The 144,179-nt window shown below is 40.0% G+C and overlaps 4 protein-coding genes across 5 annotated transcripts; 2 read left to right on the top strand and 2 right to left on the bottom strand.

Moving 5' to 3' along the window:
- Window positions 1-32,643: 32,643 nt before the first annotated feature.
- Window positions 32,644-86,336, bottom strand: SH3BGR (SH3 domain binding glutamate rich protein). 2 transcript variants are annotated; one of them, XM_060770315.2, is made up of 8 exons: window positions 86,147-86,334; window positions 61,277-61,462; window positions 52,282-52,362; window positions 48,185-48,259; window positions 45,305-45,397; window positions 42,876-42,905; window positions 38,901-39,062; window positions 32,644-33,110 (listed from the first exon to the last, which is right to left on the bottom strand). In XM_060770315.2, exons 1-7 carry the CDS (start codon window positions 86,189-86,191, stop codon window positions 38,940-38,942), a joined length of 633 nt encoding a protein of 210 aa, XP_060626298.2. In that variant the 5' UTR covers window positions 86,192-86,334; the 3' UTR covers window positions 32,644-33,110; window positions 38,901-38,939. The 2 variants fall into 2 exon arrangements, with proteins under 2 accessions (XP_060626298.2, XP_060626299.2); XM_060770316.2 differs by lacking the exon at window positions 52,282-52,362 and having other exon boundaries at window positions 86,147-86,336.
- Window positions 86,337-91,096: 4,760 nt separating this feature from the next.
- LCA5L (lebercilin LCA5 like) lies at window positions 91,097-116,970 on the top strand. Its single transcript, XM_067466718.1, is given in 9 exon segments — window positions 91,097-91,443; window positions 91,445-91,477; window positions 95,948-96,384; window positions 100,204-100,706; window positions 103,119-103,256; window positions 106,379-106,472; window positions 111,675-111,772; window positions 113,093-113,222; window positions 115,558-116,970. Coding segments are annotated over 9 exon segments (2,514 nt in total). The 3' UTR covers window positions 116,292-116,970.
- A 2,924-nt stretch (window positions 116,971-119,894) lies between these two features.
- GET1 (guided entry of tail-anchored proteins factor 1) lies at window positions 119,895-126,477 on the bottom strand. The gene is made up of 5 exons (XM_060770318.2): window positions 125,984-126,477; window positions 124,222-124,387; window positions 122,959-123,026; window positions 122,189-122,303; window positions 119,895-120,132 (listed from the first exon to the last, which is right to left on the bottom strand). The coding sequence occupies exons 1-5, from the start codon at window positions 126,101-126,103 to the stop codon at window positions 120,059-120,061; spliced, it is 543 nt and encodes a 180-aa protein (XP_060626301.2). The 5' UTR covers window positions 126,104-126,477; the 3' UTR covers window positions 119,895-120,058.
- A 181-nt stretch (window positions 126,478-126,658) lies between these two features.
- On the top strand, window positions 126,659-140,392 carry HMGN1 (high mobility group nucleosome binding domain 1). The gene is made up of 6 exons (XM_060770317.2): window positions 126,659-126,866; window positions 127,365-127,385; window positions 129,057-129,086; window positions 129,414-129,464; window positions 137,771-137,902; window positions 139,129-140,392. Exons 1-6 carry the CDS (start codon window positions 126,852-126,854, stop codon window positions 139,174-139,176), a joined length of 297 nt encoding a protein of 98 aa, XP_060626300.1. The 5' UTR covers window positions 126,659-126,851; the 3' UTR covers window positions 139,177-140,392.
- The last annotated feature ends 3,787 nt before the right edge of the window (window positions 140,393-144,179 follow it).

The following is a 144,179-nucleotide window of genomic DNA, read 5'->3' as shown; positions in this document are numbered from 1 at the left end:
TCTGGGAATTGTAGTACAAAGCTTATTTTCCCTGAGCTATAATGATGTCTGCTTGCTTTCTTCACATGGAGAGATAATACTGACTTCTTTCAGTCTGTTTTATGTTACAATGGATGCCAAAGATTTGTTTGTGGTTATAATAATAATAATAATGATGATGATGATGATGATGATGATGATGATGATAATACTTTATTTATACCCTGCTACCATCTCCCCAAGGGACTCGGTGCGGCTTACATGAGGCCGAGCCCCAAGTACATCAACAGGTAAAAGCAATAAGAAAACAATCAATAAACAGTTAAAATAAATCTCATAAACAAAATTAAACAATGGACAGTAACAATAACAACAAGCATTTAAAACCTATGGCTGGGCCAAATGTAATAATTTAAAATTAAACAATAATGCTGGACATGGGCAAGGTAGGATAAAACTGGGATATAGTTTTCAGGTAGAGATGGGGGGTGCAGACAATCCTAAATCAGTGATAAAGTGCATTTAGGGACATATTGCTGAGGGTATTTCCTTATTCTGGGAAGGCACACTGGAACAACCATGTTTTCAGGCTCCTCCTAAAGACTGCCAGAGTTGGGGCATGTCTGATGTCCATGGGGAGCGAGTTCCAGAGTCGAGGGGCCACCACCGAGAAGGCCCTCTCCCTCATCCCCACCAATCGTGCCTGCGATACAGGTGGGAGCACGAGCAGGACCTTTCTAGATGATCGAAGAGATCGTGTGGGTTCGTACACAGAAATGCAGTCACGCAGGTAGGCGGGTCCCAAACCATTCAGGTAAGAACCTGCACCTTGAATTGGGATCAGAAAATGAATGGCAGCCAGTGGAGCTCCTTAAACCTTGACTGCTCCCTGTAAGAAGCACCGGTTGGTAACCTGGCTGCCCCCCATTGTACTATTGAAATTTCTGTGCCGTTTTCAAGGGCAGCCCCGGGTAGAGTGCATTACAGTAATCCAATCTGGATGTGAATAAGGCATGGACCTTAGGTTAGGGCTGTTTGTTTTGGGGATGTTTTATATAATGTTTTGATTTATTTTAGAATGTAACTTCTTAAGGTGGTTTACCAACTTGAATATGTTGCATACAGAAGAAACATATACATATAAAATAATAAACAAATGACTAACAGGTTGTTGTAGGTTTTTCAAGCTGTGTGTCCATGTTCTAGAAGCATTCTCTCCTGACGTTTCAGCTGCATCTATGGCAGGCATCCTCAGAGGTTGTGAGGTCTGTTGGAAACTAGGAAAGTTGGGTTTATATATCTGTGGAAAGTCCAGGGTGGGAGAAAGAACTCCTATCTGTTGGAGCTAGGTGGCCAATTGAAACATTCACACCACCAGACAAGGGTTCTTTCTCCCACCCTGGACTTTCCACAGATATATAAACCCAATTTTCCTAGTTTCCAACAGACTTCACAACCTCTGAGGATGCCTGCCATAGATGCAGGCGAAACATCAGGAGAGAATGCTTCTAGAACATGGCCATATAGCCCGAAAAAACCTACAACAACTCAGTGATTCTGGCCATGAAAGCCTTCAATAATACATCAAATGACTAACCTTCATATAGATAGATACTTACGTTCAGGGAAGAAGAGCTATTATATTTAGCACATTTTCCCCACTGTAACAACCCACAAACAACAATGTGGTTTGTCTGTTTGCAGAAGAAAAAGTGAAATGACACATAGTTTTTGTTCCATTTTGCATATTAAAAACTGAAGTTCAGAAATAACAACTTACCATAACAGACATGTGTTGTGTCAAGTATATAATTTGATTCCTGTATGTATCCGAATGTGTTGGCAATTTGAAGCTCCATACCTGTCTGCTAAAAATTATATTTCTCTCCCACTTGAAGGAAGGAAGGAAGCTTGTCGCAAACAGATGCTACCAATACATATCTAGAAAGTGATACTGTCTAAATCCTGGAGCGAACAGATGGGAGACCTACAAGGATGTGTGGGAAAAATAAACAGTCAAAAGCTCGTTAAAACTGGTTTGCTGGCAATCCTTCTAGCTATTAAAAGTCCAAGAATAATTCAGTACTCTTTGCAAATCAAACACTAAGATTTCACTAAAATGACAATGGAGGCTAGAACAAAGAACTTTCTGGTGTTTTTTCCCAGGGATTTTGCAGGCATTAAAGAAATATAACGGTAGAGCCTTTTATGACAAGGCTGACATGGAATTTTTGGAGGGTTGACATCAAGAGAGAGATACAATTCAGCAGTAAAAAGGGAAGGGTCAAAGCTCAGTGGAACTATATAAGTTTGGCATGCCAAAACAATCCTAGTTTTTGTAGACAATACTGAGGTAGACTGAGCAATGTTCAGAATTCAGTAGAAGACAGTTTGTAATGCTCCTTTACTCCAACTTTTGAAGCTGTTTTGAGATGTAGCAGTCATCATTTCAGGTGAATTTGCAGGGTCATTTCTGCTGTGGCATAACTATCTACAGAGAGGTGAGGGAAACCCTTATGGTTGGGAATTTCCATCAACAATTAAAGACTTATTTAGGAATTATTCAGGGTAGTCATGTTGATTATGCACGGGTAAGATCCAGAAACATGTGGGTGCATCTACACCAGGGATCCTCAAACTAAGACCCATGAGCCAGATGTGGCCTTCCAAAGTCATTTATCCAGCCCCAGCCTTAAACTTTAGACTTAAGATTATCCTAAGTCTGAAACAACTTGAAGGTACACAACAATGACAGTGTTCATTAACTTGACTATTTCATCTGTCAAAAGCAGGCCCACGCATCCCACTGAAATTCAGGCAGTCTCTGAGTTACAAACATCTGACTTACAGTGACTCATAGTTAAGAACAGGGGCAAGACAACAGGATGTGAGAGAAATCTACCCCTAGGAAAGGAAATTCACACCTGGAAGAATTATCATGGGCAAAGGAGTTCTCCACTGAAGCTTTCTCACGAATCTTTGATTCCACAACAATTCATTTTTTTCAAAATGTAGTTATCACTGGGACAGAAAGTGAGGAGAAATCTTCTGAACAGAGACACAGACAGCAAAACAAAGAAACACCACAGCAGTGTAAACCCTTCACTCTGCTATCCAATGCTTCAGTATAAATATAGATATATAGATATATAGAGAGAGAGTTACGCTTTAACAATGTGCCTATTCTGACTTACATACAAATTCAACTTAAGAACAAACCTACAAAATCTATCTTGTTCGTAAGATGGAGACTGCTTGTACTGGTAAGTTTATGTTGGTTTAAATTGTTCTTAGTTTTAAATATTGTATTTTTGTTACAATTTTTTTTGCACTACAAATAAAGATATGCATAGTGTGCATAGAATTCTTTTTTTTTTCAAACCATAGTCCATCCTCCCCCCAACAGTCTGGAGGACTGTGAACCTGCCCTCTGCTTAAAAAGTTTGAGGATCCCTGACCTACACTGTAGAATGAACGCAGTTTGATAGCACTTGAACTGTCATGGCTCAATGCTATAGAATCCTGAGAGCCCTTCCATGCAGCCATATAACCCAGAATATCAAGGCAGAAAATCCCACAATATCTGCTTTGAACTGGGGGCCCTTTCACACAACAAACCTTCTGAATGCAACGCAATACCAAGATTGGTTGTGTGTGGGAGGGGGGGTGGATCTCGTATGTAACAGTTTTTAAATTACGAGATCCATACACACACACACACCCCCACACACACACAACAAATCTTCGTATTGTGTTGCATTCAGAAAGTTTGTTAAATGAATGTTTATTATAAATATGTGTGTGTGTGTGTTCTTGTCTGTTTTCTTGTTTTACTTATGAATATTTATAATCTACTTACCTCTGAATATTTCTCTCACATTTAGCAGCAACTTCCCGTCACACATCCGGGGGGGGGGGGGGATGCCCACTAGCTTGTAGAGTTTTTCAAAAGGTGTAGGTTTAAGACCTCTTGTAATTATTCTGCATGTTTCATTCAATGCTTGTTCACCTGATTAACGTGGGCAGACATATGTCAAACAGGGCAGGCATACTCAGCAGTTGAGTAAGACAAGGCCAGGGCTGATGTTCTTATTAATTTTGGGTCTGCACCCCATGTGCTGCCAGCAAGTTTTCGCAGGAATTTATTGCATGCAGCTACTTTGTGCTTGGTGTTCAAGCAGTGTTTCCTATATGCTAGTGTTCGATCTAAGGTGACACCGAGATATTTAGGATGGAAACAATGTTCAAGCTCTTGACCTTCCCAGGTGACTTTCAGTTTCCTGTTGGCTTCACGGTTGCGTAGGTGGAAAGCACACACTTGTGTCTTGGCAGAGTTGGGCTTCAGGTGGTTATATTTGTAATAACTGGAGAGATCTTTCAAGGCATTAGTAAGTTGGATTTCAACTGTTACAAAGTCTTTTGCTTGTGTTGTTAGGCCAAGGGATTGTGGCGCGGCTGGCTGAGTGTCAGCTGCATTAAGATCACTCTGACCAAAAGGTCATGAGTTCGAAGCCAGCCCGGGCTGGAGTGGGTGTCCAGCCATTGTGTAGCCCGTTGTCGACCTTTGCAACCCGAAAGACAGTTGCATCTGTCAAGTAAGAAAATAAGGTGCCACCTTGTGTGGGAGGCTAAATTTAACTAATTTATGAGGCCATAAAGAAAAAAGACTCCGGGGAATGTGGAATGCGGAAGAACTTCATCGGTGTCATTGATGGATGATGAAAAGCAGTAGCTCCCCTGGCGGCCAGAAAAGAAAAAAAAAGTTAAATAGCCTCAGTGTATTTGTGTGTTAAATGTTGTTTGTCAAACTGGCATTGAATGTTTGCCATATATGTGTTTACTGTAATCCACCCTGAGTCCCCTGCGGGGTGAGAAGGGCGGAATATAAGAACTGTAAATAAATAAATAAATAAATAAGGTCATTAGAGCATATATAAAGCTCTTTGTGAGTAGTCATTGTGGCTGATCGTTAGTAAAGATATTAAACAAGGTTGGTACAAGAACGCTGCCTTGGGGTAAGCCATTCTTTTGCTTCCTCCACCTACTATAAGGTTGAACACTGTGAAAGCCATCCACTACATGGCTACAAAGTGGAAGGCAAAAGGAAGAGGGGCCGACCAAGGGCAAGATGGATGGATGGCATCCTTGAAGTGACTGGACTGACCTTGAAGGAGCTGGGGGTGGTGACGGCCAACAGGGAGCTCTGGCGTGGGCTGGTCCATGAGGTCACGAAGAGTCGGAGACAACTGAACGAATGAACAACAACATGGCTACCAGCCTCCTCCCAGTAGACTCAAATCAAGGAAAAGCTTTATGACAACTACCACTCTTCTTGGCATCCCCTCAGCAACAGCAAGGGTATTCCGCTGGGCAGCTAAACCAGGAAATCCCACATGGATGGCCCACCACGAGGGTCTTCCTCCAGGGGCAAACCAAGAATGGGCAACTTGGAAGTCCCTGAACAGACTCAGAAGTGGAGTGAGCAGTTCAAAAGACAACTTGGCAAAATGGCACTAACTAAAAAGATTCCACACCTTGTGTGACTGTGGAGCAGAACAGACAACTTTGCATCTGTCTGCTTGTCCACTACGCCCTGCCCCATGTACAGAGGAAGAATTGTTGGAGGCTAAAGACAACGCCATTGCTGTTGCCCGTTTTTGGTCAAAAGATATTTAGCCACCTGTGCTCCCATTTTTTTAGCGGTTTTATACTAATTTATGCAATGCTTTTGATATAAAATAAATAACCTTTGAAGATTTCAAGGTAGTATATGTAGAATATAAAATTTGTATAGAAACAATGCATAAAATGAAAATTCAGTATTTCATTCTCCATAAATTACATGGTAGTTTGGATTATACTGTGAAGTCTTGCAAAAATAACAGAAAGAAGGATATTCTACATCAAGGATACCACTACTTTGCCCTCTTCCAAATGTTTGAAGAAACACATCAGCTATTGAGAGTAATAACACATATTCCTCTGACGTTGATCATCCTTTTATTTATAACTCATGCACTTCATATTCATATTCATTTGACTTATTTAAATAAATGTTAATCCAGTTCTGCTTTATCTCCTTTTTAAATGCATGCAAGTATGGTGTAGTGGTTTGAATGTTAGAATGCAACTGCGGAGACCAGAGTTTGAATTTCCACTCTGCCTTGGAAACCTTGGGTAAGTCCCACTTTCTCAGACTCAGAAACAACCCCCTTCTGAACAATCCTGCCAAGAAAATCACATGATAGGTTTGCCTTACATAAGTCAGACATGATTTGAAGGTAAACAGCAACTAACAACAAACCTTTCTGATCTGCTGTCATACTCAGGTCTTGAGCTGGACTCCATCTTAAACGCAGTGCCAGATGAGGTAACCGAGGCACCTGTCTGTTCGATCTTATGGGATTCTTTCCATCTTGTTCAACCTGATGACATGAAGGGGATCCTTAGGACTGTGAGAGCGACCACTTGCGCTCTGGATCCTTGCCCTTCCTGGCTAGTTAAACTGGCCAGAGAAAGGTTGTTGGAATGGTTTTTGCAATAATAAATGCTTCATTGGGCCAGGGGAAATTCCCGTCCTGCCTTAAGCAGGCGGTGGTAAAACCTCTACTAAAGAAAAACTCTCTTGACCCAACAGTATGTAACAACTACAGACCAGTTTCCAAGCTCCCTTTTTTGGGCAAGGTTCTGGAGTGGGTGGTTGCCTCACAGCTTCAGGGATTCCTCGATGACACCGATTTTCTGGATTGCGCACAGTCTGGCTTTAGGCCTGGGCACAGTACTGAGATGGCTTTGGTCGCCTTGGTGGATGACCTCTGCAAGGAACTGGACAGGGAGAGTGTGACCCTGCTGGTTCTTTTTGACATCTTAGTGGCTTCCAATACCATCGACCATGGTATCCTGCTGGGGAGATTCGCTGGGATGGGACTTGGGGGCACTGTTTTACTGTGGCTCTGGTCCTTCCTGGAGGGTCGTTCCCAGTTGGTAAAGCTGGGGGACTCCTGCTCGGACCCCTGGCTGTTGACCTGTGGGGTCCCACAAGGCTCTATTCTGTCTCCCATGCTATTTAACATGAAACTGTTGGGAGAAGTAATCCAGAGTTTTGGAATACGGTGCCATCTCTACGCAGATGACACCCAACTGCACTACTCTTTTCCACCTGACTCCAAGGAAGCCCCGAGGATACTGGACCAGTGCCTGGCTGCTGTAACGACCTGGATGAGGAAGAACAAGCTGAGGATCAATCCTGAGAAGACAGAGGTCCTTCAGGTCAGTCACTCGGCTGACTGGGGTATTGGGTGGTAACCTGTGCTGGATGGGGTTGCACTCCCCCTGAAATCACAGGTCCACAGTTTGGGGGTCCTCCTGGACTCAGTGCTGATGCTTGATGCGCAGGTGTCAACAGTGGCAGGGAGGGCATTCGCACAATTAAAACTTGTGCGCCAACCCTTACTTTGTGAAGTCTGACTTGACCATAGTGGTCCATGCCTTAGTTACCTCTAGACTAGACTACTGTAATGCACTCTATGTGAGGCTATCCCTGAAGACGGCATGGAAACTACAACTTGTCCAACATTCGGCAGCCAGTTTAATAACTGGGGTGACTTACAGGGAGCGGTCAACCCCTCTGTTTAAGAAGCTCCACTGGTTGCCGTTTATTTTCCAGTCCCAATTCAAGGTGCAGGTTATCACCTATAAAGCCTTAAACGGTTTGGGACCTGCCTACCTTTGTGACCGTATCTCCCTCCATGAACCATCTCGGGCCCTCTGATCTTCTGGGGAGACCCTTCTCTCGCCCCTGCCAATTTCACAAGCTTGCCTGGTAAGTACAAGGGAGAGAGCTTTTTACTCTGTGGCTCCCCGACTCTGGAACTCATTGCCTGGAGAAATTAGGAAAGCCCCTATCCTAGAAACCTTTAAAAAGAACCTTAAAACCTGGCTCTTCCGCTGCACCTTTGATGAATAGGTATATAATCCCACATGATTGCTCTGACTCAAATCTCACATTATTGCTTAGCCTCAATGCTCTGTCATTGGAGTATATGTCCCCCACCCCTTCGTGGAAAAGCTTGATTCCACAATCCCCCGCTATAATGAGCCCTCCTCCGCAAATAACCTGTTTCTCTTTTATCTCGCCCGAGTTTTAATTAGTTTTTAATTAGTTTTTCTTTTAATCATTACATGTAGCCTGCCCATTGTCATTGTGTTTGTGCTTATTGTAATTTTATATTGTTATGTATTCACATGTTTTATGTAATTATGATATTGTTGTTTATTGTTTGCATTTTCAGTTTGTGTTTTTGTTTCTATTCTGTTGTAATTTGTTGTTTGGGCTTGGCCTCATGTAAGCCGCTCCGGGTCCCCATCGGGGAGATGGTGGCGGGGTATAAATAAAGATGATGATGATGATGATGATGATGATGATTCTATCCAATATTATAGACAATGAAATATTTGGTGCACTGTTAATCTCAAAATATTTTTTCAGTTTCTTTTTCAAGTTGGTCTCATTATTTGTAACAAATTGGGATGTAATTTTCATATCACAGAGTATTGCAGTGAATTTTTGAATTAAGAAAACCCTCCAAATATAGAAAATCAATCAGTCTTTAATTCTGACAGTCTGCAGAATTGAGGGGGGGGGGACCATAAAAAATACCATATTTCACCACAGAATGGAAACATCTTTTCCCCTTTTGGGGAGGGGCAAGGGGGTGCACCTACCATACACTGATTTTTTTCAACAGTGAGCCAAGGGAAATCCTGTAGCTGCAGAGCCACCCAGGCAACTGGCAGCGAGAGCTGTGAGGCCTCCTTCAGTTAGCGGCAGCTGATGGAATCCTATAGCTCTTGTGCCTTCACGTGTCCCCATGCCTGTCCCTAGAAGCTATGGGGGCTTTCTTGGTTCAAATAGGGCAGGCACACAGATGGAGGATAATAATAATAAACTTTATTTGTTACCCCACCACCAACTCTCCAATGGGGACTCGGAGAGGCTTATATGAGGCCAAGCCCAAATGACAATTACAATAAAGAAAACCAAAAACACAAACCGAAAACGGGAACAATAAACAATAACATCATAACTAAATAAAACACATGAATACATAATAATATGAAAAATGAAAAATAAGCACAGGCAGTATAATGGGCAGGCAACATGTAATAATCAAGAAGACAAACTGATTAAAATTAATTAAAAAGTCAGCAAGATAAAAGAGGGAAGCAGGTAATTTACGGAGGAGGGCTCATTCCAGCGGGAGTTGTGGAAGCAAGCTTTCCCATGAGGGGGGGCGTATACTCGAATGACAGAATTTTGAGTCAGAGCAATCATGTGGGATTATATACCTACTCATCAAAGGCGCAGCGGAAGAGCCAGGTTTTAAGGTTCTTTTTGAAGACCTCAGGGGAAGGGGCTTTCCTAATTTCTCCAGGAAGTGAGTTCCAGAGTCAGGGAGCCACAGTGGAAAAGGTTTTCTCCCTTGTACTCACTAGATGAGCTTGGGAGACTGGCAGGGGCAAAAGAAGGGTGTGACTATTATGTGAGGAATCATAAAATACCAAGCCTGGGACCCAAAAAGGGGATGACTATTATGTGATGGTCACTATTATTGATGAAATACAGTAGTTTTCTTCAGTTCAGTTTTTTATAAAGCATAAATTCCTTGAATAGGAATTTATAATTTTGTGTATTACATAAAATCTCTGTTGATTGGCAATCAAAAACAGCATCACATCATTTTAGAATACCACTATGCATGTCTATCCAAAAAATGCCCAGATAACAAGAAATTAACATAAAATTAGGTAGGATTATTTGTATGTAATGAAGACCTTTTACCTGTTTTTTTCTCATTGGTTTATGTCAGAGAGCACAAGGAATATAAATCTTATCGGAAGTGCTTTGTTCTTAGAGCTAGTGACCTTGACAGTCTGAAAAACAGCTTTCCTCTCTCTGCTTTATCCAAAGCACCTTTTTCTCTAGTCTAAACCTTTTCTAAGAGGGATCCAAAAGATAATCTATTCTAGCCCTCTTTTTACTAAGCAGAAATGGAAAATCACGATCAGATGGTTTGTTCCCTCAGAAACACATACGTTTACATAGACATTTTAATTATAATTATTATAGAAGCATAGTTAGAAAGGGGGAAAGGCATTTCAATTCCTTACTAGCAAATGGACAAATAGATTTATTTACACATATCCCAGAAAACATACTATTCTGTGCAGAAATATATAGTTTTTCTGTGCAGAAATTGAAATTTTACACAGTAAAAATCTTGTGCAGTTCAAATCCTGTTCCGCAAGCAGTCATCTTGCAAAATAAAGCCACTGGGGATTTTTGTTTTGTTTGTTTCTTGCAGGATTGCTCATTTTATGCAAGTTGTTTTGTTATGCTGCTTTTTACATGGAAAACACCAAGCATGCAAGAAAAAGACACATAGATGTTTGGAAACAGTATGGGAGTGTGTGTATATAAAGTCCCACATTTATCACACAAAAGAACAAATTATTTTTTCATAGATTAATACCCCAAATCACTGCCAGCATGCAAGAATGCTGGATGAAAACTATGCAAAATCTGTGCCACTGTATTTCCTAATTTCCCCCTTTTCCCCCCAGGAAGTGAATAATAGTAAATATTCTTTCCATTCTTAACAAAACCTATTTTTGTTGTTTTAATTGTCTGTTCCCTATTAGGAGAAATTAAAATGTATCATTACATAACTGTAAATGATCTTTCTTCAGTTAACTAATTTCTATGTGTCTGATAATCTTTTTCATTATAAACTGTGCTTTCCTTTCGTAGATTTGGTTTTATTTAATTTGTAATTTCTAATCAAATATAGATCACCTCCTGTAACCAAAATGATTGCTATTACCATCCATTTGGAGTTCCTTGGAGCCAAATAAAGTACAATTAGTAGTAAATTAACTTACTGCCATCTCTCATTGCCCTGCTAGATGATGAGTTTCTAGTAATAAAATAATTTCTGGATTTTCCTATTTCAATGTGCAGTTCCAGAAGCATTCTTTCCTGACGTTTCACCCACATCAATGGCAAGCATCCTCAGAGGTTGTGAGGTTTATGTAATGTCCAGGGAGGGAGAAAGAACTTTTGTCTGCTTGTGGCAAGTGTGAATGTTGCAATTGACCACATTGATTAGCATTGAATAGTCCTGCAGCTTCAAAGGCTGGGGAATTCCTGACATGAAACAATCAGGGCCAGGTAACACCTCCCAACAAAGGATTCCCCCAGGCAGGGGAACATGGCCATATAGCCCGGAAAATTCACAAATATTTAGATACTCATGATTAATTCCTTTTTCCACTAATGAAGGTGTAAGAATTATAGAGTATGATTTTAACTCAAGAAGAGAGTACATTACTTGTTTTCTGTGTTTATCTCTTTTTGTATGTAAAGTTAATGATGATGTGTTAAGGTGCCTTCTAGATGCTGAGCAATGATGAGATGGAGGGGAGAATATTATTTTGGACTACAGCTCAGCAATTGTAACATTCAGGTTCTTTTTTAAAAGAATGAACTTGTATTGCATAGAATGAAATCAGAGTTCATTCTTTAGTTCATTCTGTAAACTTAAACTCTATTCATAGTTTTACTAGATCTGTAGCCTTCTCTGCCAAAGGGTGCTAGTGTCTCACCAAACTACAAATCCTAGGATTCCATTGCGTTAAGCCATGGCAGTTAAAGTGGTTCCAAGCTGCATTGATTGTATAGTGCAGCTGCACCTCTAGTCTCCAGAGCAACAGAAAACAATCTTGCCCCTTTCTCAACATGACATCCTTTCAAATATTTAAACATGGCTTCCATGTCGCTTCTTAACTTTCCCATCTCGCAGCTAAACACATTCCGCTCCTCATAGAGCTTGGTTTCATGGCTATTAGATAATTAATTCCTTTTTCCACTAATGAAGTGGAATTAATATAGATCAGAGGTCCTCTGAACAGAAGGCTAGTACAAGTCCCTATAACTGTTGTGGGCCAGAATATAGTTTGGGGGGAAAAAACACAAGTGAATTCCTATGCACACTGCACATATCTTATTTGTAGTGCAAATATATATATATATGAAAGAATACGATATTTAAAATGGAGAGCAATTTTAACTTACATACACTTGCCAGTATTTCAATGGGAAATGTGGGCCTGCTTTTGGCAGACGAGATAGTCAAGTTAATGAGGATTAACAGCTCTGGCATAGCCTACATTTTTCAAATGTATCTCCCTCCATGAGCCAGTCCAAGTGTTAAAATCTGCAGGGAAGGCCCTGCTCTCGGTCCCACCCCTTTCGCAGCCAAAATTGTTGGAGATGAGAAGCAGGGCCTTCTCTCTGGTGGACTTTGGCTGTGGAACTCCCTCCCCAGTGACATCAGATTGTTGACAATGACCCACCTTTTCTCCTTTCTTGAATTCACAGTCTCTTCTTAATGCTTGGAAGGAATAAGTGATCCTTGCTCATACTGAAGATAAAAAAGAGCAATAAAATATTAAGAGACATTTCTTTAAAATGAAAATGAATTAAAATGTTCCAATCTTGAAAAGTGGCAACAAGTTATTTTTCAAGGCACACTGAAATCATGCATAGTGTTGAGCAGAGAGGATAACACATCTTAGGTTTCCTGGGGACAGAATGATGTGCAAATTTAATACCCAGACATATATATATGTACAATTTTAAAGACATTTCAGTTTGTTTAACAAATTCTTGGATGGGTTTTCTCGCCAGTGCTCTAAGAGAATAATTAAGCATGCAGAGGCTCACAGTTTCCTTAGTCCTCAGGCTCAGGATGTACCAGTGCTAATATTATAATCAACCTCCTTTCGGTGCCTGCTTTAGTACAGAAAAGCCTTTGTTGGAAAGATTAAAACTCCCAGGACTGAAACCTCCTGGATTGTGAAAACTACTTCACTTGTGACAAAGTAGTAGCCATGGTAACTAAGCTAATCACACATGCTTGGCTCCTAAAAAGGCATAACTGAGAATGGTGGGAAACCAGGAGGAATTGCACAAACCAAAACTACATTCCTCTGTCATGTCCCATTAAAATTTGACTAGTGAAGGAAGCAGTCCAAAATCGGCTTGATTAGAATGTGTTTGTTCTCAAAGGTTGACAAGCTATACATCTACTTATTACACTGAATATGGTCACAAAGACAAGGAGGAAGCTTTGTGCCAGAGTTGGGTTTGTTTGGTTGGACCTTTGGGCATAATTCATCAAAATGTAAACATCAGGAGCAGTTGTTTCTCTGTTGCTATTAGGAGCTGGGATAGGAAATCTACCATTTAGTTTTGCATTCGTTATTTTAAAAGTTCTTTCCATTGCAAACATGAAAGAAATGTGCAAATTTTGTTAAATTCTATGAGATGGGTCTAAAGTTTTCCCTTTCTGCACATTAAATTGGTATGCATTGCTAACACAGGAAAAGCCATGTGGTACCAAGGAGCTTCTCAGAAAGAAGTGGTGCAAAATTGTTAACTACTTAGAGCAACTTTGGGAGCCAAGGAGGCCACATAAGCCCCCAGGAGACTTTGGAGAGTGGCCACCCCACTCCCGCGCAACATACATACATACATACATAGTAAACCCTTCACCAAAAGAAATCCCCCAAAAATATGCCCAAAAACAATCTAGAACAGGGCATCATAACTATTATTTTTTACTCGCAACCTCTTTTTGCCAATACATGTTTACATTACCCCAAGTATATAGAGATATAAAATAACTAGCTGTGCCCTGCTGTGGCCTATAGTAAAACTTATCAAAGTTGAGGTAGATATCTGGACTATTATGAAAGAGAGGTACCTACCTATTTCTTCCCCCTTTTCCTCCCCCTTTCTCTCCTTTCTTCCTTCTCTACCTCTTTCTTTCTTTCCTTCTTTCACTACTTGGTTTCATCCTTCTCTCTTTCCTTCATTCCCTCTCCCTTTCTTCCTTTGCCTTTCTTCCCTCCCTGTTTGCTTCCTTCTTTCTCTTTTTATTTCCTTTTATTTCACCACCATCATAACAATAACAATAATGCAATGCATTGCCTCTGGGACCTGACACCTCTCCCATTCCCCCAGGGTCTCATAGGAATAATAGCATAATAATAATAGAAATAACAACCTTTACCCGCCACGTGTTGCTGTGGCCAACCTTCCCTCTTTCTCTCCTTCTTTCCCTCCTTCCTTCCTTCCTTCCCTCCCATCTTTCCTTCTCCTCTTCCTTCTCTATCTCTTTCCTTCCTTCCCCCTTTTTCTTTCCCTTCTGGTCTCTTTTCTTCCTTCTCTCTTTCCTTCTTTCCTTCCCTCCCTCTTTCTCTACATCTTCCCCCTTCCTTCACCCCCTCTTTCCTTCCTTCATTCCCTTTTTTCTTTCCTTCTCTCCTTCCTTCCCCCTTTTTCTTTCCCTCCCTCTGTCTCTCATTTCTTCCTTCTCTACCACTTTCCTTCCTTCCCCCTTTTTCTTTCTCTTCTGCTGTCTCTCTTTTCTTTCCTTCCATCTTTCCTTTTCTTTCCTTTCCTTTTTCCTTCTTTCTCTAACTTTCCTTCCTTCCCCCTTTTTCTTTACCTCCCTTTCTCTTTCTTCTTTCCTTCCTTCCTGTCTTTCCTGGATTTTGACAGGGAGGGAAGGGGCAGGGTGGGGTTTGGAGGTGGCGTGAAGTAAAAGGAGGTAAGATTGCAGCGGGGGAGTGATGGAGCGTGGGGTTGTGTGTGTGTGCGGCGGTGGGGGGAGTGATGGAGCGTGGGGTTGCGTGTGTGTGCGTGGCGGCGGAGTGAGTGGGGTTGCATGTGTGTGTGCGGCGGCGGTGGGAGTGATGGAGCGTGGGGTTGCGTGTGTGTGCGTGGCGGCGGAGGGAGTGGGGTTGCATGTGTGTGTGTGGCGGCAGGGGGAGTGATGGAGCGTGGGGTTGCGTGTGTGTGTGCGGTGATGGGGGAGTGGGGTTGTATTTGTGTGTGTGGCGGCGGGGGGAGTGATGGAGCGTGGGGTTGCGTGTGCGGCGGCGGGGGAGTGATGGAGCGTGGGGTTGCGTGTGTGTGTGTGGTGGCGGGGAGAGTGATGGAGCATGGGGTTGCGTGTGTGTGTGCGGCGGCGGGGGGAGTGGGGTTGCGTGAGTGTGTGCGTGGCGGCGGAGGGAGTGGGGTTGCATGTGTGTGTGTGGCGGCAGGGGGAGTGATGGAGCGTGGGGTTGCGTGTGTGTATGCGGCGATGGGGGAGTGGGGTTGTATTTGTGTGTGTGGCGGCGGGGGGAGTGATGGAGCGTGGGGTTGCGTGTGCGGCGGCGGGGGAGTGATGGAGCGTGGGGTTGCGTGTGTGTGTGTGCGGTGGCGGGGAGAGTGATGGAGCATAGGGTTGCGTGTGTGTGTGCGGCGGCGGGGGGAGTGGGGTTGCGTGAGTGTGCGGCAGTGGAGGGAGTGATGGAGCATGGGGTTGCGTGTGTGTGTGCGGCGGCAGGGAGAGTGATGGAGTGTGGGGTTGCGTGTATGTTTGCAGCGGTGGGGGAGTGTGGTTGTGTGTGTGTGTGCGGCGGCGGGGGGAGTGATGGAGCGTGGGGTTGCGTGTGTGTGTGCGGCGGTGGGGGGAGTGATGGAGCGTGGGGTTGCGTGTGTGTGTGCAGCGGCAGGGGGAGTGATGGAGCGTGGGGTTGCGTGTGTGTGTGCGGCAGCGGGGGGAGTGATGGCATGTGGGTTGTGTGTGTGTGTGCGGCGGGGGGTGTGCGGGAAGCAGCGCAGCGGGGCTTGGAGTGGGCATGGCTTCCGCAGAGGGAACGTTGGACGGAAGGCCGTGTGCGCGCGCCAGGGAACTTGCGGCTGGGCGCCAATGCGCATGCTCAGTTGTTTTGCCGTTTTGTGAGTGTGTTGTTGTGTTGTTTTTCATTTTGAGTAGATATGTTTGTACCTTGTGGGTTGTGTTATGGGCATGGGAATTTCGGTTAAGTTTCGTTGGGGTTTATTTGAGTTTTGTTGTTTTGCCGTTTTGTGAGTGTGTTGTTGTGTTGTTTTTCATTTTGAGTAGATATGTTTGTACCTTGTGGGTTGTGTTATGGGCATGGGAATTTCGGTTAAGTTTCGTTGGGGGTTTTTTGAGTTTTGTGGCTCCGTTGGATGCCCCTAACAAATTTATATATATAGACTATACAAATCAACTTTTACTGATAATAAGTCAGAAAGGAGTTTATTTTAAAACAATTCTTTGTTACACACACATTTTTATTTATTAACGAGAAAGCAAATTTGCATACTAATAAGATAGATACTGCAGGACATAGAATATATTCAACATTTTTATGCCATGTTGTCATGCTTGCTTTGCAGCCTCAAATGGAAGCTCAAGCATTTGTTCCATGTAGTTACTAACAAATCCATGTACATGTCTAAAACAGCCATGAAGTAGCAAAGAATGCACATTTTTCATGATCTCCATTTTTCATGATCTCCATAGTTTAAGAAGCCATTCTCTAGGGCATGCCTGCATGACATGTTGTCCTCCAAGTGTTTGGACCTCCAACTCCCAGAAGCCCTAATTGGCTTGTCCAATGGTAAGGAATACTGGGAGCTGAAGGCCAAAATGCCTGGAGGGCCACGAGTTGTGCAAGCCTGCTCTATTTATTTATTTATTTACAGTTCTTATATTCCGCCCTTCTCACCCCGCAGGGGACTCAGGGCGGATTACAGTAAACACATATATGGCAAACATTCAATGCCAGTTTGACAAACAACATTTAACACACAAATACACTGAGACTATTTAACTTTTTTCTGGCCGCCAGGGGAGCTGCTGCTTTTCATCATCCATCAACGACACCGATGAAGTTCTTCCACATTCCACATTCCCCGGAGTCTTTTTTCTTTATGGCCTCATAAATTAGTTAAATTTAGCCTCCCACACAAGGTGGTACCTTATTTTCCTACTTGACAGATGCAACTGTCTTTCGGGTTGCAAAGGTCGACAACGGGCTACACAATGGCTGGACACCCACTCCAGCCCGGGCTGGCTTCGAACTCATGACCTTTTGGTCAGAGTGATCTTAATGCAGCTGACACTCAGCCAGCTGCGCCACAATCCCGGTGCATGCTCTAGGGCATGTGTGGGCACTGCCATGGATTTGGCTTCCCCAGATCCTTCCAGACCTTTTAGCAAACTTTTTTTTCTGTAAGGGTCTCCTGGGCCTAAAGTTGTCAACCTCCATTGCCCCCACCCCACCCCCAAACATGGTAATGATGCCCCCCACCTGCAATATTGTATGTGGGTGTGTGGGTGTGTGCAAAAACATTATACTCCTGAAGAAGCACATGCAGGTTGTAGTCCACACTGCCCCATCCTAGAGATTCAAACCCAAATTTTATGAGTTATGCTGTCAAAGCCCTGCCTGAAATAACAGATCTTATCATTATACTTTCTCCTTCATTTATTCCTCACATTCCTTCTTTTTTCTTCCAATACTGTTCTTATATATCTTTTCCCAAAAACCAGGCTGTGGTGCAGCTAGTTAGTAGCTGGCTGCATAAAATCACTATGGACTGAGAGGTCATGAGTTCAAAGCCAGCCCGGGTCGGAGTATGCAGCCCGAAAGACAGTTGCATCTGCCAAGTAGGAAATGTAGGTACTGCTTTATGTGGGAAGGCTAATTTAATTCATTTATGATGCCATAAAACCTTCCAGCAGCATGCAGAAGAATGAGGAAGTACTCAATCAAAGGACTCTCTGTCCCAAGTGGATGGTGAAGCGGCAGCTCCCCCTGTGGCCGGAATCGAGCATACCCTCATGAAAGCTGGAATATTAAATTGCCTCTATGTCTCTCTATATATGTTGTATGTCTAAATGGCATTGGATGTTTGCCATGTATATATGCATTGTAATCCACCCTGAGTCATCTGTGGGGTGAGAAGAATGAAATATAAATACTATAAATAAATAAATAAATAAATAAATTTTGCTCATTATGTATATTCTGCAGAAATGACTATCCCAGGACAGCCTCTAGCTCAGTTTGTGATATCCATTCATTTTCCCCAGCCTTTATTCTCTTTCCCCCTAACCGAGTACTAAGGGCCCTTCCACACAGCCCTGTATTCCAGAATATCAAGGCAGAAAATCCCACATTATCTGAGTGTGGACTCAGATAACCAAATTCAAAGCAGATATTGTGGGATTTTCTTCCTTGATATTCTGGGATATAGGTCTGTGTGGAAGTGCCCTCAGATCTCTGTCTAAGAATGTGGGGGTCCTGCATAAGTAAGAATCAATAGAGGTCCATAGAGGCCCTGTAGCGAAATCAATAGCCGGTACCTGATCCATGAGGTCACGAAGAGTTGGAAGTAACTGAACAAATAAACAACATACCTGAACTTTCTAAGAAAGTTTAAAGATATCTAGTCACTCTCTAGTTACTAACAGAGATATGGCAGGCTACAGATTTTAATTAATTATAATTAATCCATTTTCAAAACAAAATGAAACCAGTGTCCGTTAGTCTACATGGTAAGTTTCATATTCCTAGGCTTCAGGGTTTTGGAGCTTTGGGAAAGAAAAACATATGTCTCCCTTCCTCCCATTTTTGGTACAAACACCAAGCAAAATTATCTACAATTTTGAAAATTGTCCTGCTTTATCATTTTAAAATCCATATCAATAAAATTACTGAGGCCAGCTAATAGCATTTGAGTGCAGTAACACTGGAAAACACTGGAACTTTGGAAACAATGTTTTGTGAAATGTTAAGACAAGAACATAGAATCCAAATTAGAAATCTGTGAATCAACACAGTCTCGCTGGAATGAACTGTTCTTGAAACAGGAACCCGTTCTCACCAGTAGCTGAAAAAGTCTGAATGGAATATGAAGGACATTCTTTGGCTTAAACGAGGGTTGGCACTGCTGCCAATAATTGCCTTTCTAGCTTCCTTGATAATCTAGAGAAAAAACAATTCCTTACATAACTTCTCTTTTACATCTAAATTCTACTTCAGTAACATGAAAGGGAGCTATTATGAAAGTCTGGAAGTCTTAGACTTCTGGTCAAGTGCTGGATATGACTGATGCCTTGATATCAAAGCTAATAGACCCTTCTTCTCTTTTTCCTCTTTCGGGGAAAGTTAGGAATCAATGGGAAAGGCTTCGAAGAGAAAGACACATTCTGGGACAAGATTCTGAATACAGAAACAAAGCTAATCAGAAAGCTTTATAGCCAACTATTAAAATGGAACACAGAGACCGACCTAATAAAGGACAATATGATCAACTGGTCAAGAGATGTCGGACGCTCCATCCCATTAGAGAAATGGGAAGAAATCTGGCAAACAAAAATCAACTATACATACGCGACCGACATCAAGGAAAGTTGGTACAAAATCTTTTTTAGATGGTACCTAACACCTGAAATATTGAAAAAAATTAGCAAAGGAAAAACTAAGGACCTCTGCTGGAAATGTGAAAAAGAAAAAGGCAGCCTCATACACATGTGGTGGGGCTGCAGAAAGATTAAAAGGTACTGGCTGCAAATCCACGAGAGTATAGAAGATATATTAGACATAAAACTTAGCCCTACCCCAGAGACTCTACTTCTAGGAATACACGACATAAAAATGGAAAAAAACAAAGATAAAATCTTTTTCTATTTAATTACTGCCGCAAGGATGACATTAGCCAAACTATGGAAAGCGAAAGATATTCCAACAATAGATCAGTGGATAACAAAGACAATGGATATAATTAATATGGATATCCTGACCCAAAAAATCTCCATTAGTTACAAAAAACCCAAAAAGACGGATTGGAAAGCCGTCCTAGACTTTATAAGAAAACTTAATGACGGATTACATATTATAGACATGTAAACCCAAGGGAACCACCAACAAAAAAATAGGTCTTGATGTATCTATTTGCTTATCACAAAAACAGTAAAGCTAGCAGCCTAACAATCTTGCGATTATACAAGGGGTTAACAACAATAATAATTGAATGAAATATTAGTTAATCACCACTTAGTAAACAAAAAAAAAGAGGATGAATTGTATAACTGCAGATATAGGAAAAGTGCCAACCTGGTCTTACCTGGAAGTAACCCCCCCCCACCCCCACCTTCCCCAGATTTCGGTCCTCCCTCGATTCAACCCACAAAACCCCTCCCCTCCCTACCTCTCCCCCCCAACCTTATTGTCTATGTACCTTCCCCTATACCCTTCTGTTGTTTTTTTTTATTGTAAATCTGAAAACGAAATAAACATAATTTAAAAAAAAGGAATCAATGGGAAAGTGAGTACAAAGCTAGTTATTGCCCAAATAATTCATGTGCAATGAAATAAGAAAAGCTCACCATCTCCGGCCTGTTGGAAAATCACAAGAAGCATGCCAAGAAGTGACATAACAAAACATTAGTCGATGTGTTATTCTTCCCTTAGAATGAGTGCTCGAACTAACCAAGCATGCCTTTCTTGAGATGTGTAAGCTGCAGAGAGTAGAAACAATTTATTGTCAAAAGCTTTCATGGCTGGAATCACTGGAATGTTGTGTGGTTTCTGAGCTGTATGGCCATGTTCTAGCAGCATTTTCTCCTTGCATTTCACCTGCATCTTTGGCTGGCAGCTTTAGATCCTCTGAAGTTGCTAGCCAAAGCTGTAGGCAAAACATCAGGAGAAAATGCTGCTAGAACACAGCCACATAGTCCGAAAACCACACAATACTCCAATGGAAAAGATTCATTCAACCAGTGCATTTTTACTTTCCCTGTTGAAAGTCAATATTCCAGAATAAAACATAAAAATCCCTTCTATCAAATGCTGGTGAACATGCTATCACTTAAGTTGTGTGAGACAGGGTGCCATCTACTCTAGGCTATGTTTTAATTTTCAGTTGCCAATTAATAATATGGTTTCCACACAGTTGGTGCATTTTAGAGAATGACAGCAGATGCGTATGTGTATCCATCCTGTCCTGATGCTTGAAAGAACATAGTTTCCATTGCTATAATTATAGACTTCCTGTTTTTCCAAGTCTCTCCGCACTAACATTCATCTACTCTGAGTAGCTGCAGTAAAATTATCTGATCAGACATTACATGTTTTATGGAGAAGAAGATATTGGATCATATAGTTTATCATTTGAGAATTTAAGGATGGAGGGTGGCCTGCTGCAAGTATATATTAATGTCCAAAGTCACAATCTTGCCAAACTCAAAATGTAATATTTATTTATTTATTTCCCGCATTTCTATCCCATCCTTCTCAACCCCCAAAGGGGGACTCAAGATGGCTTACAAAAGGCATGAATACAAGCAATTACAATAATGTATTGTCAAAGGCTTTCATGGCCGGAATCACTGGGTTGCTGTAGGTTTTTTCGGGCTATATGGCCATGGTCTAGAGGCATTCTCTCCTGACGTTTCGCCTGCATCTATAGCAAACATCCTCAGAGGTAGTGAGGATGCTTGCCATAGATGCAGGTGAAACGTCAGGAGAGAATGCCTCTAGACCATGGACATATAGCCTGAAAAAACCTACAACAACCCAATTACAATAATTAAAACCACAGTTCAGCATAAAACATAATTAAACAGTACATAAGTAATCATTAAAAGAATAAAAAATAATAACACATCTAATCTCAATAGTTGAATTCAAGATCTAATAGTACTGTTTACTCATGAAAAAATACTTCATATTACAAAAAACGAGTCAATTTTGAACAATTTGGTACACTCTCTTGTTTCTGTATGTAACCTGTGCTTAATCTAAAATTAACTGCTTTGTTTGAGAGGCGGGGCTTCCTGAGTTTAAAAATTAACTGCTTTGTTTGAGAGGCGGGGCTTCCTGGTTATCCTATATAAACCAGAACTCGTACACTCAGTAACCTATACTTTCACCCCTGCATACAGACAACATCAAACACACACCAAGAGGAGGTCATTAGCAACCTCCAGATGGAACAAACACGAAAACTTCCCGTCTCATGCACAAGCTGTGGCATGTTCAGCTTTTTCACACTACAATTACTCAATTACATCTGCCCCAAGTGTAAACAGATCACTCGCATGGAACACAGGATCTGACAACTCGAGGACCGTATTACAACCCTTAAGGACATTCAGGAACTTGAGCTGTTCTTAGACACCACACACCACACTGTCCTAGACACGCAGCCCATATCACACCAACATTACGGGGAGGCTCAACAGAACAGCACCTCAGATGTGGACAACCCTCAGGCTTGGAGAAATGTCACCCTTAGAAGGACACATAGGACCCGGAAGCCTCCTCAGAATACTTCCGCTCAGCTGCAGTTACACAATACATTCCAAATTCTCACACAACTATCACCTGACCAAGAAACACAACATATTGGGGAAGACCAGAATGGCTTAGATACTGATCAGTGGCTCATCCTTGATCAGTGTGCAGGGGATAGCCCTGACTGGGACAACACTTCACAACATTCACACTTGCACAATCGTGCAGGTGTACCATCCCCAACCATAGACCAGGAGCAACAGGAACACATACAGGAGAACCATAGGCTCTTGGACGAATCTCAATGGATTGTCCTTGACGAATGCACCGGGGATGTCGAGGAGGAGGACAACACTTTTCACCTACACAATTCACACCAACAGGATCACTTTTCTGGAGACCTACACACTACATTGCACAAAAGGGGCCCTGTCATTCCCGAAAGTAAACAGGTCTTGGTAGTAGGCGACTCCCTCCTTAGAGGAACGGAAGCTGTCATTTCCAGACCAGATGGGATGGCTCGAGAAATATGCTGCCTACCGGGGGCAAAAATACACCATATCACTCAGAGGCTCACCAGGCTCCTCAAGCCCTATCACCGTCCTCCCCTCATGTTGATTCATGTAGGAACCAATGATACTGCAAGGCATACGTTTCAAAAGATCACAAATGATATTCGAGCTCTAGGAGCAAAGCTAAAAGAATGTAATGTACAGGTGGTCTTTTCATCCCTCCTCCCTGTTGTAAGACACGGACCCACAAGAGCCAGAAAAATAGTACAGGTCAATAACTGACTTAGAAAATGGTGTCAGGAGGAACGCTTTGGCTTCCTCGACCATGGCCTGCTTTTCCAGGAGGATGGCCTACTGGCAAGGGATGGGGTGCATCTCACACAAGTAGGAAAACACCTTTTTGCTCACAGACTCGCAAACCTCATTAGACGCACTTTAAACTAGGTCCACCGGGGGAGGGGGACAACAGCCTTGCAAACACTACTTTACCCATAATGTCTGGGAATCGCCAGAAGGCTAAACGGAGGGCTGCACAAACACAACAAGGAACAAGTACCAAAAGCACAATAATCCCAATTAAACAGCTCAAGGGAAGATCTCAGGGGCTCACATGTCTTTACACTAATACACAGAGCATGGGAAATAAACAAGACAAACTCCAACTTTTAGCACAACACCACAAATATGATATCATAGCCATCACTGAAACCTGGTGGGATGACTCCTATCACTGGAATGTAGATATCGAGGGGTATAACCTCTTTCACAGAAACCGAACAAAGGGGAGAGGAGGTGGAGTAGCCTTATATGTCAAAAGCTCTTATGCTGCAGAAGAGATTCAAGACAGCAATCTGGGAAATCAGCTTGAAATCATCTGGATAAGAATCAAGGGAACTGGGACTCAAAAAGATGTCGTTGTAGGTGTCTACTACAGACCTCCAAGCCAGGAGGAAGAACTTGATGAAGTCTTCTGCCAACAGTTGACCAAACAGGCACAGAGAAGAGATGTAGTAGTCATGGGCGATTTCAACTATCCCGATATTTGCTGGAAAACAAACTCGGCCAAGAGTACAAGGTCCAACAAATTCCTCGCTTGCCTTGCAGACAATTTCATGGTCCAGAAGGTAGAAGAGGCAACAAGGGGATTGGCTACTCTTGATCTCATCCTAACAAATGCGGAGGACCTGATCAATGCGGTCGAAGTGGTAGGATCCTTAGGGGCAAGTGACCATGTGCTCCTGCAATTTGAGGTACAAAGGAAGGCTGAAACTAAGACAAGTCAAACCCGCATTTTGGACTTTAGGAGAGCTGATTTCCAAAAAATGAAGGAAACGCTGAGCAGCATTCCGTGGACACAGATACTAAAAGACAAGGGAGTTACGGATGGATGGGAATTTCTCAAGAGTGAAATACTCAAGGCGCAATTGCAAACCGTGCCAACAAAGAGAAAAAATAGGACAAGTGCAAAGAAGCCAGAATGGATGTCCAAAGAACTTTTAACTGTGCTAAGACACAAAAAAGACATGCACAAGAACTGGAAAAAGGGAGAAATCACCAAAGAAGAATTCAAACAAATAGCCAACACCTGTAGGGAAAAGGTCTGCAAGGCTAAAGCAAAAAACAAGCTCAGACTTGCCAGGGACATTAAAAACAATAAAAAGGCTTCTATTCTTATGTCAGTAGAAAAAGGAAAAACAAGGAGGCGATAGGACCTCTTCGAGGAGAAGATGGGGCAATGCTGACAGGGGATAGGGAAAAGGCAGAACTACTTAATGCCTTCTTTGCCTCGGTCTTCTCACAAAAAGAGAGTCTTCAACCTCAGCAAGATGGAGTGGATGAGGGATTGGAGGACATCCAACCCCAAATTGGGAAAGAAGTCGTCCAGGAATACCTGGCCGCTCTTAATGAGTTCAAGTCCCCAGGGCCAGATCAACTACACCCCAGAGTATTGAAGGAACTAGCGGAAGTCATTTCGGAACCATTGGCAACCATCTTTGAGAGTTCTTGGAGAACGGGAGAAGTTCCAGCAGATTGGAGGAGGGCCAATGTGGTCCCAATCTTCAAGAAGGGAAAAAAGGATGACCCAAACAACTACCGTCCAGTCAGCCTCACGTCGATACCGGGCAAGATTCTGGAAAAGATTGTTAAGGAAGCGGTCTGCAAACACTTAGAAACAAATGCAGTCATCGCTAATAGTCAACATGGATTTATCAAAAACAAGTCATGCCAGACTAATCTGATCTCTTTGTTCGATCGAGCTACAAGCTGGGTAGATGCGGGGAATGCCGTGGATGTAGCGTACCTGGATTTCAGTAAGACCTTCGACAAGGTGCCCCATGACCTTCTGGCAAGGAAACTAGTCCAACGTGGGCTAGGCAAAACTACGGTGAGGTGGATCAGGAATTGGTTAAATGGACGAACCCAGAGGGTGATTCTCCCCAATGCTTCCTCTTCATCCTGGAAAGAAGTGACAAGTGGAGTGCCGCAGGGTTCCGTCCTGGGCCCGGTCCTGTTCAACATCTTTATTAATGACTTAGATGAAGGGCTAGAAGGCATGATCATCAAGTTTGCAGACGACACCAAATTGGGAGGGATAGCCAATAGTCCAGAGGACAGGAGCAGAATTCAAAACGATCTTGACAGATTAGAGAGATGGGCCAAAACTAACAAAATGAAGTTCAACAGTGACAAATGTAAGATACTCCACTTTGGCAGAAAAAATGAAATGCAAAGATACAGAATGGGTGACGCCTGGCTCGAGAGCAGTACGTGTGCAAAAGATCTTGGAGTCCTCGTGGACAACAAGTTAAACATGAGCCAACAATGTGATGTGGCGGCAAAAAAAGCCAATGGGATTTTGGCCTGCATCAATAGGAGCATAGTGTCTAGATCTAAGGAAGTAATGCTACCCCTCTATTCTGCTTTGGTTAGACCACATCTGGAATATTGTGTCCAATTCTGGGCACCACAATTCAAGAGAGATACTGACAAGCTGGAATGTGTCCAGAGGAGGGCGACTAAAATGATCAAGGGTCTGGAGAACAAGCTCTATGAGGAGCGGCTTAGGGAACTGGGCATGTTTAGCCTGAAGAAGAGAAGGCTGAGAGGAGATATGATAGCCATGTATAAATATGTGAGAGGAAGCCACAGGGAGGAGGGAGCAAGCTTGTTTTCTGCTTCCTTGGAGACTAGGACGCGGAACAATGGCTTCAAACTACAAGAGAGGAGATTCCATCTGAACATTAGGAAGAACTTCCTGACTGTGAGAGCTGTTCAGCAGTGGAACTCTCTGCCCCGGAGTGTGGTGGAGGCTCCTTCTTTGGAAGCTTTTAAGCAGAGGCTGGATGGCCATTTGTCAGGGGTGATTTGAATGCAATATTCCTGCTTCTTGGCAGGGGGTTGGACTGGATGGCCCATGAGGTCTCTTCCAACTCTTTGATTCTATGATTCTATGATTCTATGATTCAATGAATCGCAGGTGGAACAAATGGTTTCATATTTATTTATTTATTTATTTCAATTACTTATACCCCGCCCTTCTCACCCCCGAGGGGGGACTCAGGGCGGCTTACATACAAAGGCACAATTCGATGCCTGAATCAATAAACAAACAATACCTAAAAACGATTTAAACAGTTAACAAGATAAAAACATTAATACATAATATAATAGCAAACAATCTCATGCTCAGAGTTCAGAGTTCCATATGTTCATTCCATTCCACTCGCCCATGTTTATCGTCAGATCTTCCCTTAGCTGCCAGAATGTCCAAAAGCTTGGTCCCACATCCAGGTCTTCAGTTTTTTCCTGAACGCCAAAAGGGAGGTCGCTGATCTAATCTCCCCGGGGAGTGAGTTCCACAGGTGAGGGGCCACCACTGATAAGGCCCTGCTCCTCATCCCCGCCAGCCTCACTTGTGATAGTGGCGGGGTCGAGAGCAGGGCCTCCCCAGACGATCTTAAATTTCGAGATGGGATGTAGAGGGAGATCCGTTCGGACAAGTACACTGGGCCGGAACCGTATAGGGTTTTGTAGGTTAAAACCAGCACTTTGAATTGTGCTCGGAATTGGATCGGCAGCCAGTGGAGCTGATGTAACAGGGGGGTGGTATGCTCCCTGTACGTCGTTCCGGTGAGCAATCTGGCTGCTTCTCGCTGGACTAGTTGGAGTTTCTGAGCAGTCTTCAAAGGCAACCCCACGTAGAGTGCGTTGCAGTAATCCAACCGGGATGTAACAAGAGCGTGGACCACCGTGGCCAGATCTGACTTCCCAAGGTACGGGCGCAGCTGGCGCACAAGTTTTAATTGTGCAAAAGCTCTCCCGGCCACCGCTGAGACCTGGGGTTCCAGGATCACTCCCAAGCTGCGAACCTGCGTCTTCAGGGCGAGTGTAACCCCGTCTAACACAGGCTGTAACCCTATGCCCTGTTCGGCCTTACGACTGACCAGTAGGACCTCTGTCTTGTCTGGATTCAATTTCAATTTGCTAGCTCTCATCCAGTCCGACACAGCAGCCAAGCACCGGTTCAAGGTCTGGACAGCCTCCTTGGTGACAGGTGGGAAGGAGTGACAGATTTGGACATCATCTGCGTAGAGATAACATCTCATTCCGAAACTCTGGATGATCTCTCCCAGCGGCTTCATGTAGATGTTAAATAACATCGGGGACAGAATTGAACCCTGTGGGACTCCACACAACAACGGCTGTGGAGCCGAACAGGTGTCACCCAGTAACACCTTCTGGGTCCGTCCCTCAAGGAAGGATCGGAGCCACTGCAAGGCAGTGCCTCCGAGCCCCATGTCCCCGAAGCGCCCCAGAAGGATACCGTGGTCAACGGTATCGAAGGCCACTGAGAGGTCCAGCAGAACTAACAGGGACACACTCCCCCTGTCCAGTTCCCTGCGAAGATCATCTACCAAGGCGACCAAGGCTGTCTCAGTTCCATGTCCCGGCCTAAAGCCAGACTGTGCTGGATCTAGATAATCAGTGTCTACCAGAAACCCCTGGAGTTGTGTTGCCACCACACGTTCCATGACTTTGCCCAAGTAGGGAAGATTGGAAACTGGCCGATAGTTGTCGAATTGAGTGGGATCCAGTGATGGTTTCTTCAACAGCGGTTTTATAATATAACTCAAGGAATTGCTTTTTTGTATTTTGTTCTTAGTTTTTCTTCTTTTTTCTTTCTTATTTGCCTTACCCCCCCCCCCTTCAATTGAATTGTAATAGGTTATCTGCATTAAGTAAAAGATGCAATAAAACTAAATGGAAAGAGTGGGGAAAAATAAATCTTGCATGAGTTGAGAACATTTTCATTTATACCAGGTTGTAAATTGAAAATCCCAGCAGAGACAGAAGACTTCTCTTCATCCAGGGATAAAAGAAGCATGGGTGAAGGCCTCTGTCTTGTGAACAATAAATGAATATAGTCTGTGCCTTGTCTCATAGGTATAAAACTTGTTTGAAACAGCAGTTGAAAGGCACTTATGGAGTCAGTCAGCATGAGTACCTTCTGTCATTTTCAGACCAACTTTTATAAGACGAGTGGGCCTACAGCTTGAAGACTGTGCTGCATACCAAAATCTGGCTTGAGAATGAGAGTTAAAACTATTATTATTAAACATAGGCAAGTATGGGATTATATATTAGAAAGAGAATCCACAGGGAAATAGTATCCTACATGTCCATGACTGGGGGAGGAGAGTATAGGGAAAAGCTTTGAAGACCATTGTATATTGAGAAGATAGGTATAGTGTGCCACAATTGTCCTGACCATTCTCATAAAAGATCTTGAGATCAGTTCTCCTTCAAGGGTTGTTTTGATTATTTTTCAAGGTCAGTACTGATCCAGATGGTACAGTCTTTCAATGTGAGAGAATATTCTAATCAATGAAGTTGGCTGTTGTCTACTCGCTTTGGATGGTGCAAGAACATCATAGTGTAATTACATCTTATGCCTGCCCTGTTTGGCATAAGTCTGTTCACGTGAAGCAGGTAAAGATAGCACTGAATGAAACATGCAGAATAATCATGTGATAGATTCTACAAGCTAGCTGGCATTGCCCTCCCTGATCTGTGATGGGAAGTTGCTGCCAACTGTGAGAGAAATAAGGTTGAACACTGTGAAAGCCATGTACTGCATGGCTATCAGCCTCCTCCCAGTAGACTCAAATCAAGGAAAGGCTTGATAAGAACCACTCCTCTTAACATTCCCCCATCAACAGAAAGAGCACCCCTCTGAGCAGCTAACCCAGGAAATATCAATTAGATGCCCCCTCCCCCCCCCCACACACACACACACACACACACAAGAGTCTGCCTCCAGGGGCAAATCAAGAATGGGCGACTTGGAAGTCCCTGAACAGACTCAGAATTGGAGTGGGCAGATCAAAAGACAACCTGGCAAAATGGAACTACCTAAAAGAATCCTTCACCTTGTGTGACTGTGGAGCAGAACAAACAACTTTGCACATGTTTGCTTGCCCACAATGCCCTCCCTCATGTACAAAGGAAGAATTGTTTAAAGCTACAGACAATGTGTTGCTCAATTTTGGTCCAAAATTATTAAGCCGCTTGTGCTCATTCTATTTTTTATCAGTTTTATACTTACTTATGTATGCAATGCTTTTGACATGAAATAATAAATAATTTGAGAAAAGTAGATGTGATTGATGATGGTGTTGTCTTCTTGTTAGGGCATAGACGACCTCATGGTTCTACTAAAAATGAACCTGGATGCAAACTAAAACTTGGAAGGTGCTGGATACTTGCCAAGACAGGGGTATTCCTCATTTTTCCTGGGGTTTCCAAAAAATAAATCAGGGAAGAAAGCTTGCCAGGTTTGTATTTCTCTTTTATAATACTTTGTTTGCTTTTTCAAGCACATCTTTTTGAACTTCAAATCACTTGTATGCTTATTGCCTCGGAATCCAAAAGAACCCTTGCCTTTGGCAAAATAGGGAGGGAGCATAGGTAAAATAAAAGTAAGATCTTAAATTATGATTTACTGCTATATCCTTCTATTGTTTATATTGTAAAAATTAAATAAAGAAAAAATGTATATATGATGGAAACAATTAAAAAGAAAAGATGGGGGGGGGGAGAGAGAGAGAAAATGGGAGTTAATGGCTTCATACAAACTGCTTAGCCAGGCTTACTTTCTGTAATTTCTTTCATCACCTCTATAAATACTGGTGTTATTTAGAACTTTGAACCATTTAGCAACACAGTCTACTGTCTTACGTGATTCATCTGCTTTATTGTTTCCTCTATTTCTGAAAACTCAAAAATCTCTTTGTGTACCCTTTATGAACTTCTTAAGTTCTGACATTTTACTGACTGTAGTCTCTTTGATGAAAACACAATTTCCACAAAGTTCTGGATAAAATGGTTTTCAAGTGTATTTATTTATATCCTACCTTCTTGTCACAACTTGTGCTCACTGTAAAGTTTAAGATTTTTTAACTAACTTATATCCCATTATTTAAATTATTTCCTTATTGTCTTATGGGGAAGGGGAGGAAACACAGACAGATGGATAGAAAAGTTCTTTTTAAGTACACTGAAGTTGCTAGCAACTCTTATACCATACAAAGCAATGGGAGGAATGAACAAAGAACATGGTGCCAGCATCACATCTGATTTACTGTTCAATGTCACTTGTAATTCATTTCAAATGTAGGCTAATGTATATAACAACAATAAAGAGAAAAGGCTAGAAAATTGTCTCACTTGGGCTCCAGGTTAAACAGGTAAAGTCTTGCCTTTAAAATACGTGGCAAAAACATGTTCATCATTTTCTATATAGCATTACATTCTGGGCCTTATCTGCAATTCAAGTCTTCACTGAAATAGTTATAAGCAGTATATAATCAGTAGTAGCTGTGCCAATCCAACACCTATTATAGGCAGTTACAGTCACTGCTGTGTTTAACAAAATCAGATTTTCTTTGAGAGTGACAGTGAACCCCAAAGATTCGATCACAGTTGAAAATGTTTGACTATGGCTTGGAAGTGGATTTTGATAAGTTAAGCAGAGTAATCAATAGTACATGGCTGAATAGCCACCAGACTGGCAATAGCTAAATGGATTGTAAGTATACTGTTTTAATCTTTATTTATTAATGTTCATGTTTTTAATTGCTATATTTGCTATTTTGTATTTTATGATGCGGCATTCAATTATTGCCAATTGAAGCCACCCTGAGTCCCCCTAGGGGTTGAGAAGGGTGGGGTAAAAATGTTTTAAATAAACTGTTGACATGAACCTGGAGTCTCATTCAGCAAGCATAACAAGAATAAGTCATCTAATTGAAGGAAAACCACTTGGTAAATCTGTGGGATCCGACTAAGCACATCTAATGGTTTCAGATAATGTTATAATCCTATTTGTACACTGTTCAGTGAAAGTGCATAAGTACTTTACACAAACTGGTGAAGTTGAAGCTTTCCTTTGGACAGGATCCTGTTATTCTTGAGATACCTCATTAACTGCAATAAGACAATTTGGGAATTAATAAGCAGTGGATATATTCGTCAGATTAACTTTGGGTTTATAAGGCATATTAATTTATTAATCAAGGGTCAAAACCTTTATATGTTATTTTCACTATGCTATTGTAATTTGATAGGAAAGCTATTGATTCTGATCCTGATTCTGAAATCTAAGCTTTTCATCCAACCATCATAATCATCTTCTGAAACCTGACACATTTCAGATGTCTTGGCTTTAGCTCATATCTTCCCAGAGGAATTTAGGATGAAGGGAGTAGTAGCCAACAGATTTATATGGCACAAATCCAAGAGCTGGAGACAGCTCACGGTGCTGGGTTCTTGTGGTACCACACAGTGAGGTTGCCAAGTTAGGAGTAAAGTAAATGTTATGCAAAAGATCTATTATTTTAAACATGTCTTTTCAAATACTAATAACACACTGCATGGGGCAAATTTAGATTGGGAGCACTCCACGGGGAAAATGTTATTTATAATTCTTCTCTACACACATTTCTCCAAAGTCTGAGAATAATTAACTTTATTTATATCCTACCTTTCTCAAAATATGTCTATGTCTGTATGTATGTGTGTGTATATATGTGTGTGAGTTTGCATATTTTATCCAGAAGTAGATGTATTTGCATATTATTCCCAAAGTAACAGCTTTGGGGAAGGATTCACTCACCCAACAACTGTGGTTCCAATTTGTCCCGCCTCTGCACAGATATTGATGTGAAGATATTTTAAAGTGAGAGATGCTATTTATGTATCTCCAGCACAAGTCCTACTTTGGCCCTCAGTTTTCCCATATCTGCTGTTATCAACATATTCAAATTGCGAAATACACCCTAGAATCAGAGCTCAGAAGATTTCTTCTGAGGGACCATGCTTGTTGTAGGCAAGGCGAGGACAAACTCTAAGGCCTCCAATATTACCAGCTACTGCCCTAAGCTTTTGAACATTTGACCTATATATACAGCCATGGTAATAAAGATGTGCTTTTTTAACAGCTCATAAGGGTTCACACAGGTGAGATTCCTGGATTGCAATTTCCCTACAATCTACTGAATTCCTCCACATTCAGTGACACAACAAGGATTAGAAGAAAATTGGAGAACACGTGTTTCCCTCCAGCCATATTTGACATATAATAGTGGAGGAACAGGATATAATGTTTTATTGGCAGCAGAAGGAAAGTGGTAACTTGACTTGCAGGCTAATATCTCAGAGTCCGTAATACTGTTTAAAAACCTCTGCCTTTATGAACAATGGAAATTGTGATTAATGTTGCATAAAGCTAGCAAAAATATAGGAGAAAGGCAGATGGAGAGGGAGGAATCTTCCTCAAATAACCTTTCCTAGGGAACTGGATCACACGTAATTTCTTTTTTGATCACTCAGTATAGTAAATTAATGCCTGTAGGAAACAAGCAGATACTTGGCATGAAATGTGTTTATTTCAGTTACGCTGTACATTAAAAATAACACCCACTTCAAAGGCTAGTTTACAGATAAAAAGGCATAGGTATACAGAGCTTTTTGGGAGTTTCCAGTTCTGAACACCATCTCTTCCACGGGTTGCCATTGCATGCCTGGATAAGGCAGAAACATGGAAACTGAAACAACCCCTATCCATGGGAATCTGCATCCTAAAATCAGATTCACAGCGTTGGTTGGTCATCAGGTTCTGAAGCTCTGAAGATCCATATGATACAAAGCCAGAGTATCATACACACAAACATACACATATATATAAAGACTGCATGTGGGGCTGCTTGTTGTCTGAATTAACATCTGTGCCAATATCTGGAGCTGGAGAGAGGACAGGCAATGATGTTTTAACAGACAGAAAGTGGTTGTTTTTATCTTCACACTGTGGTGACTGCCATGGGCTTCAGGTTCCTGTCAAGGAAATATTTAAAATATGATGCAAGTATCAGCCTTGTGCACAAGATAGAAAACTCAGTCTCAGGTAACGCATAATACAAAGGCTACAAAAAAAAAAGAAAAAAGAAGGAAGGACAAAGGCATATCATTGAGTTTCTTCACAAACCAGTGAAACACAGGAAGTGTTTGTGCCATGATGCAAGATTGTGTCTGATTATTGGAATGCAGACTGTGAACAAAGACCCTTTGTTTGCCTTGGCTTCAATCTGAGACAGGCCCAGGATGATAGGCACTGCAGTCCAGTGGTGGACAAGATCATACATCACTTTTACTCATTTGTATAGTCTACCACCAATCGTACAAACATCTCTCTTCAATTTAAATTCCAGTTCAATATTCTGGCTGGAAAGCAGAGCCCAGTTCGTCCAGAATTCAAATCTATGGTTGTAAATAGCCATTTATTATCAAATACAGTTCAAAACTTTAATTGTATTCATTTCTACTTGGGAACATGCCCCAGCACACCATCTTCCCAGACTGCAAATCAGAATTCAATTTATGCATGTTTTCTCACAAGTAAATCCCAGTTCAATGCCCCCCTGGGCTACAAAGCAGACTTCAGCTTCCCAAGAGTGAAATCTCCAGGCTAGAGATAGGCCTTTATTACCAATTACAGATCAGCAGAAGAAGTAAAAACAGTTTCAAGCCTTGTCGAAGGCTTTCATGGCTGGAATCACTGGGTTGTTGTAGGTTTTCCGGGCTATATGGCCATGTTCTAGAGGCATTTTCTCCTGACGTTTCACCTGCATCTATGGCAAGCATCCTCAGAGGTAGTGAGGTCTGTTTGGAAGTAGGAAAATGGGTTTATATATCTGTGGAATGACCAGGGTGGGACAAAGGACTTTTGTCTGGTTGGTGGGTCTGTAGGTGGTTTGTACATTGTGTTTCCTCATCAGTTTCCCTTTACACACCATTTACAGAAAACCCACACACACAGATAGATATCTACATCAAAACTCCAACCATCACCCAAGTCAAAAAAGAAGCACCATTAAAGCCTTGGCAGACCGTGCAAAAAGAATCTGCGAACCCCACCTCCTCCAAGATGAACTGAACCACCTCAACTGGGCTCTCCAGGCCAATGGATACTCCACCTCAGACATCAGAAGAGCTGCAAGACCAAGAACAAGCCACGAGAGTAAAGATGAAGATCCACCCAGAGGAAAAGTGTTCTTGCCATACATCAAGGGAACCACTGACTGCATAGGGAAGCTGATGAGGAAACACAACATACAAACCACCTACAGACCCACCAAGAAAATCCAACAAATGCTACGTTCAGCAAAGGACAAGAGGGATCCTTTCACCTCTGCAGGAGTCCACCATATTCCATGCAGCTGTGGACAAGTCTACATAGGGACCACCAAACGCAGCGCCCAAACATGAATCAAGGAACATGAAAAGGCACTGCAGACTACTTCAACCAGAGAAGTCAGTCATAGCAGAGCACCTGATGAACCAACCTGGACACAGCATATTATTTGAGAACACAGAAATGCTGGACCACTCTCACAACTACCATGTCAGACTACACAGAGAAGCCATTGAAATCCACAAGCATGTGGACAATTTCAACAGAAAGGAAGAAACCATGAACATGAACAAAATCTGGCTACCAGTATTAAAAAACTCAAAAATTACAACAGCACAACAACAGAGAGTAAACAATCAGGCACATCAAATCACTCTCAACAAAAAAAAATTCCCCCAGGCACTTCCAAGCCATTAAATGCTAATCAAGGTGGTCAGGTGAAACATTCACACCTAGCTCAACCAGACAAAAGTCCTTTGTCCCACCCTGGTCATTCCACAGATATATAAACCCATTTTCCTACTTCCAAACAGACCTCACTACCTCTGAGGATGCTTGCCATAGATGCAGGCAAAACGTCAGGAGAAAATGCCTCTAGAACATGGCCATATAGCCCGGAAAACCTACAACAACCCAGTTTCAAGCCTGATGGAAAGCCCCAGGGCAGAGTTTTCTTGTCCCTGCTTTAGAAACAATCAGAAATCAGCAACTGGGGTGAGTAATAGATAAGGGATACATACTGTGATGGACATCCTTGATATTTCACCTCTCTTTATTAGTGCAGTTGTACTGATTTGCAAATCCATGATTCTACGATCATACTTCTGCACACCCTACTAACACTGTCTTCCTATACTACTGCTATTCCTTATTTTTATATATTTTCTTTTTTATACAAACATGAAATTCCAGCAGGGAGGGAGAGAAGAGGAGAATCTCATCCCCTGACATCACTTTACTGTCAGCATACTGGCACAGAATCAGAAATACCTGTCATACTAAAACAGGTGATGGGAACATTGTGGGACTGAAAGCTATTGACAGGTTTTTCCCATTAAGAATCATTGGAGTAGGAGAAAATCGACAGCAGGATGCTGTTATGTGAGAGGGACTGCAATGCTGGTTTGGCTGCCTCCTGCAGTAAAGTCCTGAATTTGCTTCCTCTTTGAGCATGAAGGACGTGAATTCTCCCTTATAAAGCTGCACAAGGAGACACCTACCTTGTACCTGGACTATCTTTCTCTTCATTTAAAAGATACAATGAGCCTCAGAGATGAATGGGAGAGGCATGAGCAAATACTTTGCAACTTCCCTTCCTAAGACACATCCTCCTGTCCCTTCGTCATCTTAAATTTACCCACCATCAGTAAGGAGACAGCACTGAGGTTTTATCCTGTGTCTTCTCACGCTATGGCATTAAGGTGCTATGATTCCATTTTAACTGCCATGAGACTATCCCATGAAATACTAGGATTTGCAGTTTACTTTTCAGCAGGAGTGATGTAGTGCCTCCGATGAAATTACAAGTCGTAGAATTTTATAAGATTCATCCATTTATTTATTTACCCTATTTATAGCCTGCCTTTCTCTACCCCTGGGGGAACTCAAGGCGGCTTACATATGGCAATTATTAAATGCCTTAAATGCATATAAACATTAAGCATAGATCAATTGGATTAAAATTAATACATATTAAACATTTCAAATTACATTCGCTATTAAAATCACACCATCCAAAAATTGTAGTCAAAGGCCATTCCACAGTCATTACACGTGCTCCAATTATATTATTGCACTGCGCTATTTTCCAAAGGCCTGATCCCAGAGCCAAGTTTTTACTCTCCTTATGAGAGGGAGGGGATTCCACAGCCAAGGGGCCACTACTGAGAAGGCCCTGTCTCTCATCCTCACCAGTCATACTTGCAAAGAAGGTGGGACCGAAAACAGGGCCTCCCCAGATGATCTTACTCTCTGAGGTGGTTCATAGAGGGAGACAGGTAAATTGGGCCAGAACTGTTTAGGGCTTTATAGGCTAAAGCCAGCACTTTGAATTGTAGCAGAGGGGCAGCCAGTGGGGCTGATGTAACAGAGGAGTGGTATGCTCCCTGTATGCCGCTCCAGTGAGCAACCTGGCTGCCACCCGTTGGACCATTTGAAGCTTCCCAACAGTCTTCAAAGGCAACCCCACATAGAGCGCATTGCAGTAATCTGTATGGGATGTAACCAGAGAGTGGACCACCATAGCCATAACTGTTCCAGTGGTAATAAGGTGTTGCTGGTAGAGCAAAAGAGACCCCATATCAGCCAGACATTTCATAGGCAGAAGTACAAGAATCAGGGATTCTCCAACTCCTTCCCTAGATTGAAAAATGTTCCACGTGGACCAAAAGAGAGAAAGTAGTCAAGTAATGAATCCTCCTCCACACTTGTAAGCAAATCTTTTCACTCCTATTTAAACAAGAGATATGTTCGATACAGAGCTTGAAAAGGTTACTGCTGAACTATAACACCCAGAATGTCCCAGCTTCTATCAAGCCAGTGATGGTTGATCGGTAACCATGCTTTTCAAGAAAGTAGCTCCTCTGAGCTCTGGTTCAATATATGCTTACTTCCTGAATGCAACCAGTTGGGCATGTGGGCATAATATTTAGAATTTCCATTATTGCTGTGTTCTGCAGCTAGAGGCATCAAGCCAAAGGCTATTATTCCCCCAGCAGGAGTTTTCTTACTTGAGAAATAGCCTACCTTCATTTAATTAGATTTTCCCTCATTTAAAAACCAATAAAAGAAAAGGGCAGAGAAATAATCTAGAATATAAACTATTTAGGAATATTACAATTGTAAATTATTCTTTATAAATAATAAGAAGAATCACCTCCTTGCACTAATTCAGAAGTCAAATGCCAGGGTTGGCACAGCTACAACCTTTACGGCAAGCCTTTCCTTTCAAATGGCTTCTTTATGTCCAGGAGAAGAAAAGTAAGGTAAAAAAAAAAGCAGTAGGATGCATGGCATCAAAGTGCTATAAGATCGTGCAAATTTACCAGGAGTCTAACATTGCTGCTTGAAATGTGTAGGTTTTAAATAATGACCTCTGAGATTGAAGTCCACTGGGTATTTTAGTCATGAGTGTTCCTCTGACGGTGACTAGACACACTGAAGCGGATGGATCAATATTTTTACAAGGCTGAAAGGTGTTCCTGGCATGCATAAAAAGTAACAAAAAGTGCTAGAGAATGCCTATTGACCTTTACCTATGATCTAGGAATCTTAATTGACCACAAGCTGAACATGAGTCGACAGTGTAATTCAAGAAGGACATGCTGAAATGTGTTCAGAGAAGCATGAGCAAAATTATGAAAGGTTTGGAAACCAAGCCCTATGAGGAATGGCTGAGGGAGCTGGGTATGTTTAGCTTGGGGAAAGGAAGAGTGAGAGGCAACATGATAGCCATGTTTAAATAGCTGAGAGAAGAGGTGACGTGATAGTCTCATTTAAATATTTGAAAGGATGCCACGTTGAAGGCAAGGAGCAAGCATGTTTTCTGCTGCTCTGAAAACTAGAATTCCACCTAAACAGGCAGAAATTTCTGGTGATAAGAGCTGCTTGGCAATGGAATATGCTGCCTCGGAGTATAGTGGAGTCTCCTTCACTGAAGTTTTTGAAGCAGAGACTGGATGGCCCCTTGTTGGGGGTGCTTTGAGGGTGTGTTTCTGCATGTCAAGAAGTTGGACTGGATTGCCCTTGGGGTTTCTTCCAGTTCTATGACTTTATGATTTACAATGGCAGTTTGAAACAGTAGCTGGCACCAGTCTACCAAAGGATTGTTTTTAACCACTGAAAACTGGGAACTTGCAGTCCCAGGTATTTATTCATGAGTACACAGTAGGCCTGTGCAATCAATTAAAAAATGTTGATTTTTGGAAATTTGTTTAAAGTTTTTATGAATAACATTTTAAAAACCCTACAAGTCATATTTTTGAATTTCTATTTTTAATGATACAACATAAACAGGGCATCATTCCCACAAAGTTTTAGAAAGATTGGGTTGTTGTAGGTTTTCGGGCTGTATGGCCATGTTCTAGAAGCATTCTCTCCTGACATTTTGCCTGCATCTATGGCAGGCATCCTCAAAGGTTGTGAGGTCTGAAAGATGTTCACATTCACTGATTTTTAGGGAATTTTAACCAACATAAACTTTACACTACTATTTCATTGGAAGACCCTTTCTGCCAGGCAGAAAAAGCACAGTGAAAGCACCCCCAACAGACACCATCTGCCTGTGACAAAGAACTGGTGGGATCAACTGGTATTATTTAGATGTTAATATTGTCTGCTTAAAAGAAGAGTGAGATTATTCATTTTTAAGATAAGACAATAGAGAGAATAAGATTTGTAGGTAGAAGCCGAGATGAGACTACTGGTATAATTACCTGAACAATCCTTTTGAAGGAAAAAGTCATACAAATATACTAAGATTCCTCTTCTTCTTCCTCTTCTTCTTCCTCCTCTTCTTCACCCTCCTCACCTCCTGCCTCCTCTTCTTCTGCCTCTTCTTCTGCCTCTCCCTCTTCCTCCTGGGCTTCTTCTGCTTCCTTATTTACACAAAAGAATGAAAAAATATTGAAACACTGAAAGTGAAAGAAATGACTATGAAAGCAATGATTACATCTGACATGAGTATTTTCCCTGGTTGTAAAAAAAAAGTTGAATAATTTTCAAGGCTGTGAATAAATGCTGCCATATAGTCAAATTCTCTATGTACAAGGTAGGTGTTAAGACGTCTTTTAGTACATCATTTCTACTACTGACAACTCCCTTGATAGACTAGGGACGAAGTTCAGGTTTCTGCTACTTTTTCTTTTTGGTAGAGAGACCAAATGTATTTGACATGATAGGGGTGATAAACAGTACGAAAAAGGTGAGGAGCTAACACATTGATGTACCAACTCTGGAAAGAGGTGACACCCAATCAGGAGAGCAGTTCCACTAGGCAAAATGCTATGCATATGCACATATCTACACACTTATCTGCACTCATGTAGGTAAAACAAAACAAAAAAGACTGAATTTCACATGGCACGCCCATAAATGTCAACCACAAATGGTTATTAACTGTAGACAAACCCGAATATCTGTTTGTTTTAATTAACTTACTAAACTAATAAGCTTCACTTCCATATCATTTAAATGAACATGGCCTCATTTTTGGAAGGATGGCACAGGCCAAAATACCTTAAAGTCATCAGATCTTGTTTGATCTTGGACGCTAAGCAGAGTCACCTCTAGATAGCACTTAGATGGGAGATCATCAATGAATATCAATCTCTGTAGACTATATTTCAGAGGAAAAATTTGCAAGTATTGCTTGCCTAAGAAAATGCTCTGAAACTGATGGTGTCACCATAAGTCAACAGGTCAACTGAAGTCACACACATACACAAACAGGATTATGATTGGGGTTATCGGGCATTTGGATTAATGGGAGAATTGTTTATAAGTTCAGAATTTCAAGTTTCTACAACAGACAGATACTACCCTTCTTAAGAACTACTTCTTGAAAGTTTGTTTGACTGAAACTTAATGTAGATTTGTTCAAATTTGTTTAAGATTCTCTAGTCAAGTTGCAAAGCTGAAGCTTAGCTATTCACATTACACAATTAGAGCTCTATGAGTCCACTGTAACATTTGAGGTTGTGTCCTAAGGAATCCTGGAATTTGTAGTTAGGTCAGGCACTAAAGCTCTCTGGCTATGATTACTAACTAGCCCTCTCTAAACTCCAAAGTACACTATGGTTGCCATGACAGCTAAAAGTATGGTTATGCTGCTGTGATTGTGTAGTGTAAAAGGGTTCCTGCTGTGTGCTGGAGTGCTTTCTACTTAAAAGGTCATGTTAATGTACTCTAGGCTACATACTAAATTGTTTATAGTAAGATATTCACTACTTATTTTTTTAATGGCTAAAAGGAAACAGTAGCCAAACCTGCATCTTAAAATCTTGCCTATTCAGATTATTTGAAACCTATACTCTACATATTGCACATAATTTAACAACCCTCTTTATTTTTGCTTTGTCATGAAGCATCAAGTTCTTTATAAAAAGCATATTGTTTCTTTATTATTTATTAGGAGCATTTCTATCCCATCCTTCTCGCCTCCAAAGAGAGACTCAGGATGGCTACCAACATTCGGTGCCAAACAATAAAACAAGCATAATATACAATTAACCTACATTAAAAACAATTATAGATACATTAAAACAGTTTGCTGTTTCATGTTGTCTTCCAAATCAATCTATTGCTGTCAACTAAAACGTCCATTAAAACCATCTATTCTGTGAATGCTTGATCCCATAACCAGGGTTTGAGCTTCTTCCAGAAGGTCATGAGGGAGGGGGAAGACCTGATCTCATTAGGGAGGGAGGTCTACAACCAAAGGGGCCATCACCGAGAAGGCCTTGTCTCATTCCCACCATGCAATGGTGGTGGGACCGAGATCAGGGCCTCTACAGATGACCTTAAGGTCTTTGGGGTTTCATAGAGGGAGATATGTCCGAACAGGTAAGCTGGGCCAGAACCGTTTAAGGTTTTATAGATCAAGACCAGCACTTTGAATTGTGCTCAGAAGCTAATAGGCAGCCAGTGGAGCTGGTGTAACAAGAGGGTTGTACGCACCCTGTACCCCACTCCAGTGAGCAACCTGGCTGCTGAGCGTTGGACTAGCTGGAGCTTCCGAACAGTCATCAGAGGCAATCCCACATAGAGTGTGTTGCAGTAATCTATGCAGGGTGTAACCACAGCATGGACCACCATGGCCAAGTCAGACCTCCCAAGATACGGGCACAGCTGGCACACAAGTTTTAACTGTGTGGAAGCTCCCCTGGCCACCGCTGAAACCTGGGGTTGCAGGCTCAACAATGAGTCCAGGGTCACTCCCAAGCTGTGAACCTGCGCCTTCAGGGGGAGTGTAACCCCATCAAGCACAGGCTGTAACCCTATACCCTGTTTGGCCTTCCGACCGACCAGGAGGACCTCTGTCTTGTCTGGATTAAGTTTCAATTTGTTTGCTCTCATCCAGTCCAATACAGCTGCCAAGCACCAGTTCAGGACCTGAACAGCCCCCTGTTCTCATATTGTTCTCTCCCACTTTTACCATTCAAATCACTGGAGCTTTCAGGAAATAATGTTCACTGCTTAGAAATGTTACTTTTTTTGACTGCACCTCCCAGAATCCCACACTCAGCATGGTCAATGTTCTATGCCAATAGTATTTCTGCTTCTATCTGGAGAAGTGACTGGGCTAATACGGGCATCATAGTGTTTTTTCATTCTAATCAGTTTTTAAAATAATGTTATCACCCTCCTCTCACGGATCTTGCATCTCTTAAAGCAGGATTTAGTCACTTCATTTTTAGTTGCAAAATGTGAGAAGGGAAACCACTGAGATTACAGTGGCTGGGATTCTGTTATTTGTAGTTAAAAAAGTAATCTTCCCAAACTTCCCAACACACCCCAAGAAAGAAAGAGAAAGACTCAGGTGGTAACTTCACGGAGGAGAAATCAGTTAGCTTATGAAAGGCTAGTAAGGTAAGTCATAGAATGACTTGATCCAGGATCTGGAACCAACTCTGAGCATGTCAACAGGGAATCTCTTGAGACATGGTCCTCTGAACTGGAACCACTCCTCCTTCCCAGTTCTAAAACTCGCCAATGATGTTTTCCCTGATGAATTGCCTCTCTTTTCCTCAACATGTTTTATAATCCCCAGGATATACTCACTACTGTAAAAGAAGGAACTAAGTGAGAGGTGACAAAGTGCTAGGCTTTAATTGTGGTTTTAATTTAAATGTCTATTTTAATAGTTGTTGTTTTATGGCATTGAATTGTTGCCTATATATAAATCCACCTTGAGTCCCCTTCGGAGTGAGAAGGGCGGGGTATAACTTTAGTAAATAGTAATAAATAATTGGCTTCAGAGCTGAGCAAAGGGCTCTCTGCTGATCACCATAGGACTCAGACTGGATCCAAAGATTGCTGGAACAGGTTGTTAGCTTGGTGCTATCCAAGGTGCTGGAAATTTATCTCCATGTTGACTGCCACCCTAGTTAATTTAACCACCGTCAAGTAACCCTTATGTCTATGGATTTCTACTTCCAATTGCAGGACAATATTGTATACAGTACATGTAGGTGTGCACGCATGAATTTATACAATTTTCTGTCTGGGGGACATCATCTGAAGTGAAAAATATTTTTTTAGGTTAAAACAAATAGCAGGATAAATTCATAAGTGTTGTTTGAGTCCCAAATAGGTTCCCATATTTAGCTTAAGAAAAGAGAATGGTCAAAAGAAGCAATAAGGTCAAAGAAAAGAACATGCTGAAAGAGCATTCAAGCCTGTTATTATACTTCTGTCACAGCTTGTTCTTCGCCTTCTTCCTGAAAAAGAAAAAAAGAAAACTATTCTTAAAAAGCGACTAAATGAAAAAGGGAAATAGATAATTTATGACAAAAAATATTCATGAGAAAAGTAACTGTTCAACAGAGAAATCTTATTGTTCCTTTTAAGTCTTACTATGTTAATTCCAGTCTAAATGTACATTGAACAGGAGCTGCAAAGAAGCTCAAAGAGTTTTCCACCTATTTTCCCACATGATACCCACATTTGAGCATATACTATAATATAAAGCAAGTTATATCTGGCTTCTTCACCCAAGAAGCTGCTAATGCAATCGGAACAGAAGTGTCAGAGAAACAGCAACAAAGTCGAACAAATTAGCTTCTGGGGTGTTGTGTGGTTTCTGGACTGTATGCAACCACAGGTCATCATCATCATCATCATTTATAGCCTGCCCTATCTCCCTTAGGGGACTCAGGACATCTTACAACAATATAAAACACAATGGCAAATATTCAATGCCAATAAAACATATAACAAATCAAACAAAACTTAAATAAACATGACATAGTACATTTAACACATTTAACATATTGAATCCATTAATAACTATAAAAATTCGACTAAAATAATTGGGGTTAAGATGGTGTACAGCAGATTAACAGAGAAATGTGTTCAACAGATGCAGGTGAAACGTGAGGGGAAAATGATGCTAGAACATGGCCATACAGCCTGGAAACCACACAACATTCCAGTGACTCTGATCATGAAAGCCTTCAACAAATTAGCTTCTCTCTGTGGTCTTTGTAAAAACAATAAATTGACCATACTCTTGAAGATTTTTTTTTACTCTCCCTGTCCAAGGCTGAAATTTAAGAAATCTTAATGGAGAGAGTAATGTTCTCTAAAGACCATCTTCCCAGATTTCTAAGATCATTTGTGAAAGACAGTTGAAGGTAACTTGTGCAACTGAGGACAATCTCGACATGCAGAAATTTCCTCTTCAGAAAACATGTTCATAATAATCATTCTGCTCTACATATATTCATTCTATGGTTCATGCAGGCTCAAGCCACTAAGAAGAGTTCTGTTTTTATTGCAAGCTCATTTATTCATCCATAGCATCTTCCAGAAATTACATGTTTACTTCTTTTCATTTTACAGTAGAATTCAGAGCAGCCTTCACATCACACATCTACCATTGCAGAGCAGCTGCAGCTTATAGTTTTCATTTCCCTCTCAGCATGCAGCAAAAACAGAGAAAGCAAATTCTCAGAGTCAGCTGCTGGTACTAGATTATTATATGATATTCCAAGGAAAAGTTGTTTGTTTCTCAGCGGAAGAACAGCTGTGGGTGCTTAATAAGCAAGATACTGTCAAAATTGTCTGCTGGGTGCCAACTTTCAGATGAATTTTCACAAGGTGTTTTTAGAAACAACTTTGGGATGATTTAGAAAGTGCTAAGTCTGAGTTTGATACAAAATCCATAGCGGAGGGAGTAATTTATGAAAGCCACATACACATTCTAATCAAAGTAGTTGACACATAAAAATCCCAACTGAGATAGATGTGAAAACCAGTATAAACCTCTCTTACATGAACATCATTATTGTGTATGATATAAATTTCAAAAGCAAGCTAAGATGCATCCAAACTGATATACACCTCACTCTTGAATCATTTACTCAAATATTGTGATGTACACATACTTAAAAAAAAAAACAGCAGCCTCAGCTGCCTTCATGGACATATACTGAGCAAGAGATTATAATGGTTAACATTGTATCTCTGTGAAGTCAGTTTCACATCTATTAAGTATCACTGAATGTTGCTATTACTGAGAAATACTGAGAAATTACTGTTTCAACTAAAACTTGAAACAGAGGAACAAGTATCTTTGAAACACTTATTAAAATATTTTGAAAGTTATACATCCTTTCTCATGCAGCCAAATTGGCACTACCAGTGGTCCAGAGGGAGAAAGAAGAAGGAACTCCCAAAATTTTATAAGTGTATTATACCTTAAGCAAAAACAAACAAACTAAAGGGAAGAAATAAGCTTCTTTCTCAAAAATAGTCTAGTGAAACCTGAGTATGCTTCACAGACATATGATGACATACAGACTAGGTGGTTAACCCCTGAAACTATAGGACAGTGGTTCCCAACCTTTGGGCCTCCAGGTGTTTTGGACTTCAGTTCCCATAGCTCATAACAGTTGGTAAACTGGCTGGGAATTCTGGCAGTTGAAGTCCAAAACACCTGGAAGCCCAAAGGTTGGGGACCACTGATATAGGAGAAGAGAATGGGTTGGTGCTGCTGAAATCCTGAATAGTAACACCATGTGCAAATATCTTGTTTTCTGAGTCACATGGAAATGACTCCAATGTATAAAGTTTATAAGGACAACAATGAAGACGATGAGGAAATAAAGAAAATTACTTGTTCTTCTGTCACTCCTTCCGTAGACTCTGCCTCTGCATTGTCTTCTGTGTGTGCTTCATTCTCTTCAGTAGCCTCAGACTTTTCAGTTTCCTGGCAACAAAGTAAAGAACTGCATGAGTGATATTAGTCAGCCAAAAAAGGGAAAAAGGGGAATAACAATGGGAATCAAAGTAAATACAAAACACTCTTTAAAATATCTAGCACATTTCATGATTGCCGGTTCAACAGAATAAATTAGCCATTTGTTTATTGGGTTGTTGTGTGTTTTCTGGGCTGTATGGCCATGTTCGAGAATCATTTTCTCCTGATGTTTCACCTGCATCTATGGCAGGCATCCTCAGAGGTTGTGAGGTCTGTTGGAAACTAGAAAAATGGGTTTATATGTCTGTGGAATGTCCAGGGTGGGAGAAAGAACTCTTGTATGCTTCCATTGGCCACCTTGATTAGCATTTAATGGCCTAGCAGTTTCAGGTGTGGCTTCTTACTGCCTGGGGGAATTCTTTGTTGAGAGGTGATTAGCTGTCCCTGATTGTTTCTTATCTGGAATTCTCCTGTTTTTAAGTGTTCTTTATTTACTGTTATAATTTGAGAGTTTTTAGCCAGATTTTGTTCATTTTCATGGTTTCTTTCTTTCTGTTGAAATTTCTGTTGTTTATTGTTTATTTCTGTATCACCTTCCAACCCACAAGGGCTGTCAAGGTGATGAATTTAAAAAGTAAATACAAAAATTAAAATATCTTTAAAACATTACAATACTAATTTAAAAAAAAACCCTAAAACAGGCTAGAAACAATCCTAGAATACAGTTTTAAAACAGAATTTTCAAAAAATAAATACCATATAGAAGTACATTGTTTTGGCTGCCTGTCACAAGATAAAAAGAGATGGGTCTAGCCTTGGGTTGGAGTTTCAGAGTCAAGGCACTGCCACAGTGAAAGCCTTGTTATGTGAAACCACTAATCTAACTCTAAGAGGTATATCAGTATCAGCATCACAATCAGCACTGGCAACTTATTCATGTAATTTCTGCCTCTCCCTCCAATAATAGAATTCGAAACAGATAGGTGTTGGGACATGCAATAGGGCCTCCTCTGAAGATTTCCAATTTCTGGCAGGCTAATATTAAAGGGGGTAGTATTTCAGATATTTTGGGTTTAAGTCATTTAGGGTATTGTAGGTCAATACCAGCACCTTGAATTGACTCAAAAGCAAACCGGAAGCCAGTTTAATTCTTGCAAGACCAGTCTCATATGATTTCTAAAATGCACACATGACACCAATCTGACTGCTGCATTTTGCTTCTGGGTGTTTTCAAAGCCACATAGAACACATTACAGTAGTCTAACTGAGAGGAAACTTAGGTATGAACCACTATGGCCAGATACTTTATCAGGTTTGTTTGCCAATAATTTAAAATAATAGTTGTATGAAGGACTTTCCTCTATGCAGCTTGGCCCCCAGTGACCTATGTTCTCCACACTCATCAAGGTCAGCTATAAAGCAAAAGGCCAGGCTTGCAACTGCCCACTTTCTTTATTCTTTTTACAGAAGACAGGAATATGGCAGTAAACTGTATTTAAAGAACTAAGTTGATGGATGACTACAGACCAGATCATTTCTTTCCCCATGATCACTAACAGCAACAAAGAGGAAACGGAAAAGGGGGGGCATCTTGCGTGTTCTTTCAGTCATTTTGGGACGTGAATGCAGAGTGACCACGTAGCTATCAGTGAAAGCTATAAAATAACCTGGAGGGGGCTGAGAGAGTGTGTAAAGTAAACTGGGATGAATTGGACAAGCTTGAAGAGTGAGTTGGGGGTTTTTGTGGGAACAACCTTTGGGACAATCTGGAGTAGAACAGGAAAGCCTACAGGGTGATCAAAATGGAAGAGAAGGGAAGTTAGTGTGTGTGCACTTGTAGGGTGGGTACATGGTTGTGTATCAAAGGAACAATGTCTGAAAAAGACATACTTTGGAGGAAGGTAATCTTAAAAGAGAGTGTGTGGGAATCTTGTGTGTTTTTCATATGGGGTAAGAGGAACAAAGGTTTGTAGGTGGCTGGTAAGGAGGGAGGACTGTAAAAAAGGAGGTGCTGACTGTAAACCTCCCTGAGTCACCTGCTGCATGGGCTGAGATGGGCGGTATATAAATATAGTAAATAAATAAATCAATCATACATACATACATACAAAGGGACAGGTATATGTTTTTGGAAATGAGCCTATGGCTTATTTTCATTTTCTTGGTCAGGTTTCTTGTCATCCAAGCACATCAGTTTGCTGTTCCAGGAAATAGCTGTTTTATCACTAACCATGCTCACCATAGCAACCATTTATTTATGAATGGGCACCTCCCAGGATATCTATTTTGTGCTAGATTGATAACATTCAATTTCAAACGTGTTCAACAATCTCAAAATGTGCATTGAGGCGGTATACTGCACAAGCTGGAAAAATCATTAATTCCACATATACAGCCTGAGATAGGCTGGGGAACTATTGAAAGTGGTACAGTATTTCTGTGGGATATCAATATGGTTTCTCACAACCATACATTGTTGGTTAACTACAGTCTGTTATAGATTTTTTCAAACATACTGGCTTTTATTCACTCAAAAACAGGCATTTGTCAGTTGGTACAATATTCTCCTATGTTGTATATAAACCTGTCTCTGATGTTCAACAAATCATTCCTATTGCAAGCAGGATGACATGGGCACACATCACAGAAGCTATGTTCCATTTACATAGACAAGGCCTATTAAAGCACTGTTGCTTCTAAGTTAAACAAAGCAACACACACAAATATAGATTTTTTAAAACAAAAAAGGACTAAAAGTGAGGATTATTACACAGAAGGATAAGACATGGATATTACTTCTGCAGGTTTGTTCTCTTCTCCTGAAACATCCCCATTTGGCACAGTTGGTTCTTCCTCAATAAGCCGTCCCTCCTGTATGTCAGAAGACAAAAATATTTTGAAACTTCACAGTACTCTACTAAAGCAAAAGATAGGTCTAGACATCTGAAGGATTAGCTAGGCCTCCCTGTGGATGCCAAATCTGTGGATGCTCAAGTCCCATTATATATATGGTGTAGTAAAATGGCATTCATTATATAAGGTGGCAAAATCCAGGTTTGCTTTGGGGTCTTTGTTTTTTGGGAGGAGGGATATTGTCAAGCCAGGGATGGTTGCATCCATGGATGCCAAAACGATGGCTATGGAGGACCAACTGTATAGCCATGTTGTTGTTGTTGTTGTCCATTCGTTCAGTCGCCTCCGACTCTTCGTGACCTCATGGACCAGCCCACGCCAGAGCTCCCTGTTGGCCATCACCACCCCCAGCTCCTTCAAGGTCAGTCCAGTCACTTCAAGGATGCCATCCATCCATCTTGCCCTTGGTCGGCCCCTCTTCCTTTTGCCTTCCACTTTCCCCATACTATTATTATTATTTTATATTATTATATTATTTTATATTTTATTTTATATTATTATTATTTTAGCCATACGATTTCCAAACTCTGCAATGAAACCTCTACTACTTCATCACACTAGAGAATGAATCTGGTTTCTGCCTCCTGCATCATTTTGGGGTTTGTAGTTTAGTGAGGCTGCTAAAGGCTCCTCACTAAAATACAAACCTCTGAATTCAGCAGGAAGCAGAAACCGAATTTTAAGTGCATTCATTCTCTAGTGTGATGAGCTCTTAGCTAGAGGGTGTTTAAGAGCCAAAGTGGTGAGTGTTTCTCCCACAGGGTTGTCCCAAGACACTGTGCTTATTCTTTTTAAAAAATGGGAGTGGGAGATGCAGTCCTTTTTTATATATTTATACTTTAAATATATTTTAACACCATGAAGTTACTGCTTTGTAAATAGGACAATCTGTTTAATTGTTTTAATATTTGTTATTATAATTAGCTGTGTTTTTGTTTTGTTAAAAAAAACTACATTGCAAGTTGCACATTGGGGGGAAAGTGGGATAGAAATAAAATAAGTCAATAAATGAAATATGGCACAGAAGAAGTACCAACTGCCATGCATTAATAGGCGACAATAAAGAATCTGGACAACAGAGATGTCACTCTATCCTTTCAGCACAGTCAGCTGTCCCACATAACAGCTGTGTTTCAAATTACAGTTTTGTATTAAGAGGACGATGGTGGAATTCTCAGGAAGGATTTTCCCTTTAATTTAGCACAGCAGCTTGGTGACATGTCAGATTATTTCTCAGGCAGTTACTGAAAGATATTATATATGCCAACTTGTTTTACTTCCTTCTGTTCCTAATCTTCTGCAAGTGGCCCTCTGTATCCATGCATTCTGCATTCACAAATTTAACCATCCATGGCTTGAAAATATTTATCCCCAAAAACAAATTTCAAAAAGCAAATTATTTTTCCATTTTATAGAAGGGGCATCATTTTACTAAACCATTGTATAAACTGGGATCTGAGGATGCACAGATTTTGGTATCCATGATTTCCCCTCTATCATATGCACTTTTTAAGAAAATGATGGAGACATAGATGATTTTTTAAAATCTTATTTATATAGAATGCATTAAATATTAAATTAGACTTCAGTCCCTAATGCCCTCCATATAGAACTTGTATGTTGACTGTATGATGATATGCTTGACCATACTGAAGTATAATTATTCAATAGTATTCCTGTACCTTTGTATTTTGTGAAGCAAATAATAATAATAATAATAATAATAATAATAATAATACATTCTATGCTAAGCCCATCCAGCCTGAGATCACTATGTTTAGATAAGGGAAGTAAAATAATTTCCTAGACAGCCTTTCCTCCATAAATCTTCTCACTGTTATCCCAAGACTGGAAAACAAAAGAAAAATGCCAATTGAGTTATGGTTAGCACTTCTGGAAAGAAAACAACTGTGTGACTGTTAAGCCTCCGTAACCTACATACAGTGGTCAAAATTTTGATTTTGATATTACACAATTACTTGCAAGAAGAAAGGAAGTCTCGGTTGCAGGCTAAAATGTAATGTCATTAAGAAGCAATGTTCTTTATTACCGTAGATCAGGGGTCCTCAAACTAAGGCCCGGGGGCCGGATGCGGCCCTCCAAGTTATTTACCCGGCCCTCGCTTAGGGTCAACCTAAGTCTGAAACGACTTGAAAGCACATAACAACAACAACAACAATCCTATCTCATCAGCCAAAAGCAGGCCCACATTTCCCGTTGAAATACTAATAAGTTTATATTTGTTAACATTGTTCCTCATTTTAATTATTGTATTGTTTTTAAGTGTTTATTACACTACAAATAAGATATGTGCAGGGTGCACAGGAATTCATGTTTTATTTTTCAAATTATAATCCGGCCCTCCAACAGTTTGAGGGACTGCGACCTGGCCCTCAGCTTAAAAAGTTTGTGGACCTCTGCCGTAAATGAATCAGGTGATGTGGCTATTTCTGATATAGATAGATAGATGATAGATAGATAGATAGATAGATAGATAGATAGATAGATATCTGTGTTTACATATTCTTATGGTGGATAGAAAGAAAATTCAATAACTCTATTAAGAGTTTTTTAATGGAAAGCTGGATTCTATCCCTGGATATCTTCCTTGAAATTCATCTCAGGATAAAGGCAGGGTATAAACCTAATACATAAATATTGTTAATTAATTCGGTAGAAAATTATTACAAACCAGTACATTTTCCATGTGTTATGGCAGTGGATATTACTTATAAGTGGATGATTAGGATAAATTGTAGGGGGGGGGTGTGGGGAAATATGATGTATATATTCAATTTTATCATACTTATTTACTGTATCATTATAAGTGTCTTATTTGACTTACTACATAGAGTTTTATTAAGTTGTATTAAGCTTTGTTGTTTGTTTCTATTTGGTGATATGGCTTAAGGGCTAATCACTAAAATTTATTTATTTATTATTTATTTAGAAGTGCTTTCTACTAAAATTAGTATTTTGCTACTGTGTACATTCAGGAATTAATGTTAAGATCTGCTTTTTTTTAACTGCATTTCTATGCCGACTTTCTCAGCCCCAAGGCGACTCATTCAGGAATTAATGTTAAGACCTGCTATATTCCATATGGTATAAAACATGTTGTATTGAAGTCAATATCAACAATCTCACAATATTAGTAGCACAGGATATCCTCTTAGGAGAATAATTTATAAATCGATATCTTCTGACATATTAATGGAAAACAAAAGGGACATTTTTTCGACAGAAAAATCTATATAATTTTGTCAATAAGAGATTGTGTTAGTCTAAAAGTCATCAGAAGCGTTTTTTTTAAAAAAAAATCTATGTGATTATTGTCAGAATCCTAGACCAGCTATTTCATTAAGAACACAATAACAGGTAATGTCTTCTGGCCTGGCCGCTTCTCACTCCAGTCCACCTAAAGAGCAAGCATCAAGATCAAACAAAGGAGATCCATTTGGCTTTTGATCAGGCTACAAAATGGGCAATGTTTCCACATGCCTCCCAACAGTTAACAAGGTTATGGTTAAAACCTGTAGCAGGAGCCTCAGAGCCCTTCCACACAGCCATATAACCCAGAATATCTGCTTTGAACTGGGTTATCTGAGTCCACATTGCCATATATCCCAGTTCAAAGCAGATAATGTGGGATTTCATTCAGCTGTGTGGAAGGTGCCTCACTCACTGGTATAGCAGATAGAAATGTGATCCTCCTTGTACCCCAATCATCATCTGAACAGACTTCCTTCACTCAGTTCAGCAGCTGGCTCTTAAAATAGACTGAGGGTTGCTTGCTCTTAAAGTGATCATTGACCATTTAAGATTAGTGAATAGGGAGCAGTTATGAGTCCATAACTAGGTTACAAATCTGTACATATAATACAGCATACCAGCCAATATTTGTTGCTTTATACACCACCTCAGTCTCTAATTGATCATGAAATTAAGATCAAGAAATCCCAAAGCGGAGACAGTCATACCGTTGATCCTGGTGGAGGAGCAAGGCCTAGGAATGAATAAATAATATTTTCTTCTTTTGCAGAGAAAAATGACTCAAAATCCTAAAAGGGTAACAAAAACACAAAGTATCAATAGGTAACATGTTCAGAAGGGACTGGACTCCTCCACCTTTTCTACATATCTAAACCTGTAATTCTGTTGTTTTAATCTTAACAATAAACAGAATTCCTTGCTGCCATCTTGTTAGTAAAAGTTGAGCATCTCTAATCTGGAATTTCAAAATCCAAAATACTCCAAAATGCACATGGTTGACTCAGATAGTGACACTTTTGCTTTCTGATAGTTCAATGTACACAAACTTTGTCTCATGCATACAATTATTCAAAATTTTGTGCATAAAATTACTTTTAGGTTTTGTGTATAAGGTGTACAGTAGTGGCACTCAATCTGTGGTCCTCCGGGTGTTTGAGTCTTCAACTCCCAGACACCCTAGCCAGCTTGTCTAATGGCCCAGAATTCTGAGAGCTGAAGTCTGAAACATCTGGAGAGCCCACAGGTTGTGCACCACTGGTGTACAGGAAGCATATATACTTGTATATGCAAGTATCCAAAATCCCTCCCCCCACCTCCCCAAATTAATCAAAATACAAAACACTCCTGGCTCCAAGTATTCGGGAAAGCACTACTTAACCTATAGCAATAACAATGTCATATTACACTTCCTCTAATATGGCAATCTAATTTGCAAATCTACACTATATTTCAACTTTGTTACCATTTTAAAGAAATGGTAACAACTAATCTGAGCCAACCAATATAGTGTAATGGATAAGGTACTGGACTTGAAACAGGGAGACTCATTAGATTCCCAGTTTGGTGATGGAACTTATTCTGATGTTGCTTAGCATCACTTATCTCAATTACAAATTTATCTCAATTACAAAGGTCAATGGGGAGAGGAAAACCAGACTTGACCATGGTGGTCCACACTCTTGTTACATCACGAATAAATTACTGTAACGCACTCTACGTGGGGTTGCCTTTGAAGACTGTTCAGAAGTTCCAGGTAGTCCAACGGATGGCAGTCAGGTTGCTCACTGGAGCGACATACAGAGAACATACAACCCCTCTGCTACGCCAGCTGTACTGGTTACCAATCTGCTGGCTTTAGCCTATAAAGCCCTGAATAGCCCTGAATAGTTCTGGCCCAGCTTACCTGTCTGAATGTATATCCTGCTATGAACCATTGCAAAGTCTACGATCGACAGGAAAGACCCTACTCTCGGTCCCACCATCCTCACAAACACAACTGGTGAAGACGAGAGACAAGGCCTTCTCAGTGGTGGGCCCTTGCCTATGGAACTCTCTACCCAGTGACATTAGATTGGCCCCCTCTCTCTTATCCTTTAGAATGAAACTCAGAAATGGGACCAAGCATTTGAACAGTAGAGGCAGCAATTTAGAATGATACCCAATTTGTGTGAATGACAATGGACTGACCTGGACCATGATTTCAAACCTATATGATTTAAACAATATTTTAATAATTTTAAAGCATTAACAAATTGTTTTAATTGTTTTTATCATTTATTACTGTTGTTAGCATTAAATGAATACCCCCTCTAGGAGTGAGAAGAATGGGATACAAATATGTGAAATAAATAAATAAATAAATAAATATAAAGTAGCCATATTCATTCTTGATGTGGTACAGATGACATAATAACAATAATTAGAATCCATTTTGTCATGTGCAAAAACTTTCAGGGGCGTTTTTCTCATACCACTGTAGGTTTTTGTTTTTGCAAGCAGTTTATTTTTCTGTTTTCTTTTTCTAAGAGCAACAATTCCATCTAATTCACAGTGGGAAATGTCAGGGAAAGCAGTAATAACTGCAGCTAGGAGGCAAAGTATAATTTTTAATATTTGTTAAAACTAGAAAATAATCTATTTTAATCTTCTTTGTCATGCTGACCTTTTCAACACAGTACACATGCTAATCAGCTTATGTATATTAAGATATCTGTGCGACTGTTTCTTTAAAAGCAGTACACTTTACTCATTACACCTGCCAGTCCAACCATATGTATACTGTATGAGCCAACACGCTATGCATCTCGTGGAAGTGTGGTATATTCTATGAACACTGAAGTCATATAAAGATGTGTTAGTCTTTAAGATGCTATTAGACGGTGTTGTTTTTGCTGCAACAGACTAACACGGTTACCCAATATTGTCTTGTGGAAGGCCACACAAACGTGTATTACAGAGCAAGTGTCAACCCAGTGTTGTAGAGTTGTTACCCCTCATATAACCTCTAAAATTTTATTTCCACTTCTCCTCAATATAAATCATTTTATACCTCTCACCTCTGTTAGTACTGTTCTGTTTCCCTGCTATAGTTTATGCTGTGATATTCCTAATACATTAAAAAATCCTGTGCATGATTACTTAAGAGATGAGGGTATATGTGTGACTAAACAGCACAAATGCCTGTAGCATACTTTCAAAACAAACAAAAATATGGAGTTACTGTAGCATGTCAAAACTGATTGGTCTTTTCTGTGTGTGTGTGTGTGTGTGTGTGCGCGCGCACGCACACACCTTCAGGTCACCTGCTGAGTTATGATGACTCCATGAATTTCCAAAGGATTTTCTTAAATAAGGAATACTCAGAGGTGGTTTTGCCAGTTCCTTCCTCTGAAGTATAGCTTACAATAACTGGTACTCCTATCCACGTAATAATCAAACTTTACCCTACCTAGCTAACAAGATCAGACGGGCCCTGGTAACTTTAGTTATCACTGCTTTACAATCTAAGTCCCACGTGAAAGCTATGCCTCTATCACCTTTTATCTTTTTTTGCCTTTTCCCAGCTTCTCTATCCTTCAAGATAGCAAGCAAACATCCATAAAGGCTATAGCAGTACTCCTGCCTCTGCTGCTAGACAAGAAGCAGAAAGAGAGAGGTAGATGGTGCCATGAGTAGGTGATAGCAATGGGGAAGTGAGAATAAATATGAGAAGGTGGCGCCAATACAGATGGCCTTCTTCCTCCTCCTCCATGAAGCACAAGGAGAAGCCTACCTACTCCTAATAAGAAACTGTTTTTCCCTGGCATGCTCATTAAAATGCATTTTATTGCTTTGACAAGCAAGAACAGCAGGCTGCCTGTCACTGTAAATAAGAGTGACTGCACTATGGTACCAATCGTTTTTACCCAGCTCCCCCCACCCCATTAATTCATATAGTTTCCTTGCTCTTCAGGTAAGCATACTTCAACAGAGCTCCTATTCCCACCAGCCAAAGCAATCATTTTTACCAGAAGTGTAATATTTAACTGAAATTGTAAACTTTTATATAGGATAAAAGAGTCAACTGTACATTCATAAACCTACAAATCTTCACCATAGTAGTGAAACCTGATTCATGTATTGAACAAAGTGAAAGGCAGTGGGTGGCAGGCTTGTTTTTGTATGACAATTGGACAAACTAGTAATCTGAGCTCTTATAAAGTTTACAGCTGAGCATTTTAAAAAATAATCACAAATGATTTGCACAGATTTTAATGGACAATTGAAGACAGTTGAGTTTGTGAAATGGAAACTGCAATCAAGAGATAGAAAAATGCTATTACCTAGAAGTGGAGTTATGAAGGTACTAGACAAGATCTTCAAGTGTAAAATATATCATTGGAAACAGAAGTGAAGATATGTCATTCTATTTCCAATTTCATGAGTATTATTATGAAAGCTGAACAATGAAATAAATTTATAGGATGAGGCTCATCTCATTTGAAAAGTGGTGTTAGACATATATAATCACAACAGCCAGATTGCTCTATGTGCAGAAATGGAAAAACTCTACCAACAACACAGAATTAGATGATAAAAATGAGGGACCTGGCTGAAATTGACAAATTAACCTATTTACTAAATGAAGGGATATCGGAAAAAAAATGTAAAGACTGGAAACCCTTTATTTGCTTTTTGCATGAGGAAGAAAATGATTGCCAATTATGAGCTTTGAAGAATAATTTGATGAGGGTGTTTTGTTCAAGAAAGGAGTCAACATTGGGAGATCTAGAAAGTGAAGCTTATGTTGCTTTATTTTGGCCAGATGAGGATAGATCAGAGGTCATCTACTTTTTCTTTTTCATTTCTTCTGTTTTCTTTCTTTTTTTTCTTGGCATTTTTGTGTTTATTTTTCTTATTTCTTTTTTAATTCACTTTTTTGACTTTTAATGTAACTTTTAAGACTTTTTAAATAAAGTTATTACTTTAAAAAAGAAAAAAAAGTGCTACTGGACAAAAAGACAAATAAATGGGTTCTAGAAGTCTGAAGTCTCCCTGGAAGTCAAGATGACTAAGCTGAGACTGTCATACTTTGGACATAGATGAGAAGATATGACTCACCAGAAAAAACAATGTTGGCAAGACAGAAGTCAGAAGGAAAAGAAGGAACATCACACTATTTGAAGGAAAACACTGATCCAATGAAGTACAGATAGTATTTAAGATGTATAAGCATGCTTCAAATAACTGTTGGAAATTTGGTCAAAATTTAGGAATATTTTATCATACATTGTACCTTTGCTTCTCCTAATGGCTCAAGGCACAGTACAACACAGCCAAAACACATCGACATAAAATACATCCAAGAAAATACATATATCAAAACTCACCACTATAAAATGCATACACCAAAAACACATGGTACACAGATCAAAATACAGCAGCAATAGAATGCAAATCAAAACTCATGATTCAAAGTTGACTGATTAGGCCTGCCAGAAGAGATAGGTCCCCAGTTGTGTTTTAAATTCTGACAGCTCGTTTAGCTGTCAGATCTCTTCTGACTGGTCATTCCATAGTATTGGGGTGGCCAATGAAAAGGTCCTCTGGGTGACAGTTGTCAATTGGGTTCTAGAAGGCTGCACCCAGAGGATCTAAGTGTCCAAAAGAGCAGATTATAAGGGAGAAGGTGATCCTTTAGGTAACCTGGACTCAAACCATGTAGGATTGTAATGATCAAAACCAACACTTTGTACTTTGCCTGAAAACTCATTAGCAACCACTGGAGTGACTTTAACATAGGTGTGATATACTCACTCCTAGATGTTCCCATAAACAATCTGTCTGCCATATTTTGAACAACTTGGACTTTCCGAACTTAGTACAGAGGTAGTCCAATGTACAGCACATTGCAAAAGTCAAACCTTGAAATGACTAGTGTGTGCACTACCATCTTTAGGTCTTCTGATTCTAGGAAGGGGTGCAGCTGATATATCAGTTTAGTCTCTGCAGGGCTGACTCATGAAAACACTGACCTACATGTTCATTGCAGATGTGCCCCAAGCCATCCAGTGATGTCAGTGGGCATTGGGTGGCATCCTTCTGTTCCTAGAAAAACCTGGGCAACTGCATTTTATGTCAACCTTCATCTTAATAACAACTAACTATCCCAATCAATCAGAGCTAACACTAATAGTATTTTACTGTTAAAGTAGGAGAGAGACTCCTGTGGGATTTTCTATACCAAATGCCAAAATCACATGCTTAGATTTTGGCATGACTGGCCTTAATATGACCAGAGAGGGGACATACCATTTGCTGATCTGCTTCAGGCAGCTAAATGAAAACCACAGGATCCGGTGTACATGTGTTCATTTCAATAAAGGCAGGAATGCACAATTCATGCAACACATACATCCCACAAAAAAGCACATAACCCTATACAATAGCGTCACCAATTTTAAAACTCACTTATTCATCAATGAATAACAAAAATGTAGCATGACACAACTTGCAATTCGTTTGTATGTGTGCGTGTTTTGTAGCTAGCAGTGGGTTCAGTGGGGAGAAGTGGATCAAAGATATACCTTGCCATGGTAAGGGTTTAATAATTTACCACAGCAGTAATTCAAAAGTGTGTGCGGGTTGGGGGCTGCCTGAGTAAAAGAGGGAGATAGCTATTATAAAATGCTGGCCAATCAATATTCCCTTAGCTTGTCAGGGTTTTTTTTAGTATCTTTAATTGATAGGGGTTTTATCACTGTTTTATGTGTAATGGGGTTAATTTTATTGTTATTAATTTTATCTTTTCTAGTCTGTTGTATTTGCATTGTGCTGCACTATTGAGTGCATCCTGTGAGCTGCCCCGAGTTCCTCCGAGGAGATGGTGGTGGGATACAAATAAAGATTATTATTATTATTATTATTATTATTATTATTTTCTCTGTGATTTACAAATTACTATTCAGTAGTATTGCTACTGTTGTATGAATATTTTAGAGTTGTTTGTTCTGTGGCCCTTTCACTATTGACCTTCCCAAATGAAAAACTCCCTTTCTCACAAAGATTTAAATTACAAGATCCATTAAATACTACAAGCATCATTATATAGATATTCATTTGTTTCTGCTTGATCTCTATGTTTGGATCAAGATGAACATGTTTACTAGCATTTAATAAATATTCTAGATTTTAATTTTATTACTACTTTGACATGATGGTTTGTAATTCTTAATCTGTGCAGTGACAGCAATTTAGAACTTGTTCGGAAAATGTTTGATACATAATTATTGTACATAGCTGAGCAGTTGCAGAGAATAAAGGCAGCTGTCCTCAGACTAGCATTTCAGATAGAAGAGAAATGCTTTAGAAACCATGACTGGGAGATGGAACCATTACACACATACACATGTATGTTGTGGTTTAAATCGCAAAGAGAGCAATTAATTCAGCTGTATAATTATGTCAGTGTGTAGGTAAATTCCATTGATTCAGAGGTCTGTTGTAATTTGTATTAACAATAGGATTCAGCTCACAATGTTCAGCATCAGACCAATATGTTTTCTTGTGTACAGCAACAAAAGGCATACCGCACAAACACACACACTCATGGTACCAAAGTTAGTCAAGCTGCTCTGGCATCTCAGAAAATCCCAACACTTGTTCTCAACCCTGATAGTAAAATATAATAATTACAAATTTAAGTAAATACCAACTGCAGTTTCATATCTACTGTCTGGAGTGTCTTCCCTGCTAATGGTGGAAATTATATTGTTGCAGTAGTCATGTCAAGACTAGGAAATAGGCTTGTAAGAGACCAGAGCTTATGATGTTATCTTTAAGGATACGACACACTGAAGACCACCTATAACTGGGCAATCTGAATCTCGAATTTTGTCCATATCATTTCCTAGTTATGACTAACTTCAGAATGTTATTAAGTTCATTTCTCCTCAAAGTAACTTTCTAAGCTCTGCAAGAAAAATGTGACCCCCTATCCCATTTCCTTTTCCATTTGGTTATTTGCTGACTTAGCATATACTGTACCCTTCAAGTACTGAAATTTTCATACAATTCTTTAAATCAAGGCAAGAGCAGCTTAAGTTACAAACACCAAGAAAGCCAGTCTGCTATACTTTCAGTCTCATTGACCCACCCCCTTTACTACAAATCTCTACCATTTCTTTTTAAATGACTATACAAACAAAACTCCTATTCATGCTAAAGAGATATTCCCCTGGTCTTTTGAGTGTCTTCTATTAATTACAGTATATGGTGATAGGCAGTCTAGCTATGCCATTGGCACTGGATTGAAGCTAGTGTAAATATCAGACTAAGAATATAATCCTGCCCTTTTTTAATCATCTGGAGAGACCCTTAGACATGTAATTTTGGCATGTCAATTGCCTGGTGACCAAAATAGCAACATGCAGAGTCAGAGAGACAGTATACTTCTAATTTGGAGTATATGTAGACATTCTATAGCAGGTGCTGTTTGGCAATAAACCTTCTAGTATATCATTCTTTCTGTTATTTCCCTTGTTGTATGCACACCCCACACTTATAGCCATTTGACACCTCTTTTAACTGTGATGCCCTCCATCTTTGCCTTTGTAGTTTGGTGAGGTACTTCAAATTCTCTAATAATTTCTAGTGAATGACATACAGTTCTCTGGGAAAGAATTATAAATACCATGCTTTCTAAACCCCACCCCCCACCTCCAACATAATGTTTTTACACAGAAAAAACTATCAGTTTCTCTGAGCAGAAAAATCCTCCAGAACAGCACTTTGGTTGTACAATGGCAGAAGTTAGATAAAAAATGAATCCTGCTTTAAGGTTAAGTGCACATAGATATAAATCCTTGATTATTTACTGTAAAAAAAAAAAGCATCCTGATTAAAAATAAAACTATAAATCAGAGGAATTTCACATGCAGAATTCTATAAAAAAATGAACAGGAGAACCAAGACACAAGGGCAACCATTGCAAACATTTCCAAAACAACATCACATGGATCCAACACAATTACAATTTTGTATATTAGATGTCAATAAAAAAAACATTTTCAAATCATATGACACATCTGCAGGTACAAATAAATTCAAAGATGTTCTCTTTTTGAAGAAGTGTCTTCTGTAATTCCACAGTAAAGACTGAAAATATAGAACAATAAAAGGGAAAACAGGTAAGGGCCTTGACGTTTTCCAACCATATTCAGCATCAGGGCAGCAGTTATGGAACACCTCCAAACTGATCATTTGGGGCAATGGAATTTTTTCTAGAATAGATCAGACATCTAATCCTAGATTGCCTTGTCTACCTAACATCAACATCTCTGTCATGTCTGCTTTCTGTCTTGAGTTGTCAACCCACATGAAGATTGTAGTTATGACCCAGCAATGCCTCTGAACTGTGTATTCTACTCCAGTGATTTATATGTGTCAATTAGCAAAGAAAACAAAATCATGGGAGGGGAATCATAATAATAAGTAGACAGGGAATATTATGTGTGTTCCAGAAATGTCCATACATATAGTATCCCCACTGAAGTAACATCACTTCATTCTGTACCCCTCTCTTTGACCCTTCAGGATTATTTTGCAAAATTAACTTTAAAAACAGGGATAAAACATATTTTGCCAGATTTCTGAAGCAAATCCATATATTTTTTAAATAAAAAAATATCTAAAATAAACACGTCCTGGCTTTACTTTTCTTACCCCACAGTACTGTTCCTCATTGAATATTTGTGGAGGGAGCGGGATTCCATTTTGTGGCTTCTTTTCACCTGGAACATTTTCTCGCATCCATTTCCGGTTGTCTTCATCACAGGCAATGTCCAGTTCTTTAAAATCAATCTTGTTGGCCTCTAAGAAACCTACTACCTCTTGCTGTTTCTTCTTGATCTGAATAGACAAGGGAGGAATTGAATCTGTCATTTAAATTTTACACTTACTAGCGAGAATGCACCACTATATCCATGGTATATCCACTATATCCATTATACTTGTAGTTTCTTACTGGAACTATGAACTCAAGAGAAAGAAAATAAATTATGACTCTTGTATCTGGAGAATCAATACACATGGTTTCACTTATCCATGGTTTCACCTATTCACTTAGGATTTCCTGTAAGAGCTACACGTTCTTCTCAATGCCTCAATTATTGATATGAGAATACAGTAATAAGCTTCACTGTTATTCATGGTTTCAAAGTACAGAAATGTATAGCCCATGCTTGGAGAGAGGGCAGTCAGGACGTATTTGGTTAAGGGGTTTCATGTCAGGAGCGAAATTGCAAGTCACTTCTAGTGTGAGAGAATTGGCTATCTGCATGGATGTTGCTCAGGGGATGCCCAGATGTTTTATGTTTCACCATCCTTTTGAAAGGCTTCTCTCATGTCCCTGCATGGGGAGCTGGAGCTGATAGAGGGAGCTCAACCTGCTCTTCCCAGATTTGAACCGCTGACCTATTGGTCACCAGTCCTGCCGGCACAAGGGTTTAACCCATTGCACCACCAGGGTCCCCTGGCCAAGGGGTGAACTAATGGAGGCAAATTGACCATTGTTTAATGAAGGGCATTCCTATGTTATATGAAGTTTTCTGGGCTACTCAGACTGCTCAGCTAGGCAGCCCGCCTCCCCATCCCCCCTTCCCCCCCCCCCCCCCCAAGATGACAATCATCCTGATTGGGAATTTTAAACATGCTTTATTTGGCAACCCATGCTTGCACAAAATATCAGGCTTCTCCCTTCAAATTCTTCTCTCAGGACTCTCTTTCTTGAAAGGTCTTCTCAACAGCAAATAAGGTTCTCTCTCTCTCTCTCTCTCTCTCTCTCTCTCTCAGCTTCCAGAACTGTCCCTGGAAGCCAAAGTTAAATAACACCCAAAGTGCTAAATTAAGATATATAGAGATTTTATGCATATGTTAACAGATCCCACAGGCTTACTCACTGGCACATGGGTTTAGAGTTGTATTATTCATTAAGTCTGGAGCTTCTGAGCTTGTAGCTGATTTGAGAGCCAGCAAAAGCCATCAGCTGAAATCCGGGATCCTCTTATCCCAGATGCCCCAACTTCCATGGCAGCTTCCAATTCCATTTCCAGTCTGGTGCTGCTGACTCATTCATCTTCTCAGCTCTGGCAAAACTATATTATCTATTTATTTACTATATTTATGTAGAGCCTTTGAATTACATTGCTCTGGGTGACTTGCAACATGACATGATAAAACAAAATTAGCAACCAACAGTTTGGGACACTTAAAAGTGAAAAGGCAAGGCAATATAATATTATTGGCAATAAGCGTTAATTATGTTTGTTTAATTATGTTAAATTAATGAATGCTTGTTTTAGATAGAAGAGAAGTCATAAGGTATAGTCTAACATTGTATATAAAAGGTACATTTCTGTCTTGCTAAAGGATGTGGGTTTTTGTGGTTTGGAGCTATGACAGCTCAGCAACCTGACTGCGATTTAACAGTAACAGGCTATGGGGAAAAACAATAGGTGTGTAATACTTAGTGCTTACCCCTGCTTTGTGGTTTTGGAAGGAGGGCCCCCCAAAAGAAGTGCATTTAATGTCCTTGGTAAATTTCCATGATGCTTGCTTTTTTGTGATTATTTACTTTTGTTTCAATCCCTTTATTGTATTTGCATCATCTGATCTGGGCAGAGTTCTTATGAGCGCCTAGTTTGACTCTGTCTCATCACTGAAAATAAACCTGAACTTTTCTGAAATCCACAAAGGACTTCTGCAGTTTTGTGGTCTTCACTTTCAGCCATTACATTTTGGTTCCTTGACTCAAATCGGGAATGCCACGTGCAAACAGGACTCTTGGAGTCCGTAGCTTACTCAGCAAAGTGCCGTGTCTCCTGGCATTCAGCTGGCAGTGTCTGATCTTTGGCATGAGGAGAGACAACTTGAGGCCAGGAGACCTGGTGACTCTGGTGAATGGACTGAATATGCCTTCTTCACATGAGTAGAAAACTTCAAGAAAGGCACCTCAAAAGGGTGAGATACCTTAACAAAATCCATGGGAATACAGACTGCCAGACAAGTATTGTGGGATTTGTCAGAGGAAAAGGTAACTTATAGGGGTCCAAGAAAAAGGACCACCCAGATTTAGCTCACCTGGGAAAAGGGAGGCCAACTAATATTGGGAGAGCCTAATGTGAAACTACTCTCTAAGAAAGGTGATAGGAAGCAGAGAGGCAGGTGGCAGACATCTCTCTGAATGAAGGAGTGATTGTGTTTGTTTTGAGGTCACCTGTCTTTGACCAAGCAACAAGTGTGATGTATTTGCTTTCGTTTGAGTCCCTGTATATTGTATATGCATCCTCTGATCTGGGCAGAATTATTACGAGTGCCTAGCTTGACTCCGTCTCAGCACTGAAAATAAACCTGATTTTTTCTGAAACCCATGAAGAACTTCTGCAGTTTTGTGGCCTTTATTTTCAACCGTTACAAAAGTATCTCAATTTCCAAAGAGAATAAAGCAGAAAGATACCAAATATTATACATAAGCAAGATTTCAGGATACAGATAGTCCCCAAGTTACAAAAATCTGACTTACAAATGACACATAGTTACCAATGGGGGTGAGACAACAGGACATGAGAGAAGGGAACAGGACCCATCAGAAGGGAAATTCACTCCTGAAAGAGTGATCATGGGGAAAGTGTCTCTGCAGAAGCTTTATCGCCACTCCTTGTTTCCACAGCAAGCCAATTTTTTCAAAATCCAATTATCAAAGGGACAGAAAATGATGTGAAATCTTCAGAACAGGGGCACAGACCACAAAGCAACCACACAGGGGTATTCACCCTTCCCTGTGCTTCCTTAAAGATAGGCATGTGCGATCAATAAAAAAGGTTTCAAAAGTCATTACAAAATTAAGAGTCACCAGAGTTTCATTTCTAAAGTTTGTTTAAGTATTGTTAGTGCAAATTTTGTTACTATAGCGAGAGTAACAAAATGTCATTACTATTTCATTAATCTATTGATTTTTGGGAATATATTTTGGTTATTATCAAAAACCTTTTTAAAAAAAATAAACTAAAAGAGCCATGTCCTTGAATTTCTCTACAATTATGGAACACAACCAGGGCATCATTTTCTCTAAATTTCAGAATAATTAGTACATCCCCTGATTTGGGGGGAATTTTAATTTTTTTTTTTTGTTAAAAATGAAATATTTTTTAGATGCTATGGCTGGGTTGTAGGTGGGTGCCACACTTGGAGGACAAGACATATCTCCCACTGCAAGCAAGCTTATCAGCAGAGGAGCAGGGAGAAGGACAGGAACTGGGACCTGCCAAGGGCCCAAAGGGAAACAAAGAAGTCACAGAACACTTTGTTGGTTTGCCAGGCCTGACTGGGGATATGGCACTATTTTGCTTTGTTTGGAAAGGCATAGGGATTGGCATTTTTGGACAAGTTATATTTTGGGCACTAAGATAGGAAGCACAACCCCAAACCATGAGGCATCTGTCCGAGGAATTGGGAGGAGAGAAGGAGTTTGAAGACATCGATCATAATCCAAAAGGATTAAAAAGCCCTTGATTTAGGGAAGTGAGGGACAAAAAGCCAAAGTTTGTGATGGTGTCGCAGGTTTTTTGAAAACAGAAAAGTTTAAACATCAGGGTACGGCTCTGTAACCCCAGGAGGGGAGGTTGGCCTTCAGGAAGCCCAGCTCTTCAACTGAGGCAGAGTCCAAAGTGCTCCAGTGATGGGTGAAGACTAACGATCTCTCCAGCCAAGCTGAAGATGCTGGTAGTAGCTGTACACGACACCAGTATGATGAAGCATTACAATGTTCTACTTTTCAAAGACACCAGCCCCTTCTTCTTCTTGCTGCTGCTGCTGCTTCCACTGACACCTGGCAGCAGAGGGGACAGGTGTCACCTCCCCGCTTTTGGCATTGATGCTTACACTATCAATGCAACCTCCAGTTGTGCCAGGGACTACTTCTCCCATCCTGATACTATATGCATCCTTCACCAGGGAAGCCAGATTTTTCTTTGCAGGGGTGCAGCAAATTAAGACCAAAAAATCCTCTATGGGGTTCCCTCAAAGACCCAAAAACCAAATTGTAATTGTGGGGGAAAGGTTGTAGTTTATTGGAAATCCTGCAGAGTTCACTTCTAGTGCAACACTTGTGGTGTTTCTTTCCAGTGCAGGACTCCCTTACAATTGGTGAAACTCTTTTTAAAATTGCAAAAAATGAGAGGCAGGGAAAGAGTGAGGTGGTGAGGTAGTTGGTTGAACTCCTGAAGGAGGAGCTGTCCTCGCTGCGTGACACTGTCACGTGCCACGTGGCCATTGGGGCAGCACATAAAAATTGTATTTGGGAAACAAAGTGTTGTATACAAACATTGTGAAGTTTAAGCATTGGTGTCCAGCTCTGGGAACCCCAAGAGGAGGAGGTTGGCCTTCATGAAGACCAGCTGTTCTACCAAGGCAGGGTCCAACAAGCTCCAGTGAGGGGTGACAGCATCTCCAGTCAGGCTGAAAACTCTCTCACTTGGCATGCTGGTAGGTGGACAGCTCTGGTACTTCTGAGCAATCGTGGACAGATCCAGCTACACTTGGCTCTGGGTAGACCAGTAGGCCAATGGATCATAAGCCAGACTCCCTACTGTCTCCTCCAGGTAGTGATTAATGCAACCTTCTGTTCTGCGTGCCTGGATGGATGACGATCCAACTAGAATTGTGACTGTCTCCTCAAAGAAACCAGTTGCCACTTCTTGCACCTACCGTGTACCTCCCCTTCCCTCCCTCAGCTCTGATTGGCTGAGAGTCATGCCAACAAGTTAGGGTTTGCCTCTCAGCAACTCTCGGTTGTACTGTGATTCTTTAACTGTGTTATTACATCTACTTACGATGGTTATGCAACTTACAAAGAAACAGCAGACTAAAGGTTTGATTCTTGGTTTTTTGGCATAGGCCATGCCCACATGTCGGATATCTTGTTGTAAGCACAAAACTAGCAAATTAGTTCTGACTTACAATGAGATATAAAAATGTGCCTGTTCCAACTACAGAACCTATCTTGCTCATGATTTGATGACTTCCTGCATATTTGTTAGTCTTTCAGGGCCCAGAAGAGGCTTTGCTTTTGCTGCAACTGATCCTCCCTTTGAAACACATGAGAATGTTTTCAAATGAATTATTTTGATACCTATTATACAAAAACAAATAATTATATATTATTACATAAAACTGAAGAAATGTTTAAGCAAACATGCAATTCAAATACGCCTTGTATACATTGTTTAAATATTTTGATGATAAAATATTTCTTTTAGAGTTCAGGATTATGCTTGTTGCCTGAGTAAATCAGAGAATTGGGTCAAACCAGAGTGGTTTGTAAGTCAGGTGGATTCCTAACTGAGGTGATGATGGAGGAGGACAGTGAAAACGCAACTCTCTCTCCCTTCATCAAAATCCTAATTAAAACCTCCTCTCTGCAGTTACTATTTCCATTTCAAGAGAGGACATGGAAGTGATCCAGTTTAGCTTTCTGAATTGAGTGACAGAATTAGAAGAAGGGAAAGACACCTTTCCTCAAAAGAAGTCTCTCAAAAGGGACGAAATGCCAGATGGCATGTGGTCAGGTCTCTAAAATGGGTTCTTCTCATCCCATTTTGTTAAAGGCCCTGAACCAGAGTCATCCCTGCCATTGAGAGTTAAGGTCCAGGCAGCAATTTGTATGTCATCGTGAAAGGCCAACAAGATGTTATTGACTGAATTATTACTATAATGTTACTGTCAAAGAAAAGGACAGATTCTGTCTTATGTGTCAGAATAGCATGGCTTGCTTTGGGTATTATGCATCCAGACTTGAATGAGCAATTGAGGTGCGAGCAGTGCTTGGAAATTGCAAGTAACTAGGGGATAACGTGAAGACACACAATCTTTTTTTACACACGTACACACAAACAACCCAGAAAAGAATGAAGATGAATTAACAGTTTCATAGGGAATGCAATAAGTTAGCTGCTTTCATGATAGCAAGGAGAATTCTTCCTTTTAAACACTGGCCAGTTAGCTGAATCAATTAGATGCTTTGAGAGAGGGAAAAACCATTTGGCAGATTTCCGTTATCATTCTCAGTATGTTTTTAGTCTTTAATATTCACATACATTAATTTTATCCAGGGCTTCTCTTCATTTAATGTTTCCACTGATTTCAGTTGAAACTGGAGCCTTTCATTTCTGCATTTTTAATTACCTTATTGATTATATGCAGTGCATAGCTTGACAGAAACGTCAGGTTTTTGTCATACAGAAATTAAACTGAGTCCACTCAGGAAATCAGATTCTGTGACACAAAAAGAAAGGGTTTTTTTCCCATGGTCTTTATTTGACATGCTCTGATTGGTCCTTGTCAAACCTTTGAATGTTTTCTGTACAAATGAATTAAGGCAACCAGAAGCAATTGGGTAGTCAGTTTCCTAATTAGTGCAATTTGAATGCAACCTGAAAAGGAATTATGATAATGGCACATTTTGGACACACATTCAACACAGTGCTCCATTAAGAAGGTAGTTGGTTTATGATACAGTTCTACGGATCATAACTGTACACATCAAAAATTATGGCCAACATGTACTTTACAGTATTCCAAAATTGCACTAAACTTCATGCCGAGCAACTTCATGCCATGATCAAATGTCATTTTCGATGAGTTCACAAAGATAATTTTTGCTCATGACTCCATCATATTATTTAAAACTCAACCTGTTTAAACAAGATGTGTGAATGACAAAGTCAATTAAGATCACATTTCCAGTATAACAGAGAATGAGATTGCATGCAGCCATTTCTTCTTGATTTCTTTTTTTCCGGCAACCACTGATGCCCCTATTGAGGCATCTTGTGCAAGCCCCCCACATCCAAAACACAAAGATTTAAGCAAGACTCTAGTGATAGGCCCCTCAAAATAGATCAGCAGCAAATCAGTCACTAAATAGTAAGCAAAATAAATAAACAGTCAAATAATCACCTAAGAAATAAAAGTGCAGCACTCGCCTGTGAACAAACTCCAGAGGGAACCATTCAGCATAGCTACAGCATTACATTCACAGCATGAGCCTATGCACAACGGCTCAACAGTTGTTGTTGTTCATTCGTTCAGTCGTCTCCGACTCTTCGTGACCTCATGGACCAGCCCACGCCAGAGCTCCCTGTCAGCCGTTACCACCCCCAGCTCCCTCAAGGTCAGTCCGGTCACTTCAAGGATGCCATCCATCCATCTTGCCCTTGGTCGGCCCCTCTTCCTTTTGCCTTCCACTTTCCCCAGCATAATTGTCTTCTCTAGGCTTTCCTGTCTCCTCATGATGTGGCCAAAGTACTTCAACTTTGTCTCTAGTATCTTTCCCTCCAGTGAGCAGTCGGGCTTTATTTCCTGGAGGATGGACTGGTTGGATCTTCTCGCAGTCCAAGGCACTCTCAGAACTTTCCTCCAGCACCACAGCTCAAAAGCATCGATCTTCCTTCGCTCAGCCTTCCCTAAGGTCCAGCTCTCACATCCGTAGGTTACTACAGGGAATACCATGGCTTTGACTAGGCGGATCTTTGTTGCCAGTCTGATGTCTCTACTCTTTACTATTTTATCAAGATTGGACATTGCTCTCCTCCCAAGAAGTAAGCGTCTTCTGATTTCCTGGCTACAGTCTGCATCTGCAGTAATCTTTGCACCTAGAAATACAAAGTCTGTCACGGCCTCCACTGTTTCTCCCTCTATTTTCCAGTTGTCAATCATTCTTGTTGCCATAATCTTGGTTTTTTTGACGTTTAGCTGCAACCCGGCTTTTGCGCTTTCTTCTTTCACCTTGATTAGAAGGCTCCTCAGCTCCTCCTCGCTTTCGGCCATCAGAGTGGTGTCATCTGCATATCTGAGGTTGTTAATGTTTCTTCCAGCAATTTTCACCCCAGCTTTGCATTCCTCAAGCCCCGCACATCGCATGATGTGTTCTGCATACAAGTTAAAGAGGTTGGGTGAGAGTATGCAGCCTTGCCGTACGCCTTTCCCAATCTTGAACCAGTCTGTTGTTCCGTGGTCAGTTCTTACTGTTGCTACTTGGTCCTTGTACAGATTCCTCAGGAGAGAGACAAGGTGGCTTGGGATGCCCATCCCACTAAGAACTTGCCACAGTTTATTATGATCCACACAGTCAAAGGCTTTAGAATAGTCAATGAAGCAGAAGTAGATGTTTTTCTGAAACTCCCTGCCTTTCTCCATTATCCAGCGGATATTGGCAATCTGGTCTCTCGTTCCTCTGCCTTTTCTAAACCCAGCTTGAACATCTGGCAACTCTCGCTCCATGTATTGCTGGAGTCTTCCTTGCAGAATCTTGAGCATTACCTTGCTGGCATGAGAAATAAGGGCCACTGTACGGAAGTTTGAGCAGTCTTTCGCATTTCCCTTTTTTGGTATGGGGATATAAGTTGATTTTTTCCAGTCTGATGGCCATTCTTGTGTTTTCCATATTTGCTGGCAAATGGCATGCATCACCTTGACAGCATCATCTTTTAAGATTTTAAACAGTTCAGCTGGGATCCCGTCGTCTCCTGCTGCCTTGTTGTTAGCAATGCTTCTTAAGGCCCATTCAACCTCACTCCTCAGGATGTCTGGTTCTAATTCATTCACCACACCGTCAAAACTATCTTCAATATTATTATCCTTCCTATACAGATCTTCTGTATAGTCTCGCCACCTTCTCTTGATCTCTTCAGCTTCTGTTAGGTCCCTGCCATCTTTGTTTCTTATCATACCAATTTTTGCTTGAAATTTACCTCCAATGTTTCTAATTTTCTGGAAGAGGTCTCTTGTCCTTCCTATTCTGTTGTCTTCTTCCACTTCCATGCATTGCTTATTTAAAAATATTTCTTTATCTCTTCTGGCTAACCTCTGGAATTGCGCATTTAACTGGGCATATCTCCCCTTATCCCTGTTTCCTTTTGCTTTCCTCCTTTCTTGGGCTACTTCCAGTGTCTCAGCAGACAACCATTTTGCCTTCTTGGTTTTCTTTTTCTTTGGGACGTACTTTGTTGCCGCCTCCTGAACAATGTCTCGGACTTCTGTCCATAGTTCTTCTGGGACTCTGTTTACTGAATCTAGTCCTTCAAATCTGTTCTTCACTTCCACTGTATATTCGCTAGGAATGTTAGTGAGATCATATCTAACTGGTCTGTGTATTTTCCCTGATCTCTTTAGTTTTATTCTAAATTGGGCAATAAGAAGTTCATGATCTGAGCTACAGTCAGCCCCGGGTCTTGTTTTCACCGAAAACAACAGTAAGCCCTGTTTAGTTCAGTGGAACATTTTCCTGGATATTTAGAACTGACTGTGGGATAAATATGTGCTTTTCATCATAAGACATCACTCAGATCCCAACCCAACCCATTTTTTGCTGAAATCTAATACTGTCTTGGTATCTGCTCTGCCTTTTTTAGTCAGAATTCTTATGAGTTTCCCAAAGAATCAGAAATGTAATTATAATATAACAGAAACCACCATCAAAAAAGAAGAATAATGGACAAAACTCACTTCGAAGTTCATCTGAGGACTCCAACAAAGATTTAGCAATAATGAGGTCATTTCCCTCAAACAATTATCTCTCCACAGACAAGAGTGAGCTTCATTAAGAGAAGAAATTGTTAGAACCAGAACAAAAGTCCACAGAGACAACCAATTTTCAGTTATAATTTTTTTCCAGGTCCTTGTGGAATCAACATATTTTGAAGAGCCAGTTAAAGTTTATTTTCTTTTATGATGATCATGGGACCTTGGAGGAACAAGATTGTGAATGGCTACTGTGCCATTCCCAGCAACATCTAAGGCACAGTTCGTAAGACTTCAGGCTTGTTGGAAGTATTTATTTATTTATTTATTTATTTACGACATTTATATGCCGCCCTTCTCACCCCGAAGGGGACTCAGAGCGGCTTACAAGGTATATATACATACAATATATTATTAACATAGTAAAATATCAGTTTTAAATATTGCTATATTGCACTATATCAATTATACTGTAATATTATTAGTAATATTACATGTAATATAAATATATAATTATAATATCATATTATTACTAGTATTATATTGCATTACATTACAATATTATAAATATTATATGTATATACAATATATTATATATTATATTCTAACATATTATTAGAATAGCACAGGAGACAAGGTGGAACTGTCCCCTGGCCCCTCTTTCTTCGCTCTTCTGCATATTACTGTAATCTCAACAGCCAATTTGTAAATGTCATACACTTAGAATGAACAGAGGGACTCAGCGTACATTTTGAGCCTAGGATATTTTAAGTACCAGAACTAAATGAAATGTAGTGTCCTTTGATTCCTGGTTACTCCAAGCTCTCATTTTGTTGCAATTATTAAAAACACCTCCAGAGTTGCATTCAACTGTAAATTCATTCCAGAGATCTATGACCAGAAGCTATGCTAACTGTACATGGCACTTTATGCTAAATGTGCCAGCTATGTCTTTGTTTGTTTTTTTAATAAAAAATAAACAAACCTAGGAGGTATGTGCGTGTCTGTATACGTACAATTCTTGCTGCAGCTGTAACATCTAAGATCAATAAAAGGGAATGAAATTTCAGTATCCAGGCAAAAAGAAGTTTTCCACTCAGCAGATTAATATATCATTCACTGCCAACTTGGATGCTTTAAAGGGGGATTAGATAAATTAATGGCAAATGGAGCCATCACCAGTGACTGCTAGCTTGAATGGAAATACAGCATATCAACTCCAGTATCAGAGGCAGTATGTCTCTATATATCTATATATACCTGTGGGCTGCAGCCCAGCAGTGGGCCATAAGAATGAAAATCCGGTCCATGAACCTCCTTCCTCTTTATTTATTCATTTTCTTTTATTCATTTTATTTTTGCTCCTTCCACAGAGATGACCAACCGCGCTCCTTTTGGTACTAATGTTGGAGAATGGTCCCTCTTCAAGCGGTCTCTGGTCAAAGTGGTCCCTGTTCAAGTGGTCCCTGGTCAAAGTGGGCCCTGGTCAAGTGGGCCCTGCCAAAGTGGTCCTTGGTCAAGTGGGCCCTGGTCAAAGTGAGCCCTGGTCAAAGTGGACCCTGTTCAAGTAGTCCCTAGTCAAAAGGGGTCCCTGATCAATTGGGCCCTGGTCAAAGTGGCCTCTGGTCAAAGCAGTCCCTGGTCAAGTGGGCCCTGGTCAAAGTGGTACCTAATCAAGTGATCCCTGGTCAAAGGGGGCCCTGGTCAAAGTGGGGCCTGGTCAAGTGATCCCTAGTCAAAGTGGACCCTGGTCAAAAAAAGGTAGGGAACCATTGATATATACTCATGTCCTTGCTGACAGGCTTCCCATAAGTAACTGATTGTATGATCAGAATGTTAGATTAGACAGGGATTTGTACTGATTTTCTGTTGGCTCTTCTTATGCTCTTGTATCATCTTATATAAATTGGGTTTTTTTTCCTGCTTCTTCTAACTATATGGAAGTAGAGGCAGCAATTTTTATTCTAATCATGGGTAGGGTACACTCACAAAAAAGTGTTGCTTACTCAAAGTCCAGAGGAATGGAAAAATTATGTCCTTTATTCCCCTGCTCAGAAAGAACCAATGCTTTTCAGAAAGAGCCAATGCTTTTAAAATAAAAATGTTCTTCTGTTTATTGGGTATGCAAAAATTTCAGTACAATACAGTGACAATAGCCTTGGATGCCTTTTGCTAGGCAAGCAGGTACGATATTTTAAATAAGAAAATCATTGAATCTGTTGCAATGGGACTATTCATCTATTTTTCTTGGCATGCAAACTTTGTCCTCAAACTAATTATTTCTGCATATTTGGCATAAGCTGATAAATGTCCAGAATCCAATTAGAATTGGCATGTAAAGTTAATGTGGCTCTTTGATCTGGCACTACTTAAAACAACATCAATCTGTTCTGAGCTATGTGCTGACACAATTATTTCTGCTTATTATATTACAGCCATGGTTGAAGCACTTTGTAGGAATTTCAGCTTTTCTTGAATTGCAAGCTCCATTTCAGAAATGAGAAATCTCATTCTTTAGAAGACAATGCTTCTTGAGGTTTAACAGGAGGAGGAGGAACTAGCACATTGCTACTTCATCAAACATCCCCTGAAAAAATATCAAAGTAAAGGTACTGAGATCAGATGAGACTGATCAACAAAGTTTAGTCTTGTGAGATCATAGCTTAAAGTGAAAGAGCACCACAGAGCTCGAAGAAAACAAGGCCCTTTCACACAATCATATAACCCAGGATATCAAGGCAGAAAATCCCACAATATCTGCTTTGAACTGGGTTATCTGAGTCCGCACTCATATATTGCAGTTCAAAGCAGATAATGTGGGATTTTATTCAGCTGTGTGGAAGGGGCCTCAGTGTCATATAGTTCAGCATTCTGCCAAAGGTGCAGCTCATCAAACAACGTAATCCAGACCACATTGTACTCCAGACAGAGAAATCCCATGAAAAAAGATGTTTACAGTGTGTTTAGCTTTTTTAAGTGCTGGGAAACTAGGGCCTTTTTTAAAAAAAAAAGTGTGTGATATATACAGGTGAGCACTGATACTTGGTGTTTTGGGATATATATATATTTGGAAATAATAGTAGTGCTGTAAATGGTCAAAGAATATCAGTCAAAGTTGTACAATCATCCCTCCACATTTGCATGTTTAACTTCTCCAGATGTGATTATTCACATATTTGATTGTGATTATGGGTGCTTCCAGACAGCACAAAATCGTGGGTTTTAAACACCAAAAAATCCAAGAACTTTAGAAGAAGTCCACATATAGACTTATTGGTCATGGGATTTCTGCCTCTGTTGTCCAGACATGATGCTTTGTTGCAAGAGGCTCCCAAGATAGCCACCATGGGACTTCCGAAAACTTGGGCAGTTTTTTACAAAACCTCAAGATGTCGATATGTGGATAAGCAGAGAGTCACTACAGCGAATCACTGCAAAAGTTCCCTTCTTTGTCCTGGCCAGAGAAACTATGCCCTCCATATGTTTCATGAAGTTTCTGGCACACAAATAAAGTTTTTGCCTTCTACTCCAGTGTCCCCTTCTTTTAGGAACCAGCCAATCAGGAACAAACATCTAAAACCTGGGAGCAAACCCAGATAAACAATACAATGATTTCCGATTGGGACATACAGACATGCAAAGATCCACATATTCGGCTCAAAACCGCGATATTCCCGCACCTGGAAATCATGCACGTTTTTTTGCCTTTTGTAGTGATTGCATCTGGCTACCCTCATGTTTGCTATGGAAGCTCCTAAGATAAAGGTACTGCATGGATATGCTCTATGACTGAAGCCCCTACTCAGTCATAAAAACATATTGGAAAATCATGGACGGGCCACACTCTCAGCTCTAGAAAACTCTGCGATAGGTTAGCCATAAGGTGGACATGATGTGAAGGTACACAACAACAGATCTATAGACTGACAAATAGCATAACTGAAAACAGTCTATTTAACAAAGGAGTATGACATAATATAAGAAGTGTTCTTGCCAGGATCAGAAGTAGTAAACTGAGACTTATCTTCTTTTTTTGCTGTTAAGATTTTGACTTATGGTGATCCATTAAATTAGTCACTCTTTCCTCAACATCCTCCCCTTCCAAATTAAGTTCTCATACTGTGAACTTTTTGATAATCAATATGATACAATCCGCTATTCATTTAAGTGGAAAGATTTGGATTTAAGTCCATTCACCCTCTGGGCATATATACATTGGCTCAAATCCCAGAAGTTTAACTAAACTGTGGAATCAGCATCTATCTCGAGACTGCATAATTCAGCTAATTTTAAAGGGCTGGTGTTTTAGCCGTACTAGTAAGCAATATCTAAGGTCACTCTAAGGCAATAAAATGGTATGGATCACAGGACATGGAAATGTTAAATCATTCAAATAAAAATAATTTCCTGCTCTTAAAACACTATGAATAATTCATTCAAACAGTTTAAAGGCCCATTTAATAGTATTCAATATGAGTAAAAATTGAAGTAACAAGGATCATGTTGCATAACATGCCATCTTTTTATTATGGTTTTAGCTATTGTTCTTAGTTGCTTTTATTTTGTGTTAAATTTATATTAAATATTATATGTGTATAGGTTATTTAAGTTTTTATTGTCGGTTAATTAGGTTGTTATTAAGTTTAGAGTTAGATTGCTTTTAGATTGTTCAATATGTTCTGTCCTGCTGTATTTTTGTTTGAATGTTTTCCCCCTTTTGGCATTGAATGTTTGCCATACATGTTGGAAAATGCCCTGAGTCTCTTTGGGGAGATAGGGTGGTCTACAAATAAATAAATAAATTATTGTTGTTGTTGTTGTTGTTGTTGTTGTTATTACCATTCATTGTTACTGACCAGTCATGCTGTTGACATTTAACAAAGAAAACCAAAAAAAGTTAAAATATTTATTCAAGATGTTGATTACTAACTGTTTTCAATATCTGATTGATCATTTTATTTATTTATTTATTTATTTACTATATTTGTATACCGCCCTTCTCAGCCCTTAGGCGACTCAGGGTGGTTTACAATGGCAATGATTCGATGCCCCAAAACACCATAAAACATTTAAAAGCATTAAAACATAATATAAAACCATAACAAGAATACTAAAAGTATACATCATTTGCATCTCCTAATAAAAACATTTTAGGTACCGTCAAAGAAAGGCATTTAGAAAGCCGCCCAGTATATAAAAAAGCAGGATATATTTATTGTTTGTTTGTTTTAATTGCCTCCTTTTCCCCAAGGCAGCACTGTTATTGTTTTTAAAATAATTCAGTTGGGCTATCTAGTCTCCTCTTCACAAAAGGTTGAGGAGGAGTGTGTGGCCATTCCAGATTGGTTTTGGATTAAGTGACCAGTATAGATGAGCCTCAAGACGGAGGGCTTTCCCTGATCCCCATTTCTGCCACAGTGTAAGAACTTCTTCCCTGGCCCTTCCCTTCCCAAAGTGACATCAAATGCAGGTATCATTTAGATGTCATCAAGGTACCTGTGAAGCAATTTTTATTATCAATGGATACCACCCCTCTATATTCAATACTGATAATATGGACACCTTGCCTGAATCCAAACTCTCAGGTAGGGAATGTTTCTGGAGGGCAAAAGTGTATATAAAAATAATTTCTTTATGTACATTAATTAAAAATAACACAACAAATTATCTGTTATATTTTAGACACCACACAGCTTCTCTCATGCTTCTCTCAAGCAAACTCGGACCAACCATACAAACCATGTAAACAAAAGAAGCACTTTACCAGGGGTACTGGTAAATTAAACAATTTATTAATTCAAAAGAGGAAAGGATGCTTCATGTATATTTCTGTCATCTGGCGGTCACATTTAACCTCTACCCTCAATAAACAAGCACTACTACGTTTGCCAAGATTCCCTTGTTCCACAGAGCCTGCTGATTAAAGTATTGAAGAAGCAGAAAAAGAGAAGTAGCGGGTTTTCAGGGGTGGACATAAGAAGAAACAACATCTATATGGGTTTAACATCAGTGACACAATTTGGGTTGCAGTAGTGTAGCATGGTGGAGCATACAAAAATATCTATACAAAAAAAATAGTATAGTGTCTAGATCAGGGGTCCTCAAACTTTGTAAGCAGAGGGCCAGGTCACAGTCCCTCAAACTGTTGGAGGGCCGGATTATAATTTGAAAAAAAAATGAATGAATTCCTATGCACACTGCATATATCTTATTTCTAGTGCAAAAACGCTGAAATGGAATACAATAATTAAAATGAAGAACAATATTAACAAATATAAACTTATTGGTATTTCAATGGGCAGTGTGGGCCTGCTTTTGGCTGATGAGATAGGATTGTTATTGTTGTTGTTATTGTTGTGTGCTTTCAAGTCATTTCAGACTTAGGTTGACCCTGAGTGAGGACCGGGTAAATTACCTTGGAGGGCTGTATCCAGCCCCCGGGCCTTAGTTTGAGGACCCTTGGTCTAGATCCAGGAAAGTCATGTTACTCCTCTATTCCGCCTTGGTCAGACCACATCTGTAATGCTGTGTCCAATTCTAGGCACCGCAATTGTAGGGAGATGTTGACAAGTTGGAATGTGTCCAGAGGAGGGCAGCTAAAATGATCAAGGATCTGGGAAACAAGCCCTATATGAGAAGTGGCTTAAAGAGCTGGACATGTTTAGCCTGAAGAAGAGAAGGCTGAGAGGAGATATGATAGTCATGTAGAAATATGTATGGGAAGTCATAGGGAGGAGGGAATAAGCTTGTTTTCTGCTGCCCTGGAGACTAGGACACGGAACAATGGCTTCAAACTACAGGAAAAGAGATTCCACCTCAACATTAGGAAGAACTTCCTAACTGTGAGAGCTGTTCAGCAGTGGAACTCTCTGCCCCGAAGTGTGATGGAGGCTCCTTCTTTGGAGGCTTTCAAAAAGAGGCTGGATCGCCATCTGTTGGGGGTGCCTTGAATGCAATTTTCCTGCTCCTTAATGGGGTTGGACTGGATGGCCCACAAAGCCTCTTCCAACTCTATGATCTATGATTCTACTCTATGATTCTATGATCTTGTGGAACCCTATATTATCTGCCTATTTCCCTTCCCCGGTCTATATCCAATGTGACTGAAGGGCCTCATATATGACAAGTGTGAATTCATTGTGAATAAATGACTCCAAGCTGATGAATTCAAATTATAGAAAAGAGATTCTGACTAAACATTAGAAAGAATTTCTGGAGACAATTGTGGTCTGAACATGATGGAATATACTACTTTAGAAGGTGGTGGACTTTTAATTACATGCTTTAAAACAAAGAACAGGTGGCCACTAGTCATGATGCTTCAGTAGTGATTCCTCCACTAGGATGGGATTCAGCTAGGTGGTACTTGGGGTCCCTTTCAATTCTATGATTCTATGAAACCTCAATTACTCTTATTTCTGAAGGATGCAGGAGAAACCTGCACAAGATTCCATAGTTTCAAATTACAGCTGAGGAAAGAATGGATGTAAAGGAAGCAAAGCTCTGATGAGATGGTGATTATATTCTAATATGCAGCCTGCGTGTGAACTACCTAAATGGAAATTCTTGCTCTTGTAGAAATCCTGATGGGCAGACATGAACAAACTACTGTACTTAAATCTTAGCCACTCTACAGATTTGTTCTTAAACCAGAATACTTATTTGAGCTAATTGTGGGATACATAAAAACGAACACATGCTGTGGAATATGATAGTGAGTAGATAATGCATAATTGAATTTAGTTAGGTGCAACTGGGACCAGAACCAAAATAATATACTATTTACATTTTCCCAATCGTTCATTAAAATATCTAAGTCAGTGTGCTTAGGATATGAACTGACCTTTCATATATATATTTGAACAAAAAGTATATATACTTAGTAAATGAAAAACAAGGAAAAAGGAGAGGTAGAAATAAATTATGTAAATTTGAAAGCACTGAATTTAGAAATTATACATTTGCAGGTACTGAAACCAATACCTTAGCTGTGAAGAACTACTCAGACTGATTAAACTGTTTAACAGTACTCCATCCCCATTTACATTAATAAAACCATATCAATAAAATTAACCACAGCTTGAAAAAGTTTCTTTTTGGATGATAATTCACAGAGTTCTGTATAGTCAGCATTCAGAGTTATAATCCAAAAACATAACTTTTCCACAGTCTGACTAATGCTCAGAATAGGTGGATCACAAGCCCAATGAATTTTGGGAATGAGCAGCCACTACTGGAAGACAAAAACTGATCAGAAAACAAAAAGTTAGAGAATGAGATATTAGACGTGTTCATCCTTTTAGGATCCATTGGGACACAAAAGAGAGGTACTTGCTGGCAACAGAGATAGCTGGAAAAGTGGTTCACATTGCCAGAATTCAAAATAAATCAAAAGCTGGAATAAAAGTTAGTGTTCAGGACCAACTGCAAGGCTTTACCATAGGGCTGAGGAAGCTTCATCCTCCAAAGTTGTTGGTCTCTTAAGTCTCATCAGCATCAATCAGCTTGGCCAGTGCTAAGGGATGCTCATGTGTTTTAATTATTCTGTAACCTACTTCGAGCCACAAGGAGAGGCGGGTAAGGAATAAAATTGTTGTTGTTGTTGTTGTTGTTGTTGTTATTTGAAACACAACAAGATTAGTACACAGCAAACATGATCACTGTGCTGGCTTTTGTATTGGATCACACGTCAAACACTTCCCAAGTGTCTAGGACTATGTGATGTATCGGTGAATAATGTGTGCAGATCCCAGTAGGGTGGCCTTTCACAGATGACAGATGGTAATTTTGTCAGCACTGATTGTGTTTAAGTGCAGGCCAAGGTCTTTAGGCACTGCACCCAGTGTGCCATACACCACTGGAACCACCTTGATTGGCTTGTGCCAAAGTATTATTATTATTATTATTATTATTATTATTATTACTTTATTATGTGATACATAACAAGATTAGTACACAGCAAACACGATCACTGTGCTGGCTTTAGTATTTGATCACATGCTGGACACTTCCTAAGTGTCTAGGACTGTGTGATGTATCGGCATTATTCTCTGATGGTGATTATGATGAGGATTATTATTATTATTATTATTATTATTACTATTATTACTATTATAGTAAGAGTAGTGGATCATCAACATCTGGAGAGCCACAAGTTCATTTGCCATTGTTTATCAAGCTGGCTGAGAGATTATGAAAGTGCGGGCATAAAATGAAAGGAAACTGATGATCTCTAGTAATGTTGGAGCAGGCTGGTGGACCTTTTGACAGAAACAAGAGCTGAGCAGGATGAGCAGAGTGAAGGAAAGGGGATAGCATCCCTCCCTTTCCCTGTCAATCTATTTGATTTAGAGTACTCAGACAGTGCATACAGGTGGCAACTTGTTATGTGCCTTCAGGTTGACTTTGGCTTAAGGCAACCCTGCTATAAGGTTTGCTTGGCAAGATTTATTCAGAGGGGGTTTGCACTATCTTCCTTTAAGAATGAGAATACGGTATGTGACTTGTCCAAGATTACCCATTGGGTTTCCACAGGGCTGAGTGAAACCCATTCATTGGTCTCCTAGAGGCTTCCCACAATTAAACTACTGCACTATATTTGCTCTCTGAGAATAGCAAGAGATTGTTGTTGTGAAAGTTGAGATGAAGGCCTGCTTTTGAGGTTTATATCAATTATTGTTATAATTGTAGTTTAACGCACATTTGAAATTCATGAATTTATTCATATGTACTTTTTGATTTTAGATTTTTGTAAGTGGGTCCTTAGTATCTGCTATGGTTTGGCTACCAGATGCCCTGCTGATACTATGGATGCAGAAGTCCCATTATATACAATAGTATAGTAAAATTGTATTCTTATATAAAATGGCAATATCAATTTTCTGTTGGAATACTTTCAAGCTGTGGATGGTTGAATCCATGGATATAGAATCCATGGATATGGAGGATTGACTGTGTTTTTATATAAGATTCTTAGTTGTCTTGAGTTCACATGAAGAAGAAATGGGCATCAATCAAACAATAACTACATGAGAATGGGTTTACATTGTTAGTGTAAAACATTGGCTATGTTAGGGAGCCAGAGCGATCACTTGCACATGTACTAGTCTAAAACTGTAGGTAATGTAAAAAAAATGAGCAAAAGATAAGACTTTGGAAAGTACAGTATTTTGTTCACCAAAATGTCAATGCTGGGAGTCTACTTCATTACAAGATGACTTGAACTCTTTATTTCCATCACTTTTCTCAGCAGGAAAGTACAATAAGCCAGCAGACTAGGCTTCTTCTGTTTCACATCAACAACTTTTCTGATTGTACTGTTCATATACTACTGGTGACATTAACTTTTGTCATGCAAGTATTGTGATCAATTACCACAGCTGCTACAATCAGGAATACAACACACATGAAATTGTAAATAAGTAACCATATTAGTTTTAGTCATCTAACATTCAGCTACTTAAAGAGATTACACCTGAACATGAGGAAGAACTTCCTAACTGTGAGAGCTGTTCAGCAGTGGAAATCTCTGCCCTGGAGTGTGGTGGAGGCTCCTTCTTTGGAGGCTTTTAAACAGAGGCTGGATGGCCATCTGTTAGGGGTGCTTTGAATGCAATTCTCCTGCTTCTTGGCAGGGGGTTGGACTGGATGGTCCACGAGGTCTGGACTGGGTGGCCCACGAGGTCTCTTCCAACTTTATAATTTTATGATCTGCTTAATTCAATCTATATAATATACCTATTAAAAGTTTCCCCTGACATTAAGTCTAGTCTCTGAGGGGCAGTGCTCATCTTCATTTCTAAGCTGAAGAGCTGGCGTTGTCCGTAGACACTTTCAAGGTCATGTGGCCAGCATGATTGCATGGAGTGCTATTACCTTCCCACAGAAGTGGTACCTATTGATCTACTCACATTTGCATGTTTTGGAACTGCCAGATAGGTAGAGGCTGGGCCTAACTTTGGGAGCTCACCCTGCTCCCCAGATTCAAACTGCCAACCTTTTGGTCAGCAAGTTCAGCAGCTCAGTGGTTTACCCGCTGCGCCACCAGGGAGCCCACAATCTACCTATTTCACTTGCATAAATCCATGTACAGGTTAAAACAATATTTCTGAATCAGAAAGCAGGTGTGGTCTTAGGAGAAATGTGTAAAAAAAAAACCCATCAGTATAGACTCAAGTAATTCAGTTCAATGCAGTGAAACTGCACTGTGAAACTGCATTGTGAAACTGCATTATATAGCAGTGTAGATTGGGCCAGATAAAGGCTATTTCTGAAATTTAAGGTCTGAGGGGTGCAGAGACTCAAACATATGAGAATGGGAAATTCCACATACAAAGATCATAGGCCACTCCTCAGAAAGGAGCAGAGAGATACCTTTTAAATGTAAAGTTTTATAATGCAATCTTATGAATATTTACTTAGGAGTCAGTTTTGCCATGTTGTAACATTAAAATAGATACACTATTACAGTCTAATTCAATCCAAAACATGTTGACTAGGAAGTCAGATACATTGCATACAGTAGATAACATATACAGGACCTATGCCACAATAACAAATTGCATAATCTTAATAAACAATCAAATAATAAATGGCATTCTCTTGATTATTGAGCTATTTAATAGATATGGGGCTACCAGAATCCTATCGACACTGCTCAGTTATAGTACTATGATTCTACTTTGACTGGCACGACAACATCCTACAGAATCCTGGAGTTTTTAGTTTGGTGAGGCACTAGGAACTTCCTGGATGGGAATTATAAATCCTTCTCCCTAAACCACAACCTTTTGATTGCATTGGAGGAAACAGTAGCAGTCAATAAGAAACTACAGTGCTGTAATTGTGTAGCATGAAAGTGCCTGGAGAGAAGAATCAGCAACAGATAGGAGGCGGGCGTCTACATCTCGTCCTTTCCAGTCCTCCTGCTGCTCTGGAAGCTTCTTGAGGTTGTGTCAGTGATGCAGTCCCTGAATTATGTGCAAGCAGCAGCCAGTTTGTTGAGAAGCGTCCCTGTGACAGACAGGATTACTTTGCCAAGGCTGCAATTTGAGCTCATGTGGGAACTGGATATAAAAGGAAACAGTTCATTCCCAGTTCCCACCTTCCAACCTTTTCACTTCGTCCACATAACAGTTCTGAACTTTGACATCAGATTTGTTCAAAATCCACCAGGAAACATTGTATTACTGTAAGACTGCCTTAATGCGAGAATTTTAAGGAGGCATGCACAGTATTTCATTCTTGTTCCTCTCCTATCAGATCTTCCTCAAAAGAAATGTTTTAAAAAACCTATTTCTCTCTTACTATAACCATTCAAGCTAGTCTTTATTTTCGTTTTGTGAAGCTCATTGTGGAAAAATTGGTTAAACCCTTGTGCTGGCAGGACTGAATACCGACAAGTTGGAGGTTCGAATCCAGGGAGAGCATGGATGAGCTCCCTCTGTCAGCTCCAGCTCCTCATGTGGGGACATGAGAGAAGCCTCCCACAAGGATGGAAAAACATTGTCCCCTGGGCAATGTCCTTGCAGATGACCAATTCTCTCACACTAGAAGTGACTTGTGGTTTCTCAAGTCACTCCTGACACAAAAAACCCCCAATTTTTAATAATGTTACATGTTCAGAAACAGTGTGCTCTAGTGTGGAATAAACCCCACCTAATCTTTATCAAAATTTACAATGGCACAGCTTATTACAGTGAAACAAAATGCACATTTGAATGACGTATATCACAAAAGAAAAGAAATTATATGCTTTGTGTTGACTCTAATTCTCTGCATGTTGAAGCATTTGGGGGAAAATAGCCTTGTGGTGCATTTGAGCAAATAGTGCCATGAGAATTTGCATCCTTAGCTGCATTTGCAACCATCAGGTGAGGGTTTACACAGGTGATAGTATCGCTTATCCAAAATTCTTGGGACCAGGTTTTATTCTGTGCATTACAACACAATAAAACCAAAACACAGAATAAGCATTGCAATAAAATAAATAAAACATAAGAATACAATATATTCCCATAAGTGATCAAGTAAAAGGATAAGAAAGTAAGAAGGTAGTATAAAAGGTATAGATGTAGAGGGGGGGGGGGGTAATTTGGATGTTGGGATACTTGCATATACATTATGAAATAATTTGGAGGTGGCACCCAAATCTAAACATGAACTTCATTTATGTTTCAGAGAGTGCATTGACTCTGTAGAATTAATGCAGTTTGACCCCACTTGAACAACAACAACAACAACAACAACATTTATTTATATTACACCCTATCTCTCCGGAGGGACTCAGGGAGGATTCCAAACATAAAAGGCAAATATTAAATGTCTGAACATAATAACAATACATCCATAATAACAAAAATTGACAACCCAACATATAAAAGCAAACAACTAAAATTAAATAAAAATGCAACCTATTATATCAGCGTTTCTCAACCTGGGGGTTGGGACCCCTGGAGTGGTTGCGAGGGGGTGTCAGAGAAAACACAGTATTTTTTGTTGGTCATGGGGGTTCTGTGTGGGAGGTTTGGCCCAATTCTATCATTGGTTGGATTAAAGGGGCTCTTTGACTGTAGGTGAACTATAAATCCCAGCAACTACAACTCCAAAATGTCAAGGTCTATTTTCCCCAAATTCCATGAGTGTTCACATTTGGGCATATTGAGTATCCATGCCAAGTTTGGACCAGGTCCATCATTGTTTGAGTCCACAGTGCTCTCTTGATGTAGGTGAACTACAACTCCAAAACTCAAGGTCAATGCCCACCAAACCCTTCCAGTGTTTTCTGTTGGTCATGGGAGTTCTGTGTGCCAAGTTTGGTTCAATTCTATCGTTGGTGGGATTCAAGGGGCTCTTTGATTGTAGGTGAAATATAAATCCCAGCAACTACAAATCCCAAATGTCAAGGTCTATTTTCCCCAAATTCCTCGAGTGTTCACATTTGGGTGTATCAGGTATTTATGCCAAATTTGATCTAGTGAATGAAAATACATCCTGCATATTGGATATTTACATTACAATTCATAACAGTAACAGAATTACAGTTATGATGTAGCAACAAAAATAATTTTATGGTTGTGGGTCACTACAACACGAGGTATTAAGGGGTTGTGGCATTAGGAAGGCTGAGAACCACTGTATTATATCAAACATGAAAGAAAACATCAAACACCAAACAGAAGTGTCAATTTCCCAGTTCCTTGGAGGCAAATAAGATTGATAATTGCTATGCCTATTGGTGGGACAAACTGGGCACGGATACAGATGGCAGCTAATAATCAGAGGTATAATGGCAGTATTGCCATCTGTTCCTCCTCCTAAGCCAGTGAGCAAAGGTACATCTTCAGCTGTTTCTTGAAGGTGGGCAGAGAGGGGGCCATCTTTAGTTCCTTGGGAAGGGAGTTCCAGAGGTGGGGGCGGCCATGGAGAAGGCCCTTGAACTGCCTTCACTTGAACTGCCATGGCCTAATGCGATGCAATTATGGGAGCTGTAGTTTTACAAGGTTTTTAGCCTTCTCTGCCACAATCTCCCATGAGCTATGGCAGTTCAAGTGGGGTCAAAGTGCATTAATTCTACAAGATAGTTGCATCCACAGCCAGAGCCTGAAATTAACTTGATGCACAAGTTTTGTGCCTGCAACCAGGTTTGTGTACACTGAAGGTGTCACTCAAGTCAATTTTGGGCGTTGGGGTTACTTTGGAATTCAGGGTTAACTTCCAGGTAAGGAATATCCAATACCAGAGCCATGCTTTTTGCAAATCAGCACCAAAGCATCACAGAATAGAGTCTGCCACACTCACAGCTATGAGGTTGTGGGAATTGTAGTTTGGCAAGGTCTTGATCCTACTCCTGTCTCTTCAAACTACAAATCCCAGGCAGTTGGAGCGGTGTCAAACTGCATTAACTCCACCGTGCAGGTGCACTCGCAGTGCGGGACTCCACCACGCCCCTTTCTCAAACTCCCAACCTCTCCCGTCTAGACAGAAGCTCTACGGGGGGGAAATGCGAAGCAAACCTACCGCCGTCGACCCCGAGGACGTGGCCACAAAGACTTTGATCACCATTGTGACGCCAGCCAAGGGACAGGGAGCTTAAGAGGAACCAGTCGCGGGAGCCCGGCACGCAGCAGCAGCCGCTGGCCGAAGAGAGAGAGGGGAGGGGGCTCCGGGTGGGAAGCCTGGCTCCCTGGCATGGCCCCTGCCTCCCCCCCGTCCCACCCAGGCCATTGGCTCTCGGGTATTTGGGGAACGGCCAGGCCAAGAGGCGATTGGCTGGTAAGAGGATCCATTGCAAGGGGACGGGCCCCTCCTTTCCCCCCCGCGCATCACTTTAGATTGACCGGTTGACAGCCCTTAAAAGGCCAGAGAGTGTAGCTCACCAATCAGGCAGGACACTGGCCGGGGGAGGAGGAGGAGGAGGAAGAGGAGGAGGGAGGAAGAAAGAAAGAAAGAAAGAAAGAAAGAAAGAAAGAAAGAAAGAAAGAAAGAAAGAGGCAGAGGAAAGGCTGGATTTGCCCTGCCAAAGAGTGCAGTTGGAACTGCATGATATGGTCAGTGCAGACTCATCTTTATTATTATTGATTAATATTTTATTAGGGATAAATAAAAAAGAGAAAACAAAAAAGGGGACAAAACCAAAGTGTCACATTTTAGAACTACATAAAATGAGATATAATAATAATAATAATAATAATAATAATAATAATAATCTTTATTTATACCCCACCACCATCTCCCCAAAGGGGACTTGGGTCAGCTTACATGAGACCAAGCCCAGCAGTGCATTACAACAGAATAAAACCAAAACACAGAATAAACATCACAATAAAATAAATAAAACATAAGAATACAATATATTCCCATAAGTGATCAAGTGAAAGGATAAGAAAGTAAGAAGGTAGTATAAAAGGTATAGATGTAGAAGGGGGGGGGGGAAGAGAGAGAAATTAGAATACATGTGCATATTATCTATATAAATAAAAATGTAATGTTCATTTGTGTGATTAACATAACTCAAAAACCACTGGACGAATTGACAGCAGATTTGGATACAATACACCTATCAGGCCAATGAGTGGCCATCACTCATAAAAACACTGAAAAAACACAGCAAAAGAGACTTAAAAAGCCAAAGAACCAAAAATGTATTACAATGCATGCACAAAACCACATATATACAGATATACACAAATATATACACACACATGTACACATATATGCACACACAAAATACATATACACAGACTGGGCCACAGCTAGTTATCCATATAAATAAAAAAGTAATGTTTGTTTGTGAGATTAACATAACAAAAAACACTAAGCAAATTTGGACATAATACACCTGTCAGGCTAACGAGTGACCATAAACACACTGAAAAACACTGTGGAAGAGACTTAAAAAAAAACATTGCATGAGCAAAACCACATATATACACATATACACAAATATACATACACACATAGACACACACAAAACACATATACACAGACTGGGCCGCAGCAACACGTGGCAGGGGAAGTCTAGTAGTACATGTAGTGATTGTTTTGACCTCCCATTGTTGTTGAGCAATTTAGAATGACTGTGGATAGTGAGATCCAAGCAACTGTAGATTGAGCTTGGTGAGAAAAAGAAGCCAGTATTCCAGAGTAAATAATCTCACCAAGTTGAAGCAGAAGCCAATGAGGTCTTTATTTAATTTCAGCTGAAAATGATGCCAGCCTGCAGTAATCCACCCCCAAAATAGGATGAGATACATAGCAGAAAAACATGTACTTTTATACATTTTTGTCCTTTGAATTTCGCATGCCCGCCTTCCTGAGCCGTCTTCACTGTGATTGGCCAGGGGACTCCCTGACATCATCGGACTGGGAGGAGCAGCCGGGAACTGATGTGTACATAGCACATTATAAGAAATATAATATAATATATAATATTAGAAATAGAAATAGTGCAGACCCATCTTGAACTGCATTGCAGGCAGTCTGAAAGTTTTGAACAAGATCGGGTCTGTAGGTTTGTTCTTAATAATAATATGCATAATCATAAACTTTATTTATACCCTGCCACCATATCATCAAAGGAGACTTGGGGGGGCTGACATGAGACCAAGCCCAAAAGTAACAATACAACAAAGCAAAATTCAAAGAAACAAAATAGCATCAAATAAATACAAGAAATGACAGAATGAAATACACAATCACAAAATAACATAATAGAAAATGAAACACGGGGCGGGCCAAATGTGTTGAGAATGAAATTGATAAAATTGGTAAAACCCTGGGTGAGATAAAAAGAATAGGTGTCTGAGGGAGAATGTGTTCCTGAGGGAGGAGCTCAGAAGGGACAAAGAAAAAGGTAGGCCTTCATTAGGGACCCGGGGGGGGGGGGGGGGTCTTAAGTTTGTTCTCTCCTGATGTTTTGCCTATATTTATGGCAGGCATCCTCAGAGGTTGTGAGGTCTTTTGGAAACTAGGCAAGTGAGGTTTGTATATCTGAGAGAGTGCTTCTGGAACATCATAATCATCATCAATGTTGCAATCCCAGGCAACAGCAGCATTGAAGAGAAACAACTGGAAAAGCTGACACGATATGAGGATTTAAAAATCGAACTGTAAAGACTCTGGCACAAGCCAGTCAAGGTGATACCAGTGGTGATCAGCACACTGGGTGCAGTGCCTAAAGACCTGACATCTGTCAGCTGCAAAAGGTCACCCTACTGCACACATTATTCACCGATACATCACATAGTCCTAGACATTTGGGAAGTGTCTGACATGTGATCCAATACAACAGCCAGCATAGTGATATTGTTTGCTGTGTACTTATCTTGTATTTCAAATAATAATAATAATAATAATAATAATAATAATAACAACAACAACAACAACAACAACAACAACTTTATTTTTGTACCCTGCCTCCATCTCCCCAAAGGGACTCACGGTGGCTTACATGGGGACAAGCCCAAACAGACATAGATTAAATACACAACGCAATAAAATAAAACAACATGATAATAACATAAAACAACATCATAAAGCAACCAATAGTCTGAACAGGAATAACAGTAATAAACAACATGGTCATACAGTCTGGAAAACTCACAGCAACCCAGTGAAAGCCACCGACAACACATTATTATTATTATTATTATCAGCTGTACTTATATCCTGCCTTTTTCCCATGGGGACTCAATGGTGGCTAACATCTAGCCACACTAAACAGTTTAAAAAGAGCAACATGAAAGTTAAAAAACAATTAAATAATAATAGTATGGTAAAAAAGAATTACAATACAGAAAATACATTAAAATGACCATTAAAACTCATATTAGGCCACATGGGAGTTGTGCTACAATAAGATTTAGAAGGCTGCAGTTTTTTCTGTTGAGTCAGGAGACTAGTTTGGATTTGGGTACCAGCCTTGTGGATGTGATGTCTGACTTTAAAATGCTCTTTAACCTTTCCCCAAACTCAGGGCCACAAGAACTGTTGGGCTGAAATTCCCATAATCCCCTGTCTGCATGGCAAATAATCAAAAGTGATTGGAGGTGCTGAGAACCCACATTGCGTAAAAACTACAGGATACCAACCACTATGTGTGTGCGTGTGTGCGTGCGCGCGTATGGTGTGTGTGTGTATTTGTTCCATGGATTCAGTGGCTGATGTGGCCCTTGATGAAAATGTGTTTGACACCCCTGCTATAGGCGATCCTTCGTGGCTGACTATGATTGTCTTCCATGGCTAGAGTCTTGGCGGTGGGTCCATAAGTGACTGTGCGTGTATGTGAGAGTATGGATACGGATCTTGGATGAATGTAACTATGCACTTCATATGTTTTAATCTGTTTACTTTTTTAATGTGTTTGTTGACTAAATATTAGCCGTTTTAATGGAGGGGATATTTCCCAAGTGTCTAGGACTGTGTGATGTATCGGCAAATAATGCGTGCAGATCCCAGTAAGGTGGCCTTCTGCAGCGGACAGATGGTAATTATGTCAGCGCCAATTGTGTTTAAGTTCAGGCCAAGGTCTTTAGGCACTGCACCCAGTGTGCCGATCACCACTGGGACCACCTTTACTGGCTTGTGCCAGAGTCTTTGCAGTTCGATTTCCAAATCCACATATCGTGTCAGCTTTTCCAGTTGTTTCTCTGCAATCCTGCTGTCACCTGGGATTGTAACATCGACGATCCATACTTGGTTTTTTACCACGATTGTGAGGTCAGGAGTATTGTGCTCCAAAACTCTGTCTGTCTGAATCCGGAAGTCCCAGAGAAGTTTGGTGTGTTCATTCTCTGTAACTTTTTCCGGCTTGTGATCCCACCAGTTCTTTGTCACAGGCAGGTGGTATTTGTAGCACAAGTTCCCATTATTATTATTAGTATTATTATTGACCCACCGATGGGTGCCACCTTGTCGTGGTGAGGGGCTTAACTACTCCAGGGATGCTAAGAGCTGTGCTGCTGGTAGTGTAACTACCAGCAGGTCCAACCAAGCCAGAGAGGTCTCAGCTGAGGTGTGGAACCAAGAGCACCTAACCCATTAGTACTATGGAAAAGCAAACCAAAACCAAGGCTATACTGGCTCGGTCGACGCCCAGGATAAAAAGGACCGTGGTGGATGCTGCTGATTCTGGACATCCATCAACAAGTGGGCTACAGAATCAAAATACAAATGAACCATCACAGAAGTGGCAGAAATATACAATGCCGGAAAACCGCACTATTATTATTATTATTATTATTATTATTATTATTATTATTATTATTATATGTGTATGTATAAGGTGTCTCGGTGTGCCTCTCCATTGTAGATTAGTGCTTTACCTGCCATGGCCCAAGGCTAGGGAATCCTGGGAGTTGTAGTTTGGCGCGGCACTGAGCCACAACAAGTGATAGTGGTGTCGAATTGCATGGACCCTACAGCCTAGAGGCGTCCAAGGAGAGCGACGGCAGCGAGAGCGCCAAAAGGATGACATTGAAAGCCTCCCGCCAAGCTTTGTCTCACCTCCCTATTGTTCTCTTTGGCCATTCTCCTACAAGCCCCATGATGCTCCGCGAAGGCATTCTCCGGTTACTATGGCAACCAAACTCTGAAAACAGCACCCCCTCCCTCCGCCAATGCGGCCGAAGGGACTCGGTGACGTCAACAAAGGGGGGAATCCTGGTGGAAGCCTCTGCCTTCGCGTGGGAGGGAAGGGAGCTGGAGGCTGGCAGGAGAGGTGGCTCCGGTTCGTGGGGCAATTGTGGCTTGTCTTTGTGGGTAAGGCAGGCCCAGTGGCACCTAGAGGGCAAAGGGGTGTGGCCGAATGGATCACTATAAGGGGGAGGACGACAACTTGGCGTTTCAAGAGTACCTCTCGCTTTTGCTTTGCTGTCCACTTCTCTCTCTCCCTTTGGGGTAGACTTCCTTCCCTTTCTTTGAAATCCTTGTTATAAGTTATACGATTACAGTAAACCACAAAGCAAGAAAAACAGGGAAGCCAAAGCTTTTTAGGGGAGGGGGCAAAGCAGGAAAAGCAAGGGGTGTCTCTAGACTGTAGGATGAATGCAGTGAGAGTACAAGCCCTATGAGGAGCGGCTTAAAGAGCTGAGCATGTTTAGCCTGAACAAGAAAAGGCTGAGAGGAGACATGATGAGTGCCATGTATAAATATGTGAGGGGAAGTCATAGGGAGGAGGGAGCAAGCTTGTTTTCTTCTGCCTTGGAAAGTAGGACTGGAACAGTGGCTTCAAACTACAAGAAAGGAGATTCCAGCTGAACTTTAGGAAGAACTTCCTGACTTTGAGAGCCATTCAGCAGTGGAACTCTCTGCCCCAGATTGTGGTGGAGGCCCCTTCTTTGGAAGCTTTTAAGCAGAGGCCGAAAGGGCATCTGTTGGGGGTGCTTTTAATGCTATTTTCCTGCTTCTTGGCAGGGGGTTGGACTGGATGACCCATGAGGACTCTTCCAAATCTATGATTCTATGATGCCTCTTGAATTGCCATGGCTCATTGCTATGGAATCTTAGAAGCTTCCGTTTCACAAGCTCTTCTGGCAAAGAGGCATTACTGCCTCAGCAAACTACAACTCCCAGGGTTCATGGCACTGAGTCATGGCAGTTCACCTGGCGTCAAACTGCACAATTTCTGCAGTGTAGAATCACCCCACCAGTGATGAAGTCCTCTTTTGGAGAGAAGATTGATTTCCTAAAAATATTATGGGTTTTACATGCATCTACACTGTAGAGTTAATGCAGTTCGATGTCACTTTGAGTTCCAAAGCTCAAGGCTGTGGAATCACAGGAATTGTAGTTTTACAACATCTACAGCCACCTCTGCAAAGAATGCTCTTGCCTCACCAAACTACAATTCACATGATTCCATAGCATTGAGCCATGGCAGGTAAAGTGGTGTTAAAATGCATTAATTCAATGGTGTAGATTAGTCATGGGCAAACTTTGGCCCTCCAGATGCTTTGGACTTCAACTCCCACCATTCCTAACGGCCAGTAGGTAAACTTACATGCCGGTGTAAGTTACGGTAAAGGTTTCCCGTGACATCACCCTTTTGTACTGATATAAAAATACAAGAGCCAATGTCAAAGCAGCATATTTTACAATGGCAACATATTACAACTCCACAAAATGTTATGGACAATTTAATGAATTATCCAGTTATTAAGTTTTACTAACTATTCTGAGCCAGTAGGTAAAGGTAAAGGTTTTCCCCTGACATTAAGTCCAGTTGTGTCTGACTCTGAGGGGTGGTGCTCATCTCCATTTCTAAGCCAAAGTACCGGTGGTGTCTGTGGATGCTGCCAAGGTCATGTGGCTGGCATGACTGCATGGAGTACTGTTACCTTCCCACAGAAGTGGTACCTATTGATCTACTCACATTTGCATGTTTAAAAACTGCTAGGAAGCGGTACCTATTGGAGCTCATCCTGCTCCCTGGATTTGAACTGCCAACCTTTTGGTCAGCAAGTTCAGCAGCTCAGTGCTTTAATCCGCTGCACCATCGGAGGCACCTGCAATTAAAGTGGTGTCAAACTGCATTAATTCTACAGTGTAGATGCACCCCTAGTCCAGCACTTAAACCACATGACACACTCTGGCTGTGTCATGCACATGTGATGTAATATTGCTCCGCTCTCTGCAAACTACATCACACATTTCTTCTAAGAAGTAACTGATAATTAACTCTCAAAACCAAATCATTTTCTCTTTTCCCTCCAAAGTCCATCAAGGATGTATCATCTTTTACAAAAGCCCGTTGTGATTTTCCTCTGATCTGTCATGAGAATTTATCCATCTCTGCTCAGACACTTAATTTTAACATCCTTTCTTCCCCCATGGGAAGGATGAATTTCATTTTGTTGTCAGTTTCTGACATACCCGACCTAAGCTAAGGTAAAGGTTTCCCCTTGACATTAAGTCTAGTCGTGTCCGGCTCTGGGGGTTAGTGCTCATCCCCATTTCAAAGCCGAAGAGCCGGCCTTGTCTGTAGACACCTCCAAGTTCATGTGGCCAGCATGACTGCATGGAGTGCCATTACCTTCCTGCCAGAGTAGAGTAGACCTATTGATCTACTCACATTTGCATATTTTCAAACTGCTAGGTTGGCAGAAGCTGGGGCTAACCACAGGAGTTCACCCCACTACCTGGATTCAAACCACTAACCTTCCCGTTTAACCTGCTGTGCCACCAATAGGCAGGATATCCGTCCTTCCCAACCCTAATCAGGAAAGTTGGTAGCAATGCCACCATGGAGCATTTCTAAAACAACTCTGTGTCTATGTGATATTCATACATTGGCTGATATTTTATTTATGTTTCATGTCTTGACCCACCTGGGCCCCAAAGACAATCCCAGTAGACAAAAACATTTTCAAAAGCTAGGTTCTTGTGGGTTTTTTCGGGCTATAGAGCCATGTTCTAGAGGCATTTCTCCTGACGTTTCGCCTGCATCTATGGCAAGCATCCTCAGAGGTTGTGAGGTGAGACCTCACAACCTCTGAGGATGCTTGCCATAGATGCAGGCGAAACGTCAGGAGAAATGCCTCTAGAACATGGCTCTATAGCCCGAAAAAACCCACAAGAACCTAGTGATTCCAGCCATGAAAGCCTTCGACAATACATTTTCAAAAGCATTGCAAACAATAACAATATTAACACACATTCAATTTTTGAAATTGTTTTCACTTCACCCAGACATTGCATCACAAAACTTGCCAACTATCTCAATACTTTCTTACATTTAAACATAATATTTATGGATATGTTCGTATTTTCCCTTGATGTGCAGTACCTTGTTTTCTTTAAAGTACGTTTTTATCTATACATCTTTTGTACCTTTAAGGCAAATTTCTTTCAGCAGAAATTCGTCATGGTCTACTACTCCTTGCATGAAAAGAAGTGGGTTCTGGTCCATGAAAATTATGCTTAAGCAAACAGTTTAGCTTTAAAGATACACACAGCTCTATTTTCTTTTTATTCTGAAACGGAATAATAGTTATCTCAGACTATTTTTTACCCTGTGGTTTCATGTTTGCAGGCATCTTCCCTGCTTTTTTTTTGCTTCCACTATTATTATTCTGTGTTAATTGTCAAGACTTTTCCAACTCCCTTTTCCTTCTTTGTCCTCTTTTTCTTTGAATTTCTGCAAACTTGTTTCTTTACCTTTATGCTTTAAAAAACCAATAATGCAAAGACTGTCACATTTACTCATAAATGGATCGCTGAGTTTAATGCCGCTTGTTTCAGTCTAAGTGGGTGTATGATGAGGGTTTAAGCTTCACAACTCGGTGAGACTAATGGCTTCAAACTACAGGAAAGAAGATTCCACTTAACTGTGTGAGCTGTTCAGCAGTGGAACTCTCTGCCCCAGGGTGTGGTGGAAGCTCCTCCTTTGGAGGCTTTTAAACAGAGGCTGGATGGCCTTCTGTCGGGGTGCTTTAAATGTAATTTTCCTGCTTCTTGGCAGAATGGGGTTGGACTGGATGGCCTACAAGGTCTCTTCCAACTCTATGATTCTATGAATGTTTGAATAAACAGCTATAGGATTGTGCCATATTTTTAAAATAAGGATCTAGCTTAACTTATTTTAAGTCAACTTTTTAGAAGCTGCTTTAGTTTATCACAAATCGATGGCTCCTAATGTTACAGAAAATAAGATATTTTCCCTCTATTTAAAAAGACATGATAGGAAACATGAGAACGGAAGATATTTTATGCCTTTCCCCCAGCAAAATTTCCTGAATGAGAATGGTTAGTTGAAAAGTAAGAACCTCATCTAGAAGCATTGTTTATATAGTCGTCAAGTTAATAATGTATTAACATATTTAGAATCAATCTAATCCATACTATTCAAGTCTTCTGATACCGTTCGGCTTTGTATAATTGTAAGGAATGATATGACATGATTCAATCTTTATTCGCCCAAAAAAGATGTCTGGTTTAAATCATTTATCTCTGGTGGCAGCTAAGCTCAATAAAATAAAATAATAATAATTCAGGTAGATTTAATCTCTTTGTGAAATATAGAATGTTAATATTATGACATTTGTTTTGTCCTTTTTAAGTTCCTTGGGAAAATTCAGCATTCAAACACTGTCTTCCAAGCTGTCATTACATGTAAACAACAAAATTGAGAATATAATCATATAAGAATACAAACATATTGCATATTGAGAAAATATTGTTTATTTACTGCATTTATATCCCGTCCTTCTCACCCCAAAGGGGACTCAGTAAGTAGTAATATGTAACATCGTTTGATTTTCTAATTATTTGCTATGTCCTTTTTGTGATGTATTATTTAATTAACAATCTTGTTCATTTCAGTAGGTTATGAGTCACTGGAGAAGGGATGATGGCTTCAGATGACTTTCTCCCCCATTTTATAATTAAAGAAGAGAACATATGTGAACATATAAACCATGGAAGCCCATGTGATTCTCCTAGTAGGCTTTGTGAGAGCATCCAAAGCCACAGTACTAATAAAATTAATAACTGCAGTGAACGTTCCAGTCGAAGTGGAAGCTTTCAGCTTGACTATTCCAATGACTTTCATGCTAAGACTCCAAGTAGGGCCAGCAGTAGCAGCAGTTGTTCAGAACAGAACAACTGTGGAAGTTCCCAGAACTACTATTACGAAGGTTTTGACACAGACTCTTTTGAAACATCAAGGAGAAGCAGCTACAGCGGTCCCTTAGAACAACCAGAAACCAAAGAAGATGAATTACCAAAGAAGAAAATGGGAAATGATCCCCAAACCAAAGGTAAGAAGACATTAACACTACTGGGCACTGCTGCATTCACTTATAGTTGAATTGATTATGGCCATGGGTTTCCTACTCACTTACCAGTTATAGTGCTCCTCCACTCTTATGTCTGAACTGATCCCAATGGTATCATACTTCTTGGAAAACTACTTAGCTGTGTTGTGAATTGTCTGTACTTCTGGTTCACTTTCCGCGGACTTGATGTTTCGTGGGTTTTTATCTCCCAGTTTATGAATGGTTGCCGTTGCCCAGAGCGGCGTTCTAATCCCACCTCCTGGTAGCAATGGAGTGTGGAAGGGGGTTTCATCCCCCCCTCAGGAGAGAGGCAGCCAATCAAGAGAGATTGCAAAGCAAAGCAGAGATAGCTAGCAAAAAAAGAGGTGTGTGGTGCCTTTAAATCTCTCTCTGCTTTTTCCTCACCTTCGGAATACGATATACATATATAGCGTCCCTACTTCATACATTTTCACTTTTTGCGGGTGGAATGTAACACCTGCAATAAATGAGGAAACACTGTATCTGCTTCATTGACATTCATAAATAAGGGACATGGTGAGAAGGATGTGCAAGGACTAGAAGCAAAAAACAAAAAAAGTGCAGCAAAGGAAAGTGGCCTGTTAAATGGGAACTGTGATTTCTTCATGTAGTCTGAAACCTATTTTTGTGCTCAGTTTCAATTCACATTCTCATTACCTGGTGGACAATATAGTACTTGTGTATGGTGCATATTGTGGAGGTACAATATAAGTAATTAAATATTAAACATTATAATACTTCTGTGTATTACTGCAATAAAAATGTAAAACATTATGATCAGTGCACAGCACATAAGTAAACTCAGAAATTTACTGTTTCAGGATACTGCGATACTCTCAGCTTTAGTTGTTTGAAGCCATCATTATACTCTGTTTCGCACTACACCCTTTAAAACGCAGTGCATATGAAAATTCTGTGCCCTTTGTATACTAAGTCTAGGATATTCCATAGGCTTGGCACCAGCATATGGCATCCCCATGTTCTTGGGACTCTAGGACCCTAGAAATAGCCTTCACTTCCACTTTTGCTTTTCCCTGTAAAGAAAAAACAATGTTATTTAATTTCCTCTGATGTCCCAGGGCAATGCTACACCAAAGAATTGGAGATTAGCTGGGATACATAGAATATTCCACTCCAAACCACCCAGTGGTGACCCAGCATTTAGACTGCTGCCACCCTTCACTGTCATGCAAGGCTGACAAAGGATCCTACTGACTGGGACAGATTGCTTGATGTTTCATCAAAGCTGGAGCCAAACCTGTCTTTACGTTATACATATGTGGCTATAGTATTATATATTAGAAGTGGTAATATGCAGTCAGTGGACAAAATAGATCTATAATACGTATGCCCCCTCAAAACCCTTTTAAGGATCCCTTCCCACTGAGCATGTCTTTTCTCTTCAAATTAAGATGTGCAGTCCTTTTGTCTTTCTTAGGCGATCCCTCATAGCCCGAGGATGATGGTCCTCCAAGTGTAGTGTCTTGGCAGTGGGTGCGTAGGTGGCTGTGGAGCCTTATTCTTGATCTGCGTGTTCTACCGCAGTGAGGATATTGGTTTCCAGGTAGATGGCAGTCCCAGTCAGGGTTGGCTTGATGCCTCTTCCTTTTGGCACGTTTCTTCCTTTCACCCTCCATTCGTGCCTCTTTGAATTCTGCAGCACTGCTGGTCACAGCTGACCTCCAGTTAGAGCGCTCAAGGGCTAGGGCAGTGGTTCTCAACCTTCCTAATGCCGCGACCCCTTAATACAGTTCCTCATGTTGTGGTGACCCCCAACTCTAAAATTATTTTCGTTGCTATTTTATAACTGGAACTTTGCTACTGTTATGAATCGTCATGTAAATATCTGATAGGAAGGGTGTATTTTCATTCTGGACCTTGGGAGTTGTAGTTGCTGGGATTTATAGTTCACCTATAATCAAAGAGCCTTCTGAACTCCACCAGAGATGAAATTGACCCAAACTTGGCACACAGAATGCCCATGACCACCAAAAAGTAATGAAAGGTTTAGGTGAGCATTGGCCTTGAGCTTGGGAGTTCTAGTTCACCTATCTCCAGAAAGCACTATGGACTCAAACAATGATAGATCTGGACTAAACTTGGCATGAATATTCAATATGCCCAAATGTGAACACTGTTGGAGTTTGGGGAAAATAGACCTTGACATTTGGGAGTTGTAGTTGCTGGGATTTATAGTTCACCTACAATCAGAGAGCATTCTGAACCCCACCAACGATAGAATTGGGCCAGACTGCCCACACAGAACTCCCATGAACAGCCGAAAATACTGTGTATCCTGATGGTCTTTGGCGACCCCTCCAACCTGCTCGTGACCCCCCCCCCAGGGGTCCCGACCCCCAGGTTGAGAAACACTGGGCTAGGGCTTCCCAGTTCTCAGTTTCTATGCCTGTGTTTTTTAAGGTTGGCTTTAAGCACATCTTTAAATCTCTTTTCCTGTCCACCAATATTTCATTTCCAGTTCTTGAGTTGGGATTATACTAACAGCTTTGGGAGACAGTGATCGACATTCGGATAACATGGCCAGTCCAGCAGAGTTAATGGTGTAGGAGCATTGCTTCAATGCTAGTGGTCTTTGCTTCTTCCAGCATGCTGACATTTATCTTCCCTAAAGATTTGTAGGATTTTTCAGAGGCAATGCTGATGGAATCATTCCAGGAGTTGAGTTTGACATCTGTAGACTGTCCGTATTTTGCAAGTGTACATCAGGGTTGGCAGGACAATAGCTTTATAAACAAGCACCTTGGTCTCCCTATGGATGTCCTGGTCCTCAAACACTCTCTTTCTTATTCAGAAAGATGCTGCACTCACGGTGTTGCATTTCAGTGTCAATGTTGACTTTTGTGGAGAGGTGGCTGCCAAGGTAGCGGAAATGGTCAACATTTTCTAATGTTACGCCTTTAAGCTGTATTTCTGGCTTTGCAGAGAGATAGGCTGGTGCCTGCTGGGAGAGTACTTTGTTGTTCTTGATGTATCTAGTAGATGAGTAGATTAATGCTCCCTGAAGTTACCTGGGAATGCAAATTGACTTGCTAACAAGGTGTATGGGAAGCATGTTTAAAGATTCCTAGCTTAAAGGAGAAAGCCCTATTTCTAAACATCTATTTTTTTGCATACCATCTAATTTTGACAGCGAATAGAGTGACATGATGCACCCCGCACATGTACAGGGGGATGGCCCTTGGGTGTGCAGAAGTGGCCTACCTTTGGTAGATAGATGTATATGCATATAACGGTAACACTGAGCATCACATTCCTTGTTAGAATGCTCAGAGTTCAAATCTTTTTGATCCTGGTGAGCTACAGTAGAAGGGGTGGCTGTGAAAGAGAGAGGTATGAGCAGAGAAGGGGAGACCACGGTATTGGAAGGAAGGCTAGAAGGACATATTGAGGGGAAAGACACAAAGATAAAGGCAGTTAAGAGAAACTGAATAGAGAGAGAAAGAGACTGCATTCAGGAACTCTGTTTTGAAAATCTCACAAGGGATCCCCTTCCCCTTTTTAAAATTATGTTTTGAGAATGTGCATGTGGTCAGCAAAATGAGTGAATTATTAAAATTATTGCGTCAGAGATGAACTGGCAAATATTTCACGGAAAATGCCTAGACAGTGGATACATAAGCCTAAAGGTTTGAACAATCAGGTTGTTGACGCAAGCATTTCTGAGACAGTTTTTAAGTTTGAAAAGCAAAGTCTGGTAGTTTTATAGATTTACTTTTTTCAAGTCAAATACCAATCAATTTTATTCTGGTCTAAATGTAGGAAGGAAGAAGGCATTACCTAAAAAGAAACAGAAGCAAAAGTGTTATTCTGACAGTGCTATAAATTCTCAGAAGAATACTGTGGCCCGCCGCTTATTGTCCGCCAGACTCCACAATGTTAAAGAGTTAAAGAACGAAGTCTATGTTTTGAACAATAAGTTGGAGGCATCTAATATGGAAAACCAGGTCTTGAAGCGGATGCAGTATCGGCATTTGAAAGCAATAAGTCAATACGAAAATGCAGAGACTAACCTACCTGACCTGATGGCAAAGCAGTCTGGTGAAGTGAAAACGCTGAAGACACTGCTGAGGAAATCACAGGAGCAGGAGCACAATGCATCCAGGAAGCTTAGAGAAGTGGAAGCACAACTGTTAAAGACAAAAGATACCTTGCAGGCATTGCAGAAACTTTCTGAAGACAAGCATCTTGCTGAGAGAGGGGAACTTAGACGCAGATTAGCCGTCCTCACACAAAGGATAGAAGATAGTGATAAGAAAATTCAGGTAATATGTTTAAGCTTGGGCTGTAATTTTTATTTTGAAGTAGAAATGCAATGGGGCATAATTCTACTTCGGATGTGTTTTCTATGATTGTGATGTAAATTTTTTGTGGCCCTCCTAGAAGTAGTTTTTGAAGTAGCTACCTTATTTCTGTCACATGTGAATCTACATGTAACTTTGGGAGAAGATTAGATATGTCTTCTTTTTTAAAAAAATTGCCATGTTGACTTGATTAGTTCTGGCCTACTAAAAGTGCATATGGTAACTAGCTAGAAACAATACGTGGGCTGATCAGAGTTTGCTTTAAAAAAGTTCCCACTGCTTTCCCCTAAAAAATAATATTAAGCAAGTATTCAGCGGCTGTAATCATTATTTGATGAACACAGCTTGGCATAATTGACAGGAGCATCAGCAGCAGGAGTGGAAGGGATGTTGTTGTTGAAAATATCCTGTGTTATGGTCAATGACCTTCTAGAGGGGTGTTGCAACAATATGGGTCAATCCCATGGTCATCTTCTATAATGGAGGCAGATGAACTCATCCCAGATACCTCTTTCTTTGAAATGTGGAATGAGGAAGCATAGCACTGCCCCTTAGTAACCCATATGTAGTCTTCAGGTCATTTGGAGAGGCTTTCAGGAGTGGCTTACATACTCTCAGAAAACAGTGAAAAGCCATTGATCCAAAGCAGTGAGGAGCGACTGGTGTTGCAACTATTCTGTAATTCAGTTTCAGTTGTATCTTATGTATTTGGGGTTTTTTAAAGAGACAACAGTAGTTGTCTCTTTAAAAAATTAGCAAAATAATGCAGTATGGTTGATACTACTAGCTCCACTTTCTGGAGCCACCAGTGACGCAATGAGTTAAACCCTTGTGCTGGTCAAAAGGTTGGTGATTTGAATCCGGGCAGCGGGGTGAGCTCCCATCTTTCAGCTCCCGCTTCTCAAGCGGGGACATGAGAGAAACCTTCCACGGGATGGTAACACATCCAGGTGTCCTTTGGGCAAAGTTCTTGCAGACAGCCAATTCTCTCACACCAGAAGTGACTTGCAGTTTCTCAAGTTGCTGCTGATATGAAAAAGCAGCTCCACTTGCTGAGGGGAAAAAGTCCTCCTGTGATGACAACTGGTTTGGGTCCAAGCTATTTGTCCAACCGCATCTCCCTATGCAGACCATCTCGTGCACTGTGATCAGCAGAGGAGGCCCTCCTCTCAGTCCCAACCCTGTCACAAGTGTGGTTGGTGGGAACAAGAGGGGGGGCCTTGGGGACCTTCTCCGTGATGCTCCCTGTCTCTGGAACTTCCTCCCCAAAGAAATAAAAATGGCACCCATCCTCCTCTCCTCTAAAAAGCTTTTGAAAACACACTTGTGCACTTTGGCGTACGAAGGATGATTAGGATATTTCAGTGCTGGCTAACCTATCTGTATTTCGTTGCTGCTATGGTACATGAGAACAACCTTGGTAGTCATTTTCAAGTATTTTAATTACCTTTTCTAGGTTTTATGTTTAAATGGTTAATTTATGTTATTAGTATAATTAAGTTTATTTGACTATTCATAGTTGGTCCTCATTTTGGTGTTAATTTTTCTTTTGCCACAAATATATGGTTATTCCTTTTGCATTATCTTGTTTATTTTATAATTGTAGTATTTGACTTCTGGGCATTGAAGTTTTGCCTGTTTTTTGTGTGTAAACTGCCCTGAGTCCCCTTGGGGAGAGAGGGCGGTCTATAAATAAAGTTTTATTATATATTATTACAACTGCTCCTCTTGGTTGCTGTTAATAGTATTTAAAGAAAAGGGAGACTTCTCCATTCTTTTATATTTCAACAGAAATGGAATTTATTGCTGTGATAGGATACTGACATATTGAAATTCGTTAAGAGATAATGGATTCCTCCTTATTCTTTTTTTAAAAAATTGTTCCCTAAGAGGGCAGACTCCAACTCTGTGTAAATGTGCTTCTACATATGCTTTCTCCTGCACGCACAGACGCTATGCCTTCTGAAAATCTACTCCCAATTGTTCTCCATTACTTCAGCACAGATTTTCAGGGAACAAATATTGCTTTGGGAAAGAGGGACAATTACTTTCTTCCCAGTTCCATAAATAAGGTAGTGTCATCAGCAGGACTTAATTGGATTTTGTCCAGGCTGTGAATGCTGTGGTATCTCTCCTTTTGGAAACCACTTATTTCTTTCCTCACTCCTCTTACTACTCGCTTTAAACATTGAAATTTATAGATATAAAGTAATATAGGATTTTTAATCAATGAAAAGTACATTTTTATTTCATTACGAGATTCTTTATACATTTCTAATGTCGCTTGTCTTTATAAATGCAATATTGTGTGATTACATATCAAAATGGAAAGAGGGTAAAGAAAATATTATAACCCCCTTATAATATTTCTAGGACCTAGAAAAGCAGCTGGCATTGAACAACACATCCTTTAATCATCAGTTAGCAATTGAAAAGAAAAAGACACTTGAAGCTCAGCTGGTTACCACAAGTTTGAAAATGGAAATCAAGATGCTTAACCAAAAAATTAAGGTATTTTGCATTCATTTGAATTTCTTTCACTACAAAAGAGAACTATTTTCATGGAACTATTCATGTAAGGTCTTTTTTAGTTCAATAGAAATGTAACTCCCAAGACATTTTCACACTGCTCCTTTATCCTACTAGAGAAGCAGAATTGATAAAATCACTACACTGCCAGGATTGCAATTTAATGTTTCAGCTCAGTTTTCATTTCTTATACTGCTGAGGTAAAATGAAAGCTAGATTGTAGGTGGTTGCTTTGGGCATCACAGATTCCACTTTGTCTACTCCAAGACTGGTAGTTTTACTTTAAATTCATGCATGTGTACGAATGCAACTTGTCAGAATTTCATTTTACTATTAAGACACATGTGCACTGGAATGCAACGTTGTGGCGAAATGTCAAGTCAATCGACCTACTTTTCGAGTTACGTGAGCACAAACATACACAGGCTGAGATTTTATATACTCTATAAAGACTGCACTCCCATCAATGAAAAATCAAAACAATAAAAGCTCAATCACTCTTCCTGGACCTTCCCCCGCTTGCTATCAATCCCCCCCCCCCACACATCTGATGATATTTCTCCCATCTTCTTCCAGCTGACTCTCTTTTATCACCTTTTATCTCTTGATCTCATTCTCCCCATATCTATCTGTCTTATTCTTCACCTGTTCAGCCATTGATATCTGAATGTTTTTTTCCCCAATGTTGGAACCCTACCCCTCTGACAAGGTGCAATATAAAGAATAGTGTGGGAGGGTGTTTTGAAATAACACCCCCATGCTAAGCATTAGAGAAATAGCAGAAGGTCCCCAAACTGACATTGTTGTATTGTCGAAGGCTTTCATGGCTGGAATCACTGGGTAGTTGTAGGTTTTTTGGGCTGTATGGCCATGTTCTAGAAACATTCTCTCCTGACGTTTCGCCTATATCTATGGCAGGCATCCTCAGAGATTGTGAGGTCTCTTACGAGAGAGAATTCACACCATCTGCAAAGAATTCTCAAACACAGACAAGGAACTGTTGCACCTCCATATCAACATCAGCCAAAAGATGAATTCCCAGGACTGGGACAAAATAGACAACCTCAGACTTCACAACTTCTGAGGATGCCTGCCTTAGATACAGGGGAAACATCAGGAGAGAAGGCTTCTAGAACATGGCCATACAGCCCGAAAAACCTACAACAACCCAGTGACATTGTTGTTTTGATGCAATTACAATAGAACACAAGTTATGGAGAAAAATGTTGTGGTACAAAGAAAAATGGGAGGATTCAAGGAAGTCTCCTAAGAAATCTTTGTTTATGATGATCCTCTCAGGCCCCATCTACACTGCCATATAAAGTCCAGATTGTCTGCTTTGAACTGGATTATATGGCATTGTAGACCCATCCAGATTATCTGCTTTGATATGGCAGTGTAGATCCAGCCTCTGACTTCTTTCCCCTTCCTCAGTGGGAAATAAAGTGAGAATAGAAAGCTGGAGCAATCCCTTGACAACCATGCACACCAAATTCCCAACCTATATCTACATCAGGATACATACCATAGAAAAGTTTTGCACTAGGAAAAAGAAGCAAACCAGCAACAGGGCTGGAGAATGGGGTGCTGCTGCTGTGCTATGAGTGCACTCAAAGTGCATTAATTGATAGGATTTTTTTTGCATATTATAGGGTTCAGTGCTTTAAAATTTGTATTCTGTGTTAAAAGTGTTCTAAGCAAGTTCATTGAAGTCTCAATGGGATTAAAAAAATCCTTGAACTCTCTTTGAATACTATACTACTAAATTGCAAACAACTTTTGCCTGCTAACTTTAATATTGTCAACACTTTTTGATAGATTTTTATAACTATGTTTCATAAAAATATCGATAAATATAATTAGTTCACAGTTATCTTCTTTTTAAAAAACATAATTTGGGTTGTCATTTTTACTATGGAGTGTCCCTAAAATCCACTTTTGGTATCCTTTCATAGTATACAAAAAGCCAGCCTCCATTTGTTTACAAACTCTTCATTATTTTTTACCTTGAATTCTATTAAATAGCTTGGCTGTTTAATAGCCATTTCTCTCCAATCTCTCTTAGGCCCCTTCTACACTGCCATATGAAATCCAGAACTAGATTATATGGCTTTGAACTAGATTATATGGCAGTGTAGACTCAGTGTAGACTCAGTGTAGACTGGCGGGGACGAGAGATAGGGCCTTCTCGATGGTGGCTCCCCGGCTGTGGAACGCCCTTCCCACAGACATTAGATTAGCACTATCTCTAATGGTATTCTGCAAAAAAGTAAAGACCTGATTATTTGTGCAGGCGTTCGAATAATTTAGTGCAATGATTGGTAATGACATAGGAATGGAAAAATGGATGACGAATCTGGATCGTGTTTTTTAGTGATGAGACGCTAGTGAATGGTTATTATAGTAATTGTGTACTAACTGTGTATTAGATTAGGTTGTTAAATGTGTTTTTATATTGGTGCATTGAATTTTGCTGTTTCCTGTGTGCTGTGAACCGCTGTGAGTCGCCTCCGGGCTGAGAAGAGCGTTATAGAAGTAAAGTAAAGTAAAGTAAATAAATAATCCAATTCAAAGCAGATTATCTGCTTTGATAATCTGGATTATATGGCAGTGTAGAAGGGGCCTTGGATAGCTCTTTTCGCCCTTCAAGGATTTCACTGTTATCATTCTAGCTGCTACAAAGCTGTATTGGCAAATTTCTTTATCCCCGACTTAATCCATCTCTCTAAATAATCCCAAAAGGCAGCATATTGCTGGATGTTTAACCTTGTTTATTATTGTTTTTGTTATTATTATTATAATACTAGTTTATATACTAGTTACTTGTATTACTAGTTTCCAGAATAATATACTTTCCAAGGAAGGAAATGGCTCCGTGGAGACTGGACTTAAAAAGAGTAGGTGAAAGCAGACTCTCAGTGTCTGGGACACAATGGCATCCCAAAACAGAGGAGATGGTGCCAGTCTACCCAGCAGACAGTGAGAGTTATTGCAGGGAGTAAACAGCCCAGAGGTGTAGCTGGAGTAGTATATTCAGCTAATTGAGGCGCCTGGACTACATTCAATGGCAAAATTTGTGTTGAATTGAATTCTGTATTTTGTAGGAAAAAGGAAGGGAACTTGGAATTCGAAATATTTATGCAAACCGGATGCTTAAAGATCAGCAGAAGAAAAGTGATTCAGAGTCTGCCCTAAAAGGTAACATAATGTTTGATATGCCAATAATGGATTAGAGGAATGTATTTAAATAAATTGATTCCATTTATTTAAAAATGGCTGTGCTATCTCTTGTGGAGCACACTATTCAATGGGAGATCCAAAATCGAACAGTACCCTGATTATTATACCTGTTATATGTGGGGCTGCAAGAGTCTTAAAAGGAGTTTGTAGTAAAATTATGCTGTGTCTGTGTTTTGTCATCAGCATTGTCTTGCAGTCTATTTCTGTTTTAACCACTTCAAGTCCTAAAGAGCATGGGGAGATAGAAGATAAGCACTTCTTATTGTAAGTCCTAAAATCCTCAGAGGTCTCTGGATACCAAATGAGGTGATAGGTGGCTATTAGGGAGAAGGCCTTTTCAGTAACACCACTCAGCTAAGGAAAGCCTACTTCAACACTTTCCCTGGTTCCTACCCTGGTCTTTGGGTTCCCTCTAAATAGTTTTTTAAAATCCCCAGGACTTTACACTTTGACGTCCAAAAGTTATTTTAGTAATATATAGGTGGTGTATTGCTTACAGTTCCAGATTCGTGCATTTCTGATCTTTTTGTCATTTATATGTCATTCTTTTGTATTCTCTCACAAGAATTTTTGACATAAATCTCAATAGAATTATAGCCATTCATCACTAAGTGGTAAATAAACTTTTGGACACTGATTATTGTTTGTGGCATTGGACCAGTGTGCACCAGTGCATAGATGCCTTTAGCAATAGTAACAGTGGATTTGTTAGGGTGTTGAAGTGTCTTTCATCTCTTTTGTCCTCTAGTTAATTCATTAGTTAATTCATAAATTGTTTTATCCCCCAATCAACTGAGCTGCAGGGGGAAATTAGTGTATTTCAGGGAGCTTCAGGGTCTGTATAGACAGTAGCTGAAATCTTCATGTTGGTCCAGATTTGAATGGTGGTTCAGATGCCTGCTCCCCTTTTGTTTGAGAAATTATTGTTAAGGAAATGTTTGAACTTTAGATGAGGGCTGTAGAAACATTTTCAGTTTGAGGGCTACAACATAGGGGCAGGGCCCCACGCTGACAGTTTGTGTAGCTACTGTTCATCACTATTGCATATACATCTACCCACTGTGTTTCAGAAAGACAAAGATAGAGCAAAATTAGCTCCTGAGCTTCATTGTGAGAAGTTACAATGGTGGCCTTTCCACTCAGCCCTATATCCCAGAATATCAGGGCAGAAAAACCCTCAATATGTGCTTTGAACTAGGTTATCAAGTCCACACTGCCACATATCCCACTTCAAAGCAGAAAATGTAGGATTTTCTGCCTTGATATTCTGGGATAAAGGGCTGTGTAGAAGGGGCCTTCTACACAGAATTCAGCCTATGGGCCAGAACACTGTCATAACACTAAATCTGGGTTCCTCTCATGCTACATCTATCTATATTCCAGCTACACCATTACCCAAATAGAAGCAGAGTCAGCGTGATAATTTCAGTATATCTGCAGCATGTTCAGCTGAGATCTTGGCATTCTTAGGAACAATTTTATATTAAATACACTTCAGTTTATTTATTTATTTAAAAACTTTTAAATATACTTCCTTCCACAGAATTAGGAATGGTAGGGTTAGGAGGAATCTTACAATTAAAATGTTTAATGCATGAAATTATTAACAGAATTTAGATCCTATATTGCATTATTTATATGAGGGAAAGCCAGGGTTAAACTACCCACATTTAGATATACAGTGCCCCCTAGCCTTCAGTCTGAGAAAAGTGAGGTTTTCTTTTTTCTAAATAGGTCCCTTGCAGAAGATGGTATTTGATACAACGTCGGAAGATGGAGGAACAAGTAATAGAGTTTCCGTTTTCCAGTGGTAGATATTGCCAGAACTGTTTACACAGTCTGTTTTTGTATCCCATCGCTAAAATAATTTTTGAAAAAATACAGCTTGATATGCTATGTCAGGGATAGGTTTCATTGTTATGGATCACTTTTACTGAATGGCTCAAAAGCTACATTTAGTACCAAATACCATACCCAACATATTGATTTGCCTCCTTATTCACCTGTTGTAACTCACGCAACTCACTGCACCACCCAGAATGGAAGATAAAAGTAATCTCCCTCTGGATGGTCAAGTCAAGGCACATAACTCTGTAACAAAAACGTCAGTTCTATCATAGTCAGGCCCCTTCCACACAGCTTTATAAAATCCACATTGAACTGGGTTATATGGTTGTGTGGACTCAGATAATCCAATTCAAAGCAGATATTGTGGATTATCAGCCTTAATATTCTGGGTTATATGACAGTGTGGAAGGGCCATTAATGGGGTTTAGTTCTGAACAGACTGCAATAATTCAATCTTACATTTTTGGGAATCAGTGAGATTTCATCTGCACAAGTATCATCTTAACATGCGTAATTTATTTTGCATGTTCTGCCAAAAGACTCTCCAAGTTGTCTACAATGATTAAAATCAATACTGAAACAAACCCATACACATCAATCTTAATAAAACAAATGACTAAAACAGAAGTTTAACTGAGTGAAAGCTCATAACTTTAAAAGCTTGGGGGAACAAAAACAGAAGACAACTATACAAAAACAAACTAACAAAATTAACACATATGTTTGGGTAGTAATGGAAAGATAACATGTAGATACTGAGTAAACCTCCCTAGTAGTCAGTTCTGTAAAGAGGATTTCTCTTTGATCACCACCCATCTCACACAAGATTATGGGAACACCTAGAAGAGTGTGGGTCTAAGGGATATCAGCAAGCTGGCCTTGCAACAGGCATCAAGTGTATAGATGTCAGGTCATGCAGGGTTTTAAAGAAAAACAATATCAATTTGAAATGTGCTGAGAAACAGACTGGAAGCCAGTTAAGCATCAGCATAATATCATCCCCGCTATTGGCCATATTCTGAACTGTAGTTCTTTGGCTATCTTCAAAAGTTCCACCATGTACTCACTCTTGGATGGTGCCAGTGTACAGAGTATCATAGCCTGTGATCAGGAAAGGAAAGGTCATGCTGTTGCCTGAATTGCTCAACCATAGAAGTGGTTTGGGACTCCAGAGACAAATTAAGTCCTACAGATCTGATCCTAAAGGCGATGGCTCCCAACCTTTGGTCCTCCAGGTGACTGAAACTTCAACTCCCAGAAGAGACAGTCACCTTAACCAACTGTCAGGAATTCTGGGGGCAGAAGTCCAAAACATCTGGAGGAACAAAGGTTGTGAACTATTGCTCTAAGGCAGTGGTTCTCAACCTGGGGTCCCCAGATGTTTTTGGCCTTCAACTCCCAGAAATCCTAACAGCTGCTACACTGGCTGGGATTTCTGGGAATTGTAGGCCAAAAACATCTGGGGACCCCAGGTTGAGAACCACTGCTCTAAGGGAAATAAGAGTATAACCCAAAATACCTTTTGTTTTCCTTGTATATGAAGTAGTGTCTGTATCCCATTAAAAATAGTCTTAAAGGTGCCACAGGATTACTCTCCCCCCTTTTTTTCTGAACAGACCAACACAGTTACTTTTTCTAAACATTTCCTTACCATACCTGTTATCTTGTCAGAATTCAGTTTATTGCCCTTTATCTAGTTCATTGACATCTTAAGCCATGAATGTCAGGCTACCTACCTGTAACTGTCGTTCTTCAAGTGAATGTCTCTGAACTCACACATATGGGCCACACTGCACCTGTGCAGCCTGACTAGAGTAAAGTTGTCTTTTGATAGTAGCCATAATGCCTCCATTACATATGTTTTAGCCTTTTCTCAGCCAGTTTTCTCCATTCCAGTCAACCATAATAGCACACTGTCTCAAAAGATTAAGCAAAATACAGATGAAATGAATGGAGCTGAGCCGGTTATGTGAGTTTGCAAGCGACGATTCAAAACATCTCTTAGTTGTCTTTAATGAGGCAAGCTGGTAGAAGAGGTGCCAAGAAGGCATCTCGAGTTGATGTCTTGGGGGATGTGGATAGTGACACGTAAGCTGTCTAGTTAGACCTCTCCACCGAGGGATCTGGCTCAAAATGGCACTACAGATGGCCAGTCTGTACTGAGCTGCTCTATCATAGATGGAGGTTGAGAGCAGATCTAGTCTGATTACTGTGGTAAGTTTAGAGGTCTTAAAGGTAACCTCTCCAAGAAAGACCCTAAAGTTGGTTTTTATCATATTTGTTTAGTAAAGGCCAGCTAGTATGAACCTTTGCTGTCCGCATGGACCTCTCTGAAACATAATGTGTGGCTGGAATGATTGTGCATTTATAATATACTCTTTATGCTCTTAAGCCATTTTAAAAAGAATCCTTTTGATACCATAAGCCCATTCCCAAACTAAAAGTGAAATAAATCTTATGAAAAGAAAAAAAAATACTGGGCATTGAAAGGAGTGAAAGAGAAGAAAAGAAATGACAAAAAAGCTACCAAAAGTAAGAGAAAGTGGTGATTTTAAGATGAGTGTACACATTCTCTTGTTAGTTCTACACCAGATAAAAGGAAATTGAGGAGATTGGGTGGGGATGAGTTAGAGCACTGCTTCTTAAACTGTGGTCCTGAGCCCAAATGTGGTCCCCTTAGCTAAATGTTAGGGTCCCTAAAAAATTGGCAATAGCAAACATTTCCTGAACGTCCGCAGGTAACTGTTTTAGAAATTGACATGAATCTGTTGTCCAGTGTTTACAGTGGACTTTGCAGAAGATGCTTCAGCTGCGCTTCAAAAAAAAGGAAAACCAGCCTGTTTTGCAAGCCTTGCAAATGCCGATTCATTATCAGTAAATGTTTGATTTTCATACCTATTTTATATACCTTTATATCTGGGGTCACACAAAAAATTCTCAGGTCAAAAAGGGTGTCGAGTTAAAAGGTTTAAGAAGCCCTGAGCTAGAGAATGCCTAATAGATGGCACGGGACAACTGCCAAAAGATTGCCTAGCTGTACAAAAGAGATGCACAGAGTACAGGCTCTGAGCACATGCAATTTAAGGGCAGTTTTTGAGCCCCCTGTTCCCTCAACCAAGAAAAGTACCCCAATGGTTCCCTTTCAAATGGTAACTAATGTTATAGTGTATTGGAATTGTGGGAGTTGAAGTCCAAAACACCTGGAGTTCTAAAGTTTGCCCATGCCTGGTGTAGTGTAACTCATATGTGTGAATCAGAGACCTTGAAGGAAAAAAATAATCTCAATGTTAACTTTGTTTTTTCCCCCCACAGAAACTAATGTCAACAAATCAGTACAAGTAGATCTATATTTGGAAGGGGTGCCTTTTCAAAAGCATGAAAGAAAGCAAAATGCAGTTCTTTCCAAAGAGGTATGGAATTTATTAAAACGAACCACTCTTTATAACATTTAATTCAGTCTATATTATTTTTCCCCTGTTACTTGCACATTATCTTGATAATGTCCTTGTACAGCAAGTGTGCAAAAATGTTAGACTGGAGCAACCATCACCCTCAGTTGGGATGATGCTCAACACATCTGCCAAAAAATCCTGTCTTTGCTGTAGTCTTAGCTTTAAGGTGTTAATTAGTTTGTAGCATTGTTATGTGGAATAGAAAAAAAAAGAGAAAGTGGTCTCATTTCCTTGCAGTTTTTCTTCATATCAGCCCTGCTGCAATTCAATCAACTGTTCATTCCAAATATTAAAGGATTTTTTTTATTTGAAAACATGGAAAGCTATAGATAGTACTGACCTGGCGAGACCAGTGGTCTGACTCAATGTTAAGAGCCGGGCTTTAGCACAGCTGGTAAATAACCAGCAATGATAAGATCTACTAACTCAAAAGTTGCCAGTTCAAGGCCCAGGTTGGCGTGAGCTCCTGACTGTCAGCACAGCTTACTGTTGACTTAAGCAGTTCGAAAACAGCTTGAGCTGTAATTAGAGAAATTAGGTACTGCTAATACAAGCAGGGGAAGTATTTTACGACACCATAAAGGCACTAAACAGCTGGACTTGGACAAAACATACCATACCTCCTTTTTGTTCTGTCTCTGTATTAACTATCCAAAAACTGCATTGAATGTTTGCTGTGTATGTGTACTGTGATCCACCCTGAGTCCCCTTGAGGAGGTAGGGCAGAATATAAATAAAGTATTATTATTATTATTATTATTATTATTATTATTATATTAGACAGTCCCCATATTCCTGCTTCTCACCCTTATAGCAATTTCTTTGTTCTGTTGTTGCTGAAGTACATGGAGTAACAACCCCTATAAGATGAGTTGTAGCCTTAACAGAGTTTGTGAGGAAGCCATTCCCTGACTAGCTCATTTTGTGCCTCTGTGAGTTTCATGTTCCAGCCAAGGTCCAAACCCTTTATAATCCCTTATAATACTGGCCCATACCAATATCTTTGGACTTTAGTGTGTGCCAGGACTCATGCAATCCTATTCGCTTTAGCCTCTTCACACTAAGGATGAGAGTAAATCCAGACGAAATGCCATTCTTAAACTTACATTAATCATGGAATTAAAACACTCCTGATTTATTATAGGTGACAAGGTCAAAGCTTGGGAATGGACTTGAAACATGAAAACCAGTTTTAATGATTCATTGCTATTCATAGATATTCAAAAGCTAAAGCATGAACCTATAATGGCACTTTCTTATTTGCTGTGACTTTTTTAGGAGGTGACAACGAAAGACACAAGTGCAAAAGATAAGCTAAACAATGTATATAAAGAGATGGAACAAAAAGCAGAAATTCTTCAAACGGAAACATTACCACTACAGGAAGTTTCAAATAGAACATGTTCAGGTATTTTAAAGAAATTTTCTGACCTGATAGGACTCTAAATCTTCCTCATTCAACAAATTTTCTTGATCATTCTACCATTTTGGTCTCTTGTGTGATGGTTGGTAATATGTCAATACTATATTTATAATGATTTTCTGGTATCCAGGGAATATGGCATCTAGAGATGTTATTTTAAATTTTAGAATGTATCCTGGAAACTATGTGAAAATCATTGTGAAATAAAAGGCATGTTGTTTTTTGTTAATTTGGTTTCAATCTATGGAAACCCCATGACTGAGACCTCCAAGGCTCCTGGTAATCCACAGCCCTACTCAGATCTTTCAAACTCACAGTTGTTGTTGTTTGCCTTCATGTATGGCAACCCTAAGCTTTTCTTCATAGGATTTTTCTTTGTAGCATGGGGGGGGGGTCTTTCTCTGAGGCTGGGGAAGTGTGTTACCCAAGCTCATCCAATGGGTTGCCATGGCTGAGCAGGGATTCAAACCTGGTCTCCTAGTCCAACATTCAAACTCCTTCACCTTTGCAAACGCAGTGCTTTGGCTTTTTTTGATTGAATCTGCAGTGTCCTTGTCATCACATAATAGCCCAAATGTTGGTTTCTAATTCAGTAATTTGGGGCAAGTTCAGACATTATTTACATTATGTATTTGTCATTTTTGTATTTAGTGGTGAATTCTCCTCCAGTACTAAATTTTGAAAGGGCTGAATTTTGTCATGTTATCTATCACAACTATGTATAGACACGGAATATTATGACTTTGGCATCTAACATATATCTTTCCTCTTGAGGATCATATCTGGTTCCTTCATACCTGCTTTTCTATTTCTTAGTAAACTTTTGATTTCTTCAGCCTCGATTTTATTGGCGATTGAGCCAAATTATAGAAAATAGACGTTTAGTGACATTATAATTAGGTAAACCTTTGTGATCATTTGTTTTTTTAATATTTACCTGTAACTATATTGATGCATTTCCTTTCTTAACTTATACCAGTACTTGTTCCAAGTCTCTGCTATTGCTGCCATTTGTATATATCTTCAGTTGTTGACATTGCTTCCTCCGATTTTCATGCTCCTTCATCTGAGCCTCATCCCACTTTCCATATACAGTAGAATCTCGCTTATCCAACCTTCGCTCATCCAACGTTCTGTATTATCCAGTCTGCCTCCCGCACTGATCCACAGCTGTTTCAATACATTGCAATGTTTTGGTGCTAAATTCGTAAATACAGTAATTACTACATAACGTTACAGTGTATTGAAATGCGTTTTCTGTCTTGTTCATTCGTTCAATCGCTTCCGACTCTTTGTGACCTCATGGACCAGCCCATGCCAGTTTTCTATTTGTGTTAAAACATGATGTTTTGCTGTTTAATTTGTAAAAACATAACATAATTTGACATTTAATAGGGTTTTCCTTAATCCCTCTTTATTATCCAACATTTTTGCTTATCCAACGTTCTGCCGGCCCGTTTATATTGGATAAGCGAGACTCTACTGTAGTATATTCAAACAGTATATAGTATTGCATCTTTTGACACAGTACTAGCAAGAGTAAGCTATGTTGCCACTGCTATCGACTCTTGAGACTCTCATACACACACCTACTACTACTACTATTACTGTCCAGTAGCATCCCTCATTATGGTAAGGTGTTCAGCATATTATTTTGGCTCAACAAAAGTCTGTCTGACCTGCTATGTGAATATAGCCTCTTGCCTCTGTAATTGGATTAGTCTAGGACAAAAAGATAGTGCCATAGTTGTAGCTGTATATTAAAACATATAATCCTCCATTGTACTAATTCTTGGATATACATGAAGGATAATGATTTTAATATTTCTGAATGTAGGGAAAGCACTGTGCAGTTCTTTTGTTGATGAACAGCAGTTTGTGGCATTGATTATGCTGGCAAGGGTTACATCTGGAGGACTACACAATTCTAGTCCGTATTTTAATGATGAAATTTACCCAGCCCATTACTGCTTGGATTGACTGCCACATTAAGGAAATGGGCTATCTTCTCCCAGAAGCCAATAAAAGTAAAGTACATATCTCCTATGCAGCTAAACAAAAATTTGGAAACAATCCCAGGGTCTTATCAATTTCACAGCCTTTTTTTTTTTGAGTGGACAAATGTGCATGTTTCCCACACTTACTGGCAGCTGATATAAGGAGTGTAAACTCCTAAGGGACTCTGCAGCTACTCAGTATTGTTTCTTGTGTTCTTTTGTTTAATACATATAGATATTGTATCATTAATTGGATAATTATTGTATAATCCTATTTTGCCTGAATTCTTGGAATACTCACTGCTAAAATAATATTTTTGCAGAGATATATGGGGAAAATTCACCTCTAAGTAGAGAAAGACAGAAGAACAGAAGAGAAAGGCAAGGGTTAGACTTATTTAAAGAAGAGTTTGAGAAATTATGGACAGAAGAATCAGTCTTGTCTACACATGAAATTCAGCAAAAAGAGAGCTGCCTGGGGGAATCTCCAATTGAGAATCAAGAACATGAAAACAAAACAGGAGAGCCAAAAGAAGCAGTAAATGAAAAATTGACAACAGTAATACCAAGACCCAGAACACCATCTAAATTAAAGAAACATTACATATTTACAGAAGCTGTTGAAAATTTGCATCAAGGATTCCCTTCAACAGGACGGCTGTCCACTACAAGCACAGCATGTAATAATAAACAGGTAAACAGACTCCGAAGTGACATAGCAGAATTTAAAGCAAGTGATTCTTCTACTACTGTTTATGAGCCATCCTTTGGGAAGATGAGCAAACCAAAACGGGACATTTCAGTACTTGGTGAAGAGCAGATTTCTATGGTGTCAGTGGAGAAGAAAAACACTCTTATGGAAGAACTCTTTGGGCCTAACTCCATTTTGAAAGACAGTAATTCACCTATTTTTAAAAAGGTGGACAAGGAAAAAAAAACTTTACAGAATGAAAAGATTTGCAATGACATTTCATACATGCATGATGGTTTGCAGTGTGGTGATTCCAAACAAACTCCTATAAAGGTTTTTGATACCTTCTTGGAAAATCTTAACTGAGCTATTTTAACAGTATTTTAAAACGACTGAAAAGCAATGTAATTTAATTCTTTCTGTGGATTGTTTGCCCCCTTGAATGTAATTTAAATTACTCCCCTACAGTCTTCTGCACATATAACAGAAACTGGTATTTCTTCACCAAAGAAATCACACACAATATTTTATATTTCAAAATGAAACATGCTTTACTATGCCACGCAGTATGTTTAAGAATCTAAAAGAAAGATCTCTGTACTACCAGAGAAGACATAAAAATAAGACAGTTAAAATGCTTTGAAAGAATTGTATTGAATAGGGATTTGTGCAAATCTTGATTGTGAAAAAAAGTAACAAATGCCTATTTTCCAGTACATAACTTCTGCTGATTCCATTCTAGGGCGTCTCTTAATAAATACCGGTAAAGCAGTTAAAATACATACATAGCTAAAATCAGGGAAGTGAGGGATGAAGATTGGATGAACTGGGATTTACAATATTCCGATAACAAAAATCTGTGTAGGATTTATGTAATCTAGTATGGACATATCTTAAGGCTGATCAAACTGCTGTAAATTATAGCAAAAACTGTGGGTACAACAGGCCTACGGCCAAAAAGATAGTACTCACTTTCATTAACCAAATTACACTGTCAGTTTCATCTCACTATATGAGCCTACATGCAAAGAAATGTTATAGCAATGCCTATTATTATAATTGCAATATTTTTTTTTGTTTACTGTTTTCCTAATGCATCTCACATTTTGGTGAAAATAGCACTAATATATTTTAACTTTTTCTTCTAATGAAATATCTTTTGACTATTGTACTACCTATAGCTTAGTTTTCTTTATCGTCCATCACAGAACAATGGAAATTACAAGTTACTGTTTATGCATCAAGGAACATATCAGACTTCAGAACTGAGCACCATTTTGTTTCTAACCCTAACTCTAGTTTATCCTCCTACCATTGTTTTACCTAGAATCAAGCAGTTGCAATAGCAAAACGGTTCTCAGTGGTGGAGGAACATCTGCTCTAACAAACAGATCCAACATAGCTGATTATAGCACATGGATGACACCTAGAAGCAGGGAAGGTTTGAGATGACACTTGTCATACTCCCTTTATGGGAATATGATGACTATTTAGTTATCTTAGGTGGAAATGGATGATACAAATATGATTCATACACAACACTTTTGTTGGAGAATTTTTGCATATATATTAACTGAGGTACTTGTACTGTGTAATCACCAATATCCTTTAAACTACTTTTGGGGAAGAAACCGTGTACCCCAAAATGTTCTAATAACCTGGATTAATAAAGTTTCTAAGACTCACAAAAAGTCAACAAAACACATTTCCACAAACACTGTGGAGACAAGTATTCACTATCTAGTTCCATGAAGCATGCAGAAAGCACTGTTCCCCATCTTGAAAGGGGAATTTACACTTACTTCATCAAAAAAGATTCACCATAAAAAACAAGTTGGGAGTTTTGTGTGTTTAAAAATGTCAACACTTCTAGAATACTGTTGTTACATGTCATTTTCTAATGTTGCAATACTGTATACAGTGATTTCAAAATGTAATAAATGAAGTCTAAAACCCTTTGCATTTCTATTTAGATTCTAGACAAATTTAATGAGAAACTAGTTTTAACAACACCAATATTTAAGTGCAGAAGATGAAACAAGGGGCATATTAATGGCTCTCCACATTTGTGGGTTTGGCATTCACTATTTTGATTCCAATGGCCAACACACATTTTGGTGCCTTAAACATTACACCTGTTTCTGCTGATTTCAAAAATGACCCGTTTCCCCTTATCAGCTCTAGTTTTTGAGATACAGAACATATGCCATATATCACAACCATATCCAAGAAACTAGAGCCCATGCAGTCTTTCCAATGCAATTTTCTGAACCAGTGCCACAAATAACCCCAGGAACAAGCCTAGAAACAAAGACACCAAGATTTGGGGGGTGGGGGGTGGGAGGGGAGGTTATTCACAGGTTCAGGTTGAGGAAACAGTGATTTCAGTCGTCATCCATCCCCAACATCATCTACAAATTGTTGGAAATTGGTCTTTTTTTTTCTTTCCTGGCATTGAAGTCCCACTTTTGCAGGTATCTCAGGGCCCTTCTACCTGCCTTAACTGGAATATATGGTAATGTGGACTCAGATAACCCAGTTCAAAGCAGGTATTGTGGGATTTTCTGCCTTGATATTCTGGGATATGGGGGCTGTGTGGAAAAGCCCTCAGAAGTGCTGAGGCATGACAAGAGGTGTAGCATCTTATTCGGTGGCTTTGGGAGCAAAGGCAGACTGAGGACTGGGCGAAAAGAGCAGGGGCAAAACGAGTCCCTGGTCGGGCAGGAGGAAGGAGCAATCAAGGGGAGCCCTCCCCTCTCTACTCCCTCTGAAGGGGGTGCCAGGAAGAGGAAAGAGACTGGGATTCCTGTGCTTCCCTGGATATCCCAGGTACATAAAGGCCAGGAAGGAGCGCAAATGAAGGCCGATTCAAAGGTGGTGAGGGAGCAGACGGGTCAAGCTTGGATACTGGAAGAAACAGCTCTCAGGACCCAGCTGCAGCTTTTGCTAGGTTATCCCCACCAGACCCTTTCTCCCCTTGCCAAACCCAGGTAAAGTGCCAAATACATGAAATGAAGTGTCTATTGTGGGTGCCGGGGGAGGAGCACTATGGAAGCATCAGCGCACGAGTCCATTCCTTGTTAAAATCTGAAACACATTCAGGTAGTGCTCAATCCTTTCAACTTGGTGCATTTTTGTCCAAATTTTGTTGATTTTAAGGCTTTTCGGATGTGATCAGTTATAAATAGGTGCAAATTAACTATTCCAATTTATTGAAATAACAAGATATGAGAGGGCTGTGAAGGACAGATACTTTCCCCCCATATTTACACATATAATAGAAAGGAGGTGGGAGGGGACCCACAAACCAGAACACAGCTGCCCTCCTTGCTATTCCTTCCCCCACCCCACCCTTTCACCTGCATGTATATACAGCTTTGCTATAGTCAAACAGATGCTTTTAAATTGCCACTCTCTGCTCCACCTGGCTTTGGAGAAAACATAGCAACCTCCACACCTGCTGGCTATACAAACAAGCCTTGCCTACTCCTGGAGATATTCACAGATTTCCACATTAGGATTCTCCATCCACAACTGTATGTACATGGTTTTGATGCTAGTTCTGAGCTTACCAAACACCAAAGTGACCTATAATCAAAACCAAACTCCCAGTAGTCAAACATAGAAAACACCTACATTACGTGAAACTTTAAACATTGTTTTATGAACTGCTTATTTTTTTCTCAAGCAAAAAAAAAAAAAATTCATCTTTTTTCTTAAATATGTAATATATCTCAAGGACACTGTACAAACACGTTCAATCTCTCCTCTTTTAATACTCATTGCATAAAAGAACTCTTAAGAAAATGACACAATTAAACCACTATTGATTTTAACAAAATCTGAGTATTTTGTACAGAACCAACAAACAACCAGATCTTGCGGAATATATGTAGGACAATACAAATACATTACATAAATATTAAAAACAAATACATTACATAAATATTAATACCATCTTACAAAAAATAAATTATGAGTGTTTTATTATTTGCTCCTAAAACCTGCCCCCTTTCATAGACGTTTAACATCCCAGATGTTGCAAGACATGTACACTGTCTTTCATTAACAAAGAGAACACATTCTGAAAACATGGTGATAATTGATAGGAGAACAGCGAAATGTGGATTCTCTCAGCTGAAGGGATGAAGCATGATGGCCACAACTTTGTTGCATACCACCAACCAACATGTAATGCCAACACCACCTGAAAATGAGACAGGGACCCTGTAAGTAATTAGTATGGTCAAAAATATATGCCAGTTCAGGCAGTCCACAAGTTACATACAAAATAGTTTCTGTAGGTTTGTTCTTAAGTTGAATTTGTATGTAAGTCTGAACAGGTACATTTGTAAATGTAATTCCAGCCAATATATACTGTGTAATATATAAGCATTGTATAACATAAGGAAGGGTTAACACCTCTGTGGTCTTTGTTGTATTGTCTGCCTCTTTTCAGATGATTTCGCCTCACTTTCTGTCTCCATGATAATTTTTTTTTAAATGGCTTATTGTGGAAACAAGGACTGGTGATATAGCTCCAGTGGAGGGCACATTTTCTCATTGAGAACTATTACAGAAGTTAACTTCCTTTCTGATTGGTAGGTTTCTCTGACTTCCTGTTGTCTTGCTTCCATTCTTAATTACGAGTAATTTGAAAATCAGATGTTTGTAACTCAGGGACTGCCTGTATATACAAGAAGACTATTCTGGTACCAAGACAAGATGATAGCACATCAGTTAAAGAAAAACATGTGCCTATGAAGAGATTATGAGACAGAAAAACCGCATGAATCAAGGACCTCCACTAAATAATTTGGGGACCTGAAGAGATTATCATAATCCACCAAGACCTTCCCTGATGAAACTATTAAAGAAACTATTTATTCAAGGTGAATTGTAAAGGTGAAGTTCCAAATGAAATCCCTGGTAACAAACAAACAAACAAAACAAAACAATTGTCACTTCTACCCAGATCATTTACTGCAGTTCAAAGCTAGTGTCAACAAGCTTACAAAAAAACGTGCAAAAAAAAAACCCTTAATGTACTTCAGTGCTGGTTTATATAATCATCTGGGCCTCAAAGAGGTTCAAGGATTTCCTATGGAGTTATCTGTACAGCAAAACCGCTTTCTTCAATATCAGTCTGAAATTGCATTAAATGGTCAATACAGATGGAGCCAATGTTAAAAGTGTGATCTTCAATCTGAGAATGATTCTTTTGTGGAGTAACCTAATACACACTTAAAGGGAAACCTTCAAGTGTGTGAACAAATTCCTAATTTTGAGAATGGATTAGGGTTAGATTGCCATAGATACTGAAGCATTACATATGCCATTTCATTCTATTTTAAGGTGACAAAATGGAATTAGGTGACCCTTCAATATGTGTTTATCTCTTAAAATACTTACTCCATAGTAGTCATGGACCCAGTATTTGTGTCATCCATTTATTTTGTGTTTCCCTTTCATACCATCCTTTTCAACGCACAGTAACTTGGAAAGAGTGTGTGTGGCCTGCAGGCCCGAAGTGCCCGCAACTGCCAGGAGTTGCAGCCGAGTGCTCTCTGTGCTCCGCTTGGCACTCGGCTGAAAGCCCTGGCAGTTGCAGGCGCTTGGGCCTCATTCAGAAAGGCCCTGTTTAGGAGGCAGCACTCAAAATCAAAAACGGAGCCATATGAATGAAACAAACAGAAACAGATAGTGATTCTACACAAAAGCACAAGACTACTCCACAGCACCTGTAATTGTGGGAAGCCAGTAATCTCTAGTGACAAAGTCATAATGCTGTACATGAGGCTTAAATAAAGTGGGTATGGAAATCAGTTTGCCTTGCAATTCTTTGAATGCTGCAGAGGCTACCAAAAAGGGTGGGAAATAGCTAGAAATCTACTTCTGAAAAAAAGTATTTTTTAAATTTTAAAATAGCATAGGCATGAGGAGCTGCAATGTATTGAAAAGATGAATTGCATCTCCTAGGCCTCCAAGAGAACCAATTCACCCATGGTTTTTCGTTTGTTTGTTTTGGTCAGAAACAAGACAGTTGAACAAGTCTTCCTGATACCAAGGAGATAGTGGTTGCAACACCACCAGTGTGTGTGTGCACACACTTTCCTCATCTCTGATCTACATAAGTTTTCTGCAACTACTTGTGAATAGGGGGCGGGCACAGGCATGCCAATATGTTGAAAATAGGGCACATAAAATATTAAGCTAGTAAAGAGATGCAATTCAAAGACAATGAATCATTTCATCAATCTTACCTGCCACTCCTGTTGGAAAAGCCACTAAACGTTCTAAGGGAGCTAACCATTTGCTTGGGAGTACAGTTACTGGTTCGGAGTAATATTTCCAAATTAGGGAGATCATTAAGGCAGCCTGGAATACAAAGTTGTTACAAGACTATGAATGAAAAGTGCAAAACAAGAGGGTACCTTTTCAATTACACATTCAGTATTTCAGATGTTTACTGAATTGTAAAACTTTTCATTATCATCTTTAACAACCCAAAGCCCAAACTGTGAATCTCTTGCCCCAGAAAAGATAATTTTTCCATCGTAAAATATCCTTGGCACACATTCTTTTTCTGACTGGCTATTGTACTTGGCTTGCTCTTCAGGAAAACCAAGGCCTGTAACCTTCATACTGTTCTCCTCAGCGTGCATAGCATTGGACACTGCCCCAAATGATACACTACTGGACAAAAAGGAGGAAGATGGGGATGCCTGAGGGAAGAGTTCTAAATGGGATGAAATTTGCACCTAGCCCCGAACTATACAACTTCAGATTGCAGATACATGGAAAGGATATATGTGCATGGGAAAAGAGGGAGAGGTGGGGGGGGGGGTGCAAGTGAAAAAATACAATCGTTTGCCAAAAACATTTAATGTTTAGGAGAAGGCTTCCAAGTAGTTAAATTCATTAAGAGTCTGCTTATGAATACAGACATTGCCTAATAATACGCATGGGGTCATATTCAATTTAATACTGATGTAATGTTTGAAAAAATATATAATAATCTCATTTTACTTACTTGCAAAATGTAGAACACAATATTTATTACCCATTTTATTTTGGCAAGTTGTGCAGTTCGTGTTTTTACTGTTAAAAGAAAAAAAGTGTTTAAGGCTGGTTTCCTTTACGTATAGGATAGGCAATTCTGGGGGGTTAGGCTCCTGCACCAACTCCATAGAAGTCCTGGTGCTGAGGCCGATGCTGTGCCCCATTTCAAAAGAACTAGTTTCCACTTTTTGGCCCCAGATGCCCTCTAGAGGCTGCAAGAGGCATTTCCTATCATGTTTTTTAGGGCCCCAGTGTACAATTGCTATTGAAAATGGACTTTTTCTGGGCTCAAGATGTGGTAAAATGCACATAGATGCATTTTTTGTTTCTGGAAGGTCTTTAGGGATGTACTTTGCTCACCCAAGCTTTACGTAGAGTAGTTTGGAGTGTATAAATTCCTCTTCCCCTCAGGAATAATTCAAAGCAACATAAAAAAGGAGGGGAGGTAACTTAGATGGAATTCATGGGTCTTTTGTATGCTTATTCATATTTTTTCCAACATTTAAGTGATATATTCTTTCTGGCTTCTCTGAAATTCAAGTTCTAGGGGATGAATGGGAATCATAGTCCTTTAGATCAATGGTTCTCAGGCTTTCTATTGTGGGGACATAGTATCCACACACACAATTCTGCCCCTCAGGTGCTAGCACAATATTTGGACAACTGCTTATTTTGTCCCTGGAAACACAATGTGAACAAACTGCCTTGGATCTCATCTTGGGAGAAAGGCAGAGTATAAATCTAATAAATAAGTAGGCAGCCCGTGGACCAGCCCTAATCTACTGATCACCACTTTAGCACTGTAGTAGCACTGCTTTAGATGATGTTGGGTTACAATTCCCATCATTCCTCATGGTTGGCTATCCTAGATAGGGCTGCTGGGACTTGCAATCTAACATCTGGAAGAACATATGACACTACCCCTGATCCTAACGATAATACAGTACTTCATAAGAGTCTACAATTATCTGTAACAAAAAATTTAAGTATCTCAGACAATGTTCATGCTCTCCGCCATTCCTTGAATTTTTTGTTCCAATAAATTGTGATTAAAATGCTGATAATTGAATAACATGGCTAATATAAAGGCTTTCAGTTTTTAATATTTACATTTTGTACTTTTATCTTTTCATAAATCCACTATCAACCATAGAGGTGGGAAAAGACAATAAAAAACAAGTGAGACCAAGACTGAAATATGATCAATATGCAAATATAAGCAGCAAATCTCTACCATGAGTCTTAAGCTTGTCAGTCATTTTGTTAATCTTCCTTTCTAGTCTGGCATATCTGGCAAATTCATCCATCATACTGATGGTAGAAAGTTCTTGCTTCATGTTCTGAATTTCAGATCTCATCTGAAATTCTTGTTCAGCATCCTTTTGTAGCAATCTTGATATCTGAGAAAGAGAGAAAAGTACCTGAGTAGCAAGGTCATTTTTTAAAACAGGAAATTAGTGCATTTCAGAAAGCAGACTTAGCTAGAAAGATCTTTACTTTGAGGACTATCATCCTTTTAAGATCATCATGCAAACCATAATAGGACTTGTCTAGACATGACTGCGCACTGAAAATAAAAATAATAGAAAACATGAAGCACTTGGTGTAGAGGTGTCAAACTTGTGGCCCTCCAGATGTTTGGGCCCCCAACTCCCAGAGACCCTAGCCAACTTGTTCAATGGTGAGGAATTTTGGGAACAGAAGATTAAAACACCTGTATTGCCACAAGTTTGATAACACTGACTAAGTGGAACTCCCTGCCTCGGAGTGTAGTGGAGGCTCCTTCTTTGGAGGCTTTTAAGCAGAGGGTGGAAGACTACCTTCCAGGGATACTTTGATTATGTTTTCCCTGCATGGCAGGGGTTGGACTGGGTGGCCCCTGTGAGGTAAGTGAGAAAGGCTGTTAAGAGTTCCCAACAATATTGGTTAACCCATTCCCTTCCTATAATGATGATGATGATGATGATGATGAAACTGTATTTATAGACCGCCCTCACTCCCCCGAAGGGACTCAGGGCGGTTTACAACACAAGAAGGCAAACAGTCAATGCCCAGACAAATGCAAAAAACAATTACAGTAATGCAATATAATAAACACAATATAAAGATAAACAAGATAAACATGATATTTTGCAATAGGGATATGCATGTTAAATACAGTATTTCAAATATTTTTCTAAGGAAAGCACCCCATGCCTTCATGATTGATTTGTTGCTTCTCAGGCCCGTTCCACACAGCCCTATATCCAAGAATATCAAGGCAGAAAATCCCACTTTATCAGAGTGTGGAGTCAGATAACCCAGTTCAAAGCAGTTATTGTGGGATTTTCTGCCTTGATATTCTGGGAGACAGGGCTGTGCTAAAGGGCCCTCAGCTAACATGCTGTGTGCTTCAGAAGACAAAAGCATGATCTGAAGAGAGGTCCATCTAACTCACTTGGACATTCATCCTGATACACAATTTACCAACATCTTGAAAAGGCAGATATATTATGTTCAGAAAACATGAAAGGAGTTAGTGTTCACCCAACAGAGCCCTGCCCATCTTGCTTCCTAATCTGGGGTCCTTCCACACAGCCCCAAAGTAGAAAATCCCACATTATCTGAATGTGGATTCAGGTAACACTGTTCAAAGCAGGTATTGTGGGATAAAGGGCTGTGTGGAAGGGCATTTGGGTCTTCTTTACTCTCGACATTGCTCAAACATATTATATGAGGACCCCACTCAGAAGAGAAGACAATGATGCTGGGGATAATGGGAGGAAAAAGGAAGAGGGCCGACCAAGGGCAAGATGGATGGATGGCATCCTTGAAGTGACTGGCTTGACTCTGAAGGAGCTGGGGTTGGCCACGGCCGACAGGGAGCTCTGGTGTGGGTTGGTCCGTGAGGTCATGAAGAGTGGGAAGCGACTAAACGAATAACCAACACAAAACACAGGCGAACAAGAGGCGCAGAAGGGGAAGAAGGATGGAGGCGCCGGCGTGACGTCACTTACAATGGAGGAGCAGGAGGGCAGGAGGATTTTGAGGAGATTGCAGAGGAACACGGAGCTCAGCACCAGGAGCCACGCGCCGCCGACCGTCACGTGCTCCGTCTCCACTGGCAAGTCGTCCATCTTTCGCGCCGCGGTGGGGGGGGGGGGGTTGAGCGGAGAAGCAGAGAACAAAACCTCTACCCCGCCCCTCGGAATCACTGCTACCCAAGGAGGGGGCGGATAGAGGACTGGGCAGCGAGAGATTCTATGGCTCGCGCCCGTTTATCAATCCTACGCAGGCGCACATGGCGCCGTCTACGCAGCACCAGAAGCAAGTGCTGCGCTCCGCGACTATTGTCTTGAACCGTCCACTGGGGGCGCATGCGCACACACAATTGACGCGGCTCCTGTGACGTCAAAGGGGAAGGGAGGGGTAGGAGGAGGGCGTGAGGGGAAAAAAACCCCACCCCTCTCTCCTCCTCTTCGGCGGACCGTTGTGATTTGAAATGTCCCCGCGAGCCGAGGCCGGCCAATGGGGGACCGCCGTGGCGCGCGCGCCTGTGGGAGGGGGAAGGGGCGGAGCTGCGCGCGAGCGCCCCCCTCCCGCCGATCCGGCTGGATCCTGTTGCGGTGCCGCTGGCGCTGCTGGGATGGTTGCAGGAGGGAGGGAGGGGAAGGAGGGAGGGAAGGAGGGGGGTCAGGCGGGCGCGCTTGCCTGTGCGCAGGAGTGAGAGAGCCCGACCGCCAGTGGGCTGGAGGACGAAGTCGCCGTCAGCCGCGCGAGAAAGAGCGCTCTTCCTGCCTGCCCGCCCGCCCGGCGCCGTTCGCTCGAGAGTTCCAATCCCCCTTTAAGCCAACAAGCCCAAGGAAAAGCCGAGGCGCCTCCGCCATGCCGAAGAGAAAGGTTGGCGACAGGCGCGCGGACGGGCGCGCACTTTCTTTTTTAACGTGCGCACTCCTCCTCACCCTCCCTCCCGTACCCCCTCCCTCCCGTACCCCCTCCCTCCCTTCCCCCTTTTATTCTGACGGGAAGAAGGGAGACCGGAGGGGCCTTCTTCGGCCCAGAGGGTGTCCTGGGAGGGGGGAGGGGCGGGGAGGCGGAGGCGTGACGGGTGTTGCAAATGGCCGCTGCCCTTTTGAGCATTCTGGGCTGCCAGGACGGGGGGCTGTGCGCTCCGCCGCGGCCTCACGCGCCTCCCAGCACCCGGAAGCTGCCCCCTCGGCGTTCAGGCGAGAAATGCGGCCTCGGGTCGGGGGCTCCAACCGACGATGGCGGTCGTGGAGGGAGGGGGGCGTGTCCGTGGTGACGTCACGGCTCTTGGAGAGGCCTTATCGCGCATGCGCCAGCTCCCCCATCTTTCCCTTATCCCGCCTTCTCACTTCTTTGCTTCTTCCCTTGCAGGTGAACGTGGCTGAAGAAGAGGTAAGTTAATGTCAGCCGTTTTCCACCGTGAGGTGGAGTGTTGTTGTTTAGTAGAGCATGGAATCATAGAGGTGGAAGAGACCAGGGAGAAGATTCTTTCCTGACAAAGAGCCATCCAGCTATAGATATAGAGAGATATGTAGGATTCACACACACATAGATTTGAACTCCTGAAGAAGGAAAGTGATATCTTGCATGTTCCAGAGTAGGCAAACCAGATAATCTCGACATCAACACTGACAAAGAAACAGCAAGAAATACTGTTTACCCACAAACAAAAAGAAATTACATATGGAGTGCTTCTACCCCGCCCTTCTCAACCCCCTAGGGGGGACTCAGGGCGGCTTACAAAAAGGCACAATTTGATGCCTAACCATTCACAAAATACAATACAATATGCAATACACAAATTTACCATATAATATCAACAATTATAACTAATTTAAACAGTCAAACAATATACTTGGCCACAGCAACACATGACAGGGGACAGCTAGAACATTATATTATTAGCATAGTCCAATATCAGTATTATATATATAACTATACTGCATTATACCATTATATTGTTATATTATTAGTAATATTACATGTAATGTAAATATATTATTACTAGTATTATATTGCATTACATTATAATATAAATATTTTATGTATATACAATATACTATATTATATTATTAGTAAAGACAAGGGGCTGTGTGGAAAGGCCCCATGTCTTTCGGAACTATTTCCTTCCTGACTTGATGAATCCATACTACACAGTAAAACAAAAGGCCAAATTTTCTCCACATTATTAGCCACTGTTGGCAGGAGAAACGGAAATTGCTACCTAACCCCAAATTTGTCCACAGTCAGGTGCTGAAGCTGTGGAAAAACTGCTCATTGCGTCATAGAATCATTGAGTTAGAAGAGACCTCATGGACCATCCAGTCCAACCCCCTGCCAAGAAGCAGGAAAATCACATGCAAAGCATCCCAAGAGATGGCCACCCAGCCTCTGTTTAAAAGCCTTCAAAGAGGCTTATAAATAGAGCTTTTTGCTCCTTCAACTGGGTTCCAACCCCAAATGGGGTCTACTTTGCTCAATGAAAAATTTGGTAACAGTTAAAAGTTTTCTGAATGTCTCCAAATGGCTGTTTTTGACATTTACACAAATCTAACACCTCTTAATTCACTGTTCCCCAGCTCCCAACTATTTTAGCCAGATTTTAGAGATTTTTAATGGAATGCTAAGGATTTAATGTGTTTACAATTATGTTTCTTGTGTTATGTATTGTCTTGCTTATTTGTGTTCACATCATTTATATGTTTGTTTTTGACTGCTTTATGTATTGAATGTTTGCTGTTTATTTTGTTGTGAGCTGCTCTGAGTCCCTTCACGGAGATAGGGCAGGCTATAAATAAAGTTTTCATTCATTATGTTGTGCAGTATTTACAGTGGACTCTGCAGAAAGTGCCTCAGCTGTACTTCATAACAATAAACTTTAGCAAGCATTACAAATGCTGGGTTGTTATGAGTAAATATTTGATTTTTTAAAATATCTAGTTTATATACCTGGGAGTCATGTAAAAATTTCTCGGGCTGAAAGGCGTCACTGGTGGAAAACATTGCAAAAGACCTGATATAGAGGAAGCTAGTAACATTTTTATGGTTTGTTTTTCATTGTAGCCAAAGAGGCGATCAGCACGACTGTCAGTTGTAAGTATTTGCATGTTTATTATTACTGCTTACTTATATTTACTTATATCCTATTTTTCTCACTTAAAAGTGGTTCAAGGCTGCTAATAATGATATAAAATAAAAAAAATGATGGACAATTTGAAACCAAAAACATATAAACATTAAAATAGAATGAAGCATAGTATTAAAAATAAGTAAAGTCATTAAAAATCTATTAGAATACGTAAACACTAATCAGCACCCTCTGTCAGTCTTTAAAATGTTCTTATTTTTAATCTCTGCATCGCTTTTATTGTTAGCTTTGTAGAAGCATCACAATAATAAATGTGTGGCATTTCCTTACAGAAACCTGTCATTGCCAAAGTAGAAGCAAAGCCAAAAAAGCCCGCTTCGAAGGTGAGTTTCGTCATATATGGAAGCATAATAAAAGAGAATCATATTCAGCTGCATTGGGAGTTGCCTGGAAAAAAAGAAACATTTTATAAAATGGAGCATTGCCAAATTTTACAGTGAACAGTGTTGAGAGATTTTTATGCACTAATAAAAGAACTATATTGTCTAGATTCATTCAGAATGTGAAAACTACATCTGCAGATACTGCTAATAATTGCAGGTCTCTCAGAAGACCTGTGGTGTAGATAGTACTATTACTATTATTTATTTCTTTATACCCACTTTATCTCTCCCAAAGGAGACTCAAAGCGATTTAACATAAAAGATTAGCATAAGTAGTCAAACCACCTATGATGTAGAATTTGTCGGGATACTGTATACCTTTTAAGCTACTTTTATATCATAATTTATATTCCAACGTGAGAAAAAGCCTTTTCCTATCAGTGTTACATTACTATAAGAAAGTAAGTCACAACTCATGGTTTTCCACATAAATGGCCAGCCAAAACAATAGCCCTGATAAATCCCAAATGCAGGGAGCGAAAATGTGCAAACTAAAAAAAATACTGGTTTAATATGATGTTTGGGGAAAGAACAGTTTTGATGAAAAAAAAATGGAAAAATTTGTTCATACAATGATTTAAATAGCACAACAGCATAAAGTAACACAAATGAATACATCTCATCCATCTCCAAAAGATTTACAATCTACATTTTGACAGTGAGAGAAAAGGGACACATTAATGAAAAGCTGGTATGAAGGACTTCATTTATGTGTATATCATACGAGGGGTATTTTTAAAGTAAGGTCCATTTTGTTGTAGACACTAGTAGTTCGCGCGCATACCGCAACGAGCGCGTTCATCGTGTACCAGCATGCCTTGGGAACAACTGTGCTCAGTTTCCGCTCTGTAGCTAACCTGTACGGTTCTGTTCTGTGCTTTAAAAATGTTTAAGACTATCAACTCACCCGCCGCATGTGAGGTTCGCTCAGTGATACGGTTTTTGTCAGCAAGGAACCTGCCTGCTGCAGAAATTCATCGACAGATTTGTGAAGTGTACGGTGATACTGTTATGAGTGAAAGCAAAGTGCATAAGTGGGTACGACAATTCAAAGATGGCCGTGACAACGTCCATGATGAGGACCGCTCCGGTCGCCCTTCTTTGATTACAGACGATTTGGTGGCTTCAGTTGAAGAGAGCGAACCTCACATGCGGCGGGTGAGTTGATAGTCTTAAACATTTTTAAAGCACAGAACAGAACCGTACAGGTTAGCTACAGAACGGAAACTGAGCACAGTTGTTCCCAGGCATGCTGGTACACGACGCACGCGCGCGTTGCGGTATGCACGCGAACTACTAGTGTCTACAACAAAACGGACCTTACTTTAAAAATACCCCTCGTATTTTATTTAGTGTGAAAATCTTATCCAATCAAAATTTTGTATGATACAATTTATGTAAGGAAGTGACTCTGATTCTGTAAAAGATACCAGTAACAAGTTTATTTAAATTTCTGAAAGTTCCAGATATTTTCCATGGCTTTAAATTGTACATCTTTAAGTCTCAAACACTTTGAATGGTACAGAGTGTCTTGTAGGATAATAATTACACGCTCTTGCACTGATCTTGGTAATGCTAAATGAATGACAGGTTTTCTCAGATGCTATCTCCAAGGATTCTTGACTGATTAAAAATTGACTAGTGCTCCTTAGAGGTTATTTAAAGGGACAGCTACAGCTTATTCTTAAATTTTGATGCATAACTTTAATGAAGAACATCACATCATAAATCAATGGCATTCAATATTTTCCAATCAGATTATATTCAACTTGGCTTAACAACCCCCCCCCCCCCCAAAAAAAAAAGTTAGATAAGTTTTAGAAACAAATTGCCTAAATATTTTTCCAGACATTACAGCTTGAAAGAATATATATGTATACGAAAAGAAATTTGTATCTAAGTTATATCAATAATTGATACAGAGAACTTTTGTCTTGACTACTTGTACCTGTTACTTATTCCAAAATAGAAACAAATTTACCACTGTGTTCAGTAGTTACTCTTACTTTTTTGTGTGTGTTTCAACTGAAAGCCTTCCAATTCTTTTCACAAGAAGCTACTTTTGGTGGAACATTTAAGGTGCTCCTACACGGTAGAATTGTCCTATATATTTATATGTAAGACTAGAAATTGTAAACAAAAATCAGTGCAAAAAATCTAGGTTGTCTTTTCCACAAGTCAATATGTCTACTGTATCTTAGCTTACATAAAAAAGAAACTTTGCCTTTATGTGGCAAAGGGCAAAAGCTTAGTTCACCCTGGGGGAAAAAACTTTTAAAAAACATCTACTCTTCCCCCCCACCACCACCACCAACACACAAATACACTTTCCATCACTGTACCTCTTCAAGCCTGTTTGAATGCCTTGGCGGAGAAATAGCATTGCTGTTTTCATCTTTCTTCAACTCCTCCATAGATCATATCAAAAGTCATAATTTTTGCCCCAAGCCTACTCTCTAATTATTCATGAGGTTGATATATACATGAGTATACATGATAATGCAGTTTGATACCACGTGGTTCAATGCTATGGAATCATGGGAGTTTTCATTTTAAGACTTCTTTCACCTTCTTTGCCTGGGAGTGCAAAGATACCAGACTATGCTATTAAGTCATGGCAGTTAAAGTGATGTCAAACTGCATTAATTCTGCATAGGCACCTACACTATAGAATTATAGACATCTACACTAGAATTAGTGCAGTTTAATACTCCCATCATTGTTTCAAATGTATTCCTCTTTCACCTGTGTGAGTAGCTCAGAAATACTTGATAAGTTTGATTAATCTTCTTCAGATTTCTTAATAAGCCACCGAAACTTGTAATTTGTAAATACATAATTGTACTCATAGTCAATATAGTGTTCACCACAGGATTCCCAAGTAAGCTAAATAATAAATAGGAATGTTTTCCTTTAATTTTTGCCAAGTCACATTCATATTACTTGTATTGTCTGGTACTAGGACTTGTACCATCAAGTGCCTTATCCTTTCAATCGCTTTAGTCAACATATCTGATTTGTATTGATTTGTATGATTTCAAGAATATTAATTCAGGTTTAGTAAATACATTGATCAGTAAAAGGTTCCCCTGTGTATCAATCTATTCAGTTGTGTCAGCTGTTTGACCAGATCTTACAACAACCATTGCTTAAACTTTGCCGTGTTCTTTATTTAAAAGAGAATGTGAAAATTGGTGTTATTGATATGAGAAGCAAATCAGTTTGTGGTGGTTTTCCAGTATGTGTTTTCAGCTATGACAAGAGGCATATCACTTGCAAATGTAGCTCAAGCAAAATGTCTCACCTGCTTTTTCTTGTTCTTTTGACAGTTGTCCAGAAAGCTTAACAAAAAAAAAACTTGACTGTCTTGAACTGCAACTCTCAGATTGAAAACATTCTTTAACTGTTCTTGTAACCTTTCCCCCATACCTGATAGCTCAATATCTTCAGCTTCTGTTTCTTGCAAGCCTCTAATTTTATTTAAGCTAACAAGCTCCTTCAACATGAAAGACAGAATATTTTTATTTACCCTATTTTACTCTGGCTGAAGAAGCAGTGGCAGGCAGCTTGCTTGCTTCCACCTTGGCAGAAAGAACATATTATCAATGACGACTTTCTTTCTGGGACTAGGACAAAGAACAAAAGAACATGCATTTATGGCATTGTCACCATTTGTGGCATTCCATTTGTTTAATTGCTATAAAAATTTAGTATTTTTTAGTTCAAACAGATAAGTTGGGTAAAATTTTTGCATTTGCAACTTACAAACGCTTTATAAATTTAATGATATAATATTTTTGAAGAGATGCTAATCTGCAGTTTTGAAATGTTTGTTTGTGTTATTGCTTCAGATACTTGGGAGTAGTTTCCCCACATTATGTTCCAGCACTACATTGTAATAGTTTCCTATACCAGTCTTGTATTTTTTTCAAGATAGTTCCTAAATATTAACTTCTTCTTTATTCTCATTACATTCTTGAAATGCTCCTGCTATCAATATTTCCATTTACATTTTTTTCATCCTGCAATATGTTTACTATATCACTGCCACACCATATAGCTTAGTCATTTAGTACTTATTTTTACTTTGTAAATCCTAATAACATCTGGAGCATGAGGCACTTTTCTGAGGAAAGCAAAACAAACAGTAATTAAATACTTCAGTTTTTAATTCAGTTTCTTAACAAAGAACATTAGCAACAGAGAACAATTACACCAACTGCAAATCTGCTTTAGAATGATTCTGAACAAGAAGGTTTAAATTGTTTTTCGTTCCTACCTCCACCCCATACATCTGAGTGTTCGGACTTTCCAATGCCTATCTCTTTCAGAAGAATAATGACTAGTTAGCCTGTCTGTAATAACCGATTTTATTATAGAAACCCAGATAACTGTGGAGGTGTTTGTATGGTGTGGAACATTTTCCATTGAAAAATACATCATCAAAAATTGGAAAAGTGTTTTATTACTGTCTCTTCATAAAACTATATTGAGTTAACATACATTCTTGTGAGAATAACAGGGAAACACATTTTATGCTTACAACTGTGATTATGATACAGCATATTGTTCATTATAGATAATTTTTTGATAAGGGGCAGAAGGAATCCTCATACAGTGTTTGAAATACTGCCCAGAAGTGGAGAACCTATGTCCCCTGGAGCTCAGATTCACCCTTTTCTTTATTTCACCATATTTCAGTATTCCATACCAGATAATTGTTTCATTCTTGTGAGATGTCTTTAAAAGGGCAGATCAGGGTAGCTGACAGACTAACCCCCCTCTGGACAAATCTTGCCACGTAAATCCCATGAAGGTTCACCTTAGGGTCACAGTAAGTCAGAAAAGACCTGAATGCACACAAAAACATATATGGGGATGCACACACGCAAAGAGTGAAAATACACTGTGATGGCTATTTTGTTCTTAGATTGAGAGGGCAATTAGTGTAAGATTTGTGCAATAACTGAGAAGAAATAGAAGTGAAATGGAAAGAAGAATTGAATGTTCAGAGATTATAGTCTTAAGATAAGTGTGGCTGCTGTTGGTGAATCTGTTAGAGCACGTGTCAAACTCAAGGCCTGAGGGCCAAATCCAGCCCATCATGTCATTTTATGGAGCCCTCCAGATGCTGGACTACAACTCCTGTATTCCACTTCATTAAACACCATGACTACATCTGATGGGAATTTTGATACAGTAATATTTTGAAAGCTTCAATTTGTTTGGTTTAGTCAGAATAATGGGATTTGAATTTAGATACAGGCGTCTAGATACAATGCCTGGCTTTAAAATGTCCTTTAACCTTTCCCCAACCTATGTCACAAGGGCTGTTGGGCGCAATTCCTATTATTCCCAATCTCCATGGCGAATAATCAAAAATAATGGGAGTTGTCATTCAATAACACCCGGGGACCCAAACTGAGTAAAAACTAGAGTTAAAAAAGTATAGTTGGCTCCCTTTATCCACGGATTCACTGTCCATGGATTAAACGGCCCTTGGAAGATAACCATAAAGCTTATGAAAATTAGTTTGATACTCCTGTTTTAGAGAAATATATATATATATTGAATTTGGGGGGGGGGGGGGTCAAAGGAAGTAAATATATCAAGTTTAAGTGAAAAAATAAAATACAATGCTTTTTTAAAAAGATACGTGCAACATTAAGTTTTTCATACTAGCCTTACCAAGTCAATTATCTTCTTCCAAAATTTTTAAACACATTGATCAAAAGGTTCTTGTGGGTTTTTTCGGGCTATAGAGCCATGTTCTAGAGGCATTTCTCCTGACGTTTCGCCTGCATCTATGGCAAGCATCCTCAGAGGTAGAGGTCTGTTGGAATTAGGACAATGGGTTTATATATATCTGTGGAATGGCTGGGGTGGGGCAAGGAGCTCTTCCCTGCTGCAGTTAGGTGTGAATGTTCAGCTGATCACCTTCATTAGCATTTGAAGGCCTGCCTGCGCCTGGGAAAATCTGTTGCTGGGAGGTGTTAATCTGTGCCTGGTTTTTTCCCTCTCTGTTGTTTAGCTGTTATAATTTTAGAGTTTTTTAATACTGGTAGCCAGATTTTGTTCATTTTCATGGTCTCTTCCTTTCTGTTGAAATTGTCCACATGCTTGTGGATTTCAATGGCTTCTCTGTGTAGTCTGACATGGTGGTTGTTGGTGTGGTCCAGCATTTCTGTGTTCTCAAATAATATGCTGTGTCCAGGCTGGTTCATCAGGTGCTCTGCTATGGCTGACTTCTCTGGTTGAAGTAGTCTGCAGTGCCTTTCATGTTCCTTGATGCGTGTCTGGGCGCTGCGTTTGGTGGTCCCTATGTAGACTTGTCCACAGCTGCATGGTATACGGTAGACTCCTGCAGAGTTGAGAGGATCCCTCTTGTCCTTTGCTGAACGTAGCATTTGTTGGATTTTCTTGGTGGGTTTGTAGATTGTTTGTATGTTGTGTTTCCTCATCAGCTTCCCTATGCGGTCAGTGGTTCCCTTGATGTATGGCAAGAACACTTTTCCTCTGGGTGGATCTTCGTCTTTACTCTCGTGGCTTGTTCTTGGTCTTGCAGCTCTTCTGATGTCTGAGGTGGAGTATCCATTGGCCTGGAGAGCCCAGTTGAGGTGGTTCAGTTCATCTTGGAGGAGGTGGGGTTCGCAGATTCTTTTTGCACGGTCTGCCAAGGCTTTAATGGTGCTTCTTTTTTGACTTGGGTGATGGTTGGAGTTTTTATGTAGATATCTATCTGTGTGTGTGGGTTTTCTGTAAACGGTGTGACCCAATTGTTGATCTGGTTTGCGGATGACTAGGACATCTAGAAAAGGCAGTCTTCCTTCATTTTCTTTTTCCATGGTGAACTGGATGTTTGGGTGGATGCTGTTAAGATGGTCCAGGAACCTGTTGAGTTCTTCTTCTCCATGGCTCCAAATGGTGAAGGTGTCATCCACATATCTGAACCATATCGTGGGCTTTTTGGTTGCTGTCTCCAGGGCTTGTTCTTCAAAGTGTTCCATGTAGAAGTTAGCTATGACTGGGCTGAGAGGTCTCCCCATAGCTACTCCATCTTTCTGTTCGTAGAATTCATTGTCCCACTGAAAGTAACTGGTGGTGAGGCAATGGTGAAACAGAGCCATGATGTCTTCTGGGAACCTCTGGTTGATGAGTGCCATGGTGTCTGCTACCGGGACCATGGTAAATAGAGATACCACATTGAAGCTGATCAGTTTGTCGTTTGTATTTAGCTTGAGATTGCTGATTTTTTCTATGAAGTGGGCTGAGTCCTTGATGTAGTGTGTAGTGAGCCCAATATGGCTTTGTAACAATACATTGATCAAAACTTGCAATCATTCAAATATATGTTTGACTTCTGAGCAAACTAGAAGTTGACCATTGTCCTACAAATAAACAGTTAAAAATTGCATTCCTTTGAAATGATATGTACCTGTTCATCAGAGGCAGATCCTTGTTTTGCCTAATTATAGAATAAGAAAAGGTAAAGGTTTTTTTCTTTACCCTGTTTTTGTATCTCATTACATGCTGTATTTCGCTTGAGCACCTTGGGATTTCATAATGAAGTCTAAATATTGCCATACTAATATGAATCAAAGAGTGTTGCTGTTTCTTGGTGTAGTTGTATGTCGCCTCTCGATTTATGGTGATCTCATGAAATTCATGGGATTTTCTTTGGCAAGGAATACTCAAGATTCAGTTTTACTAGTTCCTCCCTCTGAAATGCCACCTTTACTACTCAATATTCGTTTGCAGTCTCACATCCAGATACTATCTAGGACTGATCCTGCTTTGCTTCCAAGATCAGATGGGATTTGATGCATTTAGGGTATTTACTGTATTAATTTAATCATGTTTAGTTTTGCTAAGTTTTTGATATTTTGCCTAAAGAATTCTGTTCATACGGAACTGGTGTTAGTTTGACTGCAGTCTTCTGGGTCTCTCTCTTCTTCTCTTTTTTCTTACAAAAGAAAGGTAAATTGCTTATCGTAGAAGCTGCCACACTTCAAAAATGTTGTGCTACCTAGAATTTTAGGCAAGCTCTTGCCATGTTAGTTTTTAAACTAAAATCTGATGCATTTACCTAGGAGTAGGCTCTATTGAACAGAGTGGGGCCCACCTGAGAATTGATAGGCACAAAATTGCACTCTTAATATTAAGGGCTTTAACTGCAATTATTTTAATTCTTCATTACATTTAAAAAATATTTAAATATTAGATGCCCATTGTCTACCTTTCTATAGGACAAATCTGAGGAAAAGAAAACCCAAGCTAAAGGGAAAAGGGGACCAAAAGGGAAACAAACTGAAGAGATTAATGACGAGGAAATAAAGGATAACTTGCCTGCAGAAAATGGAGAAGCAAAGACTGAGGAGGTAACTATTCCAATATGTGTTCTGTAGTATTATTCTAATTTATTTTCATCAACACTTCCTTTATTAAGTTACTGCCATCGAAGTGTAGATAAACATGCTGTCATGACCCCAGAGTGCCCTCTAGTTATTGTATTAAATATTGCTTGAGTTTGAGAGAAATTCTTTTTCTCTCTTCTGACTCATTTTGATGTTGAAAGCCAGGAGATTTAAAAATATTTACATGTATTTAAAACGTACTCTCTAATCAAGGCATGCTGCAAACAGGATGTAGGCAACCTAGACTAGGTAGATCACCAAACATTTGAAATTCATAATTATATATCCATCTCTTAAATAATAGGTATTATACGTATGTGATAAAAAGCATATATGAAGTGCTTGATTTTAAATCTATCAGATTAAATACTGACCTTGGTAGGAAAATGTGGAATTCTAATGTTTTGAAATTTGGAATCTATATTGCTCTGTATCAAGCAAATCATATGTCACAACCACTTAATGATCTAAATGAAGTGTGTGCTCAGGTTATTTGTAAATCTCAATGAGGATATTAGTTTTAGTCCTGAGCTATATGGTGGTATGGTTAAAGCATTGTACTACAATCTGGAGACCAAGGTTTGAATCTGTTCAGCCATAGAAGCCCACAGATTATCATTGGGCAAGTCATATTCTCTCTGCCTTAGAGGAAGGCAGACACAAACTCTCTGAACAAAGTTTACTTAGGGTTTTGAAGGTACCAAAAACTATTTGTTTTATAGTTTTAATAAGTCTTCCAAGTGAAGAACTGAACTATTCTCTATTTTGAAAATCAGTGCATTCTTCATCAGTTAGAAGGATATATATTTAAATAATAAGAAAAACTAGTAAATTTCTGTTAATGTTATGCTAAATATGTTCTATTTTCTACCAGTGCTTGATGAGGGTTTTTTTAATCTGTTATTTCCAGCATGTATGGAAGCCAGTAGTGGCATAATGACAGATGAGTTGTCAATGTCAGGTTTACCAATCTCAAGTGAACGTTTTTCTAGTAAAGTATCTAAACAAGCAAACCCAATTGTTTTAAAATATTACACTATATTTTTGCTTCAGGGTAATTATATAAAAAATCATGTTTGTTCTACCTTTCTAATTTGGCTTTCCAGTTGTCTTTAAGATCTCTTGATGACGTTTACGTATAGAGATGGAAACAAATGTATAACTATTGTCACACTAAATTCTTTTTGCAGACTCCAATTTCTGATGCTGCAGGAGAGAAGGAAGCAAAATCTGAGTAATGTCTTTGTACAAAGTCTTTAATCAGTGGTTCCTGTACCACCATCCTGTACAATTCAGAGGATTATTTTTATCAACTATTTTGTAAATGCAAGTTTTTTAGTGGTTTTAGAAAACACATTTTTTAAACATGGGGGAATGCCCTCCATATCCCATTTAATATAGGTGAGTGTAAATGCTTCCCTTTAAAAGATAAAAAAAAAATCATGTTCTGGTTGTCTACTCTCTGCAACCGATAATTAATGGAATGTTAGATAATGGGTAAATTTCAAAATATTGATCACTTTCAGTTCAATCCTTTGTGTGATTTCTGAGAAGTGAGTTCCACTCATTTTAGTGGCACTTACTCTTTAGGAAGCCTGCATTGGATTCCAGCCTTAACATTCCACAGGCCAGGGTGGGCAACTTGCAATTTACATGTGGCCCTTGAAGCTATCTTTACGCAGGATTTTAATTGCTGTGATTTTAGCTTGGTTTCTTTAGATGTCTAGCCCTCACATTTTCAAAGAAATTTAAACAGAAGATTAAAAAAAACATGCTTAGTACAGTGGGCTCTGGATCCACAGTTTCAACTGACTGTGAATATTGTGTCCCATATTATTAAAGCCGTGTTTTTCCAAATTTGAATGGGGTTCCAAAACAACCTCCACAGACACATTAGGCCCACTGTATATGCCAGCATGGTCACCAAATGTAAAGAAAGTTGCTTATCCCAGCTGTTTACTGATAGCTTTTATAAGCTGTTAACAGAAGCAGAGCACAGATAAAATTTTGACTTCCTGACAAGCAGGAATTTGTTTTCACGTTTAACACTTACCTCCCTAATTTGTCATCATTAGAATGCTTCCTCAATGAAAACTGCTCCCTGGTGTTTTATCTCCCTTTCAGATTTGTTCGGGCTGTGGCAGAGTTATTTTTGGTAGTGGTAGTTTATTTTTTCAACAGCTTTGTAATGTGTTGTGAAAGGTTGAAAATCTTGGTGTGTAGTGTGTGCGGTGTTCAATTACTAAGTAAACAATTTTTGGGGTAAAGCAGATGTGACTTCACAAGACAGTATTTTAGACAGTGGTACTTTTTCTACTTCTACTTTGAATTAATGGTCTATTAAAGAGTTGTCATAAGACTGGTTTACATTCATTTACTGGACGAAAAATCTTTACAGATAGTTAATACCTGTGTGGTTAATCCAACAAGATTCAATAAAATATTAATTATAAACACCTTGCTATCTTTTTTCTCTTCAACTTGACTGAAAACTAATCTTTATGTAGATACCAACAGAGTATTTTATTGGTTATAGCAAATTAACTTCTCTTCAATAAAGAAGAACATCTATTCTGAGAAGATCAGTAATTTTGCCAAAAGATGTAACTGCTATTGATGGAATTTCTGAAGTAAGAAAGTGTGGATAAGTGGTTTGCAGGCCTGACAGTATGACTTGAAAGGTGTGCTGTTTCCCTGGAGCAAAAAGCCAAAGGACAGGAAGTCACTACATACAACCAAATGAGTAGGAGGAGAGAATAACACTGATAGGAACAATAACCAGAATGGATGTTTAAGGTACTTTCGATTGAGGTAGGATTTAAAAGGAGCATATTCAAGAAATTGAAAAATAGGACAAATAACCAAAGGAGATTCAAATGAATACCCAGCATACGTAGGGATAAAGTTAGAAAAGTGAAAGTGTAGAACATGCTCAGGTTTGCTGAAGAGGTTAAAACAATTATAAATAAGAGCTTTTTGGTTATATCCACAGCAAAAGGAAGAACAAGGAAATGGTCAGGCCATTGTGTAGAGGCAATGGCAAAATGCTAACGGGGGGGGGGGGGGGGAGAGACAAAGAAAATGAACTTCTCAACACCTTTGCCTCAAATGATTAAAAGTGTTCAGCTTGAGGAAGATGAAGCAGACGGTGCAGACGGGGAAATACAGCACAGAATAGGCAAAGAGGCAATACAGGAATATCTGGCTAAATGAATACAAGTCTCCGGGACTGAATGAACTACATCCAAGAGTATTAAAATAACTGGCAGAAATAATTTTAGAATCACTGGCAATCATCCTTGTGAATTGCAAAAAAAAAGTAAGTTTCAGAAGACTAAAAGAAGGCAAATGTCCCCATTTTTAAAAAAAGTGGGGGGAGGGGCAGCAATTGCTGCTCAGTCAGCCTGGTATTGATACCAGAAAAGATTCTGGAGCAAATTGTCAAAGGCACAGTGGAACATCCATGTTTTTAGGTTCTTGCAGAAGGTGGACAGGGTAGGTGCCAGTCTGATCCCCCTAGGAAGTGCGTTCCAGAGCCCGGGGGGGGGGGGGGGCACCGCTGAGAAGGCCCTTTCCCTCATCCCCACCAACTGCTCTTGAGACGGAGGTGGAAGCAAGAGAAGGGCCTCCCCAGATTATGTTAGGGCTCATGTTGGTTCATAGGGGATTTCCCATAAACATGTCATGCCAGACAAAACTTACCTCTATTTGATAAAAGTTACAAGCTTGGTAGATGTAGAGAATGCTGTAGACTACTGGTTCCCCACCTTTAGTCCTCCACTTATTTTGAACTTCAACTTCCAGAAATCCCAGCCATCTTACCAGCTGTTCGGAATTGTGAGACATGAAGTCCAAAACACCTAAAAGACCAAAGGTTGGGAATCACTGCTGTAGATATAGCATGTCTTAAGGCCTTTCACAACATTCTCACAAACTAATAAAATGTGGGCTATATGATGCCACTATTAGGTGGATTAGGAATTGGTGGCTGGCTGAACCCAAAAGGTGCTGACCAATGGCGGCTCATCCTAGAGACAAGTGGCCAGTGGGCTGCCACGGGTCTGTCCTGGGCCCAGTGCTTTTCAACATATGTATCAATGACTTGGGCAATGGAAAAGAAGGCATGTTAATCAAGTTTTCAGATGATATCAAATTGGGAGGAATAGCTAATACCCCAGAGGACAGGATCAGAATCGAAAATGATTTTAACAGAGAGCTGGGACAAAAACAACAAAATGAATTTCAACATGGAGAAATGTATTGAGCTACATTTTGGCAAAAAATTAAATGCACAGCTATAGGATGTCTGACACCTGGCATGAAAACAGTACACATGAGGTCTATAAGTCATAGTAGGCCACAAGCTGAAGTGAGTTAACAATGATGCGGCAGCTAAAAAGCCTAATGTGATTCTTGGAAGCATCCATTGGAGTATAGTGTCGAGATGAAGGGAAATCATGCTCCCATTCTATTCTGCTTTGGTCAGTGCTCATCCAGTTGGCACTGCAATTCAAAAAGGATATTGAAGAGCTAGAACATGTCCAGAGAAGGGTGACCAAACTAATCAAAGGTTTGGATACCAAGCCCTATGTGGAGCAGGCGAGGAAGCTGGGTATGTTTAGTTTGGGGGGAAAGACTGAGAGACATGACAGCCAGGTTCAAATATTCAAAAGGATGTCACATTGAGGAGGGGGCAATAGTGTTCCCTGCTGCTCTGGAGACTAGGACATGGAACAATGGATTCAAGTGGCAGCAAAAAAAGATCCAGTGTAAACATTAGGAAGAACTTCCAGATGGTAAGAGCTGTTTGGCAGTGGAACATGCTGCCTCAACACATGGTGGAGTCAACTTCTCTGGAGGTTTTTGAGGAGAGGCTACCTGTCGGGGATGCTTTGCTTCCTTGTTCCTTCATGGCAGAAAATTGGAATGGATGGCCATTATGGTATCTTCTAACTATGATTCTATGAACTCATCAGGATTTCAGTTAGGGTAGTGCTGTCCTAGAGCTAATAAACATTTTAGCTTAAATAATTAAAATTCTGTTATTTGAATAATTTATTTAAAATTAAAGTGTAATTTAAATCAAATTCACTCTGATTCTATCTAGTTCAATAATCCTATTGTGTTGCTCAGAGTGCAACTCAATAGCTTCATACCTCTGTAGTTGCCTTCCCTGTTTGTTTGTTTGTCTTTTAAAAAACCGATACCAGATGATACCCTTCCCTGTAGGAGGCTGAGTGGGAATAAACCCTCTTCCTATACTGTGGTGCTCCTCTTTTCATGGGGATTTGACTCTGAGCAAATTCCATCAACTATGGATTATCGTGCCCAATATTATTAAATCAGCAATGTGAATGTTCACTACAGTATGTCCACATTCATGTTGCCATCGTTGTGGGATATGATAATCCATAATTGATACACATCGCTGATCTGGAAGACCCACTGTACCTCCCTGAAACATCTTTTTATTAAAAAAAAGGGATTTGGTTTAAAGGGCACATTAAGCCGTGGTGAGTCTTTGGAGTATGTGATTTAACACTCTTTCAGTGACCGAGTAAAGCCATATAACCAGCATGTGAGCAATGTATGCACTATTGTTTTCCTCTCTAGTGCCTGAACAGGTGTCTAGAATAACTTGATGAAATATGAGGTAAACAAGATGAAGCAAACCAAGTGACACGAACATACACAGTTGGTAGGGAAACCGACTCCCTGAAGGACCAGTTATGCCATGTATTTACCATACTTCTGAAAATGATGTTCAGCAGGGAAGCTCAGGTGGAACTAGTGGCTATAAATGAAATTTTAAGTGCAGCTTCCTTGTTATATCACGCACTGAATTTCTTTTTCACATATGCACACCAATAACAGAAGAGAAGCTTGGAAAACAGTTATACTTGCAATATCTGTCAGATATTGTAGATTTTTTTACATTCTATTCTAGCTGTTGAGGTGTTGAATTTGATAATTTAAAAAAGACTAACACACTATATTCCATCTTTTGGTTAAAACCTAGAAACAATAACCTGTTGGACAAATATCTTTCTACCAAGGAGTGAGGCAATACTCTACTTTTGGAATTGGTCTTCAAGAATTGATACTACAATAGTATTCAGACGATCTTTCCTCTGCAGTGGCTCGCTTCTCTTTCATACACACAGAGTGACTTAGAAAACAGAGGGAACTATAATAGTATTCAGACCATCTTTTCTCCCCTGCAGAGGTTAAATGGAAATCA

The sequence above is a fragment of the Anolis sagrei genome, chromosome 3, assembly GCF_037176765.1.
Source record: "Anolis sagrei isolate rAnoSag1 chromosome 3, rAnoSag1.mat, whole genome shotgun sequence".
NCBI classification, from domain to species: Eukaryota; Metazoa; Chordata; class Lepidosauria; order Squamata; family Dactyloidae; genus Anolis; species Anolis sagrei.
Note: the sequence above shows the minus strand (reverse complement) of the source record. Positions and strands in the feature narration are given on the sequence as shown.

Excerpts from the sequence above, each read along its gene's own strand:
- HMGN1 (XM_060770317.2), top strand. Across the intron at positions 127,386-129,056 it reads TGAACGTGGCTGAAGAAGAG|CCAAAGAGGCGATCAGCACG; the intron begins GTAAGTTAATGT and ends TTTTCATTGTAG. Across the intron at positions 129,087-129,413 it reads GATCAGCACGACTGTCAGTT|AAACCTGTCATTGCCAAAGT; the intron begins GTAAGTATTTGC and ends ATTTCCTTACAG.
- SH3BGR (XM_060770315.2), bottom strand. The coding sequence starts at position 86,191 with ATGGTGATCAAAGTCTTTGTGGCCACGTCCTCGGGGTCGACGGCG. Across the intron at positions 52,363-61,276 it reads ATGAGGAACAGTACTGTGGG|GATTTTGAGTCATTTTTCTC; the intron begins GTAAGAAAAGTA and ends TTACCCTTTTAG. Across the intron at positions 39,063-42,875 it reads AAGAACAAGCTGTGACAGAA|GAAGCAGAAGAAGCCCAGGA; the intron begins GTATAATAACAG and ends TGTGTAAATAAG.
- GET1 (XM_060770318.2), bottom strand. The coding sequence starts at position 126,103 with ATGGACGACTTGCCAGTGGAGACGGAGCACGTGACGGTCGGCGGCGCG. Across the intron at positions 124,388-125,983 it reads TGCCCTCCTGCTCCTCCATT|ATATCAAGATTGCTACAAAA; the intron begins GTAAGTGACGTC and ends TCTCTTTCTCAG. Across the intron at positions 120,133-122,188 it reads TTTTCCAACAGGAGTGGCAG|GTGGTGTTGGCATTACATGT; the intron begins GTAAGATTGATG and ends TCTCATTTTCAG.